This window comes from Kogia breviceps, chromosome 2 (genome assembly GCF_026419965.1).
Source record: "Kogia breviceps isolate mKogBre1 chromosome 2, mKogBre1 haplotype 1, whole genome shotgun sequence".
In the NCBI taxonomy this organism is placed as follows: domain Eukaryota; kingdom Metazoa; phylum Chordata; class Mammalia; order Artiodactyla; family Physeteridae; genus Kogia; species Kogia breviceps.
The window spans coordinates 6,870,103-7,014,281 of record NC_081311.1 but is presented as its reverse complement, the minus strand read 5'-3'; positions in this window follow the sequence as shown (position 1 = coordinate 7,014,281).

Here is a 144,179-nt window from a genome sequence, read left to right as displayed (position 1 = left end):
GTGGTCCATGGAGTCAAACTGAGTCAACATGAGTCTACAAAGTCCCCTGGCCTCTTATGAGGACACCTCCTCACATGTCCAGCCCAGGGAACCTCCCCTTGGAATGTTAATTTTAATGTTAGTTTCCCTAGAGCGGGGCAGGCCTATGACCTGCAGTCCTCCAGATGTGTTAGCAATCATGACCGACCCCAGGGTCATACAGGCCGCTGACGTTACTCAGCCCACAAGTCCACGGTGGGGCATATGGTGAAGCAGCTGCTGGGCGTGGCCAAGGGGGGATGGACACTGGGGGTGGCCAGCCCGCTGGAATTGTTGCATACAGGGAAAGGAGTGCCACCATCAAAGCTCCAGCTAGAACTGGGTTTAGGGTCTAAAGCTTGTCATGCAGCCTGCAGTTCCATCACCTGCAAAATATCCTAAAAATGGAACTGATTTCAGTGAGTTCCTCCTTCCTGGGGAACTCTGTACTTAAAAAAAAAATAAATAGGGCTTCCCTGGTGGCGCAGTGGTTGAGAATCCGCCTGCCGATGCAGGGGACACGGGTTCGTGCCCCGGTCCGGGAAGATCCCACATGCCGCGGAGCAACTAAGCCCGTGAGCCATGGCCGCTGGGCCTGCGCGTCCGGAGCCTGTGCTCCGCAACGGGAGAGGCCACAGCAGTGAGAGGCCCGCGTACCGCAAAAAAAAAAAAATTTAAAAAATAAATAAATAAATAAAAATGATGCATCCCTGAAAATCTACAAATAAGGGCCATATTCATCAGGTCAGCCGGCCAGGGGAGCCCAGGCTTGCCAGTACCCACCATTCATGGCGCACTCACTTGTCCCAGGAAAGCGTCATTATTTCACGTTAGCTAGGGCAGCCCTTGCATTTCAGACGAGGATGCTGAGGCTGCAAATTAGGGTCACTTGCCAAAGCCTTTCAGCGGACAGGCCAGGGAGCCCAGGATGAAACTGCAGGTCTGAGGGCCTCTCAGGCTCTCCCTGGCCCTGCTGTCTGCCTGCCCAGTGCTCACCAGGATGTGGACAGGTGAGTGCATCTGGCCCCCAGGTCTGTGCATCTCTGGAGACTTGCCCTCACATTTAATTTGTGCCAGGAAGAATCAAAGCAGTGGTCTGCTAGTTTTTCTCCCCGGCTCCAACTTTTCATTTCAAGATTGTTCAAATCTATAGAAAAGTTGATTTAATGGCACAATGAAGGGGACTTCCCTGGTGGTCCAGTGGTAAAGAATCCGCCTTCCAATGCAGGTGATGTGGGTTCGATCCCTCGTCAGGGAAGTGAGATCCCACATGCCACAGGGCAACTAAGCCCATGCGCCACAACTAGAGAGAAGCCTGTGCACCGCAACAAAAGACCCGATGCAGCCAAAAATATAATAATAAATAAATAAATAAAATTTTAAAAAATAGTACAGTGAGGGACTTCCCTGGTGGTCCAGTGGTTAAGACTTCACACTTCCAGTGCAAGGGGCATGGGTTTGATCCCCGGTCAGGGAGCTAAGATCTCACATGCCTTGCAGTGTGGCCAAGAAAAAAAAAAATTAGTACAATGAATACCCACAGGCCCACCACCTGTAATATTAGTACAATTGGTTCACATTTTGTCACATTTGCTTTCGCTCTCTTTTTCTGTCATAGATACTTTTTTTTCTTGAACCATTGGAGAGTCAGCTGCAGACATCCTGATGTTTCCTCCCTAAATACTTCAGCATGTGTCTCCCTAGAAGAAAGATCTTCTACTACAAAACCCTAATGTCTTATCACGCCTATGAATATTAACCATATCTCAATACAAGGGCTGCCAGTTCAGTGCCGTTCAGTGTGTGGTCAGCCCACTGGGGTCAACCTGCAGACTATTTGTTACAGGTCAGGAACAAGCTAAATACCAAAAGTGAGAGCAAGCTTTTAGAAACTTTCATAGTAATGTGACAGGGTCATTTTAGGTCTCTTAAGTTTAATAATCAAAAATATGGGCTTACATTTTTGTATATTTTAATTTTATTTTGCAAGAAATTCACTTTTAGGGCTTCCCAGGTGGCGCAGTGGTTAAGAATCCGCCTGCCAATGCAGGAGACACGGGTTTGTGCCCTGGTCCGGGAAGATCCCACATGCTGCGGAGCAACTAAGTCCATGCACCACAACTATTGAAGCCTGCGCTCTAGAGCCCGCGAGCCACAACTACTGAGCCTGCGTGCCACAACTACTGAAGCCCGTGCGCCTAGAGCCCGTGCTCCGCAAGAGAAGCCACTGCAATGAGAAGCCCGCACACCGCAAGGAAGCGTAGTCCCCGCTCACTGCAACTAGAGAAAGCCACGCGCAGCAACAAAGACCCAAAGCAGCCAAAAATAATAAATAATTTTTAAAAAAATATTTTAAAAAAAGAAATTCACTTTTATTATTATATTTTACAAAAGCATCTGTGGCACACCGAAAAAACAAACAAACAACTGGTTCTTCACCACAGATAGTTTGAGAAGCACTGTTTAATTCCCAGATCGTTTTCAATTTCCCCAATTGTTCAAAGAGTCTTTTAATAGATTTTTTTGAGGGGGATCCAGGATCCTCCTGAGGTTCACAGACTCCATCTGGTTGTTATGAGCTCTGCCGGCCTCTGAGCAGACACTAAGCCATCTTCCTGCTCTTCTTTGGAACCTGAAGCCTGCTCAGTTAGAGTAACTTCAGTATTTGGGGGGCCTGGGTCAGGCGGGTCTGCATCTCTCTGAGGCCCCCAGAAATTACTGTTCATAGAGCTACAAAAGGGTAAGCCCAGTGACCTGATAAATCATTTTCAAATTTCCTATGAATGTCTTCATGATGACAGGAAAAAAATTATAACATATTTGTGACATTCTGGCAGAGTTACACTGGGTAAGGCAGAAAAAGCTGTGCTTGTATTAAATATCAGCTAAACAAGCAATTTGTGATGTTCTGATGTCGGAGATGGTCATCAGGAAAACCATAACAACATGTATCTGCAGTGCCCAGGGTTCAGCTAAACTCCTTTGCACATGAATTGGAAGTTGTCAGGTTTGGGTTCAAGGTTGTCAGCTAGCAGGTGGTAGACCTAGTGGGCTTAGGGACTCCTCAGCTGGGAAGGGATGTGCATTTGTCTAAATTCATTTCCACTGAAGAGAAATATTTAACGTGATTGATATAAGTCATGATACAAATAAATACCACTTATTGCATCTGCGAAGCATTCACCATGGTGCCTGGGACGTAGTAGCTCTTGGAGCAAATGCTGCTGGGCTCTCCACCACCCGCCAGCATCACGGCTGCAAAATGGGCAGTTACACAGGTCCTGGGCTTGGAAGGGCCCTGTGCTTGGTTTAATGCTCTGCGGCTGCTTTCTGCAAATTCTTTTTTTTTTTTTTTTTTTTTTTTTTTTTTTTCCGTACGCGGGCCTCTCACCGTTGTGGCCTCTCCCGTTGCGGAGCACAGGCTCCGGACGCGCAGGCTCAGCGGCCATGGCTCACGGGCCCAGCCGCTCCGCGGCACGTGGGATCTTCCCGGACCGGGGCACGAACCCGTGTCCCCTGCATCGGCAGGTGGACTCTCAACCACTGCGCCACCAGGGAAGCCCCTGAAAATTCTTAATAATTTTTAACAAGGCACCCTGTATTTTCATTTTGCGCTGGGTCCTGCAAATTATATAGCTGGTCCCACCCCCCTCCCCCCTACCTCCCTTCCTCCCTCCCCCCACCCCCCGCCCAAATCTAGCTGACCTGCCTCTGATTTCTTTTCTTTTCTTTCTTTTTTTTGGCCACACGGCTTGCAGGATCTCAGTTCCCCAACCAGGGCTTGAACCCAGGCCCCCATCAGTGAAAGCATGGAGTCCTAACCACTGGAACGCCAGGGAATTCCCCCGCCTCTGATTTCAATAGCAGATGAGCTGAACGGATGGTTGAGTGCAAGCGTGGCTCCCCTACGCTGACAGTACACACACACACACACACACACACACACACACAGGGCACGGCTTTCCGTGTTCTGCCCTGAGCCTTCTCCGACACCAAGAACTGCCTTCACCTGCACTGCGGTACAGCCTGGAAGGAAGGTCAGGAGAAATAAAGTGTGTGGGGGGTGAGGGTGGATTTCCACGAGTGACGGTCATAAGTGGGGGCCGGAGCAGGGGGCAAATGCTCCTTGGACAGAGAATTCTGCCACGTGATCTGTATACTTCTCAGGGTTCCCCGGATGACTGAGCTCCTGCCGCTCTATTCCCACTCTCTACACCCTCACTCCTGCTTCCCGGGGTCACCTCCCAGATAAACCTCCTGCACCCAAGACCTTGTCTGAGGTTCTGCTTCTGGGGAAACTCATGCTAAGACAGTCTCAGTAGTAGGTGTTCTATAAACATGTGTTGAACGAATAAGTGAGCGCTTAGCTCATAGGGTTAGTGAGAGGAGTCAATGAGAAAAATTGTGGAAGCGTCTGGTTCAGAGCCTGGCTCATAACAGGAGGTCACTAAGTGGTGGCTGTTAGCATAACTTCCTCTCTTAATCATCCAGAGCTCCCCATTCCGTAGAAATTGACAGGAAATGTAAGAGCAAGTGTGACAGGGACGGACCGCAAACCAGGTGGCTTAAAACATCAGGAAAATACTCGCCCACGGTTCTGGAGGCCAGAACTCTGAAATCAGGGTATTGGCAGGGCCGTGCTCTTTCTGGAGGTTCTAGGGGAGGGTCCTTCCTGCCTCTTCCAGCTTCTAGTGGTTGCTGGCAATCCTTGGCTTGTAGATACATCACTCCAGTCTCCGCCTCTGTCTCCCTATGTGTCTGTATCTGTATCTCTGTTTTCTTATAAGGATATCAGTCATGGGGTCAGGGCCCACCCTAATCCAGTATGAGCTTATCTTAACTTGGCTACATATGCAAACACCCCATTTCCAAGCAAAGTCACATTCATTGGTACCAGGGGTTAGAATTTAACGTATCATTTGGACGTATACAACGCTACCCACTAGAGACAGAGAGATGAATTTTATTTAAAATAAATGTGTAACACTTTGGCCTGGGGGCTTGTTTTTTTTTTTTTCTCTTGGATCAACTGGCAGAATGAGTAAGCTCAGGCCAGAGGATAATTTGTACCTGTGGGATCAGTTCACGTGTCACCTTAAATGGCATTTTCACTTTTATGTTGTTATGAGGAAGCCAGTCTTCCTGGGTGGATTGCAGCCGTGTTTTGACATGGCTCTTTGTAAGTGGCTGCTAATTTAACCTCTGATACAGGCCATAATCCCAACTGGGCTTTTCCCACATAACTGTTTATAAATAGTCTCAGATGTTAATAATTAATACATGTAAAATATTTATTAAGCACTTAATTTATGCCAGGCTCCTATGTCAGGCTCCAGGGAGACAAGGAAGGTTTGGGCACAGACCCTGCCCTCAAAGAGTTCGTAGGAGCATTTATTGAATGCCTACTACACGCACAGCACAACCTGGGTTCTGAGGTTTTTGCTTTCTCTAGTCCAAATGGGCTGCCCAGAGACTGTTCCCAGGCAAAATACAAACACAGGAGCCACTGCTGAGAGTGACCGTGGCGCGGGGAGACTGGAAGCTGGGTTCTTTTCTTGACTTTGTCTTTTTTCTGATCATGTGATTTTGGATAGATCATGTCCCTCTGGGCCTCCTTTTCCTTTTCTATGAAAATAAGCAAATGAAATGAGATAGTGGTGCAGGGATTGTCAACTCATATCATCCTTAGAGGCAAGAGTCAACCTAGACACTTATTAAGCCCTTACCGTGTGTCACGCAAGATTTCATTTACTTTTTACAACAACCTTAAGCAGTGTGGATTTTAATTATTCCCATTTTAGAGGCTAAGAAACTAAGGCACAGGGTGATTAAGTCCATTTCTACAGGTCACAGAGTATTAACTGTTAGAACAGGGGTTTACACTCAAGTGGTCTGACCCAGGACCGAGCCCAGGACAGTGCACTGGACTGTCTTCTAGGGCAGCACGGTATTCAGTGATTTTGTGGTGTTGAGAAGACTTTTAAAGGGAGCAGCAACTGACCAGCTGAGTGCAGGGAGGGAAGTCTATATGACGCTTGAGCTGGCAGAGGAGAGCAGCAAATTCTTTGCCCACTTTCCTTTCGCATCCTTCCCACACTGCCACAGCAACCTAGTAAACATAGAGCATACGTGGTACCCATCCTTCAGTGGAATGTCTTCCTCTTGAGCTTCTTTTTACCTAATGGACACCCCACATCTCCTTTCTGGTAGATTTCCCCTTCTGTGCTAGTTGCTGGGAAACTCATACCCCAAGTCTGTACTAACTGTAGCAATGAAGGAGTATCTTACAGGACATATTTTATATACTCTCATTAGTCTTAGCCTCATTCCATTTGCAGACTCTTATTTTCCTCTTACTCTGGTGTTCCAGAGGACTCCCATTTGCCCTGCAGATCCACCCTGCATCCTTTCCCACCCAGCTGTCTGTCTTGGAGGCTGACCCGTATAGACTGCGCCAGTATTTGCTCACTCACTGACTTCTAATTGGGTTTGGCCATCGGGGAGCCATGGTCAACCAGAGGGAGGGAGGGAAGGGAGGTCAGTGCATTTGTCCCCTTGTCTCCCTTCCCTCTCCTCCTTCCTCCCTCCACCCATACTCAGTTGACTTGGGCTGACTGCCTTTCACCTAAGGCCACACTCCTGCCCTGCTTTTAAATACTTATTGAGACATAATTCACATACTGTAAATGTCACCATCCGTAAAAGGTACGATTTCAGTGGCTTAGAGTATGTTTGTAAGGTTGTGCAATGATCACCCCTATCTAACTCCAGGACACTTTCATCACCCCAAAAAAGAAACCTGGAACCCATTAGCAGTCACTCTTTATTCGTCCCTTTCCCCAGCCCTAGGCAGACACTAATCTACTCTTTGTGTCTATGGATTTGCCTATTCTGGACATTTGCTATAAATGGAGTAATATAACAAGTGGCCTTTGGTCTGGCTTCTTTCACTTGGCATAAGGTTTTCAAGGTTCCTCCCTGTAGTAGCATGTATCAGTACTTCATTCCTTTCAAGGTTCCCTGTGACACTCTACGCATCTTTCTTTCTGTGTTCTAGTGACTTCTTCCTTTCCCTACCCTTCGGGCCTAGAGGTGATAACAGCTCTGCTTCTGCTAGGCCCAGGTTGCTGCACTAGCTGGTGGGCTTTCCCTGCACCCACATTTTAAACAATTAACCCTCCTCAGATGATCCTATTTGGAGTGTGCCTTTGTCTTCTGGTGGGACTCTGATACCCAGAGTCCTTGTGCAGGGTTGATATTTTGTATGAATTTCCACAATATGACTCGCGTATTTATTCGTGATGAGTTGGGACAAATAAATACATGATAGGTTTGCTGATAACATGGAAATTGGTGATTGGCTCTTCCTTACAGCCCTTGCCTGTTACCAAGTCACTGAGTGACTTTAAGAACTCTTGGGGGGGTGTTACACCCTCCAACCCTGCCATTTCTGGAAACACCCATCAGGGAAAGCCTGGTACTTGGCCACATTCTGGAAGTAGCTTCGTTCACTTGCCTCGAGTGGGTATGGACGGAGCTCCTGGTGAATGGCCAGACTGAAAAGTGGTTGTAACTTCTACGTTCTCATGAAGATGTACTTCGGAAATGTGCAAAACTCTAATTTGCAAAAGAGGGTTTTTTGGGAGGAACAGTGGTAGCCAACCGAGAGCCATTTTCTTCTTCATCTTGTCACCACTGGTGGCTGGGAACAGACTGTCCAGCCTCTGCTACACATGAGGATTCTCTAAAGAGTTTTCAATAAATTTCATTTATTAACAAGGAACCGCTCTACTTAAAAAAAAAAAAAAAATACCATTTGTAAATAACCTCCTATTACTTAAGGCTCTGATTTTTACTGTATTATGGAGGACTTGGCAGGAATAGCAGAGTGAGACAAGGGCGCCGGGGTGGAGGACCAAGGATAACAAGGCAAAATTTGCTCAAGCCTGTCACTCAAACCTGAGGCCTCTTTCTGGAGCGATCTCTGCACTGAATGCTCAGAACGCCCCCAATCCAAGGGCCATTGAAATCTTAATGATAAAACTCAGGAGCAATGCAACTGTTTAGAACAAGAAAACGATTCTGAAAGCCCTACGAAACAAAGGCTTGGATCCCAGTGTTTCTGGTAGCAGAAAATTGAGGTCAGCATTGCCCAGATCAAGGAAATTTTATCTTCAAAGATAGCATTTGGTTGCTAGCAGCACAAGGCAAATGCGAAGAGCCTGCTTAGTGTTTCACCTACATCATTTGGGAAATGTTTAAAACCTCAGGGGCGTAGAACATTGTCTAGAAGCAAGGAAAATGGCTCTCACATTGCTGGTGGGAGTTTCAACTGGCCTCACTTTCTGGAGGAAGTTTTAGTAATACGTATTTAAAGTCTCAAAAAATGACCAACCAGCATATGAAAAGATTCTCAACATCTCAACACTAGAAAAAGCAAAGCAAAACCACAGTGACCTGCCTGATGCTCATTAGGATGTGGCCACTTTTTTTTTTTTTTTTTTTTTGCGGTACGCGTGCCTCTCACCGCTGTGGCCTCTCCCGTCGCGGAGCACAGGCTCCGGACGCGCAGGCTCAGCGGCCACGGCTCACGGGCCCAGCCACTCCGCGGCATGTGGGATCCTCCCGGACCGGGGCACGAACCCGCGTCCCCTGCATCGGCAGGCGGATTCTCAACCACTGTGCCACCGGGGAAGCCCAGGATGGCCACTTTTGAAATAACAGAAAACAAGTAGTATTGGTGAGGATGTCAGGAAATTGGAACCTCTGTGCTTTGCTTTGTTGGTGGGAATGTAAAATGATGCAGCCACTATGGAACACAGTATGGAGGTTCCTCAAAAATATTTAAAAATTATGATCCAGCAATTCCACTTCTTGGTATTTAACACAAAAGAATTGAAAGCAGGTGTATAAAGTTGATGACTAATAAGAACCTTCTGTATAAAAAAATAAATAAAATAAAATTCAAAAATTCAGAAAAAAAAAAGAATTGAAAGCAGGACCTTGAAGATATATTTGTACACCCATGTTCATAGCAGCATTGTTCACAGTAGCCAAGAGGTGGAAACAACCCAAGTGTCCGCCGATGGATAAACAAAGTGTGGTATATACTTACAATGGAATATTATTCAGCCTTAAAAAGGAAGGAAATTTTGACACACGCTGTGACATGGATGAACCTTGAGGACATTATGCTCTGTGAGACAAACTAGTCATGAAAGGACAAATGTATGGTTCCACTCATTTGAAATCTCTAAGGTAGTCAAAATCATCAAACGCTAAGTCAAAAGAGGGCTGCCGAGGGCTGGGGGGCAGGGGGAGGGGGAGGAGGAAACAGGGTTCAGTGGGTACAGAATTTTCAGTTCTGCCAGCTGAAAATGTTCTAGAGATTTGTGCACAACAATGTGAATATACTTTCCTGAACTGGACACCAAAATGTTTGAGATGGTTAATTTAAACCATGTAAATTAAACGTTATGTGTTTGGGACTTCCCTGGTGGCGCAGTGGATGAGAATCTGTCTGCCAATGCAGGGGACGTGACTTTGATCGCTGGTCCGGGAAGATCCCACATGCCGCGGAGCAACTGAGCCCGTGCGCCACAACTACTGAGCCTGCGCTCTAGAACCCGTGAGCCACAACTGCTGAGCCCTCGTGCCACAACTACTGGAGCCTGTGCACCTAGACCCTGTGCTCTGCAGGAAGAGAAGCCACCGCAAAGGGAAGCCCCTGCTCGCTGCAAATAGAGAAAAGCCCACATGCAGCAACGAAGACCCAGCGCAGCCAAAAAACAAACAAAAGAAATCAATGTTATGTGTTTGTAAGTACAAGAAGAAATAAAATTAAAAAGATTTAAAAGTCTCAAAAATGTTTCTAACCTCCTCCAAAGAATTCCATTTCTGGAAATGTATCCTGAGAAGCTCCCAAGGACTTCTGCACACAGTTTGTCACAGTGTGATGTACAACATGAAAAAACAGAAGCAACTTAAACATCGTGCGATAGGGGACTGGATGAACACATGATCATAGAGCACCCAAGGGAATACTGTGTAGCCAACAAGAATTTTGTCATAAAAGAATAGTTAGTGGCTTCGGAAAGTGGTCATGACATATTAAATTAAAAATTCACCTTAGAACTTAGAACTGCAGTGTGATCCCAACTTTGCAATAATTTAGGCATATATGCATAGAATAAAGACTAGAAGATACATATCAAAATGTGAACAGGAGTCACCTTTGGGGCATCAGGATTTGAGTTGACTTTTATGTATTTCTGTGTGTTTCTCTCTATTCCCTGAGGTGGACATGCACCACTTTTATAATCAGAAATAAGCAATTTTTATAAAGAAGAGTAAGAATGAATTCCCGAAAGGATTGTCACACTCTGGAGCTGAGACTGGGCGGGTGGAGAAGCGGCTTTCATTGTCTACTTTATGTACTTTTTATACTTTTCTATATAAAAAATGTACACATTCGTTTTATAATTAAAAAGAAGAATGAAGGCAGAGTGTAGTCAGTATCATCTTCTTTTCCAATCCAAACCCTCCAGATGTCTTTTCAGAGTCATGGCTTCAAAGAGAGTAAATATAAGAAGCACCTGCCGGGACTTCCCTGGTGGTCCAGTGGTTAAGACTTCACCTTCCACTGCAGGGGATGTGGGTTCGATCCCTGGTGGGGCAACTAAGATCCCGCATGCCAAGGGGCAACTAACTAAGCCTGCGCACCACAGCTACTGAGCTCGCGCGCCTCAACGAGAGAGAGCCCGCACGCTGCAAACTACAGAGCCCACGCGCCCTGGAGCCTGTGCGCCACCGCTAGAGGGAGAAGCCCACGTGCCACAACGAAAAATCCCCCATACCTCAACTAAGACCCGATGCAGCCAAAATTAAATTAAATTAATAAATAAATAGTAAATCAATCTGAAAAAAAAAAAAAAAAAAAGCAACTGCCAACGGTGCAGGTTTAGAAACTCCCATGGCTGGCACTGTCCGTTCTGTAAGTGCCAGCGTGTGCGGTGGTGCCTCCCACGCACAGAGGCATGGAAGTGAGGTGACAGCCCAAGTGGGCAGGGATTGGACAGTGGCACCTCCTCAAGGGCCTGTCCTCAGAGGAGTGGGAACCAGAGGGAAGGACCTGGCCCCCCAAGTGAACTAAGCTGCAAGTCTCCCGCTGAAGAGGGCACCCAGTGGGAGAGTTCTCCCATGACTGGGTGCAATGCTGTCCATTTCCAGAATCTAGACTTCGTGCAGCAGCAAAAAACTCAGGGTGATGCTTCTGTGTTGACAAAGAAGCGTTTGGGGTTCGGAGTGCGGCCCAAGTGTGTGGAGCAGCATTTCGTATTATTCGCTAACAACGGCATCGTCAGCACACCTGAGAGGCCGTTCACTGTACCAACACGGGGTCACCCCGGCTTTACCCGTAAAGGAACAAACAGTCACGAGCCCATTAAAGGCATCACAAGAATTTCAGGCTCTGGCAACATTTGCTGTGATCATTTTGGAGGAAATCTGAGACAGGGAGGGGTCTGTTTTCAACTTGTCTAGGGATTTAATTTGCTTCCTCAAGTTGATTTTGCATTTTTCTAAATGGTTCTTCATTCTTAGGGCAAATTTGGTTATTTTCATCTTGCTTTTCACTTACTATTATGACATAAGCATATTTCTCATGTTAATACAAAGTCTTCAAAAATCTCCAAAATGGTATAAAAATATCCCATTCTGTGGCTGTGCCATAAATTATTCCTTTGGTTGCCATTGAGATTGTTGGCAATTTTACTAATATTAATGCCGCTGCAATTAATATTTTTGTGCCATTCGGCTTTGTGGGCACTTCAGATTATTTCCTTAGGACTGATTCCAAAAGTGAAACCACTAGGTCAAAGGCATGCACATTTTTCAGCTTCTTTTTTTGGGGGGGGGGCGGTCAAATTTTATTTCATGTTGTTTGTATATTTTTCCTTTCTTTTTTCAAGATAAAACAGCTTTTTTCATAATCGTAAAAGATATACTCACTCAATGTAAATGATTTAGATTAAAAAAAGATACAAAGAAATGAATATTACCAGGCAAATTCACCACAAATAACTACTGTTAACATTCCTTCCAGATCTTTCCTTATGTGCATATATATATAAATATATATGTAATAACTACACATGTTCATCTCTAACTTATTTTCCCTTAACATAGCATGAACATCTTTCTAATATTTAATAGAGGGGACTATATAACTTGTTGTGGCTGCACGGTACGCCACGGTACAGAGATACACTTTATGAAACCAAGTTTAGACAGTTTTTTAAGGCTGGGACTCCTATTACCAAAACACTTTCCAAATGGCTTATACCAATAATATCCACTCCCGCTGTCAGTGCGTGGCAGTCCGTCTCATGACCAATGAAAACCATTTGCAATGTCCTACTTTTTTTCACTGAGCCGTTTCTAGCCAGGAGTAGAGCCAAGAATCTTGATGGTATGTTTGGTGGTTTGGGCTATTTTCTGAGAAAGAATGGGAAAGAGTCTCCGTGGCTTACCTACCATGGCAGCTGCTCATTTCTGAAGAGCGGGTTGACAGGGTGCTGGAGAAGAAAGCCAAGAGGACCCTGGCTTTCCGTAAACATAATTAGGTATTTATCAAACCTCCGGTCACGTCTCTGAATTCACATGGGAAGTTTATTTACTGTCATGTAAAGTATCTTGGGGGACTACTGCATACAGATACTAGCAATTAACTCAATCTAAGAATCACATTTTTTGCAGTGAACAGAGTACCACGTCAATACTCTAAATGCGAATTCTGCCCAAATGGCCAGTATCACAGGAAGCAGGAAGCCTTGTAATGAGGCAGGACTTCCAACAGAGACTAAAATAAAAACTGGGATGTTGAGGGTCAGACAGGGAAAGCCGTGGATCTGAGCTGTGTCACGCAGGCTAGGGCTTTGCCACGTACAAGTGGCGTCCACCCATGACAGGGAGGCCTCCTTTGCTCTGCCCATGTGAACAATGGGCCATCCAGGCTCCTTGGCTCACACCTCTGCAGCGCCCCCTTCGTTGGGCTGGAGGGGGCCTCTGGTAACCTGCTGTCGCTGGCCCTCGGGGCCAGGTGTGACTTCCCCTCCTAAGTGCAACCTCTGTCCGTGTGACCCTGGTGCACTGAGCTGTCCCAGAAGGGGAGCTGGGGGTGCACTGGGAGGGATGGTGGGGGCCTTGGGAGCTCTGGAGGAGCCTCTTCCCACCGTCTCACTTGAAGGCCTAGGAGGCTGGGTTTGATTTGTGAACTTTTCTAATCCGACTCCCTTTCCAAGGTGTGTGCACAGAAGCAAACCTTGTCTTGCAGACAGAGTGCTCTGGGCCTTGGGTTTGTTCTTAATCCTCCCAGTTAAGGTCCTGGGGGCAACATGGGGAGTTAGAAGCATCAGCAAATTGTGGTTTTCTCTTATTCATGGACCAAAGGTTTCTTGTGGGCTCTCCTTTCTCTACTTTGTTTTGTGGGAAAGCAGACAGCAACTGAGGAAAGAAAGTTCTACAGACCAGCCGTCAACCATGGTGCCGTTGGCAAAGAGAAGGAGGGTTGGCAAAACCACTGATTCCTGTTTTGATTCATGAGCTCAGACCTCTCTCTGACTCTCTGTCTCTGTCTCTCTTTGACACACACACACACACACACACACACACACACACACCCCACTGTGTCTCATCTTATGGAAGCCGTTTCAGAGCGCATCTCCCCTGAGAAGCTTGCCGGCCTCCTTGGGCAGAGGTGGGTGCTTCCTGCCTGGGGCTTCCCGGCCTCCCAACAGCACTGCTCCCATTGCTTTGGAATTCTCCCCTCAAGCCTGGAAGCCTCTGGGGAGAGATTCTGTCTTACCCGTCTCTGTATCTAGAGCATTCTGTTCAGGGCCTGCCATCTCAAAGGTGTGTCCTGTGTGTCTGGTGAAGGGCAGGACATCACAGAACATCAGGCTTTTGTAAGTGGCTGACCCCATTTTGCACTTGAACCCATACCCAGGATTCATTAAGCCTTCCCAGCGCCCTGAAACTGCAAACAAGAAACGTGGCAGATGGTTCCCTCAGTGGCTAGTTTCCAGGGGCTTCTAGATGATCGGCAGCCCTCGGGACCCCTGGAAGACAATGGTGCAGCATCCTGAGGGATTGTGAAGAAGGAAATCTAATAAAGGAATGTAAATCTCTTTAACCAGAGACCCCGGGCACAAAAAGTTTGTGCCCTCAAAGGGGGTTCATTTCCCAGAAATAATATGAAAATAGCCTGGATAAAGCATTCGACTTTGTAAAACTTGTTCTGCCCTTGCAGCTGGGCTGCAGGCAGTGAGAGGAATGCCACCCTCTTTGACTGTACTCTTTTCCACATTTGCTATCAGAAATGTCTGAGCCTCACCAAGCATTGGTTGGCCCAGGGGATGGAAAGTGAGGAAGGGATTCCTTCCTCCCAAGGAGCCAGTGTCTGGAGACGAAAGCACAGGAGAGCAGTGCGGTACCCCAAGGGCCCTGAGACACTCCTAGAGGGGCGCTCCCCCGTCCTGGAGGGGCAGAAGGCTCCCCAGGGGCTGTGGCCTCTGAGTGGAGTTGGGAAGGATTGGTAGGTTTCAAGGTGGAATACAGCACAAACAGAGTGCCAAGCGGCTGCTGGTCCGTGACTATCAAAGTCGGTCCGAACTCCTCTGCTAGCAGTGAAGTCCTCCAGTCCTTCCTCTGGATTCTTCAGTGACTTCCCCAGTTCAGTAGCACCAAGCTCAGGACAAGTTCCTCGCACACCTTCCAGGCCATCTGCAGTGTCACAACTTCTGGCCTCGTCGGTCATCTCTCCCCTCCTCCAAGCCCGTGCTCCTTCCTGCCTTCGGTCTGGACGCTCTCCTCCTCCATCTACGCCTTCTGCGGTTCTTCGTGCTTCCTCTCCCCCAGAAGACTGTGGGTCCATCCTAGCCGCCACGGCAGCCCCTTTAGCACCCAGCACAGTGGGAGCTCCGGGAAGTCTGCATGGCTTGCAGAAATCTCTCCTGCGGGGACGAGCGCCCCCCAGGGGTGAGGGCACTGCCTTCCCCTTTGCTGGGGAAACGAAGAGCACCCCCGGGACCCCACACTGGAGGACGGAAGTTGTGGCTCTCCGACTGCTCTTTCCTCCTACTCGTCGGAACAACCCCTGGCAGCGACTCCTGCTCCTGTGTCCCCACAGGTGTGTTCGAAGGGGGATTTCCAGATGGGCTCTTATGCAAGCGCGAGGACCCAGACCCCTTCCTTGTTCATCTTGTCACTCATTTGTTCACGCCCCAGACACGGATGGGATGTGTGCCGTGGGTCAGGGGTGCAGAAAGGACTGTCACCAGCCCTGTTCTGAGGGGTTTCCAGCCCAGGTGGGCGGTCAGAGCGGGTCACAGGCAGAGAGTCCAAGGAGGCAAGAGCTTGGCTCGGGGAGGAAGGAAGGGGCCACAAAGGCAAAGCGGCCAAGGTGGCACCAGAGCCGAGGCTCGGAAATGGGTAAAGGGAGGGCATGTGGCCGTCTGTGTATGTGCCTGCATGTGTGCCTTTTCAGGTGAATGTGCATGTGTGTGTCTAAGGGTGTACACATGTGTATGCGTATACATGTGTGAGTGTATCCAGGTGTGTATATGTGTGTGAGCAGAGCATGTGTGTGTTTATACACATCTGTGTATATATACACACGTGTGCATGTGTGTATATGTGTGAGTGTGTGTACAGGTGTGTGTGCTTTGCACGTGTACATGGATGTGTGTACAGGGGTTTGTATGTGTATATGGGCATATCAGCATGCATGAGTGTATTTGTCTTGTGTATGTAGGCATGCATGCATGTGTTTGTGTGTAAGCTGAAGGGCATGTTAGGTAGAGGGGATGGCATCTGGCGAGGGTCCATAAGGACGGGAGTGAATAGCTGTGGGTCGGTCATTTTTGGGGGGTCCTGTGTTAGGGAACAGTGTGAGGTCTGGGAGAAGATGCTGGGCGCTCTCTGAGTTCCTTTGCTCCTTGGGAATCACCTGAGGAGCCAGAACGGAACCTCCGGGCCCTGGGGAGTCACTGAAGCTGTAATTAAGAGAGTGCCATGGCCAGAGCAGGTCTGACACCAACTCCAAGCCCCGCGTTTGAGGGCTGCTCCAAGAGTTGGCCACAGGGCGAGACCCAGAAGACTGGTAATCTCCTCCGGTCAGGGACGACTTTGATTGAGACGTTGGAAGGAGACGAAGAAGCCTGAACTCTTGGTTCGTTCTTCCTGCTCCTCCATCCCCGTGACTTTGTACCACCTAGTGAACTATCTGGGTCACTAGCCAACGCCCTGCTCTGTTGAGTGGTGCCTGGGGGTTCCCACAGCAGTGGAGCCTCTGAGCTGGGGTGAGTCTCGTGCGGGGGGGGGGGGAGGATGGCCTCCCACGGAGACCCTGGCACATCCGGATTGCACTAGGGAACCCACTACAGGGCTCTTTAAAAAATAAGGGCCTGGATTTTGAACGAACTCTTTTTGTGGGAATAGCTTTTATGTTCCCGAGTATTTGTGGGTTCCGTTTTGCACACAGTTAGTTGTACTTACAGATGCCTCCTTGAGGGCACAATTAGTCACTGGCAACTCATTCTAAAGGTGCCAGAGGCTAATTGTACCCCCAAGTGAGAAGTTTCAGGTATAATTAATTATTCTTTAATTATTAAATTTATCATTCACTGGTTGGATGCACAGAGCTGTGCTTGGGTGAACTTGCTGGCACAAGGACGGCTGGAGTGAGGGGGTCTGTGCCACCCTCTGTGCAAACCTCTGCCAATAAAGGAGCTGTGGGAAAGAAAGCCAGGCCTTTCTGGCTGCCTGGCTCGGCATGGGAAATTCCCCAAGTGACAGTCAAGAGCCTGCTGTGCTGGGCGGATAGCGGGAGGGCCGGCCAGAAATCCCGTGGCCTTGGGCCCCCTCGGTCAGGCAGAGGAAAGGGCTGGGGTCTGAAGTCGTCCAAGCTGGCCCTGCGGCGACGTGACCTGGCAGATGACAACCCCTCTCAGAGCCCCACCGGCAGAGCAGGCAGACAGTGCTGACCAAGGTGCCCTGCTGCGCAGAGGGGGGAGCTGGGCCCACATGCAGGGACGCTCAGCAGCGTCCCTGAGGGGCCTCGGGGCTGTGGGGTGGTCGCAGGAAGGTCCTCTGGAGCCCGATATTCCAGTTTTGAAACCCGGGTATAAACATTAGCCATGTAACCTTGGACAGCCTGTGTCATGCCCCTGCGCCTCACTTTTCTCATCTGTAAAATGGGAATTCATAATAGCAACCTGCTTCTTGGGATTGGGAGGACTGAGTGAGTTAGCGTATGTAAAGCATTTAGAACATTGCCCCTCTGAACGTAAATTGGTGCAGCCACTATGGAAAACAATATGGAGGTTCTTCAAAAAACCAAAACTAGAGTTGCCATATGATCCAGCAATTACACTCCTGGGCATATACCCAGACAAAACTATAACTCGAAAAGATACACGCACCCCTATGTTCGTAGCAGCACTGTTTGCAATAGCCAAGATCTGGAAACAACCTAAATGTCCGTCAACAGATGAATGGATGAAGAAGATGTGGTTCAGATACACAATGGAATACTACTCAGCCATAAAAAAGAATGAAATAATGCCATTTGCAGCCACATGGATGGGCCTAGAGATTATCCTACTAAGTGAAGTAAGTCAGATAGAGAAAGACAAATACCATATGATATCACTTACATGTGGAATCTAAAATATGACACAAATGAACTTATCTATGAAACAGAAACAGTCTCCCAGACATAGAGAACAGACTTGCGGTTGCCGGGGGTGAGGAGTGGGGGAGGGAAGGACTGGGAGTTTGGGGTAAGCAGATGCAACTAGTGTATACAGGATGGATAGACAACAGGGTCCGACTGCATAGCACAGGGAACTATATTCAGTATCCTGTGATAAACCATCGTGGAAAAGAATATGGAAAAGAATATATATGTATGACTGAGTCACTTTGCTGTACAGCAGAAATTAAACACAACATTGTTAAAAAAAAAAAAAGAACAGTACCCCTCCATCGTAAACATTATGATTATTTACTATTATTACTATTATTTCTTTTGTTCCCTCCATGGCCATAAACCTGTTTCCAAAGGAAAAGCCATTGCACAAATGGTAACCCACGAACTTTGCTTAAAATGCTATTTATGCTACTTCCTGACTCAGGGAGAAAATCCATCTTTTTGTAGCCAAGACAGCAGGAGTCTCATTAAAATGTTCAAAGTGGTTATTTATGTCTGTGTGATGAGATTATGGGTGGTCATTTTCTTCTTTGTCTTTTTCACATTTTTTAGTTTTCCTTGGTTTTTACTTTAAAAATGCAATGTTAAAACAAAGACAGGAGAATAATGTGTATTCTTCTGAGCATTTACGTGTCTTCTGCTGCACACCGATCTGCACGTCCAGACCGTAGGTGTCCTTCACACTGTGATCCTGCTGTCCAGGGCACCCGTCCTAGCCCCTTCCCTTAACTCACTGAGCCCACCCTCCGGTGATGAATGGTCATCTCTCCCCCGCTCCGCCACGTCCTCTGCCCTCCTGGAGGACACGCACACGCCCTGCCTCCTGGTTTGCTCTGGCCTGACTGTCAGTGCCTGTGCTGTGAACTGCCGGGGACCAGGGTCTCCCTCGGCATCCACCAGGCCCCCCGCACAGGGTCCAGCCAGGATCTCAGCCCACCACTCCCTGCACCTGAGAGCTGGGAGGCCCTTCATTTAATTTTATATTTCATTAGGACACAGATTCGGAGAAGCAGCTCCCCAGTACTTTTCCCCCTCTTCCCCTCCCCAGAGGTAACCATGGACATGAATCTGGCATGCATCCTTTCCCATTCCGTTTTAGTGATTCTACTACATATGTACGCATTTGTAAACAATTTACAGTGTTTTGTGTGTTTTGAAACTGTACATCAATGATATCATGCTGCAACATGGTTTTTTCAATCAGCTGTCTGTCTTTCAGCTCTGTCCACAGTGATGCCTGCGGATCCAGGGCTGCAGATGGACCAGGTGACTGAGGCCCTGGGGCCCCTGCAGCCTGAGATGGCAGTGACAGAGCCCTGGAGCCAAGGGACTGTCCTCAGTGGCCACCTCTATGTTGTTATACCAGGCATCTCTAGTTGCAAACAACAGAAGCCGACACCCAGCTAACTTAAGTAGAAAATGAACGTATTGACAGGCTTTCAGGTAGCATAAATGATTGCAGGGAGGCTAGAGAACCAGGTTTCAGAACAGACACAAACAGACAGTAATGGCAGTCCCAGGAATCTGGGGAGCAGGCAGGAACTAACCCATGACCCTGCCGTGAAGCCACTGGAACGAAAGCCCTCTAGCGGACCTTTTTTGTTCTTTGTCATTTCACTCAAGATTCAAGGTCCCTGAGAGAAAAACGTCACTCAAGCTGGCTTAAGCAAAGACCGACTATACAGCTCATATAACTAAAAAGTCCCATGTTCAGAAGCAGGGCTGACCTCAGGTATGGCTTGATTCAGGGCCCCAGCTGATATCACCAGGACTCTGTCTCTCCCATCTCTCACTCGGGCATTCCCCGCGGTTCTTGGTTGTTCTCCCTTGTGCTGGCTTGAGGGCTGCCACGGCTCCAGCCTTTCACTCTCTCAACCTTCACGATGGAGAGGAAGTGTCAGCTTCTGTACCGGGCTTTGGAGGAGAAGACCCACATCGTGGCCCTGGCCCTGAGGAGGTCATGCGTCCGTTCTGAGTCAATCGCTGTGGCCAGAGGAATGCAGCTGTCTCGTTGGCTGACACCCGGTCACATGCTCGCCCCAGGGAGTCCCAGCTGAGGCTCAGAGCCCACAGCTTCTCCAAGGGAAATGGGCCATCTTACCCAACTTAGGGGAAATAGATGCCCAGTTGGCAAAACAAAGCAAAAACAATAAATGCCCACTCTGACAAGCAAACATAAATAAACAAGAGAAGAGATATGAATAAAAGAAAACAGGGCAGCAGGCTGGCCACCAGAGGACTCACCAAAACCCCTGCTGGGAACAGGGCGGACCTGAGAAGCAAGTCTTGATAGACTGTGTGATGGGCTGAATGAACAGCTTTCTGAACACCCAGGTGACAGTTCCCACAGTTCGCTGGCACCCCAGCATCGCGGGGGGTCGGGCGGTGAAGTGCCGTCACGTGCTTCCCTCCATCTCCCTTCCCTCCGATTACTTCAAGTGATGGATTGCAACCACGTGCTACATTTTCTTGGGATCATCCCCTCAAATGAATTATATGAATAATAAAGTTTCAATATTTTTCATTCAGCAATTAATCTTGATGAGCACGAAACTTCGTTTAAAGTGCTGGTACCGTGGCTTCTGGAATCCATCCATCAGAGTGGGGGAGGAGCCAGCCAGGCGCAGGATCAGCCTGGGTGATGAAATATGGGCATTTCTCAAAAACCGGGGGGTCCTCGCCAGTTGTGAGATGCGTCACATTTGAGGCACAGCTGTCCCCAGACAGTGGAGCCTGCCCGGCCTGCAGGGCCTTTCATTTCCAATTCTACGTGGGAAAACCTCCGATTGGACTTAACATTTACGAGTGGTGTTCGTGAGAGGAAAAAGATGATCAAAAAAATAGTTCATAAACCCAAACCAGTCATTATTAGAGTAGCAAAAACACAGTGCTTATGCACAGAATAGTTTACGTTAAATTAAAAACCATAACTTATCTCCGAGACACTCCATTTAGTACATCTGAGGTTAAATATGGTTCATAGCAGCTCTTTCAATTAAATTGTTCTTCTTTTGCTCTAGTAAAGCATATTAAACGTAATTTCCTGAAAAGTAACAGAGATCATTACTCTGTTTGCAAATTGATACCATGTTATTAAAAATAGGAAATATTTGCAGGGCTATTTCAGATCACTGTGTTTGTATAGAGAACCCAATATTGGCAGTGAGGATACACGTGAACTCTGGAATTCCGGTTTCCTGATCAAGGAGTGGGGAGGCCGGTGTTGGGGGACGGGAAGGGCTGTGGAAACATCAGGGCAAGCGGGCTGGGCACGATGGGGAGTCCCCAGGCTAGTCCTGGGGACCCAGGAGAGAAGCTTCCCAGGGTCCTGCGTCTTTCCATTCTGTACCCCAGCATCCTCATAACTGGAGAGCTTCAGCCTGTGAAGCTTCAGGTTGATTCTGAGCTGTCATGCGGGTTGCCGCTCCTCTCACGTAAATGGACTTGATGGCCTTAGCTGGCTTCCGTCTTCGCCCAGCCTACTGGAGAGGCCGGTCACACTTACAGGCAGTAATGCTTCTTTCTACCTCTGCTCCCTGAGTCACCGTCACAAATTATGTTAAGTTCATAAATGAAGCCCCTAAACAGCTTTTCGAAGGTTCGATGTAGCTCAAGGGGAGCCCTGGGTTGGTAAGACTGTCGCATGGGCCCCAGGCTGGGCTGCCACCCTCCAGTGCCTTGGCACGGGGAGGACCGGAAGCGAATTATCTGGTAGCAAAGCCCAGGCTCAAGTCCTCTGTCAGAGGACAGAGTCTCTGGGAGACTGGAGGGGCGTTAAGTCAAAGGCGTCTGTCCGTGGACGTAGGGTGTGATGTCAGGCCTGTCACGGGGATGCCTCACGTCACCCCCAGGAGACTGCCCGGGGACTGCGAGAGGATCGCACACGTGGAGGAGCCGGGTGCCCTGCTCTGCCTGGGGTGTAGACTTACTACTCGCTGCTCTGGCCACAGTCCAGCCGTTTGTGCAGGACTGCAGCATTCCAGGTCCAACCGAGAATGCGCAAGAAAGATCATCGTGTGTGAGGGCTCCTCGGAGCCTAGCCCACCCCTAGGAAACGTCTCACCCGTCCCCTCACGTCACTGCCCCTGCTTCTGCTCAAAGGTCCAGGGGCCGCAGTGCAGGGACAGTGGAGGAGCCCTGGAGTCACGGCCACCCGCCTGTCCCACCAAGCACGCAGCTCCTGCCAGCTCCGTTCCAGGCCCCTCCACCGCCGACTTTGACCTGGGCGGCCGGCTTGTGTGTGTGCGACTAGGACACACCGGCAGAGGCTGCCAACGCTCTTGTTCTGTACGGTAAACTCAAGACGGGAAGCTGCGGGGCTGGTGGGCAGGCACATTTGAAAGTGTAAAAGGGGCTTCCCTGGGGGCGCAGTGGTTAAGAATCCGCCTGCCAACGCAGGGGACATGGGTTCGATCCCTGGTTCGGAAAGATCCCACGTGCCGCGGAGCAACTAAGCCCACGTGCCACAACTACTGAAGCCCGTGTGCCTAGAGCCCATGCTTCGCAACAAGAGAGGCCACTGCAATGAGATGTCCTCGCACCGCAACAAAGAGCAGATCCTGCTCGCCGCAACTAGAGAAAGCCTGCGCGCAGCAACAAAAACCCAATGCAGCCAAAAAGAAAAAAAAAAGAAAAAGAAAAGGAAAGTGTAAAAGATGCCTCTAACCCATCTTCCAAAAGGACAGGCTCAATCTGCACTCTGACAGCGCGTGATGGTACCATCTCCCCAAACTCCTGCCAACAACTGACGTCACTCAACTGAAAATTTGGGCTAATCTGGTGAGTGAAAAGGTGTTTTATGGTTGCTGTTTCCCGATTACCAGAGAGGTATGCAACTTTCCTTAATGCATGCTGACTGTTTGCATTTCTTCTACGAATTGCCTCTTTGTATCCTTTGCCCATTTTCTATTGGGTTGTTTGCCTTTTTATTATTAAGTTGAAGCATTTCTTCATATAATCTGATTATTAATACTTTTCTGTATATGTTGCAAATATTTTCTCCCCGTCGACTTGTCTTTTAACTTATTTTATGGTTTCTTTCTACAGAAATACTCTATTTTTTTCTCCAGAGAAATACTCATTTGAGTGTAAGAAGCCAAGACAGAATGCCCATCGCAGCACTGTTTTTAATAGTGAGATGTTGGAAAAAACCCATATGTCCATCGATAAGGGACTAGTTAAACCACAACACATCCATACTAAGTACTGGACAACTAAGCTGCAGAAAAAAGACAAATGAGGCCAATATGTGCATACTGATTTACAACATTCTGTAAAGCAAGTTGCAGAAGAATGTGTATGGGGCATGATACCATTTAAATTAATTAAATCCTAGCAGATAAAAAACCCTCAACTACATATTTCTTTATATAACATTTTTATATGCATATATCCATAAATGTATACAAATAGATCTGGAAGGATCCATACTACACAAATGCCAGTAGTAACTTTGGGCAGGAGGCTTTGGAACTGAAGGCGATGTCCTCAGGGGACTTGATTTGAATTTTTTGTATTATTTATTATTATGATGATTTGTATTATTTTGTCCATATTATTTGAATGTGTCATAATGAGACCATGTTATGGAGTGAATGTTTGCATCTCTCCAAAATTAATATGTTGAAACCCAACCCCCAATGTGATGATGGTATTAGAAAGCAGAGACTTTGGGAGGTGATTAAGTCATGAGGGTGGAGCCCTCATGAATGGCATTAGTGCCCTTATAAGAAGAGAGCTCAGGACTTCCCTGGTGGCACAGTGTTTAAGAATCCGCCTGCCAATGCAGGGGACATGGGTTCAATCCCTGGTCCAGGAAGATCCCACATGCCGTGGAGCAACTAAGACCGTGAGCCACAGCTACTGAGCCTGGGCTCTAGAGCCCTCGAGCCACAACTACTGAGCCTACGCACCACAACTACTGAGCCCGGGCTCTAGAGCCCTCGAGCCACAACTACTGAGCCTATGCACCACAACTACTGAGCCCGTATACTGCAACTATGGAAGCCCACGCGCCTAGAGCCCATGTACCGCAACAAAGAGTAGCCCCCGCTACAACTAGAGAAAGCCTGTGTGCAGCAACAAGGCCCAACACAGACAAAAATAAATAAAATTTAAAAAAGTAATAAAAAATAAAAAAAGAAGAGAGCTTGTTTTTGCTCTGTTTTTTCCACCATGTGAGAATACAACAAGAAGTTGGCCTCTGAGACCCAGAAGAGGGCTCTCAGGGGAACTGGTCCATAAGGGCACCTTAGTATTGGACTGCCAGCCTCTGGATTTGTGAGCAATACGTTTCTGTTGTTTATAGGCCACCCAGTCTATGGTACTTTGTTATAGCCCGAGCTGATAGAGACAGACTGTATTCCTATTTTATATGGGTTATTGAAAAAAAAGCTGTGAGATTGGCGAGGAGGCTGGACACAGCCTCATTCACCTTCATGAATCCATAGAGGCAACCCAGAGCCGTGGGAAGGTGGAAGAAAGGAAGTGGGAAGAGGTGGGATGTGTGGGGGTGTCACCTGCGTGTCAGACTCCATGTTAGGATCTGTCCTCGTGTGGGCATTTCACTCAGAATCCTCAGCGCTGACTTCTAGTGCTGACTGTCTCATTTATTCCCTGTGTGACTCTGGGTGAGACATGTAACCACTTCGCCTGTTTGGGCCTCAGGTTCTTCATCTGTAAAATGGGAATGCCATCAACTGCACTAACTGTGCTAGGCAGGGTGCAAGGTGCCAACAGACCAGGACAGCCTCAAGGAAGAGAGAACGCTTGAAAGGGCTACAGGAATCAAGGAGGCTAGAAGTGTTCTCTGACCAGGTGCGTGCAGAGGAAGTGTTCAATGACTATGTCTTGAAGACACTTGTCTTCAATAAGTTGTTGGTTATTCTCAGTGGAGGACTGAGCCTCCCCTGGCAAAGGCCTGGAGGTCTCCCAGGGCTTCCCCACCTGAGCCTTTGAAACTTCAATCCATAGAAAGCCTTGGGACAAGAGGAATAGAGTTGGTGGCATCCCTGGCATGGCATTTGTCGAGTTAGAGCCACAAAGGGCAACAAGGAAGACTCCCAAAAGAGAAGACCCTGGTGGAGGGAGGGGTGGAAATTTTTTTTTTTTAATAAATTAATTTATTTTATTTATTTACTTTTGGCTGCACTGGGTCTTCATTGCTGTGCACAGGTTTTCTCTAGTTGTGGCGAGCGGGGGCTACTCTTCGTTGCGGTGCATGGGGCTCTCATTGCGGTGGCTTCTCTTGTTGCGGAGCACGGGCTCTAGGTGCGTGGGCTTCAGTATTTGTGGCACGTGTGCTCAGTAGTCATGGTTCGCGGTCCCTAGAGCACAGGCTCGGTAATTGTGGCGCACTGGCTTAGTTGCTCCACGGCATGTGGGATCTTCCCTGACCAGGGCTTGAACCCTTGTCCCCTGCATTGGCAGGCGGATTCTTAATCACTGCGCCACCAGGGAAGCCCGGGAGGGGTGGAAATTAAGATGAGACGAGCCATCTATTAGGGGCGAATCTTACTTTCTGAGACCACCTTTGAGGTGATTTGTCAGTGTCAAGGCCGATAAGAAAGACCTGCAAAGATCAATTCCTCTGTGCAAGATAAATAGTTTTAAATAATTGTATATATGTAAGAGGTCTGCCCTCTTATAATTGAAGAGAACAGAGGGAGTCAAGAACATTCCAGGGAGAATGTCTCTGCTCCATGGCATTGTCTGAGGCATCGTGCAGACTGGTTGACAGTTGGCAAAAAGCCAAGGAGGTTAATCAATCTCCAAAGTTTATTATGAATAACCCCTGGAGCTAATGGATCATTCTTAGCAAGAACATCATCCTGGTTATTTCCTCAGTTTTATCAATTGATCTATAACTTTGAATCCTGGTCCTAGAGAGAGTGGCAAGGGATATTAGAAACCAGCAAATCCAGCGGAATTCTTTTATTTCCGTAAAGATCAAGTGAGACTGTTTTTGTTAACTTGGGAGCAGGATTCCACCTGCTCAGACCCCACTTCCCTGACCCCATAGTGGGCACACAGTGGCCCCTAAGGCACCTCCTTGAAACCCAAGAGCTCTCGAGAATACAGAAACTACTGGTCTCACCAAACTCTCCCGTTTTTCAGATGAGGAAACTGAGGCCGAGAGAGAGGAAGTGACTTGACCACAGTCACACTCCAGGTAAATGTGGTGGACATGGTTGGTTGCTCACTCTGTAGCCATTGCCCAACTCTCTTTTTTCTGCCTGACGAGCCCATTTCACATCGTAAGGGTTAAAAATGCTGGATTACTCACTTTTCTAATCTCTCCTCCAGCTAGAGTATTGGCATTGATTCAATTCTGCCCAATTCTGGGGAGGGTTTACCTCCCTGGCAAAAAGAAGCAAGCAAGGAGAAATTGTCTTTCTTCTTGACTTTGACTTTCAGTGTGGTTGTGGTGAGGATGTAATGACTGGAGCTGCAGCAGCTATCTTGTAACCGTGCAAGTAAAGCTTGAGGAAGACCATTGTGTTAGCTGGGATCCAGCCAGGAAACATGAGTCACTCTAAGTTGGTAAAAGAGAGGAAACCAAGGCAAGTATTGTTTACATAGATGATAGAAGAGCTGACAAGCCAGAGGGAATGATGTGGCACCCGGCCCTCACCCCCCTGCTCCAGAAGTTAGGAATCATGGGATACTGTTAACACTCCTAGGACTGGAGGGACAGAGGAGTAAGGAGTGTTATGAAAGCCCAGAAGTGATCTAGAATCACGGCAAGAGCCTCTTGGAAGGAGCTGGGCATGGGGAGGCAGAGAAGGAAGTTGTCTGGTGGGAGCTCAAGCCACAACAGAGACTCAATCAGTGTCAGGGGCGCCCTGGGACACCTACACACACAGAGAAATGCCCAACTCTCTCCCTCCACCTGCCCTCCGGTGCTCCACCAGTGCCTCCCATTGCCCCAGCTGCCCCAGAATCCTGGGAACTGTAGTTCCCCGAAATGCAAGCAGTGCAGTAGGTAATGAGAGCAGATGGCAGTGACCCTATCACCACTGAGGACGGCAGGCCACAAGGTGGTGCCTGTGATGACCTCGTTGAGCCATGGACCCGTCTGCACTTCACCTGCTGCTGAATTTCTTATCCTTAAAGTCACCTGGACTTGGACAGATCTGATTCTTGCAGCTGAAGCAGCCTCACTGTTGCGGCTGAACCTAAGCCCGAACCCCTGTCTTCCAACTCGCGGTCCAAAGTCCAGACTCCGCCCTCGGAAGACAACAAGAGGCCAGAGACCTGAATCTGTTGTTCACGTGTAGGTGGAGGTGTCCACGGCCCTGGCAGAGCAGAGAAAGTGGGACTGTCACAGCGGAACTCTGGTCTCGATTCAGCAGCAGGGCCACACGCCCCTGTTCTTGAAGAGAAACCTGCTCTGAGTAACCCACAGCAGAGAGGAAAAGGAAGGGGAAGGGAGCTTGGTGGCCCCAAATAGAACCACTGATGGAAGGGGCCCATGGGGCTAAATCTCAGGTGTTTCTTGGGGCCGATCTGTGAAAACAGGAAGGACACCAACTGGATGATTTTGGGCCAGCGGTTTTCATACTTTGTTGTGACTCAGTATCAAACTAGACCTTGTTTGGAAGCTCAAAGTGGGGTTGGGAGCCCCAAGTACCCCCTCTCCATCCTACACTACAGCCCTGCTGGTCTTCCCAAAGCTCTGGGGACAGTTTGAAAACAACTAATCTCGTCCACCCTGGTCCACTTACAGCCAAGGACACCGAGGCATAGCTTCTTTGTAGCTGGCTGCAGGGACAGCAGGCCTCCTCAGCCCCCAGCAGCCTACATGGTGGGGGGCTGGTTTATTGGGTCATCTTATAAACTTGGCACGGGCAGGACAGGGTGGGTCTCAGGGGTGTCTGGATCAGGGCATCCTCGGGTTGCCACCAGGCCTCTCTTTCTTTCTCTCCTCCCCACAGCCCACCTGTATCTGTTGGCCTGCCTGGTGGTTCCGTCAAATCTTATCGTATTCTCTCTCATGGTCAAGAACATGGCTGCGGTTTTCTCCGGGCTGGCCTCTCCAGCTTAGTCAAAGGTCAGAATTCCAAATGCCTCTTTCTCAGTCCCAGGATGGAGACTCTTGGGGACACCCTTGGATCCTATGCCCATGGCTGGTACCACTTGAAGCATCAGGGGACTGGGTCTGATGGCCCAGTCTTAGTCACAAACTCAGTTCAGGTCCTGGGGGGGTTGATACCAGAACATTTGCAGGCAGCACAGTGATGACTCGTGGGAAAGCATGAAGAATGGGACAGTCCCCCCAGTCACCCTGTCCTAGGGTCCGTGATGCAGGGAGAGGAGTCAGCTTCAGAAGGCCTGGCCGGGGCCCCCACTGGACCATGTGCTGCCCTGTGATCTTGGCAGTCCTGTAATCTCTCTGCCTCTTGGTGTGCCCGGCTGCAAAACAAGGAGACCACTTCCTATCACACAGACATCCTGTGATCATCAAGCAAGATAAGAAGTTAAGAAATGCTTAATAACTAAACCAGGGAATTCCCTGGCGGTCCAGTGGTTAAGGCTCCGAGCTTCCACTGCAGGGGGCACGGGTTTGATCCCTAGTCGGGGAACTAAGATCCTGCATGGGGACTTCCCTGGTGGTGCAGTGGTTCAGAATCTGCCTGCTAATGCTGGGGAACGTGTTGGATCCCTGGTCCGGGAAGATCCCACATGCCGCGGAGCAACTAAGCCCGTGCGCCACAACTACCGAGCCTGTGCTCTAGAGCCTGTGAGCCACAACTACTCAGCACGCGTGCCACGACTACCGAAGCCTGTGCGCCTAGAGCCCGTGCTCCGCAACAAGAGAAGCCACCGCAATGAGAAGCCTGCACGCTGCAACGAAAAGTAGTCCCCACTTGCCGCAACTAGAGAAAGCCCGCGCGCAGCAATGAAGACCCAATGCAGCCAAAGAAAAAAAAAATGATCCTGCATCCCACACGCCACTTGGTTCGGCCACACACACACACACACACACACACACACACACACCCTAAAGCACAACAAGGAGCACCTACAGCTATCGGTTGGGTTTTGGCACGGAGCCACCCGACACCCAGTTTCATGACCTGGCCTTTCTACCAGGTCCCTGGATTCCCTTGCTGGTTCCTTCCCGAGCTCCTTAGGGCATGGGTTGGGGAAGAGTGCCCGGCTCAGCCCGGTCCCGTCTAGGTGAGCCTCTGACTCAGGACCCCAGTTGACAGGCCTCCTGGAAACACCCCTTCCCTGGGACTCACGTGCTGGTTCCGAGCACCTTTATTTCTGGGGGCTGTGATTCTTATTTGGTTAAATAACACATTTTAAAAAATTGTTGTGATTCCATACTGAAGCTTCCCATATGGTTAATTGGAAGTGTTCTCACTAATATTGCAGGCTGTAAAAACTAATGAGGTAAATGGAAAATTTATCAAGTGCCACAGTTAGAAATTAACTTATTGCTTGATGCCATGCTCATGACTAATGAAGTGAGAGGAGGGAGCTCTTCATTTAAAGCGAGAATGGAGCCCTTGATGTTGGGGAAAATCCTTCTATTTGCCCCTCTCCATCTCTCTCTCCACCTCTCCTATGTCATATATCAGATGAACATAACAAATGATCAGTCTAAGTCTAGATCATTTGAACACAGTATATGCCTTCAATTATGTACTATATCACCAATAATAACGATCGTTAGCATTTATTGATGCTCGGTGCCTGGTACTTTGTAAACATTATCTCATGCACTTCTCACATCAGGGCTGTAAGGGAGGTACTAGGATTACCCATAATTCACAGACGAGGAAACTGAGGCTCAGAGACATGAGGGCGCACAGTCTTAAGTGGTGAAGCTTCAAACCCAGGTCTGATTCCAATATCCATGTGCATGCCAGTCATTCATTCATTCATTCATTCATCCATTCAATCAATCAAAATGACAAAGGGGCATGGAGAGCCTATGAAGTGCCAGATACCACCCTTTCTTGGAGACGCTAGGACGGAACAGGGCAGGGATGAAGGATCCGGATGTAAATCTGTACCCATCTGCCACTTGCTAGCTGTGGGAGGGCACTGGACCTTCCAGCTGGCTCTCCAGATTTACTCCATCCTTCTGCACTCAGCTCCGTGCCCTTGGAGCCCACATTCATGGGCTCCCTTGCCCTCTGGCTTCTGATGGACTTTAGCTTATGGGAGGCACTGACCGGACATGACATGGGAGGAGAGTCGGGGGGGTGGGTGTTTCTTCAGCTCCTTCCTCCCTGGTTTCCAGGGGCTGGCTTTGCATCTTCCCGTACCTCGGCCCCCTCCGAAGATCGAAGTTCCTTTCCAGAGGCCTCTTGAATATACATACTCTCTGTGGGTCCCCACGGCCCTCACCCCTTGCTCCTTCAGGCCCAGTGGTGTCAGGGCTCCCTGCTATCACTAGCCAGAGAGACGGTTTCCTTAAATCTTGCCTCCACCTGTGTGAATTGCTCCTTTAATAAACTCCCCTGAAATGACCATTTTTTTTTGGGCTGCACCACACGGCTCATGAGATCTTATTTCCCCGACCATGGATTGAACCTGGGCCCTTGGCAATGAAAGCAAGGGACTGCCAGGGAATTCCCTTAAAGGACCACTTTAAGTGGTATCTCTTCCCAGCCACAATGTGACACAATGATTTCACTCAAGCTATTGGCTTGAGCCTCAGTTCCCTCACTTGTAAACTGGGGTAATAAAACGCAGGAACTAATATGTGAAAAGTACTCCGCACGATGCTCAGGAGGTAGTAGATACTCAATAGATGCCAGCTTTTCTTATTGTTAAGACAGGATCCTGCCTTTAAGGGAAAACTGCACTGATTCTCAAACTTCAGCTTCCAATGAGATCACTTGAGTGGCTGGTGAAAGGTGTAGAGTCCGGACGCGGCTCACGGGCCCAGGGTGAGCTCTGCAGGTGACTGGCGACGCCCTTGTGGGCGGACTGCTCCGGTGGGAGGGCCGCACTCAGGGACGGAGCACGGAGCAGGGTCTCCATCGGAGTGAGGGCTGGCCTGCGAGGCTTTCTGGAGGAGCTGCGCTGAGCTGAGACCTACACGGAAGCTGGTGGAGCAGGGCTGCTCCAGGTCTAGGACATGCCCGGAGGTGACAGGCAGGGGTGGCAGGAGGTGGTGAAAGATGGAGCTGTGGCTGGCCGTCCACTGCGGCTCAGACGTCATCTCTCAGTGAGCAGAGTCCCCGCGGGGTTTCCTCTGGAGAAGTGACCCAGTGTGGGAGACCAGGAACGTGCTTCTCCGAGTGTATGTCACCTGCCTTTTGAGAAATGGCAGACTCCTGATTGCGGCCGGTGGCAGGCAGCGATCTGCCCAGAACTGAGGTCATTCCGGCCCACAGTAGAGCTCCACAGCCCCAGCACATCCCACGTCCTTCCTGAACCTGACTCCACTGGAGAACTGCTTGCTCCTCTTTCCTTTTCTTCTCTGCAGCTCATCCCCTTCTCCCACCTTCTCCTTCTCCTTCTGCATCAGCCTTCCTCCCTTCTGCTTGCTGGCATCACCCCCGCTGTTCAGGGCCCTTCACATGACCACCTGCATCTAGGACCGTTAGTGGACCCCTTTGGCCACTAAATACCAAACGACACCCTCTGCTCTCAAATCTCCACGAGTCACAGCCCTTCTCTGACCTTGGCTCTGTCCCAGAGAAAGAACGTATCACGGGCTGATGACCAGAGTCACCATTAAAGGGGTCCCGCCAGTCAAATCACTCACCAACTCTCTGCTCTTCTCTGTCCCTGTCGTGAGCTCACGGTAGAAGGAGCGAGAAGCAGACTTACAGGCCTTGAGGTGCCATTCTCCCCTGCAGGCTCCTGGGGCACAGGCTGTGTCCGTGTCCTCAGATGTCCGGGTACGGTGTCTGGCTCGTTTGGTGTTTCTTCTGTGTCTGCTGAGTAAATGAAAGCAGATGGAGTGGTCATTTTCAATTCAGTGAGGATGTACTGCATCCTGCGCGTGGGCTAGGAATTCTGTAGAAGAGAGTGAGACCTGGTCCCTGACCCGAGGGAGCTAACAGCTTTGTGGTGGAGAGGAAACATCACACATCGATCTACCACTGTGTCGGCATGGTGACCGGCGCTAACGCTCCCGGTCCTTGTCCACCCCTGAAGGCTTGACTGTCATCACCTCCTCCCTGGACCACTGAGAATGGGTCTCCGTGCTGTTGGCTCCTCTCCTTCCCAGTCCCCCAGCACTTCTGGCCAGATGAGAATCCTCCTGGATGAAGTGCAGTTCACAGCATGGCCCCCTCAAGTTTCGTGTTGCCCATTATTTGTGATAAATTGCAAACTGCCCACTTACAGTGGCATTCGAGGCCCTTTTTTTTGGGGGGGGGAGCTGTGCCTCGTGGCTTGTGGGATCTTTGTTCCCCTACCAGGGATCGAACCCGGGCAGTGAAAGCGTGGAGTCCTAACCATTGGACTGCCAGGGAACTCCTTCCAGGCCCTTCTTACTTGTCCGGCTTTTCTTCCCAGTCCATCCTGCATCCCTTCCTCAACACAGTCAAGCAGGACTGCTCACCATTCTTGGAATTCTGATGCTCATTCCCACTCTCAACACTTTGCTCAGTGTTTCTTCTGCCCGGAGCATCATTTCTCCATTCTCTCCCTCCACCAGGATTTCCTCCCCACTCTTTAGGCCCCACTGCACATCCTACTTTCTTCAGGAAAACTCCTGATTAAGCATATTAGGAAGGACCTCTTCTACTTTAAAAATATTAGGACTTCCCTGGTGGTGCAGTGGTTAAGAATCCACCTGTTAATACAGGGGACACGGGTTCGATCCCTGGTCCGGGAAGATCCCACATGCCGCAGAGCAGCTAAGCCCATGTGCCACAACCACTGAGCCCACGAGCTGCAACTACTGAGCCCACGTGCCACAACTACTGAAGCCCGTGCGCCTAGAGCCCATGCTCTGCAACAAGAGAAGCCACCGCAATGAGAAGCCCACGCACCACAACGAAGAGTAGCCCCTGCTTGCCACAACTAGAGAAAGCCCATGTGCAGCTACAGAGACCCAGCAGAAGAAGCAAGAAGAACTACAATCCTGCAGCCTGTAGAACAAAAACCACATTCACAGAAAGATAGACAAGATGAAAAGGCAGAGGGCTATGTACCAGATGAAGAAACAAGATAAAAACCACAGAAAAACAACTAAATGAAACGGAGATAGGTAATCTTCCAGAAAAAGAATTCAGAAAAATGATAGTGAGGATGATCCAGGACCTCGGAAAAAGAATGGAGGCAAAGATAGAGAAGATGCAAGAAATGTGTAAAAAAGATCTAGAGAAATTAAAGAACAAACAAACAGAGATGAACAATACAATAACCAAAATGAAAAATACACTAGAACGAATCAATAACAGAATAACCGAGGCAGAAGAATGGATAAGTGACCTGGAAGACAGAATGGTGGAATTCACTGCTGCAGAACAGAATAAAGAATGAAAAGAAATGAAGACAGCCTAAGAGACCTCTGGGGCAACATTAAACGCAACAACATGCGCATTATAGGGGTCCCAGAAAGAGAAGAGAGAGGGAAAGGACCTGAGAAAATATTTGAAGAGATTATAGTCGAAAACTTCGCTAACATGGGAAAGGAAATAGCCACCCAAGTCCAGGAAGCGCAGAGAGTCCCACACAGGATAAACCCAAGGAGCAACACGCCGAGACACATAGTAATCAAATTGGCAAAAATTAAAGACAAAGAAAAATTATTGAAAGCACCAAGGGAAAAACAACAAATAACATACAAGGGAACTCCCATAAGGTTAACAGCTGATTTCTCAGCAGAAAGTCTACAGACCAGAAGGGAGTGGCATGATATACTTAAAGTGATGAAAGGGAAAAACCTACAACCAAGATTACCCTACCCAGCAAGGATCTCATTCAGATTCGATGGAGAAATCAAAAGCTTTACAGACAAGCAAAAGTTAAGAGAATTAAGCACCACCAAACCAGCTCTACAACACATGCTAAAGGAACTTCTCTAAGTGGGAAACACAAGAGAAGAAAAGCACCTACAAAAACAAACCCAAAACAATTAAGAAAAGGGTCATAGGAACATACATATTGATAATTACTTTAAACATGAATGGATTAAATGCTCCAACCAAAAGACACAGGCTTGTTGAATAGATACAAAAACAAGACCTATATATATGCTGTCTACAAGAGACCCACTTCAGACCTAGGGACACATACAGACTGAAAGTGAGGGGATGGAAAAAGATATTCCATGCAAATGGAAATCAAAAGAAAGCTGGAGTAGCCATACTCATATCAGATAAAATAGACTTTAAAATAAAGAATGTTACAAGGGACAAGGAAGGACACTACATAATGATCAAGGGATCAATCCAAGAAGAAGATATAACAATTATAAATATATATGCACCCAACCTAGGAGCACCTCCATACTTAAGGCAACTGCTAAGAGCTCTAAAAGAGGAAATCGACAGTAACACAATAATACTGGGAGACTTTAACACCTCACTTAAACCAATGGACATATCATCCAAACAGAAAATTAATAAGGAAACACAAGCTTTAAATGACACAATACACCAAATAGATTTAATTGATATTTATAGGACATTCTGTCCCAAAACAGCAGATTATACTTTCTTCTCAAGTGCGCACAGAACATTCTCCAGTATAGATCACAAATCAAGCCTCAGTAAATTTAAGAAAATTGAAATCATATCAAGCAAATTTTCTGACCACAATGCTGTGAGATTAGAAATCAGTTACAGGGAGAAAAACATAAAAACCACAAACACATGCAGGCTAAACAATACATTACTAAAGAAGAGACCACTGAAGAAATCAAAGAATACCTAAAGACAAATGACAATGAAAACACGATGATCCAAAACCTATGGGATGCAGCAAAAGGAGTTCTAAGAGGGAAGTTTATAGCTATACAAGCCTACCTCAAGAAACAAGAAAAATCTCAAATAAACAATCTAATGTTACACTTAAAGGAACTAGAGGAAGAAGAACAAACACAACTCAAAGTTAGCAGAAGGAAAGAAATCATAAAGATCAAAGCAGAAATAAATGAAATAGAAACAAAGAAAACAATAGCAAAGATCAATAAAACTAAAAGCTGGTTCTCTGAGAAGATAAACAAAGTTGATAAACCATTAGCCAGACTCATCAAGAAAAAGAGGGAGAGGACTCAAATCAATAAAATTAGAAATGAAAAAGGAGAAGTTACAACAGACACTGCAGAAATCCAAAGCATCCTAAGAGACTACTTCAAGCAACTCTATGCCAATAAAATGGACAACCTGGAAGAAATGGACAAATTCTTAGAAAGGTATAACCTTCCAAGACTGAACCAGGAAGAAATAGAAAATATAAACAGACCAATCACAAGTAATGAAATTGAAACTGTAATTAAAAATCTTCCAACAAACAAAAGTTCAGGACCAGATGGCTTCACAGGTGAATTCTATCAAGCATTTAGGGAAGAGCTAAACCCATCCTTCTCAAACTCTTCCAAAAAATTGCAGAGGAAGGAACACTCCCAAACTCATTCTATGAGGCCACCATCACCCTGATACCAAAACCAGACAAAGAGACTACAAAAAAGGGAAAATTACAGACCAATATCACTGATAAATATAGATGCAAAAACCCTCAACAAAATACTAGCAAACAGAATCCAACAACACATTGAAAGGATCATACACCATGATCAAGTGGGATTTATCCCAGGGATGCAAGGATTCTTCAATATACACAAATCAATCAATGAGATACACCATATTAACAAATTGAAGAATAAAAATCATATGATCATCTCAATAGATGCAGAAAAAGCTTTTGACAAAATTCAACACCCATTTATGATGGTTGCCATATACAACAAACCCACAGCAAACATCATTCTCAACAGTGAAAAACTGAAAGCATTTCCTCAAAGACCAGGAACAAGACCAGGATGTCCACTCTTGTCACTATTATTCAACATAGTTTTGGAAGTCCTAGCCACAGCAATCAGAGAAGAAAAAGAAATAAAAGGAATACAAATTGGAAAAGAAGAAGTAAAACTGTCACTGTTTGCAGATGACTTGATACTATACATAGAGAATCCTAAAGATGCCACCAGAAAACTACTAGAGCTAATCAATGAATTTGGTAAAGTGGCAGGATACAAAATTAATGCACAGAAATCTCTTGCACTCTGATACACTAATGATGAAAAATCTGAAAGCAAAATTAAGGAAACACATCCATTTACCATTGCAACAAAAAGAATAAAATACCTAGGAATAAAACTACCTAGGGAGACAAAAGACCTGTATGCAGAAAACTATAAGACACTGATGAAAGAAATTAAAGATGATACCAACAGATGGAGAGATATACCATGTTCTTGGATTGGAAGAATCAATACTGTGAAAATGACTACACTACACAAAGCAATCTACAGATTCAATGCAATCCCTATCAAATTACCAATGGTATTTTTTTTTACAGAACTAGAACAAAAAATCTTAAAATTTGTATGGAGACACAAAAGACCCTGAAGAACCAAAGCAGTCTTGAGGGAAAAAAACAGAGCTGGAGGAATCAGACTTCCTGACTTCAGACTATACTACAAAGCTACAGTAATCAAGACAATATGGTACTGGCACAAAACCAGAAATATAGATCAATGGAGCAGGATAGAAAGCCCAGAGATAAACCCACACAGCTATGGTTAACTAATCTATGACAAAGGAGGCAAGGATATACAATGAAGAAAAGAGAGTGTCTTCAATAAGTGGTGCTGGGAAAACTGGACAGCTACATGTAAAAGAATGAAATTAGAACACTACCTAACACCATACACAAAAATAAACTCAAAATGGACTAGAGACCTAAATGTAAGACCAGGCACTATAAAACTCTTAGAGGAAAATATAGGAAGAACACCCTTTGACATAAATCACAGCAAGATGTTTTTTGATCCACCTCCAAAGTAATGTAAATAAAAACAAAAATAAACAAATGGGACCTAATGAAACTTAAAGGCTTTTGTGCAGCAAAGGAAACCGTAAACAAGATGAAAAGACAACCTTCAGAATGGGAGAAAATATTTGCAAATGAATCATCGGACGAAGGATTAAGCTCCAAAATATACAAGCAGCCCATGCATCTCAGTATTAAAAAAACAAACAACCCAATCCAAAAATGGGCAGAAGACCTAAATAGACATTTCTCCAAAGAAGACAAACAGATGGCCAAGAAGCACATGAAAAGTTGCTCAATCAACATCACTAATTATTAGAGAAATGCAAATCAAAAATACAAGGAGGGGGCTTCCCTGGTGGCACAGTGGTTGAGAGTCCACCTGCCAATGCAGGGGACACGGGTTCATGCCCCGGTCTGGGGGCAAGATCCCACATGCCACGGAGCAGCTGGTCCCATGAGCCATGGCCGCTGAGCCTGCGCATCCGGAGCCTGTGCTCTGCAACGGGAGAGGCCACAACAGTGAGAGGCCCATGTACCGCAAGAAAAAAAAAAAAAAAAAACAATGAGGTATCACCTCACACCAGTTAGAATGGGCATCATCAGAAAATCTACAAATAACAAATGCTGGAGAGGGTGTGGAGAGAAGGGAACCCTCTTGCATTGTTGGTGGGAATGTAAATGATACAGCCACTATGGAGAACAGTATGGAGGTTCCTTAAAAAACTACAAATAGAACTACCATACAACCCAGCAATCCCACTACTGGGCATATACCCTGAGAAAACCATAATTCAAAAAGGCACATGCACCCTAATGTTCACTGCAGCACTATTTACAATAGCCAGGTCATGGAAGCAACCTAAATGTCCATCGACAGACGAATGGATAAAGAACATGTGATATATATATATATATATATATATACAATGGAATATTACTCAGACATAAAAAGGAATGAAATCGGGTCATTTGTAGAGACATGGATGCATCTAGAGACTGTCATACAGAGTGAAGTAAGTCAGAAAGAGAAAAACAAGTATCATATATTAATGCATATATGTGGAACCCAGAAAATGATACAGATGAACCAGTTTGCGGGGCAGAAATTGAGACACAGATGTAGAGAACAAACGTTTGGACACCAAGTGGGGAAAGAGGTGGGGTGGTGGTCATGGTGGTGTGATGAATTGGGAGATTGGGATTGACATGTATACCCTGATGTGTATAAAATGCATGACCAATAAGAAAAAAAAAAGAAATAAAAAATAAACATAAAAAAAGACTCAATGCAGCCCAAAATAAATAAATGAATATAAATTTTTAAAAAATGTATGGGGCTTCCCTGGTGGCCCAGTGGTTGAGAGTCCGCCTGCCGATGCATGGGACGCGGGTTCGTGCCCCGGTCCGGGAAGATCCCACATGCCGCTGAGCGGCTGGGCCCGTGAGCCATGGCCGCTGAGCCTGCGCATCTGGAGCCTGCACTCCACAACGGGAGAGGCCACAACAGTGACAGGCCCGCGTACCACAGAAAAAAAAAAAAAAAAAAAAAATTAAAAAAATTTTATAGTATAGGAATTGTAAAAAATGATAGCACTCCAAGTTGGCCAGCAGTCAGGAAGCAGACAATCTCTTACGTTGCCTGTTGAGTCTAACTTGATACAATCATTCAGAAATCCAATTTGGCATATGTATCTGAAGATTTTAGAATTCTCTCCTTAAACCAGTAAGTCCAGTTGTAAGAATCTATATTATGGAACAAATCAGAAATGCTATCAGAGGTTCCTCTATAAGGAGATTTTCTGCAATATCACTTACACATTCCCCAGATTCTAGACTTTAGAAGCTAGTGGAGAGAGTCATGGCTCCAGCATAGCCATGTGGTGAAATATGCACCACTGACAAACTGCATTTTCCAAAAGTGTCCATTGGCACGGGAAACTGCTTGTGATATAATATCTGAATAATGTAGGCAATTTATAAAACATAAATATTTTATGTATGTACAAAGGCTGGAAGGAGACAGTTCAAAAGGTGGACAGTGATTATCTCTAGTTGGTTTATAGATTTAAAATTTCTTCTTTATGTTCTTCTGTATTTTCCTAGCTTTCCATTTGTACCGCCTATATGATGGAAGATAAACTCCTTTCTCTTCCAAAGAAAGCACAGAGCTTTGTCTATCTCTTATGGAGGAATTCTCCTGCTGTGATTTACAATTTGGGGAGTACTTGTCCCCATTTCCTGACTAGATAATAAACCCCCAGAGGACATGCACGGGCTTAGTTAGCTCACTTTTGGGGCCTCTGAAAGCTGAGTTCACGTTTGGACATGGTAGGACTTTGCGAACTAGTTGAAAGAACGCGGTTGACTTTGTTTGAAATCAGCCCAGTGCCCTGGGGTGCCTGTGTCTTTCGGGAGGACACAGGCAGGATGGCTTGGTGTCGGGAGGCGCTGACAGAGCACAGGTGTCCAGGGAAGGGGCCAGCAGCCCTTGGCGGGAGATCAATTCCGGCCATTCCATTTACTCGTCTGGAAACGGTAACATAAATTGAGTAGATGCTCGCTGTACAAAATCTTGTTGTTAAGAACTTACTCTTGTTTTTGCTATTTTTATGTCTTGCTGATCTTTGGGGTCCATTTATAGACTGCTCTGGAGATCAAACTTCTGCCTTTTTTCCTTTTTATTGGTCAAAACCCTCAAACTATGTCTGTCTTCCCTTTCTCTTTCATTTTTGTATTTTTGCTAACCTGATGCATCTGGTTGGATCGCCTCAGAACCCGCTGAAGTTGGACATGGAACACGCATAGGCAAGCCTCACTTTATGGTTAAGCATTTTAAATAAATTTGCTACAAAGAAAATGAAGATTTTCCCCCATGGACTCGAATCGCCCTCTGCCCTCTGCTCTCTTGGCGTTCCACTCATGAGATGGAGTCATTGCTTCAAGTCACTCACTGTTCTGGATCCCAGGAGCAACCAAGTGTGTGTTCTTCTTTTGTTCATTCTTGAAATTCTGAAGAGAACGAGCCTCCCACCCTCACCCCCCGCACCACCCCACCATTTCCCACCTCTCCCCGGCAATAGGCCTTACAGCTCATGCATTCACAGAGGCTGGGAAAACACAGAGATCACTGATTTCTGGATACGTGGTCCTCCCCGCAGTGGGAGAAGCAAGCCTTACCCTGCCTTTCTGGGGAGGTGGAAGGAAATTGGATCCTGAGTGTTCTGGTTGGGGCCACTTGTGAGATTTCTGTCCTGTGAGTCAGTTCCTCCCTGTAACCACACCAGGGCAGTTGCTCAATTAGACCATTCGTGCCTGCCTGCATGCATTCACTCATTCATTCAATAAACGTTTATTGAGCACTTACTAGGTGCCAGGTGCTGCCATGGGCTACGGGGAGAAGTGACACATGAAGGTAAACTGGCTTCTGGCCTCATGGAATGGGACATGGGGACATGCATGGTCCCTCAGGGATGGGGGCATTTACCACAAATCACACAAATCATATTTTGGACGATGGAAGCACCGCCACAGGATCATGTGGACCTGAGGTCAAGGGCTTGTGTTCTGAATCCAGCTCTGGGAGTGGGTGGGTTCCTCCCTGGTAAAACAGGGACGATGCCAGCTGCTGTCTGAGGCACACAGGGTGCTCCGAGGATGCAGAAGGAGGTTCACACCAACAGAGGCATTTTCATAAAGTCTTTGCCCTTTCCATGCCCCTCCCACTGCACTCTGAAGACATCTGCCTTGCCTTCCTGGATGCGATCCATCTGCGTGGGCTGCGGGCAGGCTGAGAAGGGCCCAGGCTTGGAGCCCCGGCTCAGCGGGAGTGTGGCAGGGGACCCGTCTGCTTGAGGCAGAGCTCAGCCACCCTGACACTAGGAGCCAGAGCCAGGAAGAACATCGGGCTGCAGAGACTCCCTGTCACAGACGCCTCTGGAAGCCGCAGCAGCTGGAAGGTCATCCACCCAAGGCCATGCTCAGGCCTCATGGGAAGGAGGCCTGGGGGAGGCAGGCCAGAGAGAGAGAAGGGAAGAGAGACAGAGTGCCTGCGCCCATGCTCACGGCCACACAGTGGTCAGAGCCAGATCTAAGATTAGAACGAGTAGGTTTCTGACTCCCAGACACATAGCCAAGCCCCAGACCCATGCTGATTCTTGGCAAAGCTCTTACCACATTCCTCTCACTCAGATCCACCCTAGTCAGTCTCTGGGAATACTGCAGTTGTCATAATCGTTGTTCTAATGAGATACCCATCTGACGATCTATTAGTAAGGCATATTGTTGACAGGAAATGTGCACTTGTCGTATTTCCCATTATATTGTCTATTTCCTGCCTCATTTTTCTCGGGAGGGCAGGAGTCATGGGAGATAATAGCATATTGACAGAAAGAGAAAGCAAGGGAGAGAGATAGTTGAAAGTGGGGGGAATGTAGCTCTATTTGGCTGCAAAGGTTTCCAGCAGGAAATCCACACTCATTTCCTGTCGGCCTGCTCGAAACAGCATCTGCCCCTTCCGCCTTCTGCCCTCAAACAAATCGTCTCCTGGTGCTGGGAGGCCGAGCCTCTGGTCATCTGATGGAGGCCCAGCCTGCTGTGTTCTGGGGGCTGTGGTCGGGGGAGACTCTAAGAATCCAGAAGAGGATGTGAAATGAACTCTTTTCCTCACGCCACCATCAACAGGACTTCATGGAGGCTGGTGGAACGCGAAGCCAGAAAGAACCTTGTCTTCTAGAAACTTCTTGCCCACTACCTTTTCTCTTTCCATCTCGAATTACAAATAGTGTATCATCAGGAAAAAGATCACTTATTGCTTGTGCAGATGCTGGAGGTAGGCCTGGAAATTGCAGTGAGGGGCTCTTCCTGGAGTACCCGCCCCTGTAGGAGGGAACGGTTCTGGTTTGGCGTTCCTTTTGGGTACCCTGCCAAGGTCCGTCCACACCCTGCACGCATGTGCGAGGCTCTGGTTTTGCAGGATCCTGGACCTTGCCAGTATGGGTCCCTGGGATGGAGCGGGCTCAGAACTGGCCATGGATTTAGTGCCTTCAGCAGCAAGGATAAGGGATGGGTCCCCGACTCTGGCTTCCTCTCAGCCTTCCCTGTTTCCCACTCCTTTTGACCCAGAAATGTGGTGTAGCCACAGCTGGGAATGGCATGAGAGGGAGAGAAAAGAGTAAATCTAGTTTGCCTGGAATTGTCCTGGTGTTAGCCCTGAAGCTCAGGGAAACCGGGATGGCTGGTTACCTTACAAATGTGAACGACTGTTTGAACACACACACCCAAGCTAGTTCCCAGGGGTGTAGAAACAGGATCGAGAGGGAAGAGACACAGATATTGACGCAAGTTATGGAAACTCTATTTAAACAGCCTTAGGCAAAAGGGAGGGTTGGCTGGCTCAGGTAACCCAAAGCAGAGGTATCTTGCTTCTTTTAGGCAGGGCTGGATGAACGGGGACAGACAGCTGCCTGCAGCTCCCGGCTTGCATTCCTGTGAGGACAGCGCCCCCTGTGGAAGGAGACCCTCCATAACCTCACGGGCCTGGCAAGGCTTCCAGAATCTAGTCTCCCTGCCTAACTGTCCAGGCTTGGGTCACGCATCCAGGGGTGCAGTCAGCGCCACGTGGATGAGGGTGGGGGCCGGTGGGTCCCCAGGGACTGCTGGGGTGCTCTTGCTGGAGGTGAGGATGCTGGGTGGGTCCAGACAACAGGGGAGCTGGCTCATCTGTCAGGACCCTGCCCTCCCTGGCCCCCACCCCCGTCCAACCCAGGCCGTGCTGGGCCCACTCCTCGATCCCCTCTTGGCACCCCTGTTACCCCTTGAAACATTTTCCCTTGAGATTTAATTGTTCCTTCTGCCCTGTGAGCCCTCGAGGGCCTGGCCGACAGCAGTGACGGGCCTTCCAGTTCTCTCTCCTCCCCGGAGGTTCTGAGTTCTGAACTAGGAGGGCTGTTTGCACTGGTGCCACGTGTCCTTGTATATTTATGTGTTTACCTGGCTTTTCCTTCTAAAGCTCTAATTTGAAGATTTAAATCGTGCTTTTAAGGAATGCCACAAACCCAAGATCTCTGTAAGGCCGGCAGAGAAGGAAACAGAGAGATGAACACTTCAGAACACCCACTGTTTACATGGTGCTGGGCCGGGGCTGGGGACACAGGGCTGGGAAGGACACCTGGCCCCTCTGCCTCAGAACCTGTGACACGTACACATTTGAACCCAAACTGGAGGCCGTGGAGCTCTCGCCTGTCTGCAGCAGGCTTCCCCGTGACCACATGCTGACGTCTCAGCAGGAGCTATCCAGACCTGAGGATGAGTTAGGGGCTTCCCAACCCTACCAGCTGCCTCTTTTTGAGCAGGTCACATGACTGTGGTCAGTTTACTGACTGCCCCCCCCCCCCCGTCCCAGCACTGTGAAGGGGGGAGAATCTCTGTCTGGTTCTCCATTGTGTCCCCAAAACTCAGCATGGTGCCAGGTATGTAGTAGGCCCTTCATGCACACAATAATTACCACGTATCAAGAGCTTTAATTATGCTCTGTGCTAAGCACTTTACATACATTATTTGATATAATATTCACATGAACCCCATAAGGTCAGGATCTTAAAAAAAATTGTGGTAGAATATATGTAACATAAAATTTACCATTTCAACCCTTTTTGAGTATACAATTCACTACCATTCATCTCAGAACTCTTTTCACTTTCTTAAATAGAAACTCTGTACCTATTAAATAATGACCCCCTTTCCCCCCTTCCCACACCCTGGCAACCTCTATTACTTTCTATCTCTATGTACTTGAGGACTCTACGTACTTCATATAAGTGGAATAACACAATATTAGTCCTTTTGTATCTGGCTTATCTCACTGAGCATAATGTCCTCAAGGTTCATCCATGGTGTAGCATGCTTCTGAATTTCATTCCTTCTTATGGCTGCATAATATTCCATTGTAAGAATGCACCATATCTTGTTCTTCCATCATCTGCTGATGGAACCTTGAGAGCTTCCATTTTGTGGCTATTGTGAATAAGGATCAGGATTTAAAAAAAATTTTATTAACATTTATTAAACAATATAAAAGGAAAACGTAAAAGCAGAGCCTGAGAACAATACAACTAGATGAGAAAATGGGATATAGAAAATAAGATGAAAAGAAGAACATGGAAGTAGTAAGAATTATGGATGCATCCAGCAAAAGAATTGCAACCAGAGAACTAACAGATGAAATCGTTAAAATAATAAAACAGGCTAATGAAAAGGAATGAAATAATGCCATTTGCAGCAAGATGGATGGACCTAGAGTATCATACTAAGTGAAATAGGTCAGAAAGAGAAAGACAAATACTGTATGATATCACTTACATGTGGAATCTAAAATATGACACAAATGAACTTATCTATGAAACAGACTCACAGACATAGAGACAGACTTGTGGTTGCCAAGGGGAAGGGGGGGTGGGGGAGGGATGGAGTGGGAGCTTGGGGGTGAGCAGATGCAAACTACTATATAGAGAATGGATAAACAACAAGGTCCTACTGTAGAGCACAGGGAACTATATTCAATATCCTGTGATAAAACATAATGGAAAAGAATATGAAAAAGATGTATGTATATGTATAACTGAATCACTTTGCTGTACAGCAGAAATTAACGTGACATTGTATACCAACTATACTTCAATAAAAAATAAAATAAAATAAAACAGGCTGAAATGGTATGAATGTACCACCAATGTGTGATTTTAGGTAGAGCTGATAAGAAAATAAAAACCACGTAAGTCAAAAAGGGGATAATAAATTAGCACTACCAGTTAAGATAACAGCAGGTTTCAAGTAAAAGTAGATAGAATGTCTAGAAAATCTCACCTACTTTTGTCTTCCCAAGTTTTCCTCCAAGATTCCTTAGGCTACTACCCTCAGAACACAGACCAATATTCCCTGACTCTGTTTTATGCCCTAAGCTTTCTAAACTACAGCCATCAACGCATGCTCCTCCAAATTCTTTCTTCCAAAACAGCAGAAGTCACGTGGTTTCCCTCGCTTAGGGTCAGAATTTTTAAAATCTTCATTTCACAATAAAGGACACAGAGGCTGAGAGAAAGCAATTTTCCCAAGTTACCTCAAGTCACAAAACTGGTCAGTGCCAAAGCAGGTCATAACTCCAGGCCTCTAGGGGGCTGCTGGACCCTACTTCCTCCCGTTTGTTGAATGAATGAGGGATAACTGAATGAATTAGACCTTTAGGAAGGTACTAAATTGTATTAGTAAGGATCACACTAGCTGCTGTAACAAACCCCTAAATTTCCATTGGCTCGGCAGTGGAATAGAAGTTCACTTCCTGTTTATGTCAAGGGCAGTGTGGGTGGTCCCAGGTTGGTGGGGCTCTTTCTCCTCAGGGTCCTTAGGTGTTGTAGTTCCACCATCCCCACAGGGCCTGGGACTCCTCTGCCTCCAGGCATGGGAAGGGGAAAGAGACTCCAGAAGAAGCCCAGCTGCTTCTAAAAAACTCTGGCCTGGAAGTGACCACAGTCCCACTCACATTTCACTGGCGTAAACCATGCCCGCGGCCATGCCTGAGGCAAGGGGGCTGGGAAATGTGGTTTCCAGCTGGGCTGTTGTCCCAGCCACCTCTCCACCTCTGGAAGCAGTGGGGGTGAGGGCGGGGATGAACTTTTGTCGGATCACTTCTGAATCTGTCACACCGAGTGCTGTAAAAATCCAAGTGGGTAATGCATAAAGAAGCTCGGAAAACACTGGTGTGTTCAGGAGGTTAAGGCATCAGGGGAGCAGACACATAATTGGGATGCAGATCTGTCTCTGATGGTTAATCTCACTTTACAGCTCCCCCAATGGCATGGGTTATCTGGAAGGTTATTTCATATACCCGCCTCCATGTGGAAGCACATTTCCATAGACAGTAGATAAAGATCTCTTAACCTTGTATTTTCCCTCATATCGTCATAAATAGCTTATGCAATGCCATTTCAGTGAGCCTGACAGTTTCTACAATGAGATCGGGATGCAGCAGCATATCTTCTTGTTATATATAAGAAAGAGTGACAGCATTCATCGTTTACAGTGACATCAATGAAGTCTGCTTGCAGAGGTTCCCAATCCGCCCATTCATAATACCTTTTATGACTTTAGGCTTTTAAACATGACACTCTGGTCTATTTTTCAAATGCACTAGCATTATCAGCTCAGGGAGCCATTCTTCAATATTTCATTTTCCTAAGAATATCTAGAATATCTTAATTTTTATGAGGTTTCTCCATGGGGTAAGCCGCCAGGTATGACTGTATTGTGAAAAAGGGGTTGGGGAGATTGCTGCCGGATTATCCTCTCATCTGTGATGCCTGAGGGCGTATTTCCCATTTTCTTCCTTCCTGGGATACTCCCCAAATAAAGGCCCCATAAGAGATGTGGTTCCCGAGCACAGCTGTCCACTCTGAATGGGGAAATTAGAATGGTTACAAAGAGAGCAGTTAGAACAGAGATTGGGGGGCGGGGGGGGGACATCCCTGGTGGTCCAGTGGTTAGGACTCCATGCTTCCACTGCAGGGGGCACAGGCTGCCCCCCGGTCGGGGAACTAAGATCCCACATGCAGCCAAGAAAAAAAAAGGAACACAGATTGGGTCTTATTGTTGGTTAGCCTCAACCTTGAGATGTAGTAGCTCTTCTAAGTCCATGAGTTTGACACCTGGAGAACGGGGGCCTCCATCCAAGGAGAAGCAGAGTTCTCGCGTCAACAAGGGTTCAAGGCAATGAAAGTCCTCTCTGCTACCCAAGAGACCCAACTGTGATTAGAAGAGGCCCCTGGGTTCCCAAGGAGGAGACCATTTGGACGCATCTGGCCTTGCTTCCTAATGCTGCATTGCTTTCCTGGCGCCACCAAATCTCCCCTGGTCACCGGTTCCTGGCTTCTTTCTTGCAGGTAGATCTTCTACTGGGGTTGGCAACATCCATTCTAGATTTCATCCTAGTGGATTGGGAACAACCTCTCTCCACCCGCGAATCCCCCAGACAGGCTGCGGGCAGTGGAGACCCTTCCTGACGTGACACAGGAAAACGAATGCCGGACGTTGATTTAGGGAAGGGAGGGGATGAGCAGCCTGAGGCCGCCCACCGCCAGCAGAGCCCGGGTCAGGTTACAGACACGCCAGGCATTCCAAGGATGAGAAGATTTGACCTAATTTAGCAACAAAAAATCCTCTCCCTCACATGCACTTCTCTCATCACAAATGAGATCCTGATAGGCTCAGCCAGGGTAAATAAAATGGATTCTCCCCACATAGTACTGGAGAGGATAAATGTGTTCAAGAACGGACTTCAAAAGCCTGCTTGCTGATCAGGAAAGGCGAAATCATTGTGAGATCGTGACTAATGGACGGAAGGGGCCAGGGCAGAACGGGGCTCCGCGCGCAGAAATGTCACAGGTCTGATCTTTCCGAGATAATTACCATCAGATGTCTGTGAGTTTCATGTCTGCCCTTCAGCTGACGGGGGCATGGCAGGGCTCCACACATCGACTCTGCTCTGGGTGGCTCTGGCTTTCTCTCTGTTTGAAGCCTGTCGTAGAGCTCCTCTGGTTTCTTAATAGCAGTGACTGTGCCCCATTCATTTATACCCTGGTGCCCAGCAAGATTCGTTGCACAGAGGAGGCGTGCTGTGTGCGACGTTACATGTAATGAACAGGATAAAGTACTTCGTTTGACCCATAGGAAATTGCTGATATTTAGCTATTTTTAAAATTAAAAAAGAGCAATTTCATATGGTTCCACCATCTATGTATTTGTTATTTATTACTGCATAATAAATTACCCTCCGATTTAGCAACTAACATTTATCACCTCATAGTTTCTGTGAGTCAGGGATCCAGGTGCCTCTCTCTTAAGGTCTCCAACAAGACTGCAGTTAAACTGTTGCCAGGGCTTCGGTTTCATCTGAAGACTTGAATGAGAGGGGATCCACGGCTCAGCTGCAACGTCAGCTACTCACATAGCTCTTGGCAGGAGCTGATGGAGTAAGGGCCCCAATTCTTTGCTGGCTGTTGGCTGGAGGCCGCTGCCAGTTCCCCACCATGTTGACCTCTCCACGGGGCTGCCTCATGACATGGGACCTGGCTTCCCCCATAGTGAGCAGTGGGGGAGAGACAGCCTGAGACGGAAGCCATGTCTCTTGCAAAGTCTCTTTATAACCTAACCTTGGTTAAGTGACATTTCATCACCCTTGCCAAGTTCTGTTTGTTCGAAGCCAGCTTTCCAGACCAGCCCACACTCAAGGGGAGGGTGTCACACAAGGGTGTGAAAAGCAGAAGTTGGGGGGCTGGGAGGCTCCTCCATCCGAGGAGCTGCCTACTACAGCGTGTGACACCCCACACAGAGTCTGGCACACAGATCTTGAGATGGCAGTTAAAGAAGATTAATAACGGGAAAGAGGAAGAGCACTAAAATTGTTTCCATCTGCATCTTAATTCAATTGGAATAGAATTTTTTTCTCTTTAGAAATGGTGTGGATAGAATAATCTGGAATGAATGCACAGCAGCAACAGTCCCAGAGAATCCCTTTCCTATAGAATGCCTTTGGCCTGCTCTACCTCGTACTCTGGGATCTGCTGTTGTCAGCAGGTTCTGAGCATCTGGCCTCTGGGAACACAAACTTGTTGCTTGAGGAGGCTTTCAATGCCTGAGGCCAAAGCCTGAGACATGGGGGCTGCAAAGTGCAAATGAGGACAAGGATGGGTACTTCTAAAGAGATAAACAACGGCTGAGTTGCCTGATCTTGTAACGGGGGAAGGCGGGTAGGCAGTACTACCTTTTTTTTTTTTTTGCAGTACACGGGCCTCTCACCGCTGTGGCCTCTCCCGCTGCGGAGCACAGGCTCTGGACACGCAGGCTCAGCGGCCATGGCTCACGGGCCCAGCCGCTCCGTGGCACGTGGGATCCTCCCGGACCGGGGCACGAACCCGCGTCCCCTGCATCGGCAGGCGGACTCTCAACCACTGCGCCACCAGGGAAGCCCGGCAGTACTACCTTTAATCAGAAGTTGCAGTTCAGGGACAGGCCTTTTTGGGAGAAGATGCTGCAGGGTGGAGGGAAGAAAGGGAAGGTGCTTGGCACCTCTGAAAGCACCTGCTTTGCCCTTGACCCTGGTTCATATCAAGGAAGAACCGTCTGGGGTGGAGCTGGTTGGAGTAAATGAGTTAGAAAAACCATTGTGGTTGATGGTTTGACATCTTTTTTTTTTTTTTTTTTTTTGCGGTATGCGGGCCTCTCACCGAGGCGCAGGCGGCATGTGGGATCTTCCCGGAAGGGGGCACGAACCCGCGTCCGCTGCATCGGCAGGCGGACTCTTAACCACTGCGCCACCAGGGAAGCCCGGTTTGGCATCTTTTAAGCCACTATTCATTGAGCACTTACTATGTGCCAGGCTATGTGCCAAGTTCTTTAGAGCAAGAACTCTCTTTTATGCTCTCAACAGTGATAGGAAGTCAGAGCTGTTGTTTCCCTTTTCCAGGTGAGGCTCAGAGTAACGAAGTAAATGGCCCAAGGTCACCCAGAGTGAGACTGCAAACCCAAGTTCATCTGCCATGTTCCGGGAGGGCAGAACTTCCTACAGACTTTCTTTTTTTTCTTTTTCTCTTTTCTTCTTGGCTGCATTGGGTCTTTGTTGCTGCGCATGGACTTCCTCTAGTTGCAGTGAGCAGGGGCTACTCTTTGTTGCGGTGCGCGGGCTTCTCATTGAGGTGTCTTCTCTTGTTGCAGAGCATGGGCTCTAGGCATGCAGGCTTCAGGAGTTGTGGCACGCAGGTTCAGTAGTTGCGGCTCACGGGCTGTAGAGCGCAGGCTCAGTAGTTGTGGCACACGGGCTTAGTTGCTCCGCAGCATGTGGGATCTTCCCGCACCTGGGCTCGAACCCGTGTCCCCTGCATTGGCAGGCAGATTCTTAACCACTGCGCCACCAGGGAAGTCCCTTCCTGCAGACTTTCAGCAGTGGTGTCCCTGAAGAGATCATGAGGGTGTCCTGTGGGTGCCTGGACTGTTCCTCCTGGAAGCATTATTTTCTCTGGCCTCTTCAATTTGAGTTATCTTGTTGCTGATACCTTCAATCACAACTGACTGAATTCCTACTCAAGAGCACGCACCAGGTGGAGCCATGTAAACAGTGGGGGCGTGAGGTGCTCTGGGAAGCCATGGAAGATCAGCAAAGGAGAACTGGGCTGGAAACGACTTCTCTTACCAGCTGGGTGACTCAGGTGGGCCCCTAACCTTCCTGAGATGATAGTTTCTCATTTTTCTAGTGGCAACTATCATACCCGTCCTAAGGCTGACATCAACAGGTTTCCTTGCCTGTGGTATCAGCCCTAGGATGACACCACAGGCAATGAACAGGATCCTTGTGGATGGAGGCAGCCTCCTGGAGTCTTGGGTTGCAAAGGACTCGGAGTTTGATTCCACGCTCCACTGGAAGGAGTTCTGGCATTGACTAGTCATGTCTGCCACAGGTGAGGGAAGGTAGTAAGGTTATGTACACTTTGGCTTTTTTCAACACTGTTTGAAGGTTTCCTGTGAGGTTTAAATGTGATGATGCAGGTGAAAGTTCCTCATACATAGTTGGTACTCAATAAACATCTAATATTTTTCTTTTGATTCATTCTGATACAATTGATGATCAAGCTGGCATCTCAATTGGAAAGTGCTGACCGGCTTATAGTAGATGCTCAATAAGTACCGCTGGAGTGTTGACAGGATCAGAGGCCCACCCAGCTCTTCCTGAGTCCACACTAACCCCCATCGTGGATGCCCGTACCCACACAGCTGGCAAAGCTAACAAATCCAGGAGTCCAGGGCTGCCCAAGCAAAGAGATGGAAATGGCATCAAAACGGCAGAAGTATTAACTTGGTGTATTTACGCCCGTAAGTGCTTCGCTGTCATCAGGAGCAGCCTCTTCATGAGATATAAGTAATTTGTGCAGGCTGATCCCGGTTTTCTCATTAATATGCAAATGAGGCACGCCAGTTGTTAGGTTAGAAGAAAGCTGTCATGTTTATTGTGACAGATTTAATGGATGTGTTTGGATTGTGCATTCAGTGTGTTTTCAAGAGCATGTCTTATCTTTGTTTAGGCAGTAAATCAAAAATGTAAACAACAATTCATTAGCATCTGTCAGAAGCTCAAAGCCACGTTGTTTCATTTGACAATCTTCCCAGAGGTGGGAAAAAAATCCTATCTCTGACTTATTCAAGATTAGTTAGAAATTGCACTGGCTTTGCCCCTTTTTGCTCAGCAATGTGGAAACAGTAATTGAAGACCATCGGCTCAGCTCGGAGAGCTTTGAGGGTCGTGGGGACACAAGCGGGCACAGACAGCTGCCTCCCAAACAACCTGGCACCTTGCGGTGACCTGGGAAAACTCGGGGCCTCAGTGCACTACGGAGACCAGGGTCTGGTTGGAAACAAAATCACTTAGAGGCACACTGCCTCATTCCACAGGACATCTGAAGCACCCTGCTAGAAGAAAACAATGGAACATAGACAGATATTTAAAAATGAAAAATAGAACTTGGGAATCACAGAAAATGCAGGCAGAGGAATGGGAAAAGACTAAGGGGAGAAAATCATTCAGATCTGCAAGTTCCATTCTTCCATATAGTTTTAAAATTTGGCCTGCAGACTTAGCTCTGAGCTTCCTGGGGGCCAAAGCAAAAAGAGGGACATTTTATGGGACTTCCCTGGTGGTCCAGTGGGTAAGACTCCGCACTCCCAATGCTGGGGGCCTGGGTTCGATCCCTGGTCAGGGAACTAGATCCCGCATGCATGCTGCAACTAAGAGTCCGCATGCTGCAACTAAGAAGTCCACATGCCACAACGAAAGAGCCCGTGTGCCGTGATGAAGATCCCGTGTGCCACAACTAAGACCTAGTGCAGCCAAAATAAATAAATATTTTAAAAAGAGGGACATTAAAAAATTTTTTAATGTATTTAACTTTGTTCTAATGTATTATTTATTTTGAAGAAGTAATATATACACATAGTGCCAAGTTTTAGAAGTACAAAATGGAATGCATTCAAAAGCAATTCTCCCTCTCGCCTCTGTTTTCAGCATACTAATCCCCCTTCAGACTACACCTTATGCCAGTTTCTTGTATTCTTTCAGAAAGAGCCTATGAGTTTATAAACATAAATGTATGCATGTTCTTTTTTCTCTATCACACAACTTGTAGCATACTCTAATATTCTTTTATATGATTGTTAAATTTATTAATACATCTATAAATAGCATTATTGTCAATAAATAGCACTATTGACAATGTTGTATTGATACATTGTGCAGTCTTCACTAGTTGTACCCAGATACAGGGTACAACTAGTGAAGCAATTGTATCTGGAAGCTAATATCTAGCAATGGTACCTGAGAGAAGTGGCTTTTTATTTTTTTAATTAAAAAAATTTTTAAAAACATCTTTACTGGAGTATAGTTGCTGTGTTAGTTTCGGCTGTATAACAAAGTGAATCAGCTGTACATATACATATATCCCCATATCCCCTCCCTCTTGCGTCTCCCTCCCTCCCACCCTCCCTATCCCAGCCCTCTAGGTGGTCACAGAGCACCGAGCTGATCTCCCTGTGCTATGCGGCTGCTTCCCACTAGCGATCTATTTTACATTCGGTAGTGTAGATATGTCCATGCCACTCTCTCACCTCGTCCCGGCTTCCCCTTCCCCTTCCCCGTGCCCTCAAGTCCATTCCTTACGTCTGCATCTTTATTCCCGTCCTGCCCCTAGGTTCTTCAGAACCATTAAAAAAAATTTTTTTAGATTCCATATATATATATGTGTTAGCATACGGTATTTGTTTTAAGAGGGAATTTTAAAATTCACTCTCTTTCAAAAAAGGGGAAAAAAAGGGAGGGCATACGACTTAGGAGAAACGCATCTTTCCGTGAGACCCACCTCTCTCGCTTCACAGCAGCGCCACCGAGCCGCGCAGCCCAGGGCCGGGCGCAGTGCTGCGCTGCTTTAATGTCCTCTGGCCTGAGCTGAGGATCTAACACCCAAGAACAACTCAGCCGTCCCCTAATTTCTTCTTTCTCTCCTGGCTTTACACCTGTCCTTCAACTTTCTTTTCTTTCACAGGCAAAAGCTTCTGGGAAGAGCTGTGTGTCCTGCCAGTCCCGATTCCGTCCCTCACCTTCCTCTGAAGACCTCACTGATACCCCCGCCCCCAGCCTCCTGGGTGCTGGCACAGTGGACACCTTGTCTGCACTTTCGGGGCCTGGGCTTCCCCCGCCTTCCTCTGGCAAAGTTCTCTTTCTCTGGCATCACGTTTCTGGTTTTCCTTCATTCTCTGAGGCTGCTCTTGGTTGCCAGCCCCTCTTCTTGGCCCTCTTGCCTCTTTCCCCACCTGCAACTTGGCTGGGTCTCTCTCGCTTGTTCTCTCTCCTGGGTTTCTGCCCCGCATGCCCAGGTGTGCACTGGGACCCCTAAGCTGGCATCGCCGCCCCCCAGCACCTCAGCCGGAGCCTGGAGGCACCTGGCCTCCTCACTCCCTGAGGTGCCCGCGCCCGGCTCGCACAAAGCTCCTCTGTAGCCCCGCGGCCCTTGCCCACCTGGACTTGCTCACCTGCACAGCCTTTCCTGCACCCCGACCAGAGCCCCCTCGGTTTCTCCTCTGCTCTGGAGGGAGATCTCTCCAAGATGCCCGTCTGAGCGGACCCTTCACAATAGGGCAGTGGTCCCTTCAGCCTCCGGGAGGCTCTGGGTCCCCAGCTTGCTCTGTGAGCTCTGCAGAGCCAGTCACCTTCTCGTGAGCCCCTGGCACCCCAGTTGCGACCCCCAGCTTGCTCTGCACCTGGATGCAAACTGTCCCTTCTGCCTGGTCACCTCCCGGACCTTGTACTGTCCTCACTGACCTTGAACCTCTGTCTGAGTCTCTCCTCCTCTGAGAGGCCTTCCTGGGCACCTCCTTGGGGCCCACTCCATCTGTCCCAGGATCGCAGCTTCGTTGCCTCTTCTCCCCCAGAGAGGCCAGGACTTTCTCACATCTTTAACTGCCCATGCTCTAAACCAGCGGCCCGCTGCCCGTTTCTGTGCGAGCGGAGAAGTGTTTTTACAGATGAACATTAGCAATCAGTACGACGAGGAGGAACAATAACTCTGAACCTCAGTTAAGCAAAATGCGATCCTCCCGAAGCAGAGTTCCTTTCTTCCCAGTAGTAGACCTGTGCTACAAAGATATGCCAAAAATTCATCCATAAAAAATGTGGAACTTTGTTTTTTCTCTTGTTATATATGTCCCTATATAATATCCTTGGTTTTGCCTCTTGGCCCATAAAGCCTAAAATATTGACCGGCTGGTCCTTCACAGAAAAAGTGTGCTGCCCCCTGGTCTAAGAGACACTTGAAGAATGTGACACTGATGGTGTCTGTCACTTTGCATCTTAAAACCCTTAGCTGGTCCTGCATCTTCTCAGGACAAAATCCAGCACTTTGCTCCCTGCCCCAGCCTCACGGCTCCTGCTATCTTTCTCCCACCTTCTGCCTTCAGGAACATCTCCCAGGACATCAAAACACTGCACATTTCTCATACCCGAGCCTTCCCGAAAGCCGACCCCCCCCCCCGCCCCCTGCAACCCCTCCTGGCTAACTTGCACTCATCTCAGCTCACCTGGCCTTCTGAGTCCCTCGGGTTGGAGCTGGGTGCCCTGCCCATTAATCCTTTGCCTCTGTCTCCATCACAGCACCCGGCTCTCTCTATGGTCCTGTTTACTTTTCATCCCCACCTGCACCCCCAATAGCCTGTGGGCTCTGTGCAGGAAGCATCTGCATCTGTCCCGTTCCTTGCTGCCCTGCACACAGACGACAATGACCTGTTGAGTGAATGAATGAGTGAAGACAGAGTTCTGAGGCTGAGGCTGACCCAGGCCAGTCAGAGGACTGGAGTGGCGGCCCGTCTTTCAGGCAAACTGTAGGTCAAGTTGCCTGCGGTTCGCTGACTGGTGACCAGGCAGGTGGTCTGAGGGCCACTTCTCCAATTTGAATTGTTTCTGGACTTGAAGTACCACCAGCACCTAAAGGGAGAGGACCCAAGTTCCAGCGAAAACCCTTTGTACCTTCTGCAATTTGCCCAGGACATTTCTATCCATTGGGATGTCTCATTCTGGTCAAGGCTCTCTGGCAGGAGTCAGGATGGACATGTTAAGCCCAGCTTGCAGAAGAGGAAGCCGAGGCTTGGAGGGTGCAGCAGCCTAGCTGGGCTGACTGGCTTGTTACAGCTGAGGCCAGAAACCAGCTCCCTGGACTCCTGGTCTAGCACCCCTTCCATCGTCACGCCCTGCTAAATGCTGCTGGAGAAAAATCTCCCCACAGTTACTAGAATTAGAAACGGCACTCGAGGTGGTTTCTGGTTCATACAGTTTGCTTTCCTCCTTTGCTGCAGGTTCTCCCAAACTGAGCTCACATGGCTCTCCTGACATTGTGACAGAGGCCTCGCCGCTCACTTCATAGCAGAAGTGGGGTCCACAGGTGGGGACCCCTTTAATGCTTGACCACCTTTCTCTCCATTGCCTTAACTGGTCCTTGAAGAGCATTTTCCAAATCTGCCATCTACGAACACTAGACTCCAGCAACAGGTTACCAAGCAAAACCATCCTTAGCTCAACCAGTTTGGAAAATGTTGCATACCCCCAGCCCCTCCTAGACATATAAACACAAGCATTAGCCTGTGAGAGGGACCCACACCTCAGCGGGACCACCTGTAAACCACTGTCCTAGCCCCCCACCCCTCCCTGCCACCGTCTAAGGAAAAGTCTATTGCTCTGCCCACCCCCCCTGCTCTGCTGTCAAGCAACCGTGAGGCGATAACTTGGAAGCGCTGGAGAAAAGCTGGGCGGGTAAGGTTAGGAGGGGCTCAGAGACACTCATGAAGAGGAAAAGAGATCAGAGAGCCCGCTGGGGATGGAATGTGGGGAAGCGAGTGTAGGGTGACAGAGGAAGAGGAGCAAGGAGAGCAAAAGAGGCTTTGCGGGAGAGGCTGCAGCGCGAGAGGGCAAGAGGGCGGCTCTGCGGAGCATTTGCCACACGTGTCCTGCAGGTACCCCGCCCCTTCAAGACTTCCAGTAGGGAGTTAAACTCCTCCCTCCCTCTCTCCCTTCCTTCCTTCCGTCTTTCCCTCCTCCCTATGTCAGACCACTGCTGCCCTTTGAGTGTGACTGGTCCCAAAGTGGCCTGACCTTGGTCCTGAGCAGTTCTGCTGCAGAGAAGCCTGCTCGGCTTTTGTATCCTGGCACTGTTTCCACTTGGTCGATAACTGAACACCCGCTGACACCTCACAGGACCAAGGGCCACGGTCTGGGAAGCGGTCCTCTGGAATCACCCTGCCGTCTTTCCAGCCGCAGCTGCTGCTGCCCCACTCAGCCAGCCCTTCCTTCCCCCTGGGGTCCCTGCACCTCTGTGTCTTCCCTCCTCTCTCCTGGCTGCTTCTTATCAATCACACGATGTCCGCTTCCCTCCTGCTCACTGCACTGTCTACACTCACCACCTGCATATCCTCCTTCCCCATTTCCCCTCCAACTCCCTGCAGTCTGGCTTTTGCTGTCCTGCTTCATTCAAACAACCCCAGCATAGGCTGAGATTGCCCCTCAATTCCCGAGCCCAAGGCTCTCCCCAGCTCTTCTCTCCCGTGACTAACTGCCATCTCAAACCTGCCTTCTTTTTTTTTTTTTAGTTTTATAAGGAACCTCCATACTGTTCTCCACAGTGGCTCTATCGATTTACATTCCCACCAACAGTGCAAGAGGGTTCCCTTTTCTCCACACCCTCTCCAGCATTTGTTGTTTGTAGATTTTTTGATGATGGCCATTCTGACCAGTGTGAGGTGATACCTCATTGTGGTTTTGATATACCCTGAGAAAACCGTAATTCAAAAAGAGACAGGTACCACAATGTTCATTGCAGCACTGTTTACAATAGCCAGGACATGGAAGCAACCTAAGTGTCCATCGACAGATGAATGGATAAAGAAGATGTGGCACATAGATACAATGGAATATTACTCAGCCATAAAAAGAAAGGAAACTGAGTTACTTGTAGTGAGGTGGATGGACCTAGAGTCTGTCCTACAGAGTGAAGTAAGTCAGAAAGAGAAAAAAAAATACCGTATGCTGACACATATATATGGAATCTTAAAAAAAAAAAAAGTGGTTCTGAAGAACCTAGGGGCAGGACAGGAATAAAGACACAGACATAGAGAATGGACTTGAGGATATGGGGAGGGGGAAGGGTAAGCTGGGATGAGGTGAGAGAGTGGCATGTACATATACACACTACCAAACGTAAAACAGATAGCTAGTGGGAAGCAGCCGCACAGCACAGGGAGATCAGCTCGGTGGTCTGCGACCACCTAGACGGGTGGGATAGGGAGGGTGGGAGGGAGGGAGATGCAAGAGGGAGGAGATACGAGGATATATGTATATGTACAGCTGATTCACTTTGTTATAAAGCAGAAACTAACACACCATTGTAAAGCAATTATACTCCAATAAAGATGTTCAAAAACCCTGCCTTCTAGGAGTCCCTCCTCCTGGCTGCGGTGACTCCTCCTTCCCAGGCTCCTGTCCCACAGCTGGCTCTTTGTGCCTCTGACCTAGACCCTCCTCCTGATGCCCTCCATTTAGTCTCTTTGTGGGGGAGGGGGGGCTCTTCCTCACAGATGAGCCCAATCTAGGATCCCGCCATGTCTTCCGAGACCAGCTGGTCTGCTGAGCCCCCCACCCCAGACTCCTCAGACTCAGCACCCTCCTATCCGAGTCCTCACCCCACTGGCAGCATCTAAGAGCCTTTGATGCCACCCACCCCTCCCTTGTCCTGTTCTCAACCTTGAGCTCAGGGTCACCATCTCCAGAAGACTCCCTGAACTGCACGTGGGTGCCTGTGTTCCCCACTACCTGAGCGCGGGTCCTACTCTCAGGGGTCCTGTGACTGTCTCCCCTGGAGGCTGGGGCGGTGCTCTCGTCTCACGCCCGCAGCCCGGCATGTGGGCCCCACCCAGTGGCTTCCAGCCCCCTGCTCCCTCTTCCTCCTCTGAACAATCTTTCCTTCACGCCCCGCGGTCTGAGGTTTCTGGGCCTCAGCCTGAGGGACAAGAGGTGCAGGTGGGCAAAGGAAGGTGTCAGGTGGGCTCTGGAGAGCCGAGGCTGGGTGCGGGGGTAGGGCACAGGTTGCAAGACTGTGGACACTATTTGCAAGGCTGCTGCCCAACCTGAAACCCCAGGCAGTGGCTGAAGCTGAATGAGACGCCCCCAAAGGTAAAGTGGTTCCACAGCGGTGCCTTCTCCCTGACTGTACCTGAGTCGAATCCTGCCCTCTCCGAGGGATTAGGGAGCCACACCGGCTCGGGGCCGGGGCCTGGCGATAGGCTAAAGGAGAGGAAGGTTAAGAAACTTCACTTCCTACCCTCATCAAGATTTAAAACGAAGCTAAAAGGCTACATTAACCTTCCAGAACCACTCGAAATCTGGCTTCACATTTAGTGGGAATTAAAGTAATTGATGAACTTGTACTCGAGACATAGGTTCCTGTAAATAAAAAGCTATGAGCTCTAAAAATAACATAGTTTTTTTTTTTTTTTTTTTAAATAAGGTAAAGATCAACAGGCAACACACCCCAGGAGGCTCCACGTCAAGCAATTAGGAAGCTGGAGAAGACGGGTAAATGAAAATGTTTATTCAAAAATCAATATATTTATCCTAAAAGGCGTCAGAGAACCACGTCAGTAAAATCTGGTCCTGCTGCAGCCCCCAGAGTCACTCTGGGCAAAGGAGTTTCCAGGCAGGAAGCGGTTAAGATACGGATTTCATCTCCGAAGTTGGAGGATGACCCTTGGGTGAGCTTTTCATTGTGTTGACTAAAAAATGTTTTAAAAATCAATATAACAGTGTAAAAAAGGATCTTCTAAAGATCGAGTTAGTCCCATCCATAGCCGAGTGGGCTGCGATGAGTGATGGAGGAGGAGGATGTGTAATCCTCCAAGGCTTGCAGCTAATGAGGCAGGAGTATTTGGGTGATTCTTGATGCAAGCGGAAAAACTGTTTCTAAAGAGTTCTAATTGCTTCCGCAGACCCAGACCTTCCCATCAGCCGAGACAGCAATTGCACACTTTCCCTGACCCCAAACGGGTCCAACTTATAAATTCTGCAGTAATACGGTAACTGTAAAGACAAAGATTCATTCAACAAACATGCGTGGGGCTCGTGCTGTGAGTCAGGGGCTGGGCTCCCCGCCACCGGGGTGGAGACGAAAGCTCACGCGGAACACTCTCTGCCCTCAGGGAGCTCCACTCTGATGTAGAGGCTTTTCAAACTCTTTAACTGTGGCCCATCAGAAGGGTATATGTTACATCGTGGTCCAGTGCACATTCATGTACTGTCCAGAAAAAAATTAATGAAACAATATTCATTTGTACTTGGAGTAAAAACATTTTCTATGCTAGCCTATTTTACGGAAAAAGAAAATGTGTTAGTTGCCACCTCTGAAATGGATCTCATGACCCACTACTAAAGGACAGTGACCAGAAGTTTGGAAATGCTGATCTAGTGGGGAGAAGAAGTGACAAGTGATCTGAGAGGAAGAAAGCTCTACGTGCGGAGCAGAGAGGAAGGCAGACCCTCTGGCTAGGACTCAGGGAGGCCCTCGCAGAGGAGGCGGCATTCCAGCTGGGCTCTGAATGATGGCGTGATGCCTGCAATTTAGAAAGGCTGAGCTGGGAAGAGTGATTATATTTGTAATAGTGTCTACATTATTATATCGTTGTTATTAATACAATAAACCCTTCTAACCCTTCTCAAGGGGCTTTCCCACCCATAGCTTGATTGGATCGTCCTGGCAAACTTGTGACTGAGTTAGTGGAGGTATTAGCTGCATTTTATCAATGGGGAAACTGTGGGTCAGAGAGGTAAAGGATTTTGCTCAAGGACACACAGCGCCTAGACTCTGGCAGAGCCAAGTTTGAGCTCCCGTGGAGCCCCCCCCGCAGCTGACCCCTGCTTTCCTTCTGGTGATGGGAGGCTGGGAGCTGCGTTTGGGAGCAAAAGCACCGGGCTCTTCCCCTCTGCTCCTTTCTCTCCAGTCCTCCCTTCCCTTTCCCAGTGCCCCTGCTGCTGCCTTGCTAGCCGAGGCCCTGGGTACCTTGGAGGGCACGAGGGGACTCTGACCCCCTCCGAGAGACCTTAGCTGGGTCTCCTGAGTCACAACCAGATGACCCCTCTTCTGGGGGTCTCAACTGGGAGAAAAGGACTTGGGGACCTCAAGCATCCCATCCAGACTCATGGATGACTGACCCCACACCCACTCCTCCTAGCCCCCTGCCCGAAACTTCCCTTGCTCTCTGTGAACCTAATCAACAGTCTGAAGGCCAAGGTTAAAGCCACGTCTTTCTGCTCTCCAAGTACAAGATCTGCTCTCTCCCAACCAGCAGGCTGAATCGCCAGCTTCATCTGTTTGACTTCCTTCCTCTCAAGGAACTTACAATTTAATCAGGAGTCCCTAGCAGTGCATGCATTCTAAATTGCAATCATTCATTGCGTCTAGCCTGGGGCTTTTCTGTCTGTTAGAAATATCAGGGTTATTTCCTTCTTTTAAGAGTTTACGTTAAAAAAAAAAAACTTTACAAATAATGTTTGCTGCTTAATGTTCTCCCCTGAAATATCAATCTGCAAAAATAGAAATCCTTTTTTACAATTCATCTTAAGGGTAGAGTTCCAGTTTCTTATAATGTAATGAATGTACTGCAGATAATGGTCGAATAGCGCAAATGAAAGGCGCATATAATCAAAATGATAATGGAGCGTATTGTACTGCTTCTATAATAAAATCCATACCAATATGGGAATCATATCTCAAGGCAACATTCCTCTCTTTGATTTTTGTAATAATTGTACATGTAAGAGCAGGGCAGCGAGAAGTGGGGAGAACAAAGGCCTTTATTGCTTCATTAGGCAGCTGGCGTTCTGATGGTCCGGCCTGTCAACAGCCGTCCCTGAATCTCCTAGGGAAGCCTTCTCCCTTTCCCTCAGAAATGATTTACCGTTCACGTCAGCTCCCTCCTCAGCCCTTTCTCTGTGAAGATTCACAAGTAGGCTAAGTGAGCTGTGATGGCAATTTTGATCAGCACACTCTGCTTTCTGGGCTGGCTCAGTGTTTGGGTTAGATGGGAGCCAAGCCCCCAGAAGCTTCGGTGGGAAGAGAGAAGAGGCCTCGGTGGGGCCTGATAGAGCCTCAGAGCTGGGTCCCTTTCTGCCCCACCCCCAAATTCTGGCACAAGGCGCCTCACCTCAGTTTACCAAGCCTTTGGCGAGACGTTCTATGCGACAGGCACTGTGCAAGGGAAACCAAAAGGAAGGGACAGAGGCCCTGGCCACACAGCCTCACAGTCTAGACGGGTTAGTGCACGCCAATGAGCTTGCATGGCGTGGTGTGCAATTAATGGGAAGATGTCCACTCTGGAGTCAGGCTGGGGTGGATCTTCGTTTATGCAATGACTTGAGTATGACTTTGGCCTTGGCCTTGAGTTCTCCCAGGTCCTCAGTGGCCATGTTCACTGCTCTTTCTACTATACTTGGGGCTTGGTCTGTGTGTGCCCAGCCTGGGTGGAGAGATGTAGGGCTGAGGGGTCTGGATGGAGGCCTGAATGGCAGCCTTCAGAGGCTGGGCACTGGCAGGGTCTCAGTGACCGGTGGGAATCCCTCAGTGTCTGTTCTGGCACAACCTTGCTTCAGGCTCTCCTCACTGGCCCCTCTTCTTTGGCTCCTGACCTCAGCCTGCCCTGGACTGACCATCTGGGCTTCTAACCCTTTGTTCAGGCCTCCTCCCCTCCCAGGCTTTGGACATGGATGTGACCCTTCAGGTGGTAACCCTGCCCTATGGGACCTGTATGGGTTGGTTAACATCAGCTTCCTCCTGGCCTGTGTGTGGTGAAGTTAATAGCAGTCATTGCCAATTGCAGAGCACAACTTGGCATTAATCCCAGCGGGTTCTTCAACAGACGTTTCAGGTGGGTGCTTTGTTATCCTTGTATTATGAATGAAGCTGCCATAGACATCATGTGCAGGCTTTTGTGCGGACATAAACTTTCAACTCCTTTAGGTAAACATCAAGGAGCATGATTGCTGGATTACGTGATAAGAGTATGTTTAGTTTTGTAAGAAACTGGCAAACTGTCTTCCATAGCATGTATACCATTTTGCATTCCCTCCAGCAACGAATGAGAGTTCTTGTTGCTCTATATCCTCATCAGCATTTGGTGTTGTCAGGATTACAGATTTGGCCATTCTAATAGGTGTGCAGTGGTATCTCGTCATTGTTTTAATTTGTGTTCCCTGATGACATATGATGTGGAGCATCTCTTCACAAGCTTACTTGCCATCTGTTTATCTTCTTTGGTGAGGCATCTGTTAAGATTTTTGGCCTATTTTAAAACTGGGTTGTTTGTTTTCTTGTTGTTTAGTTTTAAGAACTCTTTGCATATTTTGGATAACTGTCCTTTATCACATGTGTCTTTTGCAAAAATTTTCTCCCAGTTCTGTGGCTTGTCTTTTTATTCTCTTGACAGTGTCTTTCACAGAGAAAAATTATAGAATTTTGATGACACCCCTTTTATCAATTCTCTCTTTCATAGATTGTGCCTTTGGAGTCATGTCTAAAAACTCATTGTCAAACCCAAGGTCATCTAGATTTTCTCCTATGTTATCTTCTAGGAGTTTTATAGTTTTGCATTTTACATTTAGATCTGTGATCCATTTTGAGTTAATTTTTGTGAAGGGCATAAGATCTGTGTTCAGACTTTTTTTTTTTTTTGGATGTCCAGTTGTTCCAACACTATTTGTTGAAAAGGCTATCTTTTCTCCCATGTATTACCTCTGCTTCTTCATTAAAGATTAGTTGACTATATTTACATGGTTCTATTTCTCTCTGTATTCTGTTTTATTGGTCTATTTCCTATTCTTTCACCAACACCACACTGTCTTAATTACTGTAGCTTTAGAGTAAGTCTTGAAGTCAATAGTGTCAGTCCTCTGACTTTGTTTTTATTCTTCAATACTGTGTTTGTTATTCTGGGTATTACACTTCTCTATATAAACTTTAGAATCAGTTTGTCAATACCCACAAAATAACTTGCTGGGATTTTGATTGACATTGCATTGAATCTCTAGATCAAACTGGGAAGAACTGACGTCTTGACAATATTGGGTCTTCCTACCCATGAACATGGAATATCTCTCCATTTATTTAGTTCTTCTTTGATTTTGTTCATTGGAGTTTTATAATTTTCCTCGTATAAATCTTGAACGTATTTTGTTAGATGTATACGTAAATATTTCATTATTTAGGTGTTAAACAGTATTGTGTTTTTAATTTCAAAGTCCACTTGTTCATTGACATTAAAAAGAAGAAGCAATCAACTTTTGTATGTTGATCTTGTATCTGCAACCTAGCTATAGTTGCTTATTAGTTCCAGAAGCTTTTGTTGTTGTTGTTGAGTTTTTTTGCATTTTCTACATAGATAATCATGTCATCTGCAAACATATATTTCTTGCTCCCCAATAAGTACACCTTTTATTTCCTTGTCTTATGGCATTAGCTAGGACTTCCAGTATGATGTTGAAAAGGAGTGATGAGAGGGGACATCCTTGCCTTGTTCTTAATCTTAGTGGAAAAGCTTCAAATTTCTCACCATTAAGTATGATCTTAGCTGTGGGTTTTTGTAGATATTCTTCATCAGGTTGAGGAAGTTTCCTTCTATTCCTAGTTTACTGAGTTTTTATCATGAATGGGTGTTGGGTTTTGTCAAATGCTTTTTCTGCATCTATTGATATGATCATGTGATTTTTCTTCTTTAGCAGATTGAGATGATGGATTACATTAATTGACTTTTGGATGTTGAATCAGCCTTGCATACCTGGGATAAATACCAGTTGGTCATGGTGTATAATTCTTTTCATATATTGTTTGATTCAATTTACTAATTTTTTTCTTTGAGGATCTTGGTTGGTATCCATGTTCATGAGAGATATTGATCTGTAGTTTTCTTTTCACATAATGTCTTTGTCTCTTTTGGTATGACGGTGATACTGGTCTCATAGAATGAGTTACAAAGTGTTCCTTCCGCTTATATCTTCTGAAAGAGATTGTAGAAAATTGGTATAATTTTTTTCCTTAAATGATTGATAGATTTCACCAGTGAACACATCTGGGCCTGGTGCTTTCTGTCTTTTTCTTTTTAATTAAAAAAAAATATTTGTTTATTTATTTATTGGCTGTGTTGGGTCTTCGTTGCTGCGTGTGGGCTTTCTCTACTTGCGGTGAGTGGGGGCTACTCTTTGTTGCAGTGTGTGAGCTTCTCATTGTAGTGGCTTCTCTTGTTGTGGAGCATGGGCTCTACGCACACGGGCTTCAGTAGTTTCAGCACGCTGGCTCAGTAGTTGTGGCATGCAGGCTCTAGAGCGCAGGCTCAGTAGTTGTGGCACACGGGCTTTGTTGCTCCGTGTAATGTGGGATCTTCCCGGACCAGGGCTCGAACCCGTGTCCCCTGCATTGGCAGGCGGATTCTTTTTTTTTTTTTAACACTTTATTGGAGTATAATTGCTTTACAATGGTGTGTTAGTTTCTGCCGTGTAACAAAGTGAATCAGCTATACGTATACATATATCCCCATATCTCCTCCCTCTTGCGTCTCCCTCCCACCCTCCTTATCCCACCCCTCTAGGTGGACACAAGGCACCAAGCTGATCTCCCTGTATTATGTGACTGCTTCCCGCTAGGTATCTATTTTATATTTGGTATTGTATATATGTCCATGCCACTCTCTCACTTCGTCCCAGCTTACCCTTCCCCCTCCCCATGTCCTCAAGTCCATTCTCCATGTCTGTGTCTTTATTCCTGTCAGCAGGTGGATTCTTAAACACTGCACCACCAGTGAAGTCCCTGATTTCTTGTTTCCAATTTCATTGACTTCTGCTCTAATTTTTATTATTTCTTTTCTTCTGTTTATTTTGGATTTAATTTGCTCTTCCTTTTCTAGTTTCCCAATGCAGAAGCTTAGATAATTGATATTAGTTCTTTCCTCTTGTCTAAGTACATACATTTGATACTATAAATTTCCCTCTATGCGTTACTTTCACTATATCTCATAAATTTTGACTGGTTGTGTTTTCCTTTCTATCTAGTCCAAAATACTTTTAATTTCTCTTGAGATATCTTTGACCCATGTGTTATTTCTTTCTTGACCAATATGGTGTTTACTCTCCACATATGTTGAGATTTTTCCAGTTATATTTCTTTTTATTGATTTCTAGTTTAACTCAATTGTGGTCTGAGAGCAGATATTATATGATTTAAATTCATCTAAATTTGTTAAAGTGTTTCATGGTCCACAATGTGGTCTATCTTGATAAATGATCCATGTAAACTTGGGAAGAATGTGGATGAAGAAGTCAACAGATGTCTGTTATATCCAGTTGATTGATGGTGTTCAACCATGTCCTTACTAATTTTCTGCCTGCTGGATCTGTTCATTTCTGATAGAGGGTGGTTGAAGTCTCCAGCTATAATGCGATTCATCTGTTTCTTCTTGCAGTTCTATCAGTTCTTGCCTCCTATATTTTGATGCTCTGTTGTTAGGAGCATACACATTAAAGATTGTTATGTCTTCTTGGAGAATTGACCCCTTTCTTTGTGTAATGCCCTCTTTATCCCTGATAACTTTCATTGCTCTGTCTGAAATTACTATACCTACTCTGGTTTTCTTTTAAGTGGTATTAACATGGTATATCTTTCTCCATCCACTTACTTTCAATCTATATGTGTTTTTATAAAGTGGGTTCCTAATAGATGAAATGTAGTTGGGTCTTGTTTTCTGATTCACTCTGATAATCTCTTTTATTTGGTGCATTTAGACTACTGACATTCAAAGTGATTATTCATATAGCTGAATTAATATCTACCATATTCATTACTTCTTTTCTATTTATTCCTTTGTTCTTTTTCCTGTTTCTGTCTCTCACTCTTTTTTTCTGCCTTTTGTGGTCAACCATGTTACATGATTTCATTTTCCCTCCTTTCTTATCAGATCAGTTACACTTTGGGGGGAGCTTTATTTTTCTTTAATTTTTACACCACTTTGCAATATACATTTATTTACAGTTAATCCCAGCCTACTTTCATGTAACACTGCTTCATGGGTAGTCTGGGTACTTCATAATAACAAAATAATTCTAATTCAAATATATATTTAAATTAGGATGAGAGCTGTCATCATTTCTACTCATGATGGGGATATAGTAGTTTCATACTCTGGTCCACATCATTTTTAAAAATTGAGGTATAACTGACATATTATATTAGTTTCAGGTACAACATAATGATTTGATATTTGTATGCAGTTGACCCCTGAACAACATGGCTTTGAACTGCATGGGTCCACTTATACGGGGATTTTTTTCACAACACATACTATCATATAAATATGTTTACAATCCACGGTTGGTTGAATCCGCAGATGTAGAATCTGTGGATACAGTGTGCTGACTATAAGACTTTAGCATAAGTGGATTTTGGCATCCGTGGTGGGTCCTGGATCCAGTCACCTGTGGACACTGAGAGATGACTGTTTACTGTGGAATGATCACCACAATAGACTGAGTCAACATCTGTCACTATAGATAGTTACAAAGGTTTTTTTTTTTTTTCTTTCTTGTGATGAGGACTTTTAAGATCTACTCTCCTAGCAACTTTCAAATATGCAGTACAGTATTATTAACTATAGTCATCATGCTGTACATGACATCCCCATGACTTATTTATATTAAAACTGGAAATTTGTACCTTTTGACCCCCTTCACCCTTTCTCTCTGTAGATCCAAGTTTCTAATGATCCAAGTATCATTTTCCTTCTCTCTAAAGAACTTTTTTTAACATTTCTTGCAAGGCTGGTCAACTGGCAACAGAGTCCCTTAATTTTTGTTTGTCTGAGAAGGGCTTTATGTCTCCTTCACTTTTGAAGGATAATCTCACAGGGCACAGAATTCTAGGTTTGTGGGGTTTTTTTTCCCTCAACACTTTAAATATTTCATTCCACTCTCTTCTTGCTTGCATGGTTCTGAGGAGAAGGTGGATGTAATCCCTATCTTTGCTTCTCTATAGGGAAAGTTTTCTTTCCTTTGGTTTCTTTCAGGATTTTTTCTTTATCTTTAATTTTCTGTAGTTTGAAAATGATATGCCTAGGTGTCTTTTGGTATTTTTCCTATTTGGTGTTCTCTGAGCTTCCTGGATCTGTTGTTTGGGGTCTGATATTAATTTGGGTGAAATTCTCAGTCATTATTACTTCAAATATTGCCTCTGTCCCTTTCTGTGTTTTCACCTTTTGCTGTTCCTGTGATTCATATGTTACATCTTTGGTAGTTGTCCCACAGTCTTTGGATATTCTGTTCTGTTTTTTTTTTTTTTTTTCCTTTCAATTTTTTTTCTCTTTGATTTTCAGTTTTGGAAGTTTCTGTTGTCATATCCTCAAGCTCAGGGATTCCTTCCTCAAGCTGTGTCCAATCTATTAATGAGCCCATCTGAGGCATTCTTCATTCCTGTTATAGTGTTCTTGATCTCTAGTATTTCATTTTGGTTCTTTCTTAGGATTTCCATCTCTTTGCTTACTTTGCCCATATGTTCCTGCATGCTGTCTACTTTATCCATTAGAGCCCTTACTATATTAATCATAGTTGTTTTATTTAAAATTTTTTTTAATTTTTAAAATTTATTTTATTCAAGTATATTTGATTTACAATGTTGTCTTAATTTCTGTTGTACAACAAAGTGATTCAGTTATATGTATCAATAGATCTACATTTTTTTCATTCTCTTCCATTATGGTTTATCATAGGATACTGAATATAGTTCCCTGTGCTATAAAGTAGGAACTTGTTGTGTATAATCATAGTTGTTTTAAATTCCCAGTCTGATAATTCCAACCTCTCTGCCATCTCTGGTTTTGATGCTTGCTTTGTCTCTTCAAACTGTGCTTTTTGCATTTTAGTATTCCTTATAATTTTTTAGTTGATATTCGGACATGATGTATTGGGTAAAAGAATTGCTGCAAATAGGCCTTTAGTAATGTGGTGGTGAGGTGGGGGGGAGGACCTTTTAGTGAGCTTGTGTTTGTGAACTTGACAAGTGTTTCTCAGCTTGCTTCTTCCTCCCCCCTAAGGTGGGACAGAATGGCTAGAGTGGACTGGAGTGGAGTATTTCCCTTCCTACAGGTCAGTTAGGTTCTGATAAATGCGTAACAGGTTAGATTCTGGTTAACTAGTTTCTCCCCAGGGCAGGCCTTGTTAAGAGGATAGAGTGCTCTTTTTTAAAAAAAAATTTATTTATTTTTGGCTGCGTTGGGTCTTCGTCGCTGCACGCGGACTTTCCCTAGTTGTGGTGAGCAGGGGCCTACTCTTCATTGTGGTGCGCGGGCTTCTTATGGACGTGGCTTCTCTTGTTGCGGAGCATGGGCTCTAGGTGTGCGGGCTTCAGTAGTTGTGGCGCATGGGCTTAGTTGCTCCACAGCATGTGGGACCTTCCCGGACCAGGGCTCGAACCCATGTCCCCTGCATTGGCAGGTGGATTCTTTTTTTTTTTTTTTTTTTTTTTTAAATTTATTTATTTATTTATTTTTGGCTGTGTTGGGTCTTCGCTGCTGTGCGAAGCCTTTCTCCAGTGGCGGAGAGCAGGGGCCACTCTTCACTGCGGTGCGCAGGCCTCTCACCATCGTGGCCTCTCTTGTTGCGGAGCACAGGCTCCAGACGCGCAGGCTCAGTAGTTGTAGCTCACGGGCTTAGTTGCTCCACAGCATGTGGGATCTTCCCAGACCGGGGCTTGAACCTGTGTCCCCTGCGTTGTCAGGCAGATTCCCAACCACTGCGCCACCAGGGAAGCCCTGGCAGGTGGATTCTTAACCACTGTGTCACCAGGGAAGTCCCAGATAGAATGCTCTTGCGTATTTAATAAAAGTTCATTTCCCCCTCCCTACAGTGAAAGCGTGAGGGGAGTTTTCTGATATTTACTAAGAGAACCTGGTAGAGCTCCTGGGGGCAAAATTCACAAAGACCAGGGGTCCCTCCTAGACCGGGTCTCCCTGGAATTTTAAACTCTTGGACTTGCCCTCATTGAGCCTCCAGTAATTTGTTCAGGTTTTTCCAGCCTGGCACTGGTTCCTAGGGAGGTTTCTACTCCATTAAGTTGTGATTCTCTGTACCTGCCTGTCTGTCTTTCCAGTTCTGGGGGCAGCCGTTTGCCCTGTGACTTCACTTACTGATCAAAGAGTTGTTGATTCAGTTTGTTCAGCTTTTTGCTTGTTGTTGGGATGGAGTGGGGACTTCCAACCTCCTTACCTGTGGAACTGGAAATCTTTTTAGATATTTAAAAAATATAGCATTTGTGCCTTTTTATTGTGGTAAAAATATATGTAACTAAAAGTTACCATTTAAAAAAGTCAGTTCAGTAGTACCAAGTATATTCACATTGTTTGTAAACATGGCACATTGTAAACATGGCACGACTGGGATCTGTGCCCAGGTAGCTGCCACTGCCACCTGGAGGAGGGTTGGCACCAGCAGCAGGAGTGGGGCATGCTCCTCACTGGGCCAGCCCAGTGGTGGCTGGACAGCGTTTCGGAGCTCCAGGTCTCTGGCCCCACCCCCCACCCCCCCACCAGCCATCCGGCCTGGGCCAGGGCAGTGTGGCACAGATGACCTCCCCACGACTCCTTTTCTGTCCTTGGCACCGAAGGCCGTTGCACTACAGGGAACAGCTCAGAGGACTGGATTCTGCTCCAGGCTCCACCACTCCTGACTGTGGGACTGTCGGCCAGGCAGCAATCCACCGAGCCTTGGTTTCCTCTTCTGTAAAATGGGGCAGTGCTGTCTGCCCAGCCAGGCCCCTGGAGCTTCGGGAAGCACACACCAGCAGCACTATGTGAAAACGCTCTGTGCATTGTGAAGAGACACACATACGACTTACTAATCAAGAGTTTATATTGTAAAACAGAACTGCTTTTTGTTTTTAAAATTGGGGTATTTACGCAGAAACACTCTCACAAGCGTGATTCCTTTAGCGGCTCATTTATTTATCTTGCTGTGTAAAAAAAAAATGAGACATGAGCCCCCGTGGAAGCCACCAGCACTCTCCTCACAGGTGTGAAAGTTGATTTCCTTTGTCATCCTTCCATGTCCCAAGGGCTATAGCTCAAGTCATCCAATATCAGGATGGCAGCTTCGAGTTAAAAGGTAATTATTCTTCTTTACTGTATCGAGGACACATTTTTTTCCTTTTTAGTGATTTACTATTCTTTGTAATTATAGATGTGGTGATTAGGATGTCTTGTATACCACATTACAGATTTTTTTTAATATGATTTATCCCCATCAGTGATTTAAAACTCTTCCTTTATAAGTTTTTATTCCTGTGTCTGAGACAGTGTTTAGGGACTATGGCTGGGCCCAGTGCCTCTATGGGGGCTATTAGAGTCACTGTGTACATATATAATTAGGGAATTTCAAAACACAGATTACCGCCTTTGGGGCCAATAGCCAGCGCAGTTACCATCTATCATGTCAGCTCTCAAGACGGCTCTGTGTGTATTTGGTAAAGAAAATTAACATACAACAACTTTGCTTAAAATAATGCTCAAATTTAAGATGTAGCAGGAAGCAGGAAAAACAAACAACCAAGGGATCCAGGGAGAGTCCAAATCTCATATTTAAATGAAGAGGAAATTCCCGCCTGGTGCCTTTCATCACCTGTAGATTAGGCAGGAAGCTGTCGAAATTCTCTTGGAGCCCCTCTTCACCTCCTTCTGTTTTCTGGCCAAACTTCTGTTGGATTTGCATCATCTGTGAGCAGACCTTGGGCTTGGAAGGGACCTTTGGAGCCTCATCTATGACACGTATTTTAGCCTTTGGAAATGTATTATTGTAGAGACAATGGAAGAGCATTTCAGAGTTTGGAAAACAGGAAGGAAAACACCCATCAGTCTAGCAGCTGAAGACGAGCTGTCTCAGATACCAGCCTGATGGGAGGCCTGCCTCTGAATTTTATGTCCAAGCTGGGACTGCTGGCCTCAAAAGCCTGCTTCTGGTTTTGAAAGTTGGTGTTTTCCCAACATTATAGCATTAAACTTTTTTTTTGCTACCAATAAAATCATGTTCAGGACTAATATTAATGCTTTAAAACATACAATTGTTCTTTGGAGCCCAGTTAACAGAAGCAAATTCTTGAAAACAGATGTGTTTGTGGTCTGATGTTGATGTGGACGAGGCTTTAGCTATTCGTATGGGTGAGATGTTTCCCCATCTCGTAAGAAGGGAATGAAATGATGATTCTTCACACACAAAACTCCCAAATCAACCATTGTTATCCTGCCCAGCAGTAACTACTGGCAATATTTTGGTGCCTGTCTGTTTAGACCTGCTTGATGTGTATTTTATTTTTTTATTAAAATTTTTAAAAATTAATTAATTAATTAAATTTTTTGGCTGTGTTGGGTCTTCTTTGCCGCACACGGGCTTTCTCTCGTTGCTGCGAGCAGGGGCTACTCTTTGATGTGGTGCGCAGGCTTCTCATTGCCGTGGCTTCTCTTGTTGCAGAGCACGGGTTCTAGGAGCACGGGCTTCAGTAATTGTGGCACGCGGGCTCAGTAGTTGTGGCGCACGGGCTTGGCTCTTCCATGGCATGTGGGATCTTCCCGGACCAGGGCTTGAACCTGTGTCACCTGCATTGGCAGGTGGATTCTTAACCACTGCGCCACCAGGGAAGTCCCTTGATGTGCATTTTATACATAAAGATTAATCTTTTAAAAAGCAAACTGGACTTAATACTTTTCACCCTTTTTTCTCAGTCCACTTTGACCACTTTCCTAAGTCAGCGAATATTTGAGCACATGATTTTTAACGGCTACAAACGATTCCATCACTCAGCTGAGACCACTGTTTCTGTACTCTTTTCACTACTTATGAATTTAGGCTCTTCATTTCTTTTTTTTTTTGCTATTAAGTATGATGCTTCAGTGAACATCCTCTTAACGTGCATCTTTGTGCATGTCTACTATAAAACCCTTAAGATAAATTCTTAGAAGTGGGGATAACTGTGTCAAAGATTATGCACATGGACATTACCATTTATTCCTCTTAAAAACAGCATTTTCCTTGGTAAAGGAAGCAAACTGCTTTAAGACAAATTTGCTGCACTGGTAGTATTCATGTAGAATATCTTGGCAAAAAGGGCTGAAGGTGAGTGTTGGCAACAGACCCTACTCCAGAGCAGGGACAGAAAATGACAAAGGGACCCAGGAGCCACAGCTCCCTGGGGAGGGGACTGCTAACTCCTCCCCAAACCGTAGGTAATCCTCAGTGGGGAGGGGGACAGCCAAGATTCTTTACCTTTTGAAGATGATTCAGTCAAGACAGGGAAATGGAATTTGGAGTTTTGTAAAAGGAGTGGTTGCTGCACAGAACTGGTTGTAGTAGAACTGTGGTTGGAATCATGATCACAGAAGGTTCTAGATGCTTTATTCAGTCAGTCAGGTTACAGAGTCAGGTTTTCACTGGGTGGAATTCTGTGGGTTATCAGCACTACGAAGTGAGCAGTATGTTGGCTACAAAGCTGTTTCTTTTCAATTTATTAGAGAACAGCTGGGTCCCCAGGTATAATTCATGAGCTGTTTTTGACAATATATTTCCTTATGGCTCTCACCTCAGTGGGAGTTTGTGGTTCCTGACTTCTCAGAATGCAGCCACCTGTGTCTTATGGTAACAGCTCCCTAATTTTTCTAAGAAGACCACTATTCCCCACTCTCAGTCTATGTGGTATGGATTGGGTTGGTCCTACCCTTGGGATCCAGGAGATGACACATCACCTAGACCAGATAATCAGAATATGCTATCTCCCTGGATCACCATAACTGACCTAGGAACAGGCACAGGGCCAAGTTCACCAGTTCAGAATGAATCTCAGAACTTCTGCTTGAGCAACTGTTGAAAGGTGCTCCTTTTTTTCCTTGAAATTATAGTTGGACTATGTTATAATTAAGATTTTTTTTTCACCAAAAGATACCAGTAAGGATATCTATCCCAAAGCAGCAGAATACACATTTTTCTGAAGTACATATGGAACAGTCTTAGAATAGACCATGTTTGAGGACACAAAACAAGTCTCAGTAAATTTAAGAAGATTGAAATCATATCAAGTATCTTTTCCTACCACAACGGCATGAAACTTGAAATCAGCTAAAAGAAGAAAGCTGTAAAAATCACAAATATGTAGAGACTAAACAACATGCTACTGAACAACGATTGGGTCAATAAAGAAATCAAAGGAGAAATAAAAAAATACCTAAAGACAAATGAAAATGAAAATAGGACATACCAGAATCTGTGGGACACAGCAAAAATGGTTCTAACAGGAAGTTTATAGTGATAGAGGTCTACCTCAAGAAACAAGAAAAATTTTAAATAAACAATCTAACTGTCCACATAGGAACTAGAAAAAGAAGAACAAATGAAGTCCAAAGTCAGTAGATGGAAGGAAATATTAAAAAATCCGAGTGGAAATAAATGAAGTAGAGACGACAATAATAATAGAAAAGATCAATGAAACTAAGGGCTAGTTTTTGAAAAGATAAGCTAAATTGACAAAAGTTTAGCTAGAACACTAAGAAAACTAGAGAAAAGTCTCAAAAAATATCAGAAATAAAAAAGAAGTTACAACAGATACCACAGAAATACAAAGGATTATATGAGAATACCTATACACTAACAAACTGGACAACCTAGAAGAAATGGATAAATTCTTAGAATCATACAACCTTCCAAGAATGAATCATGAAAAAATAGAAAATCTGAATAGACTGATCACTAGTAAAGAGATTGAAATAGTAATCAAAAACCTGTCCCAAAACAAATGTCCAGGACCAGATGCCTTAACTACTGAATTCTACCAAACATTCAAAGAAGATTTAATACCTATCCTTCTGAAACTCTTCCAAAAAAATTAAAGGGGTGGGAATGCTTCCTAACTCATTTTACAAGGCCAGCGTTACCCTGATACCAAAACCAGACAAGAAAAACACACAAAAAGAAAATTAAAGGCCAACGTTCCTGATGAACACAGATGCAAAAATTCTCAACAAAATATTAGCAAACCAAATACAACAATACATTAAAAGGATCATACACCATGATCAAGTGGGATTTATTCCAGGGATGCAAGGATGGTTCAACATCCACAAATCAATCTGCGTGGCACGCCACATTAACAAAACAAGGATAAAAATAATATGATATCCTCAATAGATGTAGCAAAAGCATTTGACAAAATACACCATTCATTTATGATTAAAAATCTCTCACTAAAATGGTTGTAGAAGGAACATACCTCGGGCTTCCCTGGTGGTGCAGTGGTTGAGAGTCCACCTGCCGATGAAGGGGACGCGGGTTCGTGCCCCAGTCCGGGAGGATCCCACGTGCCGCGGGGTGGCTGGGCCTGTGAGCCATGGGCGCTGAGCCTGCGCGTCCGGAGCCAGTGCTCCGCAACGGGAGAGGTCACAACAGTGATAGGCCCGCGTACTGCAAAAAAAAAAAAAAAAAAAAGAAGGAACATACCTCAACATAATATACTGGCACAAGGATAAACAAACAGTCCAATGGAAGAGAATAGAGTCCAGAAATAGACCCATATGTATAAGGTTAGTTGGTTTATATCAAAGGTTAGTGGTACTGCAGCGCACTAGGGAAAGAATAACCCTTTCAGCAAGTGGTACTGAATCAGCTGGATATCCATACAGAAAAAAGGAAACCTGAATCCTATCTTATACCATATGTAAGAAACAATTCCAGGTGGATCACAGATCTACATGTGAAAAATCAATAAAGCTTCTAGAAGAATCTGTGGAGAATATCTTTTTGATCTTTGGGCTAGGCAAAGATTTCTAAAACCAGACACCAAAAGTACTCATTATAAAGGACAAGATTAATAAGTTGGACTATATTATAATTAAGATTTTTTTTTTCACCAAAAGACACCAAAAGGGGGGTGAGAAGCATGCCTCAGAGTGGGAGAATATATTTGCAATAATTATATTTGACTAAGGACTCACACCAGAATTACCAAAAAACAAAACGAAACAGTAAAACCCCCCACCAACCAATAAGAAAATGACAAACAACCCAATAGAAAAATGGGCAAAAAACTTGAATAAATGTTTTACAAAAGAGCAATAAAGAGCCAAATGACCAATAAATATCTGAGAAGGTGCTCAACCTCATTAATCACAAGGGAAATGCATCTTAAAGCCACATTTAAATACCCATTTGAATGGTTAACATTAAAACGACTCAAAAAAAAAAAAAAAGACTCACACTACCATATTTTGGAGAGTATGTGAAACAACTGGAAATCTTATTTACTGCTGGTGGAAATGTAAATTGGGACATACACTTTGGAAAACATTTTGGCATTATCTGCTAAATTTGAACATATACATACCCTGTGATCCAGTGCTTCAACTCCTAGGTATATGCTCAAAATAGTTAAATATATTTATTCATTAGAAGACATTTATGAGAAAGTTCATAGCAGCACTATTTGTAATAGCCTCAAACTGGAAATAATCCAGGTGTCCCTCAACAATAGAATAGACGATTAGATTGTGGCATATTCATACCATGGAACACTCTACAGTGATGAAAAAGAGCAAATTACAATTATATACAACAATATGGATGAATCTCCTGAACATAATTTTGAGTGAAAGAATACAGATGCAAAAGGGTGTGTACTCTTTGCTTCCATTTATATAAAGTTCAAAAATAAGCAAAACAAACCGGTGGTGATAGAAGTCAAAAGAGTGCTTATCTTCGTGGGTGGGGTGACTGGCAGGGGCATAAGGAGGAGACCGCGGGATGACCAGAATGTGCTCCGTGCGGATCTGGCTGGTGTGCTCGCTTTGTGAGCCTTTACTGAGCTGTGTACATTTCACTCTGTGTATTGTTCTTCATTAAAAAGCTTAATGAATGACCCCGTGGGTGACCATGGGAAAGGTGTGCCTGATTCAGTGTGAGGGGGGTTGCTGTCAGGAGGGACCATGGGGAGAGCAAGGGAGCATGGCATAGATTTACCTGTACTGCCCAAGAGACACAGGACCTGAATTTTTGCCTTATTTCTGCCCTTGGCTGTAGGATCTTGGCCAGTTGTGATGGTTTTCCGGGCCTCTCTTGGACTGGATCATGGGTTCTCAACCATGGGCTTCATGGATGGGCTTTTTAGGTCTGTAGACTCCTTGAAACTGGAAGTCTGTGTATATGTGCATTTTTCTGGAGAGAGGACCACAGCTGTTCACCTAAAAAGGTTAAGAGTCGCCGAAGTGATGATTTCCAAGGCAACTATGGCTTTGTCTCCCGTGGTTTTCTGGGGCACAGGCAATCTGGCAGACGGCACATTTTATACTGGGTGGCAGCAGATTTAAGTCACTGGAATTAAAGCAGCTGGTGGCAGACAGAGAGTGGGTGGGTAGGGGGCCTTGGAAGGAAAGCTGAGACCACTCTTTTATCCACAATCACGGGGTTAGGTCATATCAGAGAATGTGCATGGAGAGATGGGTGAGAGCTTTCTGTGCCAGAGATGAGGCAGTCTGTCTTCTTGAGCAAGACCGTTATGACTATGATTTCTTTTTTCCTGACAGCACCTACGAAACCCTTTGCAGTTAAGAATTCCTAGTTTCTGTAACGTACCACTTTGGGGGTACCGAGGGGTTGTCACAATGAATCATGTCATTCGTGAGGACCAGGGACAATAGGAACTGTAAGCCTCCATCCCCAAAGGTCATCTTTCCTCTTGGAAAACATGTCACACTCGCTCCTAACAGCAGGGAGAATTAGAAGCAAGTTGCTGGGACCAGAACTTAGCTGGAGGATCTGTGGAACACTTTCCCTTTGCTTGAGACACAAAGCGACGTGATTATTATTATTTTTTTCGGTGAGGGAGGTATCTTGTTGTAAGTGATGGATGAACACATTTTATTAATATTGATGTATGGTACCATTTTAGAGCCTTTAGAAGGTTTCACATTTGCATGTTTAATGTGGTAATAATGTCTGAATGAGAACAGGTCCACAGGGGGCCTGGGGAGAGGTCCAGCCCACTTTGTGCAGTGAATGGGACAGGTAGCCCACACTGCCCGTGGAGGCTGCAGCCATGGTGACCCTCCTCTGCTGGGAACTTCATACCCTTCTCTCTCTTAGCACTGCAAAGTGTTTTCCATTGTTTTTTTTAAAAATAAATTTATTATTTATTTATTTATTTTTGGCTGCGTTGGGTCTTTGTTGCTGTGCGTGGGCTTTCTCTAGTTGTGGCGAGCGGGGGCTGCTCTTTGTTGCAGTGCGCGGGCTTCTCATTGCGGTGGCTTCTCTTGTTACGGAGCATGGGCTCTAGGCACGCAGGCTTCAGTAGTTGTGGCTCGTGGGCTCTAGAGTGCAGGGTCAGTAGCTCTCGCGCACGGGCTCAGTTGCTCCGTGGCATGAGGGATCTTCCCCGACCAGGGATGGAACCCATGTTCCCTGCATTGGCAGGAGGATTCTTAACCACTGCGCCACCAGGGAAGTCCCCCCATTGGGTTTTATAAGGAGGAAAAAGTTTCCAAGTGTTTGAATCCACAGCTCACTAAGCCCTCTTAATAACTGTGTGAACTTGAGCACATGACTCAAATTCTCTGAATCTTGACTTCCTCGTCTACAAAATGATACGGATGATTTGGCAGCTCAGAGCTGTCATGATAACACATGTGCTTGGCCACCAAGAGCACTCAGCAAGTGGTGGCTGTTATCATCATCCTAAAAAGCAGAATGAAACCAGGGCTTCAATAGCAAGGGCTGTGCGGGCCCAGGAAGGAGGGAGTCACTCTACAGGGGAGTTGGCGAAGACTTCAGGGACAAGACATTTGATATGAACCTTGAAGGATAAATAGGATTTTGAAGGAAGAGACAGAGAGACGGCATTCGGGCAGAAGGAAAAGTCTTGAGAAGAGAGGCGAAAATGTGAGGATACATTGGATATTTTGGGGAAAAGGAGCTGTCTTGTGTGGCCAGATCTGACATTATGTGGGAGAATGCAACAAGAGGTGAGAAAGTTAAGGCCAGCTCACAGGAGACCTCGGTTTCTTGGGCTAGGCAGGCATTTCCAGTGAGGCCCCATATACTCTAGTCATTCACCATGATGGTCCTGTTTTGATAATGCACCAGGAGTATCTGGAGATGAGGAAGGTGGATTCCGGGGGCCCCTCTGAGATGCCATGGCATCACCCCTCTGCTCCACTGGCCAATTTTATCCTAATGCTAAAGCAAAGGCTAAATTAGACTGTGAAGGTAAATATACACAGAGAAATCTACAAAATTAAAAATATAAGGGAGGGATTGAGCTGTTAATCATATTGCAGCATTTCTAAGAGGGAAGTTTATAGCTATACAAGCCTACCTCAAGAAACAAGAAAAATCTCAAATAAACAATCTAATGTTACACCTAAAGGAACTAGAGAAAGAACAAACAAAACCCAAAGTTAGCAGAAGGAAAGAAATCATAAAGATCAGAGCAGAAATAAATGAAATAGAAACAAAGAAAACAATAGCAAAGATCAATAAAACTAAAAGCTAGTTCTTTGAGAAGATAAACAAAATTGATAAACCATTAGCCAGACTCATCAAGAAAAAGAGGGAGAGGACTCAAATCAATAAAATTAGAAATGAAAAAGGAGAAGTTACAACAGACACCACAGAAATACAAAGCATCCTAAGAGACTACTACAAGCAACTCTATGCCAATAAAATGGACAACCTGGAAGAAATGGACAAATTCTTAGAAAGGTATAACCTTCCAAGACTGGACCAGTAAGAAAGAGAAAATATGAACAGACTAATCACAAGTAATGAAATTGAAACTGTGATTAAAAATCTTCCAACAAACAGAAGTCCAGGACCAGATGGCTTCAGAGGTGAATTCTATCAAGCATTTAGAGAATAGCTAACATCCATCCTTCTCAAACTCTTCCGAAAAATTGCAGAGGAAGGAACACTCCCAAACTCATTCTATGAGGCCACTATCACCCTGATACCAAAACCAGACAAAGATTCTACAAAACAAGAAAATTACAGACCAATATCACTGATGAACATAGATGCAAAAATCCTCAACAAAATACTAGCAAACAGAATCCAACAACACATTAAAAGCAGCATATACCATGATCAAGTGGGATTTATCCCAGGGATGAAAGGATTCTTCAATATATGCAAATCAATCAATGTGATATACCATATTAACAAATTGAAGAATAAAAACCATATGATCATCTCAGTAGATGCAGAAAAAGCTTTTGACAAAATTCAACACCCATTTATGATAAAAACTCTCCAGAAAGTGTGCGTAGAGGGAACCTACCTCAATGTAATAAAGTCCATATACGACAAACCCACAGCAAACATCATTCTCAATGGTGAAAAACTGAAACGATTTCCTCTAAGATCAGGAACGAGACAAGGATGTCCACTCTCACCATTGTTATTCAACATAGTTTTGGAAGTCCTAGCCACGGCAATCAGAGAAGAAAAAGAAAGAAAAGGAATACAAATTGGAAAAGAAGAAGTAAAATTGTCACTGTTTGCAGATGACATGATACTATACATAGAGAGTCCTAAAGATGCCACCAGGAAACTACTAGAGCTAATCAATGAATTTGGTAAAGTGGCAGGATACAAAATTAGTGCACAGAAATCTCTTGCATTCCTATATACTAATGATAAAAAATCAGAAAGAGAAATTAAGGAAACACTCCCATTTACCACTTCAACAAAAAGAATAACTTAGGAATAAACCTACCTAGGGAGATAAAAGACCTGTATGCAGAAAACTATAAGACACTGATGAAAGAAATTAAAGATAATACCAACAGATGGAGAGATATACCATGTTCTTGGATTGGAAGAATCAATATTGTGAAAATGACTATACTACCCAAAGCAATTTACAGATTCAATGCAATCCCTATCAAATTACCAATGGCATTTTTTACAGAACTAGAACAAAAAAATCTTAAAATTTGTATGGAGACACAAAATACCCCAAATAGCCAAAGCAGTCTTGAGGGAAAAAAATGGAGCTTGAGTAATCAGAGACTCCCTGATTTCACACTATACTACAAAGCTACAGTAATCAAGACAATATGGTACTGGCACAGAAACAGAAATATAGATCAGCGGAACAGGATAGAAAGCCCAGAGATAAACCCACACACCTATGGTCAACTAATCTATGACAAAGGAGGCAAGGATATACAATGGAGAAAAGACAGTGTCTTCAATAAGTGGTGCTGGGAAAACTGGACAGCTACATGTAAAAGAATGAAATTAGAACACTCCCTAACACCATACACAAAAACAAACTCAAAATGGATTCGAGACCTGAATGTAAGACCGGGCACTATAAAACTCTTAGAGGAAAACATAGGAAGAACACTCTTTGACATAAAACACAGCAAGATCTTTTTTGATCCACCTCCTAGAGTAATGCAAATAAAAAAAAAAATAAACAAATGGGACCTAATGAAACTTCAAAGCTTTTGCACAGCAAAGGAAACCATAAACAAGAGGAAAAGACAACCCTCAGAATGGGAGAAAATATTTGTAAATGAATCAATGGACAAAGGATTAATCTCCAAAATATATAAACAGCTCATGCAGCTCAATATCAAAAAAACAAACAACCCAACCCAGAAATGGGCAGAAGACCTAAACAGACATTTCTCCAAGGAAGACATACAGATGGCCAAGAAGCACATGAAAAGCTGCTCAACATCACTAATCATTAGAGAAATGCAAATCAAAACTACAATGAGGTATCACCTCACAGCGGTCAGAATGGGCATCATCAGAAAATCTACAAACAACAAATGCTGGAGAGGGTGTGGAGAAAAGGGAACCCTCTTGCACTGTTGGTGGGAATGTAAATTGATACAGCCACTATGGAGAACAGTATGGAGGTTCCTCAAAAAACTACAAATAGAACTACCATGCGACCCAGCAATCCCACTACTGGGCATATACCCTGAGAAAACCATAATTCAAGAAGACCCATGCAGGGCTTCCCTGGTGGTGCAGTGGTTGAGAGTCCGCCTGCCGATGCAGTGGACACGGGTTCGTGCCCCGTTCCGGGAAGATCCCACATGCCACGGAAAGGCTAGGCCCGTGAACCATGGCCACTGAGCCCGCGTGTCCGGAGCCTGTGCTCGCAACGGGAGAGGCCCGCGTACCGCAAAAAAAAAAAAAAAAAAGACCCATGCACCCCAATGTTCATTGCAGCACTATTTACAATAGCCAGGTCATGGAAGCAACCTAAATGCCCATCAACAGATGAATGGATAAAGAAGATGTGGTACATATATACAATGGAATATTACTCAGCCATAAAAAGGAATGAAACTGGGTCATTTGTTGAGACGTGGATGGATGTAGAGACTGTCATACAGAGTGAAGTAAGTCAGAAAGAGAGAAACAAATATCGTGTATTAACGCATATATGTGGAATCTAGAAAAATGGTACAGATGAACCGGTTTGCAGGGCAGAAATTGAGACACAGATGTAGAGAACAAACGTATGGACCCCAAGTGGGGAAAGAGGCGGGGTGGTGGTGGTGGTGTGATGAATTGGGCGATTGGGATTGACACGTTGACACTGATGTGTCTAGAATTGATGACTAATAACCTGCTGTATAAAAAAATAAATAAAATAAAATTCAAAAAAAATGAGCTGTTAATCATATTGCAGCATTTCACAAAGAATAGGTTGAGTTTTCCAATGAAACAATGACTCCAGCATGTAAATTACTCTTTTGTATAGGAAGAAATGAAAGTCATTAAATGTCATTGTCTTATTTTAAAAGCAGCAATATCCTGCCTGATTGCAAGTGCTTAGAGCAGGATGATTAAACAGAAACCTTATCTTCACTGTTCCAAGGAGAAAATTGGAGAAAAGTTATCCAATTATGGATGATAAAGCAGAGAAAAAAATTCAAGGAGAGGCAAACATGGGTCGGCAGGTTATAAAGAACATGTTCCCCCACCCCCGTGATCTACTCATGGTCAACACGCAGAAACGTGCACAGCCATGAAAATTATTGCATTGCTTTAACCTGCTCTCGGACGCCAACAGTATTTGTAAGTTCTTTCTTTAACCCATTTCCAGGTTCCTATTATTGGTATGATTGTTATTTTGTTATCTCTCCCTACAGAGGAAACTAAGGATTTTCAAACTTACCATGGGAATGTGGGCACATTATTTATTATTCCTGAAACTCAGTCTCTTTATCTGCTGGGCATTATTGGCGAGGTTAAATGAGAGCAGGTAAACCAGGGTTTCTCACCGTTACGCTATCGACATTCAGGGCTGGATAATTCTCTTTGGTGGAGACGGGGGCTGCCCTGTGCATTGTAGAGGAGCATCTAGCAGCAACCCTAGCCTTTGCCCACTAGCACTGCCCCCGCTCCCGACGCTGCAGTTGTGACATCCAAAAATTTCTCTAGACATTGCCCAATATCCCCTGGAGGACAAAGTCGCCCCTGGTTGTGAACCGCTTATGTAGGTAGAGCATCTGGCTTTGTATTTTGCAGAGTCCACACTCAGTTAAAATAGTAGCTACTACTGCTACTCAGTCAAGACTGGCTTACTGTTGTTATTGCTGTCACAATCTTCTAACAGTTTCTTTCAAGCCTAATGTTGTTGCTAAATATACCCAATGCGTAATGACTTAGAAATTATCCCCAGATTTCTTTCCTTTTTATTTTTTTGCCAAATCAAAGTATTAAATTTCTAACTTGGAACTCATGGGTCTGGTAAAATAAGATCGTTTTCCTCCAAAGGAATAAATATTTTCCCTCAGTTTTAAATTAAAATTTTAGATTCTCTATTTTCCTGGTAAATAAAGTGATGGGGCAGGTACCTTCTTTGAAGGGACTATCACTTGAACCACACCTGGTAGATAAAGAATTACTGAACAATGACCATGTAGAAGTACCCTGTGGTATGCAACTAGTCTCTAAGAATATGTTTTATGAGATACAATAATATGAATGCACATTTCAAATAATTATCAGCTTGATTACATGGATATGAAAATGGGACCAAGGCCACATAGAAACATCCAGCAAAGATAGAGACAGAGCCACTTTTCCCAAATGTTTACATCTGTCTAGCTAATGGGGATTCTATTTCTTGGAGGAAGAAGAAATTTAATCACAATTAGCACTCTATTTGGATAATTTCCATTCCCTTTAGACAGATATTTTATCACCAAAGGAGAAATTCTGGGAGGAGGAAAGAGGGTTTTCTTTCGGGTCAACTAAGAGAAAGTATCTATATTAGTTTTCTAGGGGTGCTGCAATCAATACCACAAACTGGGTGGCTTAAAACAACAGAAATGTATTCCTTCTCAGTTGTGGAGGCCAGAAGTCTGAAATCACCGTGTTGGCTGGGTTGCACTGCCTCCAAAGAGGAAGCATCCTTCCTTTCCTCTTCCAGCTTCTGGTGGCCCCAGGCTTTCCTGGGCTTGGGGCCGAATCACTCCAATCTCTGCCTCTGTCTACACATGGCTTTTGTCCCTATGTCTCTGTGTCTTCTTTTCTTTACTTTTTTTTTTTCCTGCGGTACGAGGGCCTCTCACTGTTGTGGCCTCTCCTGTTGTGGAGCACAGGCTCTGGACGCACAGGCTCAGCGGCCATGGCTCACGGGCCCAGCCGCTCCGCGGCACGTGGGATCTTCCCGGACCGGGGCACGAACCCGCGTCCCCTGCATCGGCAGGCGGACTCTCAACCACTGCGCCACCAGGGAAGCCCCTCTTTTCTTTTTTTAAAAAAATATTTATTTATTTTTGGTTGCGTCGGGTCTTAGTTGCAGCATGTGGGATCTTTTGTTGCTGTGTGTGGGCTCAGCAGTTGGGGGGGGCAGGCTCGGTATTTGGGGCATGCAGGCTCTCTAGTTGTGGCACATGGGCTCAGTAGTTGCGGTGCACAGGCTTAGTTGCCCTGCAGCAGGTGAGATCTTAGTTCCCTGACTAGGGATTGAACCCACGTCCCCTGCATTGGAAGGCGGATTCTTAACCACTGGACCACCAGGGAAGTCCCTCTGTGTCTTCTTTTCTGTCTCTTCTAAGGATACTCATCCAGGATGATCTCATCTTGAGAGCCTTACATTAATTATACCTGCAAAGACCCTTATTTCAAGTATGGTCACATTTCAGGTTCTGGTGGACATAGTTTTGGGGGGCACAATTCAACACACTAAAGCATAATTTTCCCATGTGGAGCTCTTGAAAGTTAGCCTGGATGGCTGATCACCATTAAAACTTCATTAAACCCAACTCTTGCCAAATGGGGGGTCTTTCCTCCCTCTTGCAGCCTTCAGATTTCCCTCAAAACCAAGGGGCAATGGGCAAAATGATCAGAGAAGAATACTTAAGCATCCTAGGTCCTGCTTTTGGTTCACCTCTTCATGGAGCTGCAGGTATGAACAAGGACCTCTTGGTTGTTGGTTACAGCTCCACTAGAAACGTCAACAGGAGGGACTCCCAAGGCCTTGCTATGCCATTGTAGGCTGGAGAGAGAAAACACTCTTCTTGAAATTCAAGCACTTCTAAATTTGCTGATGGTGGTCAATGAACTCATCAAGATGGAAACTCTGAGAATAAATAGTTAACCTTGAAACTGGGAACACAGACAGAACTTGTAGTTTGTTTTTCCTTCTTTGAATATCAGTTGACGTTTTTATCTGTGGCTGTGGAGGACTCTCTGTAAGTACTCCTCTCTTTGTGGGTGGTTCTTTATTGGAAATTCTCTACTACATGAAGAGCTCAGGACTTTTACGTGTAGAAATGGAGGAATTTGAACGGCCTGATTTTTGAGCTCCTGTTCAGCTATTTTTTGACATTGTACCAATTAAATTAAAATGGAACTCCTCCCCTTTAGTCGAAAGCTTTCAATTTCTCTTCAGCCCTAAATTGGCTATCACTGTTTCACCTACACCCCTTCTCCCTTCGATCCACCCACCCACTCATCCACCCATCCATCAACACATCCAACTGTCCGTACAGCCATGTATTCTCCTACCATCCCTCCCCACTTCCCTTCCTCCTTCCTACCCTGCTTCTCTCCCTCCTTTCATCCATCTCTCCACTTAGCCATCCATCTGTCCATCCCTCCTCTATCCATCCCTCCCTCTCTCCCACCATCCAATCATCGTCCGTGTTTCCGCCCTCCCTCTTTTCCTCTCGCCAACTGTCTATCCATTCATATTTCCTTCCTCCCGCTCATCCACCCCTCTAGTATACAGATTTAATTCACAAACTGTGTGTCAGGCACCGTGCGAGTAGGCTTTGGGGATACAGTGGTGAACAAGGCAGCTGAGCAGGGGTGGCCCGGGTTTATGTGACCTGAAGCTTATCCAGTTTGGGGGGCCCTCTTCCAAAGAATACAAACTCACAAATACAAGATTGCTAGAGTGGTCCCACTGCCTCAGAAGGGGCCCATGCAAGTGAGGAGCCCTGAAGTTTAAAATTTGTTGGCTTCTTGGCAAATCCTCCCTTGCAGATGTGGTCCCTGCTTTCTTGGAGCTCAGGTTCTGGTGTCAACCTACGAGGGATGGGCTCCTCTGTCAAGCAGGGATTTAGGTAAACCTGGCTGGAACCCCTAAGGCAACGCCTGCGAGAACCTGGAGTCTCCCACACCCCGTTTCCTTCATCATGTCCCCGTCCGAAACTGCACATTGCCTTTCAGTTCTTTCCCCATCACCTGCACACAAGTTCAACCTCTTTCATTGGTTTCCATAAAAGATTCATTCACACCAAGCTTTTCGCGAGCACGGCGGCTTTCGAGGTTACTAAGCCGCCACATTGCGCTTTGTACAGCCTCTGCCGTCTCACTGCCTGACTGCCAGTGTCCTGCCTCTTCCTTCCCTGCTCCATCAGCTCTCACCCTCATGGGGCAGCCCCAGCCCTTCAGGCTCCTGGAAGCTTTGCTTCTGTTCCAGTGGGTTTGCCAATTAATTTTTCCCAACAAAGGTGGGCGTCTCCCTGAGAGAAATTCACATGCTAGCTGCCAGAGAATATTTTCTCTGCCTCGTTATACTGGATGAGTATCAGGATCATTCTATCGCGGGGAGACGAGGCTAGGAAAGGAGAGCTGTGGTTGGGGCTCACCTCACCTTTCCCATCCATAAGAATGGGAACAGCTCAGGTGAAGCTGTGGGAACAAGAACTCTGGTATGTGAGGCCCCTCATGGGGTCCAAGGGGAGCAGCCTCGACTGGCAACCAAAGGGCTTCTTGTTTCAGATGCTTCTCATGCAGTGGAGTCCAGGGAATGTCTGCTCCTCGCGTCCACTCCTGCATGGCCCGAGGCTCTGTAATTCCTCAGATGCCTGCAGGTTTCCAGCCACCATGCTCAGAAGGGTCTGATTCATCTGCACGCCACTGCTGGCGTTTTGTTTTGTTTTGTTTTTGCTATTGTGCTGGAATCTTCCAACTCTGCTGGGGCAGGACTTTGTTCTTTGCTTAAAGCTCACCATCATCCACAGGGCTGCGGAGAGTTTTCTGTGCGGAATTTTATCCATAACAGTAGAATAACCAGAGAAACTTAGCTCCTAAGCAGCTCTTTTCATCATCAAAGCATTTTGAAAATATTAACTAATTAATATACAAGACAGAATGGTTAGTAGGTATATTTTGAGCAAAGCAGCCACAGTGCTTCAGGGCAGGAGACCTTGGCGAGTTTGCAGGCGCTTTGGGTGGGTCTGGTCCAATGGCTACTTGACAAGCTTTGGGAATCAGGAGGGAGGATGCCCTGCCCACCACTGGGCATGTTCAGTGATTCCACTGTACCCCAGATGGGACCCCTGCACCTGTCTGCCCTGACTGCCAGAGCATACTTTATTCATCTCCTGCAGCAAAAGTCTGGAGGTTCTAAATGGTCCCAAAGACCAGCTCCAGATTGCCCCCAAACCATGCAACTCCCAGCCTGAAACTCACAAATGGTGCAGCTTAAACTGACCAGGCCCCCAGGAGGGCTCAGCTGAGAGCAGACCTGTTTCTTTTCACCTCGATTTACTTGGCATCCAGTCCCGTTATTTCTGACATGCCATTTGGATCAAGCTCAAATATTTTCCAGTTGCCTGGGAAAGACACATGCATGGCTTTCAAGGCTACACACGAGGGTCACTCTCAGCACCTCTGGAACCAGGCAGGAGACAGACGGCTGATGGTCCCACAGCTAGGACGTCGGGGGAGAGGCTCGAGCCTCCTCGTGATGACCCAGTCTAGGGCTCCTCCTTTCTTTTTCTTTTTCTTTTTTTTTTGGCCGCATTGCGCAGCTTGCAGGATCCTAGTTCCCCGACCAGGGACTGAACCTGTGCCCTTGGCCGTGAAAGCACGGAGTCCTAACCACTGGACAGGCAGGGAATTCCCAAGGACTCCTCCTTTCATAACGACCTAATGATTCTTAGAATGATACCCTGTCCCCACTCCATCTGGATTATAAAAATGCATATAATTTGATTACACAATAAATCAAAACCTGCCCAAATGCAGCATCCTAAAACTCTCCAAATTTACTGTGGATGCTAACTTCCAAGAGTTTGCTGTGCTACCATACCCAAGTCAGGAAATTAAAGGAACCATTAAACTATTTAGAAACATTCAGTGTCAGAATCTTTATAATCTAACTTTGCAGTAACCCCTCAAAATTTTACAACCTGCATTTTAAAGAAAAGGATTTTCTCTACAAGAATCTTATCAGCTGTACAAAAATCTGTACAGTTTTTGTACTGAAGCTATTTACTGATGTTGAGCCACACATCTGCCTCTCCAGATGTGGCTTTCACTTGTCCTCCTGGCACACACTCCACTGCAGTGAAACAAAATTCTGAACGTGGGTCCCTCTGTCTGGACTGTCCCTATGCAGGGTCCCATCCTTCCCTCAGCGCCCAGCGGAGGGTCCACGTCCTTGAGAAAGGCTTCCCTGAACTCGCAGACATCACCGCTCCCTCCGCTGCCCCCGCCCCCCTACATTCTCCTCCACACCTGTCCTGGCACCGCTCATGCCCCCTTGAGTGGGGTGATTCACACTCACTCCGGGGGTTCTTTCTGGACCCGGAGCCTCCTGAGGGCTGAGCCCCAGTCTCCTTCTCGGTCACCTCGGCTCCAGCGCCTCACACAGGGACCCAGGAAGGATGCGTCCTGGTGGGGGCTGTGGGTCACACTGTCCCTGCCCGGCTTCTACCTCTCCCCATCCTCACCCACTCAGCTGGTCGCGCAGGTGCCTGGGGCCATTTTGTCTCACGGGTCCAGAGGGTGAGGTTTCCATGACAACCCCTTTACAAGTGGATATTTGAGGTCATGGCTGCACAAAGGATGGAGCAAGCCCGAAACACTGACATGTATGTTTCCTGCATCTGTAACATCACACAGTTTTGTTGCCATAACATCTGAAAGTGTATCGGCTGGTACTCCAGCTAAAGCAACTTCAGCTGTCTTCTGGCCTCTGAATGCAGTTTTAGAGGGCCTATTTATAGCGTTTCTTATATCTCCCTTTCTAGAAAACTGAAGCTTGGTCGTTTAAGTATCTTTTAGTTTTTACTTTTTTTTTTTTTTTTTTTTTTTTTTCTGGTACGCGGGCCTCTCACTGTTGTGGCCTCTCCCGTTGCGGAGCACGGGCTCCGGACGCGCAGGCTCAGCGGCCATGGCTCACGGGCCCAGCCGCTCCGCGGCACGTGGGATCCTCCCGGACCGGGGCACGAACCCGCGTCCCCCGCATCAGCAAGCGGACTCTCAACCACTGCGCCACCAGGGAGGCCCAGTTTTTACATTTTTAAAAAAAGGAATCAGAGAAGTGAAAATAGGATGAGACCACCCTGCCCCAGTGATATGAATAAAGGAAATAGAATTCTACCTTCTAGATAATGTTTCTGGGTTTTCCCAGTGAGTACCTATCTCCACGAGGAGCTGTGAGGAAGCAAGGCTCCCTGCTGTTGCTGAAGGAAGACTCAGTTTCCCTTTTACCTCATATCAACCCTGCCCCTGCCCCACCCCCACCAGCTTCACAACTACTTGCCCATGGCATGTCCTCACTCTTTCATCTTTCTCAGTTTGACTGTCCAAAAAAATGATACCGTATAGCTTTAAAAGGGTATCTATGTAAAACAAGCACTTTCTTAAATTGTGGTTGTGTGATCAGCTCTGAAAATTTCCTTTGCAAGCTAGTGCGTGACGTCCCTACTTCTCCTTGACTGCGGATTACTGGGCTAGCAGTTTCTGCCTATTGGTTTTCTTCAAAAGAGGAAAATTCATGGCTATACTTACACATTTAGATGGCCGTTTTCAAAAGGAAATAAATTATGCAAACCTGATAGTCAACCTGGGTTCTTACCCATTACTCACCTCCCACCTCCCTTGGCCCCTTTTCCGGCGGCCTGAGCCCCCTTCCCTCTTAGAACACGTGGGCTCCTTTCTGTTCCAGGGGCTCTTTCTGCCCCCTCTGTTCTCAGAACAGGGGTTGCCATTGACTAGAACTTTTTGCTAAGGGATGAGTGGATTTCACAGACTCCAGAGAAGCACATGGGACACAGGCAAGTAAATCTGCTTAGTTGTCCAAGAACGGGGCTCAACAACTGACCCCGGCTCTTCGTAGTAAAGTCCCTGGGTAAACTGCTCAGCATCAAGGAGCATCCGCTTTTCCCATCTGAAAAGCGGGATCAGAGGACCAGGTCTGATGTGAAGTGTGATGGAATCAATGGCAAAATGCCATGCCAAGGGGAGGCATTAATTACTCGCAGATAACCGAGTCCTAAGCCAAGAGCCACAGTTAAGGTCTTTGGGGAAACTGATGATTAGCAGATTATATTTCATTTTAGAATTTTTTTAAAAAGTGCCGTTTGGGATCAGTAACCGAATGAAAATTTCCAGTCCTTGACCTTTGCTGTCTAGTGAAGTTGGGCTGGTTGAGGACAAGAAGTGTTTGCTGTGTGGTGTGAGGGTGGCCATGGGCACTGCACCCAGGGGAGGGGCGGGGGTGGGGTTACTGTGTGGCCCGGTCAGCCTGGAGCAGCCTGGCTCCATCCAGCCTCCACTGAGTGTCACTTACTTTGTGCCGGGCACAGTGCTGGGAACAGGTAAGCCTGACTCTGGGCCTGGCTGGGCTTCTGGGGGAGAAACAGAAGCAGGGCTGGCATGTAGCCAGTCTACCTCTATCTGGCATATCTGCCAGCATCTGTCCCATGTGTCCAGGTGGGGGCCATATGTGTTGTTTAAGTTGTTGAATATCACCCTGCATGTAGGTAATGCCCATGTTCTATTAGTGTCAGGTACCCAGTGGAAAAGGGGGGTGTGCTAGACCCAGGGGACAGCAGGTGTGGACTGGGCAGGGTGGGAGGGGCCTCCTAAGGACATCGTAGTGAAAGGGATGAAAATACATACGCCACTGTCGGTCAACCAGAAGATGGGAAGCATCCTAATAAAAATGCAAAGTACTGTCCCTTCATCCATAAACCTGTCTGTCCGTTCATCCGTTCATCTGTCCGTCCTGCAAACATGGGCTGACTGTCTACTATGTGCCAAGCACCACATCCAAAGTTGACACCAAAGAGACAAAGACTCTGTCCTCATCCTCCAGACCTCACAGCGCAGTGGACGGAGACAGCTGCTCACGTGAACTTGATGAAAGTGACGTCAGAGCTTCAAGTCAGCGGAGGCTGTGCCTGTTGGCGAGGGTGTTAAGTGGGGACCAGAAGAGGATTTGGGGGAGTCCAGGAGAAGGGCCTGGAAAGACGAGGGTGGGCAGGATTCAGGTGGGTGGGTGATGACAACGGGAGGAAGGAGGACAGTCCGGGGGGAAGGCAGGCGTGAGCGAAGGCAGGAAGGTGGGAGCCCATGTACATGTCTGGAGACTGGAGGGGAGTCGGGTTTTCCTGGAGAACAAGGTACGAGGGGCTCTCTAAAGGAGGAGTGGGAGATAATGGCTAACACCCACGTGGGGCATACTGTGTGCTAAGCCCTTGGTATCCATTACTACACAACAGTCTTGCTCTCGCCCTGTGAGGGGAGCCATTTACCTGCCTTTCCCCCACATGACGATGAGAACACTGAGGCAGCTGCCCAAGGGCAAACAGCTGGTGAGACCCCAGTGACTGAGATTTAAACCCAGGGGCTATGGACTGAATTGGCCCTCCCAAATTCATATGTTGAAGCCCTAACACCCCACATGTTGGTATTTGGAGATGGGGCCTTAGGGAGGTAAGTAGGGTTAGATGGGTTCATGAGGGTGGGGCCCCCATGATGGAATTAGTGGCGTTAGAGGAAGAGGAAGAGCAAGAGGTTGCTGTCGCTCCAGCATATGAGGACACGGTGAGAAGGCAGCCAGGAAGAAAGCTCTTGCCAGGAGCCTAATTGGCTACAGCTCGATCTTGGACTTTCTAGCCTCCAGAATTGGGAGAAATAAATGTGTGTTGTTTAAGCCCTCCAGTCTGTGGTCTTTTGTTACAGCAGCCTGAGTTGACTAATACACCAGGTTTGTCTGGGCCTGATGACTCCTCTCAACCAATCTGGGGCCAACCCAGGCGCAGCCCCTCAACAAGTGTTCCCCATGCTCCTTCACCAATGCCTACCATAGAAAGAGCTCTTCATCCTCTTCCTTGGGATGCGCTTGGCTTCAGAGTTTCTCTGAGTTCTTAGACCCCACTCCCCCAGATAAAGCTGAGTGCTTCTTCATGGCAAAGCTAGGAAGCCAACCCCAGGCTGCAAAGCTCAGCTCCACCCCTGGGCTGCTTTTCCTCCAGAGAACACACCACTCTTTAAAAGTATCCTTTCTCCTTGTTACCTTCATGCCAAGGTTATCTACTCAAGTATGTACTGAGTAAATGAGGTTGTTTGGCTTATGGATACAAATAGATACTGCTTTTTTGACTTGCAAAATGAATTTCACCGTGACTGGCTCAAACTTAAGTATGCTAATGGCTCAATGAACCAGTTGTCTATTTATTTCTGTTTATGCCTGCAGACCCATTAGCAACTTTTTCTTGTTTTCTTCTAGAATATTAAACGATTCCAACATATTCTAAAAATTAGTTGATTAGCTTGTTAGGGCACATTTTAACTACTAACTCTGCCGAACCAAACGAGAAAATGAAGGTAATTTTGTTTGCAAGGAATGTATGATTCGGAGCTGACTGTTGAAAGATCTGCCACGTCAACGTAATGAGGGAGTGTAATATCTTAGTTTGCATCAATATGGAAATAACCGCATGCTTTGACAGACCTGATGCTGAAGGCAGCATCCGCCTGCTCATTACGCATTCCGGCTCTGATTATGAAAAATAGTGTGTTTTCTTTTAAAGAGGAACCCACATTATCAATCAAACCACACCAATTATTTCAGAAAGGGATCACAGTGAAACAGACATGGGGGCTTTTCAGCTAGGACAGCGCCTGATAGGCAGGCTGATCTTAAAGTGTGTGATATTTTTATTCCATGACAGTTGTTAGTATTAATTAGGAACACTAATGAAGTATTTTGTGCCATAGCACCCGGACAACCTGCTTTCCCTGCTATCATCTGGATCTTTATTATTTTGTTTTAATGAGGCCTGTCTTAAATAGTATCAATGCACTTCTAGTGATAGCTCTCTCATCCAGCCTGATTTTCCAATGCTCTTCAAACAGGGCTGTCATATCAGGGAAATAAGGAAAGGAAAGGAGAGGGAGAAAGAAAGACGACAGGAAAACCCTAGCGTGTGATGAGCAAAACCACAACAGAGGTATGCAAATGAGATGCTCATTGCAACGGGATATGTTTCCTTGTGTGTGTGTGTGGCGTGTGGGTTTGATGATTACCCACTTATTATTTTTACTCTAACCTTGCAGATAGGTTGGAGGGAAAAGTCCAGGGGCCAGAACTGTGGCTCATGAGCCATATGCTTAGGAAGTGGGGTCACTGTTGTTTGCATTGATTCCCCACTGGAGTGCCGGCTGCGTGGGGAGGGGACAGGTCTCGCTCGTGTCTGGAGGTATTCTTGTCAGCTTATTCCTGAGACCTGATACAAAGTTGGCACTCAGGAACAGCTTGCTAACTGAATCGCTGAAAGGAAGGAGCTTTCTCCTTCTAGTCTGAAACCTCCATCTAGATATACTTGCAGAGACAGAAGCCCACGATTTTCTTGAACAAAGCACAATGAAAAACTGGCGGAGGCCTGGGGGACACTGATTTAACCCGCAGGAATCAAACAGACCTGGACACACTTAAGGTGTGACATCAGGCACGTTGGCTCACATTTCCCATCCTCAGTTTCCCATGGAACAAGCGGGGGTGTGAATCGGGGACAAAATAAGGGAGGTGTCGGCAGAGGACGCATTCCATCCTTAGCAGGTCATCGCTCAGTGAATACTTGTTGAATGAATGAATCGGGAAAGAACAGTGCCCCTCTTGGTGCTCTTGCCCTTGAATTCCCGGCACGGGGGCACGTCAACCAGAGAGATCCTGATGGCTATGTTGTTCCAGCGGTGGAACTGCTGGGTGGTCCGGGTGTGGGTGTGGATTTGCATGGACCTGCCCGTGCATTCCGTCAGCACTCCGGGCCAGTACAGAGAAAGTCCAGAGAGACACGTGCACTCACGGAGCCCTCTCCCTCCGTGGGCACTGAACCCTGGCTGGGCTCCCATCAGTGCCGCTTTCCTGAGTCAGACCCGTTCCGGCGTGCTGCCACTACAGAGGCGCATGAGATGGCTGCTGAATAGCGGGTCCCTGCAGTTTTGGGTGCTACAGAGACCGTGGAGTCTCTGCCAGTGGGTGCTGAGGGGGAACATCTCCTGGACGGAGAAACTCAGCATTGGTGTCCTGGGAATTCCTGAGACCAGTTCCTGGAGAAGGCCTTCTTTTTCAAATAAAGCAGAGGGCTTTTTTTTTTTTTTTTTTGGCTGTGTTGGGTCTTCGTTGCTGCTCTAGTTGCGGCGAGCTGGGGCTACTCCTCCTTGCGGTGCGCGGGCTTCTCATTGTGGTGGCTCCTCTTGTTGCGTAGCACGGGCTCTAGGCACGTGGGCTTCAGTAGTTCTGGTGCAAGGGCTCAGAAGTTGTGAGTCGCGGGCTCTAGAGCGCAGGCTCAGTAGTTGTGGCACACGGGCTTAGTTGCTCCACGGCATGTGGGATCTTCCTGGCCCAGGGCTCGAACCTGCATCCCCTGCACTGGCAGGCAGATTCTTAACCACTGCGCCACCAGGGAAGCCCAGAAGGCCTTCCTTTTGCAGAGCAACATCCCCCTCCCATCCTGCTCCAGAAAGTACCACAGTGCTTTCAATTAACCAAACTGGTCTTTGCCTCCTGCCTGACCCCCCCTTGGCCCCATCTTGCACCAAAATCTGCTTGTAGTCAGCTGTGGGATCACAAAGGTGGTATTAGATCTGGCCAACAAGCAGCTAAGCCGCACTTCTAAATTGGGAGGATTTCTTTTAAGAAAGAGGCGGATTGGCACGGTCATTTCCTCCCTCAAAATCCAAAAGGGCAACGCTCGCGGGCCTGACCCTGGATGAGTCAGAGGCGGTTTTAGGCCTGGTGGTGCGGTGGGGTGGGGAGAAGGCGGACTTGAGAGCTGGCCAGGCCTGGCTGTGAGTCCCCTGACTCCAGTCAGCAGCTCTGTGACTTGGGGACAAGCACTTAACCTCCGTGTGTGCCTCAGTTTCCTCATCCTCTAAAGGCTGGGAGGAGCAGACTGACCAGGAGCAGACAGGTAAGGCATACGGCTCAGGCCCCCAGTAACCCATAAAGCACTGCTATGAGTCAGGTGCTTAAGTGCTTTGCATAGATTAACGCGTTTAATTCTCACAGCAATCCTGTGGCTGTGAGTCTACCCATTTTGCGCACGAGGAAACTAAAGGTGAGGTGTTCTTTCTCTTTTCCCTTGGGAATCATGACCTGGCGGGAGGCACTGACACATACCAGTTCCTGTAAATAGGAGCGGACTGGTAAGCCCATCAGAGGGCCACAAAAAGGTACTGGGAGAATGGGGGTTAGGATTCACTTAGCTTAGGGGTGGTGGGAAGGCTTCTTGGCAGTGGTGGGTTTTAACAGGGGGCCATGAGAGGCCAAAAGAATGTTGCTGGCTGGAGAAGGAAGAGGGTAGTGCCGATGGGGTGGAAGCGGCGGCAGAGGGCAGGGGTGCGAGGGGGTGCGAGGAGCAGCGGTCCTGCCGGGATGTAGCCGGGTGCTAGCTGTGTGTGTGCGCGTGGGTGTTTGCACGTGGGTGTGCGCATATGCATGCGAGTGTGCGTGTGTGCACGGGTGGGGGACGGAGGAGGAGGAGAGCTCGGCCAAGCCCTTTGAGATTTATTCTGCAGAAAGCGGTCCTATCTCGCAGTGCAGACTGTGAACCTAAACCACCTTTTAACTCTCTGTTATCGAATCTGTCCATCTTTTTAATAAGATGTTTTTAATGTCAGTGAAAGCCTGCCCTTTCCGATCAAGGTGGACCACTAGACTTGACATTTAATGGAAAACAGAGACCAGGTCTGCAAGAGAAGGTGAGCAAGACAAGCACACGTTATTACAGAGATGATCCCGCAACGGGGGTGGACAGGTCTGGCTTCTGCTTCAGGGACTTAGTCCGTGCCTGGCTAAGTCTGTCTATAGATGCAGCTGAATTGTTGCACACCAGCGATGGCCGGCAGGCCGCAGGACAACGTGGGGAGATTCTGGCTTCCCCGACAGTCTGCTGACACATCACTCCCGTCGGGAGGTTTAAGGGACATCTGGGGAAATAGCTGTAACAGAAGGTCAAATGTGCTAAGTACCCCAAAAGGGGCATGTGAAGTGCTGCTGGGGGCACGGGCACTTTCCTCCGGGGTCTAAGGGAACGGCTCTATGGGGCAGGTGGTCCTGCAGCATCGGGGTGGTCATTCTTTTAGCAGAAGCAGCCTGAGCAAGCTTTACTGGCCAAATGGAGTGACCGCCAGCCAGTAGAGAGAGTGGGCACTGACGAGATAGGAGAGGAGGAAGAGAGGTTGGTAAAGACTGTCGAGCTGGCGGGGCGGGGCGGCTCCCGAGGAGGTGCTCATCTAGAGGAAGGGAACTGCAGTTCTGATCCAGGAGGAAAAGGTTTCATCACAGCCATTCCCAGGCTCAGGATTTCTCAGCAGCCTCTGAGGACCCCCGGAAAGGGGGAGGGACAAACGGGCGGCCGGGGTGCTCAGGCTGTGAGCAACAGAAACTGACTCTAGACCTAAGCAAAAGGGAGTTTATTGTAAAAGTGATCAGGATCACTGGGAAGCCCGGAGGCCTGGCTCAGAAGTAGGCAGAAGCCAAGCAAGCTGCTGGGGCTGGGTGGGAGGACGGAACCGGAACAGTGGGAATAGCCTTGCGGCAGGAACGCTGCCACCTCCATCATTCCTGGCTAACTCGTCTCCCTGCTCAAGATTTTTGCTCAGCAAGGGCTCAGTCTCCGAGACTCCCACAAGCTACAGGTCTCCCCCTTGGCTTGGGGAAGGGGAGCCCTGTCTCCAATCCCACAAGTGAAGTGAGTTCCCTTGAGGAGACTGGAACGTTATCACAGAGGGGGAGAGATGGGTGGCCTTGAGCTGCTCCAGAGTCCAGCATAGCTGGACACGTGGTTGGAGAGGCTGTGCTCCACACCTGGTTCCCAGAGTACTGCAGCAAGGACAGGCTGTCCTTTGCCCTGGTGCCCCCGAGTACCACGTACCCCACACGGGCTGGTGGCCCAGCGCTCTGGGCCAGACGGTTCCAGTGCCCTCACACTGCAGAGTGCACACATCCTAGCTGCAGTAGACCCATGTCAAACAGGAGACAACTGTTCCCAAGCCTTTGCAGGAGCAAAGGCAGGACAACGTTTCAGCAGCTTAAAAAAACCTCTTCTAGCGTAAGCTATTACTCTACCAGGAATACTGAAATAAAAGCTGGGAAGATAGGACATGTTCTGATAGACTGCGCCATGCAAAAGTGACAAGCCATGTGACAAGACGGTATTTTGGGGTTGGGGATAGAGTCAGAAATGATTACAGTATAACCGAGCACAGCTTTCCCACCCCTCTCGCTGTGCTGCTGGGCTCTTGTATGTGAAGGCTGAAGAGAAAGGGGAATCATGTGACTCTAATTTCAAGCCTTGTTCCTCTAATGGTTCCTTGTGGAATGATGTCAAGTAATGATAATTGTTACAGAGCCTTGTGCTCTGAGCTGCTCTTGTCAATGGCAGCTGTGGCCTGTGGGGTTTGCCGTTTCTCTCCGAGATTGGTTTGAAAGACTGGTCTGCAGATGTTTGCAGATTGTTTCCTCTTAAACTTTGTCACTGTAATTTGGGTAGGTGTCACCAGATGAACATGGATATCTTGAGCTTGGCACTATAGGTCCAACCGTTTGGACTCTTCATAGTCACGGAAAACTAGGAGAGCAGAGATTAGCACACAACCAAGCCCCCAGTGATAGTCCATGAAAATGGTATTCATTCTCCTCTGGATCCCTTCAACTCTGTTCCATTCAAACATGTATGATGATCCTTAGTGAAGCTCAGCTCTGCACCTGGAGCCCAGCCTGGGGCTGAGGACGTAAGGTGAACGGGACATGCTTCTCCCTCCAGAAGTCCATAGAAAATAAAGCCATTGGTTATAATAGTGTGGAAGGCATTCTAATAAAGACATGCACGTGGGGCTTAGGAATTACAGAATGGACTCCCAAGCCAGCTTGGAGTGGACAGGAATCTAAGAGAGGATGATGCTTGAGCTGGGAATTGAAGGGTATATAGGAGTTGGCCAGAACAGAAGTCTGTTCCAGGTAGGGGGCTTCATGAGTCATGACATGGAGGCATGCAAGTAAATTGCAAGTTCAGGGAGAAATAAGGATGACAGGGTGGCTGGAACAAGGCAAGACCCTACTTTTAATTTTAAAGCTATTATGTTTTCCTGATTGTTGTAATAATAAATATATAAAGATAACTATGGTTAAATTTTTGGTGTTCCTGTATATTCTCCTTCTTCACATCTTCCCTCTTCTCCCCCTCCTCCTCCTTCTATGGCTGTGTTTCCTTCTAGTTATTTCTCTCTCTATCCCTCTTGCTCCAGAATTGGGATAAAATTGAACATATAGTTTTATACTCTTTTATCACTTACTGATTATGTTATGGACATTCCCCTTGTCATTAAATATTTAATATCTCATCAAATGGATGTACCATCATTTCTGAAACCAATTCTCTATTGTGGAACATTTAGTTTGTTTTCAGTTTTTGCCTTATAAACAACACTGTAATGAACACGAAAATAAGAACTTTTGTCCATGTTTCTGGTGATTTCTTTAGGATAAATTCCTAGAAGTCTAGAAGTGGAATTAAAGGGTATGACTATTTCTAAGGTTCTTGATCCACATCATTAACTGCTTTCTTTAAAAAAAAATTCACACCAACTTCCAGGTAAAAATGGCAGATTGAACATACTAATTTTGCCCCCTCTCCCCAACTACAGAAAGGGGATTTTTTTAAAAAGGCATAAACTTACAAGAACATGAAAGGAGAACAGCAGCATAGTCTGGGAATCTGGGAAACAGATGGACGAGTGGTAACTGCTTTAGTAGATTTGAGAAGACTGACTGCCCAGCCGGCGGTGGAAAAAACAGAAAACCAACTCAATGTAAGCAGCCAAATTCTCAAAACACGCAGGAGTAGGTGGCACAAGTGATTCTCTGGGAAGCTGAAAGCTGTTCCAGAGCAGCTGGATCCCTAGATCTCCCCCCTACTCTGTTGGCTGGGTGTGGAGTGAATCCCCTCCACCCCTCTACCTTGCAGAAGCTTGGACATTATTTTCTGCAGAAGGTAAAACTGAGCAACTCTGCGCTGCGCCATCAGACCCACCATGGGCTAGGATGGGAGTGCTGATGGGCTAAGTGAACCTACACGCAGTGGCTGCGGGGACCCCCAGATCTCACCTCCCCCGACTCCTGGAACACTGACGGCCAGGCTAGGACCTCCAGGATGGAGACTGAAGGAATTTTCTCTAGGGAGTTTGTTCAGCACAAGGGGAAAGACTGTAGAGATGCTAATGCACAGATATTTTAGATGAACTTATAGGGAAGTTCACGTTTGACGTTCCCTAGTTACACACTCAGAGTTTCTAAACAGATGTTCTAGTTCCTCATGTTTAACTGCGAAGGTGACCAAGGATTACCAGACATCTAAAGAAAGAGGCCAAAGCAAACTATCAGAAATATTGACCCCTACCTCACACCACACACAAAAATCAATTTTGGATGAATCACAGATCTAAATAAGAAAGGTACAATGATAAAGCTTCCAGAAGAAAACAGGAGAATATTGTGATGACCTTGAGGTAGGCAAACGTTTCTTAAAAAGGATACAAAAAAGCACTAATTATAAAATAAAAAATTAATTAATTGGAGTTCATTAAAATTTAGAATTTCAGAAGACACCAGTTAGAGAATGAAAAGGTAAGTCACAGAGTGGGACTAGATATTTGCAATTCATACATTAGACAAAGGGCTTCTATCCAGTTTACACAAAGAGCTCCTACACATCAATAATTAAAAACCAATTAAAAAATTGCTTGGAGATTAAATACCTTCTGGAAATAATGCCTGGAAGATAAAGTTGAGGAATCTCAGAAAAATAGAGCAAAAAACCAATGGATGAAAAATTAAAAAGAAGATGAGTGGACCAGTTCAGAAAGTAGGAAGAGAGAAAACAGAAAGGAGAAAATAATAAGCGAACTAATTCAAGAAAAATTTCCCAAAGAAAAGGACACAGGTTTCAGATCGAAAGAACTCATGTATTTACCATGAATCAAAATAGAGCCACGTCATGAAATTTCAAGGAATTGAGGACCAACAAGCTATGAGCTGTCAAAGAGAAAAGAAATAAAATAAACCCATTATAAGAAAACAAGTCACATTCACAGGGACAGGTGTCAGACTGGCTTTGGACTTCTCAGCCTGGAAGCAATCTGGAATCTAAAAGATAACAAGCAATGCCTTCAAAATATGGCAAGAAAATGATTTCCAACCCCAAATTCTACTCAGCCTAACTATCAATCAAATCTGAGAGTACAGTAAACTCATTTTCAGACTTGCAAAGACTTAAAAACTTTACATCCCATATGCCCCTTTCTCAGGAAGCTGCTGCAGTTTATATTTTACCAAAATAACAAAGTTAACATAAAGGAAGATTGGGAGACAAAAAACTGGAGAAGTACCAAGGAGAGAGGCAAAGGAGTCCCCCAATGATGGATAAGGGCCCCAGCGGAGTATGAAACATGGAGGGCAACAGAGCAAAGCAGTGTAAGTTGAGACAAGCGTGCAAGGTTGTCACCACCATGATGACTTCTGCTCCTTCACTATCTTTTTATTTTCTGCACTAAAAATATTTTTTAAATTGTGACAATATACACAACATAAAATTTGCCATTTTAACCATTTTAAGTGTACAATTCAGTGGCACTGATTACATTCACAAAGTGGTGCAACCCTCACTACTATATATTTCCAAAATTTGCCATCACTCCAAACAGAAAATTCGTACCCATTAAGCAATAACCCCCCATTCTCTCCTCCCCCCAGTCCCTGGTAACCTCCATTCTACTTTATATGAATCTGACTATTCTAGGTACCTCATATAAGTGGATTCATACAACATTTGTCCTTCTGTGCCTGGCTTACTTCATTTAGCATATTGCTAGTAGAAGTTTCACCATGTCATGGCATATGGACTTCAATCCTTTTCTCTGTTGAATAATATTCCATTGTATGGATAATCCTATATTTGTTGATTCTCATCCTTGTAAACCTGATGATGCCCAATGGACCTTTCCTGTGTTTGGCATCTTGGACCATCCCTGCTGCCTGCATCAGCTCAGGATATTTGTTGCATTTCACAGAGGTGTCCTGTTTTGACCTCTCCTTGATGGCTAGGGGTAAGTCATGGTGAGCTCAGGGGCAGAAAACAGCCCACTCCTCCAGACCTACTCCTGCTGGATCCCCAATATGTGCCCACACCCACACCCTGCCTAATACCCCGACTGGGGTGAGACCAACTTCCACGAATTACTCATGGCCTCTCTCACTGACATCACAAAAGGGACTCGATAATTCTCGGAATCTGGAGCCAGAGACCAGATTCTGGGTTCAGGGAATCTGAACCCAGAGACATGTTCATCTTATCATCTCTTGGGAGCCTCCCCATAACAGCAAGAATACTGCCCTTCCAGTACACAGTGAGGTCTATGCCCACTACTCAGTTGTCCTATTAATTGCCATTAGATTCATTTATATCTAAGCAGTGTTGATAAAGCAATAAAAATATTTGACTGAGAAAAGAGAAAGGCTAAACTAGCCTACGTCTAGTCTAAGAAAAGTATCCATTTCACTACACAATATACATTTTTACTATTTGCTAATTTGACGTGACATAAAGGTATTACAGCTTTATTTTTCCTTGTTTTGATTATTGGTGAGACTGGCCAATTTTTCTTATGTTTATTAGTCGTTTATATTTATCTTACGTTCTTCAGCCCATGCATTAAAAATTTTTCACATTGAAAGCAATGCTGAGTGTGTAGGGGCAACTTTTCATAACAATTCCTACTTCCTTATGTACTTTTGCCCACCTGTTAGCATACTTGTAGAGGAAACAGTGGCTGTAAAATGGGGTTATGTAAAATCCCTGGACCCAGTGATTGCCATCAAAAGTACAATGCTGGTTATCCGGAAAGTCAAAGTTGCCACAGAAATTAATAAGCAAAGTGTGGAATCGCTACAAAACCAGGAGGAGTGTTTGTTTTTCCTTCTAATCACATCCATAGCAAGCACAGGGATTCATGAAAGCCCAGTCCCCAACGCTCTGTGTGCAGAGACAGGAATGCTTCTGGGATCTCAGGTAGGAGGCTCTGGGGGATACTTTAACCTGTTGGCCTGCAGCTCTGGGCCCTGTGATTTTTGTCAATATCCTGCTGAAAAAAATGCTCAAGATCGCATCCACAGGTGTGTTGAGAAAAGTGACAGGTGACCAGTTTTTAGCCTCACTTGATTATCTGCCAAGGGGTCAGCATCTCTACTTGTGCCTTTTCCCCCTAACTGAGTTCCTTAATTATTGTCATGTGTGTTTAAAGCAAGGAGATAATATAGACACATGCCAACGTTTGTGCCACGTGGCTTTTAATAACCTTGAATGTAACTTAGGTGTCCTGTGGGGAAAGGTTAAGCCAGGTCCCATTCACTTGAAGGAATATCATACATTTGTTAAAATTAGGCTTACTGGGAGTCTGTAATAAGACAGAAAAATGCTTATAGAATGTTGGTAAATAAAAAGAAATCAGGACACACTGCTGCGTTACTGTATTATCACAACCACATAAAAGAAATAATCCAGCCCAGAAAAAAAATCCTGGAGGGAAATGCTATGAAATGTTACACTGGTTGTTCCTGGAAGTGAAACTATAGGTAAGTACCCACACTCTGATTCTTCCCACATCCACAATCTTCTTTAATGTGAAAATTACTACTTTTATGATGACAATCATTTGTTAGAAATAAGAAACGGGTGTAGGCTATCCTGTGTTTAGTAAAACCACCAGGAGTGCTGACAGTTTTCTCCCAAGGGCTGCCTCAACTCCCTGGGCTTAGTTGTGCAGACATACTTGAGAGCATTGCAACTTGCTTCTATGTTTGTTTTAAAAACAAGAGCAGGTGAATGTGCCGGACATGTGGATTCTGTCACTCTGCCAGGTTGTGTGTGAATTAGCACAATCCTTCTAGAGGACAGTCTGGAAATACTCAAGAAAAGCCTTGTGATTCTGCATATCTGTTGATGGAGCAATTCTACAAATAGGGATTTCTTCTAAGGAAATAATCCTGGATGTTTTTAAAAGTAGAGTTGTAAGGTTGTCCATCATAGCAAAGCTTAAAGTAATGAACAACTGGAAACAACAAAAGGAGGCTGGTTAAATAAATTATGCTACATTCACGTAATGGCATCTTATGCTTCTGCAGGATATTGAATAAAATGGAAATTATTCAAAATATATTATTATATGAAATAGGCTGATTATAGAGTGGTATATCACAGTGTGATCCATTTTGTACTGAAATACATGTGTGCTAATTAAAAGTAATGGAAAAATATACACAAAATTGGTAACTATTGCTCTGTTTCTGGATGGCAGAAATAGGGGTGATTATTTACATTTTGGTTGATAGGTTCCTTCATTCATCCAACTAATGCATCTTACCTGTCTTACTCCATGCAGCAGCTTTTGTCAGCGGGGGTGTGTCCCGGGTGAGGCCCGTGCTGCGTGAGGTCTGTTGTGCTGGCCTGTGAGCTGCTCAGCGCACGGGGCCCCAGCCATGCTGAGAATCCTTCAGAGTCCAAAGCGAATGGCGTAAGCCTTCGGGAAGCAAGCAACACAGTAGATCAGTCAGTGCCAATGGGGCTTTTAAGTGGATCACTGCTTACTCTAAAGGGATTGCGAGGAAAGAAGGAAGTCCTTTTTTTCTGGCCTTCCTGAAAATAGTGTGCCCTGAGGAATCTTTCAAATCACATCTTCCCCCCCCAGTGGTCTATCCATCCATCAACCCACCCACCCAACCACCTACTCATCTACCTACCCATCCCTCCATCTATCTATCCACCCACAATCCGACCACTCACTTATCTACTTATCCACCCATCTACCCATCTACCCATCCACCCACCCACCCATCCATCAACCCCTCTACCTGGCCATGTATCTACTCATCCACCTAAACATCTACTCACTCATCCACTCACCCATCCATCATCCATCTATCCACCCACATGAACACTTATCCACCCATCCAGCTGTTTACTCACCCACCTATCCATCTATTCACCCATCCATGCATCCATTCTTGTATCCATGCATCCATCCATCCAACTGTCCTTTTCGTTTCTTCATTCACTTCAGAAACACTGCTGGGATCTACAACTTGCCAGACCCCATACTTGGTTGGTGCCATACTTGATAAAGGACACATGCTCCACCCTCTGGGAGCCCACAGTGGAGGTTGTATCCATCACTCACATAAATGAGGATTGTTGGCATCCTTGGTGTGGCCTAGTAACCAAGTGGCAACCTTGGGGCCCCCACCCAGACTTGGTTGGGAGGGTGTGTGGGGATATGGGAAACAAACTTCCCGGGGGTGGAAGCATTTGGGAGTTTCCTCTGATACGAGGAAGGGTTTTGTGCTGGGTCCTGGACTCCATTCCCTCAGACTTTACGGGGAGTGGCAGGCCCTCAGGGTGGACAGGGGTATGGGTGTGCCTGGTGGGGGGTCATACAGAGCACTTCGTGCCCAAGCTCTCCTTTCTGGGCCCATGAACTGCACCATGGAGGCCAACATGGTCTGGAGACCAGAAGGCTCTTCCAGGAATGTTCTGATAATGCGAGACCTCTAGGGCCTTGGTGCCTCTAGGAAGGGGATCAGAACTCCCCAAATGACTGAAATTGAATCACCAGCTAACTCAGTCCATGGGGCTCTGACAAGATTCAATTTGACTCAGAAAAATAAACATGATGACATTTACTGAGTTTTTGTTGCTGTGGACTAAAATTCTACCATCTATGCCTTTCTCGATCTCAGGGAGTGATTCAAATAGAGACCTGGGTCAAAATCTGTTGATGCTTAAAATTTTAGTAGACTTGCAAGATTCTTTCCAAAGAGCTAGCAGTTCACACTCTCACCAACTTCTCTGTACCCTCGTCAGCACTGGACATTACCAACACTTTAAAATTTTCACTCTATGATGAGTTAAGAACATTATGCTAACATGCATTTCCCTGACTACTGATGAGGTTGAGCATATTTTCATGTTTATTGTTTATTTGCACCTTTTCTTCTGTGACTTGGCTTGTTATAATTGCAGGTGCTTTGCCCATAGACTCTCCCTATTTTTGGTACATCCCTGGGAAACCTTTCTCAGTCATTACATATGGAATTAGGTGTTTGGTCCTTTGGTAACTGCGCTTAGCTTGGACCTCGACCATAGCATTTATTTTGTTTGGTTTTTGTATGTGGGAAGTTGATGAATCTGCTTACTTCCTGCTTCCTTTCTCAAAGGATTGGAGGCTGCATCATATGTAGTGTTTGTCTATTTGTGTCTTCTGCCAGACTGAACTCCTTGATGGCAGAGATTGTGACCCATTTAGCTTCGTGCTTATCCCTTCTACTATTTAGCTGAGAACTCTGAATGAGGTCTCAAAGCATTTTCCTACACATTATTTATAGATCATAATTTAAAAAAAGAAGTACCTTTACAGCAGAGAAATTTGGCAGATAGTGCCTTACCTAAGTGGTCAGTGCCAATGTCACCCATAGAGGGATGAGCCAACATGGGTACTTGGGACCCGTTCTCACGTGTCATGGTTCTGCCCAATGTGTGTGGCCTGAATTTAATGACTAACCCAACAAACTCCAATTGAGGGCCACACTTCAAAACAACTGGCTGTTCCCTTCAAAGCTGTCAGTGTCAGGGAGGCAGACAGGCTGCAGATTTCGTCCAGGTTAGCCATGGACACCAGGGCCATGAGAGTTAATGCACCATGCATCCAGGGAGTGGATCCTGAGTCAGAAAAATGCTGCTTCACAAGACATTCTTGGAACAATTGAGAATTGGGGTATGGACTCTATGACAGTAGCATATTGTGTCAAGGTTACATTTCCCAAATTTGATAACTAGACTGTGATTACACGAGAGATTGCCTTTGTTCTTATGAATCTATGCTGAAATATTTAAAGGTTGCAGGTCATGGTTCTGCACCTTATTCTCAATTAGTTCAGCAAAAAAAAAAAATTCATTACGTATGAGGGGGAGGGGGGAAAGGGAGGGATGGAGGAAGAGAGAGCACACAAATGGGGCTAAATATTAATAACCGATGAACGCAGTTGTATAGGTAAATGTATATGAGCACTTATCACTGTACTATTGCAACTGTTTAAAAAATAGCTTTGGCATTTTCTAAAATAAAAGGTTATTTCTTATGCTGGGCCAGGATATCAACACCCTCACAAGCTGTATTGAAATCAAGCGTCTTTTCTGGAGGGGTCCAGGGCTGGGGGACAGGCTTTAGCACCTGCCAGAGTACATCGTCTGTAACATGAATGCAGGTTCATAGCAACGTCTCTGCATCAACTTTCATAAACTTCAGAGGGCAAGAGGGTTTAGAATGCTTTCTAATACTTCATTCATCTCATCTCTTACTCTATCAACCCAGCATTGATTTATCCAAAACCAAACTCAAACACAGGGCTGTTGCTTAAAAAGAAGCAGACCCTTGGCCATTTTCCAGGGAGTCTGATCAGCTCAGCTGGTCATTCCAGAAGACACGGGCCCAAACATTAGATTTGAGTCATGCACTGGTTCTGATTTCAGTTACTCTCAGTAGATGTCTATTCTGAGCAAGTTAACTGAATAATCCCTCTCTCTCATATCCTGAGTTTTGCAGATATGAGCCATAGAAAGCTTGTGGTTGCCAGATGTGGAATGGAATTAAGATTCATGAAAGAAGTGCGATTTACGGTGGCACCAGAGCAGTGGGTGACTGACAGGCGACTCTGGTGTAAGATGAGGAGCCATGAGTCCAGGATCCACGTGTATCTCACCTTGGTGTAAACCGGATTCTCACTGGGAACACATGCACATTCACAGCAACCTTTTCTTGGATTCGTAGGGCTGTTTCTAGAATTGAGAGACTGTGCCTACACCTTGAACAAGTTAAAGGAAATTGCTGAGGAGAGCAGAGTTACACTTAAGAGGTCTTCTCCTTACAGCCAGGATGGCTGGGAATATTAGGGGGAGAGAGGAACAGACTGATGGCGCGTGGGTCAAGGGGATCAGGGCTGCTCAGGCAGCGCCGAGGAGGAAGTGTTTGTGAGGCTGCGTTAGAATGAGGCAGAGAAGGAGCTGGGGAGCGATGGTGAGGGCAGCGGGAGTGGGTAGGAAGGAGCATTTCCTGGCAGCAAAACTGGCCAGCCTGGGGCGCAGGGTGGTGCTAGCCCAGGGTGCCTGCACTGGCTCAGCTCGGTGGGCGTTCCAGCTCCCTCGAGAGCAAAGGATGAATCTGGAGGAAGGGCTGGAAAATAAGAACCTGGATCCATGGTCCTGGGAATGGAATGATTTAGTCTGGAGAAGAGGTGGGTGTGGGGTTTGGTCCGATAGGCCAATATGTGAGCCAGGCCCATTTAGATGCAGAGAATAAAGGTAACCATTTCAGAGTCCCAGCCCTCAGGGGACAGAGGGACACAGGTGAAGCTTCTCCCTCCTCGAGGGTAGTGGCTCCAGGTGCGTGGATCTCACGGTCTAGCTTTTGATCAGGACACAAAATTCTGGGCACTGACTTTGAGTTGCCAACTCTTCCTTTCTTTGAGTCAGGAAGACATTTAAAAATCCCAAATTCACCTTCTCCACTTACCATCATTTTAGAAAACTGGGGACTTTCCACCATCATGAAAGTAGGAAGGACCAGCTCCCAGAACGGAGGACAGTGCTTTACATGGAATACGTTTAGTTTGGTAGGAACGCATGTCTTCTTTACTTTTCTCATTTTGTTCAAATCAATGCAAACTTCATGGAGCGGAGCCCGTGGCTTCAATGGGGCAGATTAACCCCAGGGCCCAGCGATGGCACCTGTTAGCCAAGTGGCCGCCCTCCAGAGGGCCCCGGCCTTCTAATTAACCGGGACAGGGATGGCTCTGTGGCTCCCTAACAAAGGGACTGAGGTGACTGGAGGCAGGGGACTCCTGGACTTAACGCGGTGATTTGATTTGTGACCTTTACTTCCCATTTTAAGCGGAAGAATGAACAACTATAATTGTGTACTGTGTTATTTTTTCTGTATTTAACCTTCGACATTACCTCCAGGCAAATACCTGCTCTTCCTTGGGCTGCTGGAAAGGGCTTCCTTGTTTATTCATTTAATTCTCAGCCCTCCCCCCACCCCCGCCCCACCCCAAGCTGACATTTTCAGCTGAAATGGAAGAAGGGAGAAAATGGTAGGTAAATCTTTAAGCTTCTCTGTGTCTTGATTCTGAGCTGAAGACTTTCTCTCCTGTTTCAGAGGACCTGAGCTATCTGACTGGATATTTCAAAATTCTGGCCCCGTGTCCTTCAGGCGGACGTTCGGGGTGCCCTGTGGTGACTCCCTCTCACATGGTGCAGCACACCCACTCCACCCCCTCACATGGTGCAGCAGCGAGCAGTGTGGGGGACTGGCTCAGATCAAGGCAAGATGGGTGAGGGGTGAAACTTCCCCCTTGTCAGTGAACGAGGACTCACTTCTGGCCAATGAGACTAGAGTTTTTTTCTGGCAGCTTCTGCGAAAGTTCTCCCCTAACTTGTGAGAGAGCCAGGATTTCTTTTTCCCTCTGAAGGTGAACAAAGAATGCTCTGAATGCCGCAGTCAGCTGTCCCAGAACCTCTGGAGGATGAAGTTGATGATGAAGATGGGAGACCCTGGATTTGGGTGATACTGTTGGCTGCCCCGTCAACGCTGCCTGGCATCCCATCTACCTCGAGTTTGGTGTCCTGTGAGCCTGTGACTTCCAGTTTGCGCAGGGGTTTTGTTTCTTGCAACCAAAAGCCTCCGGACGGATGCCACGCCCTACTTTTTTCCCCTTGTTTAACCTGAGTAGGTGCTCTCCTGCTTCTCATGAATTCCTCCACCAACCCTTCTGCATTCTCTGGGGACTTGTGTGTGTGTGCTCAGAACTGTTAGAGAAAACTGATGAATGAATTGTCCCTTCTCCTTCCTGTGTCTCCCAATTTCCTCCTTTCCCCTATTTGGGTGGTCAGAGCTCCATACCCCCCAAGACCCAGTTCAAATGTCATCTTCCTGACGCCCAGGAAGATGCCTCCATTGTGCATTGATTAAGCGGGGGGCCAGCCAGGCAGCTTCTAAGGGATCAGCATTATTAGGAATGGTTTCAGTGTGTGAAAAAGATCTGATACCAGTAGCTTAACGGAGACAGGTGTCTATTTCTCACTTATGTGGAAGTCTGAGCAGGAACGTGGTTCTGCTCCATGAAGTCGTCAGGGTGCAAAGCTCCTTCTCCCCTTGGCTCCACAGTCCCTCACATGTTGCCCTTGTCTGCATGGTCCAAGACGGCTGACCACCATGTCCTCACTTTGACTAGCAGGAGCGGGCAAAGGGAAAGGGGAGAGGAGAGCTTGTCCCTTCCCTTTAAGATACACCCTTACTTTGGCTCACATCCTATTGGTTAGAACGGAATTAAATAACCTTAGCTAGCTGCACACGGGTCTGGGAAATGTAGTCTTCATATTCTCAGTGCTTGTGAGTCCAGCTAAAAGTTTGATTACAGTGAAAGGAGGAGGGATTAGGCATAGGGGCAACTTGCAGTTCCTTCAGAACATCACTGGCATCAGTCACAGATCGGTGCTCGGTAATGCATGTTTCCACGTGACTCCTTACCCAACAGGTGAAATGTAACCTGGTTCCATTCCCGCTAAAGGAGAACGAAGCTAGTGTAACGGAAAACTCCTTGCTAGTGTCAACCCACTGAGCAATTGTGCAGCGGGCTCAAGCAGGGCACAGAGCAAGCTCAGGCCACACCCTCTAGCTTAAATATGACCCCATTCCCCCAATGACACTTGCCCGGTTTGGTAAATCTCAGAAGGTACAGAACGTACATTACAGCAGCATAAAAAACGCCCTCTCCGACACGGCCACGTTGAGCCAAGGTGTCATGCGCAGAGCTTCTGCACACAGCCCGCCAAGCTCAAGAATCAGGTGCAGCCATTGCATGCTAGGAACTCTTATCTGAACTGCCGGGAAGAAGACCACCGCATGCGGTACCCTAGGAAAAAAGTGCCAGGCATGTGTGTTGTCTACTGATTAATTTTAAAAGACAAAAGTGAATACACACATCTTGAGTTGAGTGTCCTGTGAGGAGCCTCAGCACATGTCCCGAGCTGAGGGGTCGGTTCAGCCATTTCACAAGGAACTCTGGTCTGAAGGGCTGGGGGCAAGGCCTCTGCATGGGGCCTGCTATGAGCAAGTGAAACAGACTAAGCACAAAGGGAAAAATGGCGGATGGGCTAGGCCTGAAGTGAGATTGCCAGATTTATGTCCTTTCCAGAGGAAATGTGGATCCTCTAGGATCCACAGGATCCTTCCATTACAGGAGTAATGGAAGATTTCCTTAAATCTGCCCTCAAGATTTTCCTTGATTGACCTGTGGGTATGGAACCCTTCAAAACTGAATAGTGTGAAGAGAGAGGACCTTCAAGATGATGGAGGAGTAAGACGTGGCGATCACCTTCCACCCCACAAATACATCAAAAATAAATCTACCTGTGGAACTCCTACAGAACACCTACTGAATGCTGGCAGAAGACCTCAGACTTCCCAAAAGCTGTGGGGCTGACAGGGTCTTGGTGCTCTGGCTGGCTGTCAGCTCTGAGCCTCTGAGGTGGGAGAGTCGAGTTTAGGACATTGGACCACCAGAGACCTCCCGGCCCCATGTAATATAAATTGGTGACAGCTCTCCCAGAGATCTCCGTCTCAATGCTAAGACCCAGCTCCACTCAATGACCAGCAAGCTCCAGTGCTGGAAACCCTATGCCAAACAACTAGCAAGACAGGAACACAACCCCACCCATTAGCAGAGACGCTTCCTAAAATCATAAGTTTACAGACACCCCAAAACACACCACTGGACGCGGTCCTGCTCACCAAAAAGACAAGACCCAGCCTCATCCACCAGAACAAAGCCACCAGTCCCCTCCACCAGGAAGCCTACATAACCCACTGAACCAACCTTACCCACTGGGGACAGACATCAAAAACAATGGGAACTACGAACCTGCAGCCTGTGAAAAGGAGACCCCAAACACTGTAAGTTAAGCAAAATGAGAAGACAGAGAAATATACAGCAGATGAAGGAGCAAGATAAAAACCCATCAGACCAAACAAATGAAGAGGAAATAGGGAGTTTACCTGAAAAAGAATTCAGAGTAATGATAGTAAAGATGATCCAAAATCCTGGAAATAGAACAGAGAAAATACAAGAAACGTTTAACAAGGACCTAGAAGAATTAAAGAGCAAACAAACAATGGTGAACAACACGATAAATGAAATTAAACATTCTCTAGAAGGAATCAATAGCAGAATAACTGAGGCAGAAGAACAAATAAGTGACCTGGAAGATAAAATAGTGGAGATAACTACTGCAGAGCAGAATAATGAAAAAGTAATGAAGAGAATTGAGGACAGTCTCAGAGACCTCTTGGACAACATTAAAAACACCAACATTCGAATTATAGGGGTCCCAGGAGAAGAAGAGAAAAAGAAAGGGACTGAGAAAATATTTGAAGAGATTATAGTTGAAAACTTCCCTAATATGGGAAAGGAAATAGTCAATCAAGCCCAGGAAGCACAGAGAGTCCCATATAGGATAAATCCAAGGAGAAACACACCAAGACACATATTAATCAAACTATCAAAAGTTAAATACAAAGAAAAAATATTGAAAGCAGCAAGGGAAAAGCAACAAATAACATACAAGGGAATCCCCATAAGGTTAAGAGCTGGTCTTTCAGCACAAACTCTGCAAGCCAGAAGGGAGTGGCAGGACATACTTAAAGTGATGAAAGGGAAAAACCTACAACCAAGATTACTCTACCTAGCAAGGATCTCATTCAGATTCGACAGAGAAATCAAAAGCTTTACAGACAAACAAAAGCTAAGAGAATTCAGCACCACCAAATGACAACAAACGCTAAAGGAACTTCTCCAGGCAGGATATACAAGAGAAGGAAAAGACCTACAATAACAAACTCAAAACAATTAAGAAAATGGTAGTAGGAACATACATATCGATAATTACCTTAAATGTAAATGAATGAAATGCTCCAACCAAAAGACATAGACTGGCTGAATGGATATAAAAACAAGTCCCATATATATGCTGTCTACAAGAGACCACTTCAGACCTAGGGACTCATACAGACTAAAAGTGAGGGGATGGAAAAAGGTAGTCCAGGCAAATGGAAATCAAAAGAGAGCTGGCTTCCCTGGTGGTGCAGTGGTTGAGAGTCCTCCTGCCGATGCAGGGGACGTGGGTTTGTGCCCCGGTCCGGGAAGATTCCACATGCCGCGGAGCAGCTAGGCCCATGAGCCATGGCTGTTGAGCCTGAGCGTCCGGAGCCTGTGCTCCACAATGGGAAAGGCCACAACAGTGGGAGGCCTGCGTACTGCAAATAGACTTTAAAATAAAGACTATTACAAGAGACAAAGAAGGACACTACACAATGATCAAGGGATCAGTCTAAGAAGAAGATATAACAGTTGTAAATATTTTTGCAACCAACATAGGAGCACCGCAATACATAAGGCAAATGATAACAGCCATAAAAGGGGAAATTGACAGTAACACAATAATAGTAGGGAACTTTAACACCCCACTTACACCAATGGACAGATCAAACAAAATGAAAATAAATAAGGAAATTCAAGCTTTAAACGACACATTAAACAAGATGGATTTAATTGATATTTTCAGGACATTCCATCCAAAAACCACAGAATACACTTTCTTCTCAAGTGCTCATGGAACATTCTCCCAGACAGATCATATCTTAGGTCGCAAATCAAGCCTTGATAAATTTAAGATAATTGAAATAGTATCAAGTATCTTTTCCAACCACAACAGTATGAGACTAGATATCAATTAAAGAAAAAAAACTGTAAAAAATACAAACACATGGAGGTTAAACAATATGCTATTAAATAACCAAGAGATCACTGAAGGAATCAAAGAGGAAAACAAAAAATATATAGACACAAATGACAATGAAAACATGACGACCCAAAACCCATGGGATGAAGCAAAAGCAATTTTAAGAGGGAAATTTATAGCAATACAATCCTACCTCAAGAAACAAGAAACACCTCAAATAAACAACCTAACCTTACAGCTAAAGCAATAAGAGAAAGAATAACAAAAAAATCCCGAAGTTAGCAGAAGGAAAGAAATCATAAAGATTAGATCAAATATAAATGAAAAAAAAAAAAAAAAAAGAAAGAAAGAAATGAAAAAGAAATGAAGGAAACAATAGCAAAGATCAATAAAACTAAAAGCTGGTTCTTTGAGAAGATAAACAAAATGATAAACAATTAGCCAGACTCTTTAAGAAAAAAAGGGAGAACATTCAAATCAACAGAATTAGAAATGAAAAGGAGAAGTAACAACTGATACTGCAGAAGTATAAAGGATCATGAGAGATTACTACAAGCAACTCTATGCTAATAAAATGGACAACCTGGGAGAAATGGACAAATTCTTAGAAAAGCACAACCTTCTGAGACTGAACCAGGAAGAAATAGAAAATATAAACAGACCAATCACAAGCACTGAAATTGAAACTGTGATTAAAAATCTTCCAACAAACAATAGTCCAGGACCAGATGGCTTCACAGGCGAATTCTGTTAAACATTTAGAGAAGAGCTAACACCTATCCTTCTCAAACTCTTCCAAAATATAGCAGAGGGAGGAACACTCCCAAACTCATTCTATGAGGCCACCATCACCCTGATACCAAAACCAGACAAAGATGTCACAAAGAAAGAAAACTACAGGCCAACATCACTGATGAACATAGATGCAAAAATCCTCAACAAAAAACTAGTAAACAGAATCCAACAGCACATTAAAAGGATCATACATCATGATCAAGTGGGGTTTATCCCAGGAATGCAAGGATTCTTCAATATAGGCTAATCAATCGATGTGATACACCATATCAACAAACTGAAGGATAAAAACCATATGATCATCTCAATAGGTGCAGAAAAGGCTTTTGACAAAATTCAATGCCCATTTATGGTAAAACCCTCCAGAAAGTGGGCATAGAGGGAACTTACTTCAACATAATAAAGGCCATATATGACAAACCCACAGCCAACATCATTCTCAATGGTGAAAAACTGAAACCATTTCCACTAAGATCAGGAACAAGACAAGGTGGTCCACTCTCACCACTATTATTCAACATAGTTTTGGAAGTTTTAGCCACAGCAATCAGAGAAGAAAAAAGAAATAAAAGAAACCCAAATTGGAAAAGGAGAAGTAAAACTGTCACTGTTTGCAGATGACATGATACTATACATAGAGAATCCTAAAGATGCTACCAGAAAACTCCTAGAGCTAATCAATGAATTTGGTAAAGTAGCAGGATACAAAATTAATGCATTTACATTCTTATACACTAATGATGAAAAATCTGAAAGAGAAATTAAGGAAACACTCCCATTTACCATTGCAACAAAAACAATAAAATAACTAGGAATAAACCTACCTAAGGAGACAAAACACCTGTATGCAGAAAACTGTAAGACACTGACGAAAGAAATTAAAGGTGATACAGATGGAGAGACATACCATATTCTTGGATTGGAAGAATCAACATTGTTAAAATGACTACACTACCCAAAGTAATCTACAGATTCAGTGCAATCCCTATCAAACTACCAATGGCATTTTCCACATAACTAGAACAAAAAATTTCATGATTTGTATGGAAACACAAAAGACCCCGAATAGATAAAGCAATATTGAGAAAGAAAAATGGAGCTGGAGGAATCAGGCTTCCTGACTTCAGACTATACTACAAAGCTACAGCAATCGAGACAGTATGGTACTGGCACAAAAACAGAAGTATAGATCAATGGAACAGGATAGAAAGCCCAGAGATAAACCCATGCACATATGGTCACCTTATTTTTGATAAAGGAGGCAAGAATGTACAATGGAGAAAAGACAGCCTCTTCAATAAGTGGTGCTGGGAAAACTGGACAGCTACATGTAAAAGAATGAAATTAGAACACTCCCTAACAGCATACAGAAAAATAAACTCAAAATGGATTAAAGACCTAAATGTAAGCCCAGACACTATAAAACTCTCAGAGGAAAACATAAGCAGAACACTCTATGACATAAATCACAGCAAGATCCTTTTGGACCCACCTCCTAGAGAAATGGAAATAAAAACAAAAAATAAACAAATGGGACCTAATGAAACTTAAAAGCTTTTGCAAAGCAAAGGAAACCATAAACAAGACGAAAAGACAATCCTTAGAATGGGAGAAAATATTTGCAAACGAAGCAACTGACAAAGGATTAATCTCCAAAATTTACAAGCAGCTCATGCAGCTCAATATCAAAAAAACAAACAACCCAATCCAAAAATGGTCAGAAGACCTAAATAGACATTTCTCCAAAGAAGATATACAGATTGCCAACAAACACATGAAAGAATGCTCAACATCACTAATCATTAGAGAAATGCAAATCAGAAGTACAATGAGGTATCACCTTACACTGGTCACAATGGCCATTATCAAAAAATCTACAAACAATAAATGTTGGAGAGGGTGTGGAGAAAAGGGAACCCTCTTGCACTGTTGGTGGGAAGGTAAATTGACACAGCCACTATGGAGAACAGTATGGAGGTTCCTTATAAAACTAAAAATAGAATTACCATATGACCCAGCAATCCCACTACTGGGCATGTACCCTGAGAAAACCATAATTCAAAAAGAGTCAAGTACCACAATGTTCATTGCAGCACTCTTTACAATAGCCAGGACATGGAAGCAACCTAAGTGTCCATCGACAGATGAATGGATAAAGAAGATGTGGCACATATATAGCATGGAATATTACTCAACCATAAAAAGAAACAAAATTGAATTATTTGTAGTGAGGTGGACGGACCCAGAATCTGTCATACAGAGTGAAGTAAGTCAGAAAGAGAAAAACAAATACTGTATGCTAACACATATATATGGAATCTTAAAAAAAGGTTCTGAAGAACCTAGGGGTAGGACAGGAATAAAGATGCAGACATAGAGAATGGACTTGAGGACATGGGGAGGGGGAAGGGTAAGCTGGGATGAAGTGAGAGAGTGGCATGGACTTCTATACACTGCTAAATGTAAAATAGACAGCTAGTGGAAAGCAGCCGCATAGCACAGGGAGATCAGCTTGGTGCTTTGTGACCACCTAGAGGAGTGGGATAGGGAGGGTGGGAGGGAGATGTAAGAGGGAGGGGATATGGGGATATATGTATATGTATAGCTGATTCAGCTTGTTATACAGCAGAAACTAACACACCGTTGTAAGCAATTGTACTCCAATAAAGATGTTAAAAAAAGGAAAAGAACAAAAAGAGAAATGCCCTCCCCACTGGCAGCAAAGCCTGGATGAGAATTTTCAAATGCATTTGAGGTCAGTCAGCCTTTGTTGCCATCTCCGTGCAGAACACCTCTGTCCTTAGTACATGTGAGGGACTGATGCCCTCCAGCCTGGGGGGTCTCAAAACTTGGCTGAAGGAAAGGCCATGCCAAATAAGCTGTAACATTATGTTGATTACATGCAATAAATTGCTTATTTCAATCATAAAAAAGCTACTCTAGTCTTATTAATAGTAAAGGAATTTCTTCTGCCCTTCTGTTACACAAACATTTTAAATGTGTTGCTTTGAAGGAGGGCAAGTAATTATCCTGCTCCCAGGTAAGCCACATGTTTACTGGATTCGGATAGACTGGATTTTCGTTATTTGTTAGTATGTCTCCCCCACACCTCCACCCTCCACTCCCCCATGGACTAAGATTCTTGAGGACAAGAATGTGCCTGAAATCTCAATATTCCCAGCTATTGGTAAAGCCTTGAGAAAGCAGAACAATGGTCCAGGCTGATCAATATTAGGATCTGGATGAAGGTTTCTGTGGCCAAGTCAGTTGGAGCATCGCTGCCCACGACATTCAGCTTTTGGAAATTCATAGCCCACATTTGAATACCACAGGCCCTGAGAAGGACTGCTGTAAATAACTCACTTTAACTTTGTTCAGTCCAGTGTGTCTCAGACTTATATAACCACCCTTTTTTTGGGTTATAGTTTGGTTTCTTTAAAAAATTATTACTGTGATGTATTTTGAGCATGCAGAAACTCTAGAGACTAGAGTAAGTACCCTGGTGCCTGTCATCCTCTATGTTCAGTGCTAACATTTTGTCAAATTGTTCTGGATTAAAAAAAGAAGTCAAACACTTATTGAGTTGATAAGGAGCCTACAACGGGGAATGCTGGCCTACTATACTTGGTGGGCTCCCCATGAGACTTGGCCGCCATATTCATGCTCCACACCAATACTGATAAGCCCTCCTGAAGCATTTAAAAATAAATTAAAAAGAAGGTAGAGTCTGTAAACCCTGGCCTGGGGACAATGGCTCCCTTTAAGAGACCATTGAGAAGAGAAGTGACCAGGGGCTTGGAGGTGGCAGGGGAGGCAGGATGGGAAGCACAGATGTGGCCAGAGGAGTAGAGGGGAAGTTCAAGGTTCATGGCCCAGGAGCTGCGGAGGGAGGTGTGAGTAGGCAGCTGGCGGTCAGCAGCGCTCAGCATGGTAGAGCAGTTGAAGAAAGAGAAGCTGTCCACAAGGCCACTTGGTTTAATTATCCAACATCTTTACTGCGCTCCTGAGATATGCCACTTCCGGGCTGGTTACGGGATTTCAGCACTTTTTGAGGAAGCGGCTTTAGTGTAGTGCTGGGGAGGGAAGCCAGGTCTCAGGAACTTCAGGTGGGGACGGGAGCAGCAGACGCAGGGGGCCTGGAGGTCAGGCGTGGCGGCCCTGGACGGGGCTGCAGGGCCAAGTGAGAATGTTCGTTTTAAGAGGGTGGATTGGGCTTCCCTGGTGGCGCAGTGGTTGGGAGTCCGCCTGCCGATGCAGGAGACACGGGTTCGTGCCCTGGTCCGGGAGGATCCCACATGCCGCGGAGCAACTAAGCCCGTGAGCCATGGCCGCTAGCCCTGTGCATCCGGAGCCTGTGCCCCGCAACGGGAGAGGCCACAACAGTGAGAGGCCCGCATACCGCAAAAAAAAAAAAAAAAAAAGAGGGTGGATTGAGAGAATCATTGGAGACAGCGGAGAAAAGACCTCAGGAAGAGGAGAGCGGGAAGGAGCCAGCGGGGAAAGGGCTGATTCGGGGTTGGGGGCAGGGTGCCTTGAACGAGTGGCACCCAGGGCCTTCTGAACCCAGCTCACACGGAGCCAGTGGGTTCCCTTTGGGGGCTGCTATTCTGGCTGAGGCCCGTAGCTGGCAATCACAGCTTCACTGATTTCTGACTAGGGAGGAGGTGGTCCCGAAGGATGTGTTGAACATCACATGGTCCCAACTGTGTTGAAATTCTTCGGGGTTACTCATTACTGTCTCCCAACTGTGTGCTCTCTCCCTATGTTATCCAACCCAGGGGGCACCTGGCAGTTTGTAACCATCCCTCTCCGATCACTGGGGCCCAAATCAAGCCCAAAGGATTGAAGAATGTCATGATAGTTTTGATGCCTCTCTGCCACCACTCTGCTGGCCAACGAGCATTGGCATATGTGACTCCATTCTGTCCAAAACTAATTCGGTGCTTAAGAACGCAAGCACTTTGCAAAGACCATCTGTTTACACTTCTGCTTAAGGAACTCCACTCTCCTGTAGCCTCTTAGGATTGGCTTCAATAAATCCTGACACAGAGGGATATTTTTTTGGCGGGCCTAGAAATTGAATGTTTTCCAAATGGTACATTACTGATATTAAAACCGATTTGTGCGTCACCAGCCATCAAAGCAATGTACTAAATAATATCTCCAGGAATGAAAAGGCAATTGAGGAGCTTGTCCATGCGCATTTATCAGCAGAAATACTGGCCTCAGCTGTAAAACTCAACAAGAGAGAAATCTATGGATCCCGACACACAAACAAAGGTTCCCTAGGTATATGCAGACTTAAATCCACCTTGAAACAGCTGACAAAAAGCAAGCTGTCCCAGGCAGCCCTAGCTTCGCTTCCTTCACCCAGCCTGTGGCCACCAGGCACAAGTTGAAAATTTTTGATGAGGGAGGCCTGGGCACGATTCCTGACCCCAGCTCCCCACACACAGGGACCGCGCATGATCTTGCAGAAGCTACTCAAACACCCTAAAGTCGCCGTCTCCTCAGGAATAAAGCGTCGTTGGGTGAATAATAAATGACAAATAGCACACAATAGGTTGATACATCTTACTTTACTTCCTTTCCTATCTACAGCTCTGTGCCCCTCCAGCATGGGTGTGGACACTGAGAAGTAAGTCAGTTTATCCTGCCTTCGCTGGGGTGGGTTTCTTGCTGACTGTTTGCTGTCTCAAAGAATGTAATTTCCTAATGCTAAACAGAGTAGGGGATATTTAATCAACGTTTTGTTGAATGCATAAGGATCGCATACAGTATAATTCAGTGAGTAACTTAAGTAAAGCAATGGCATAAATATTTAAAGACTCATTGAGGATGCAGCTGTAAATCTGTATTGATTGCTGCTGCATGTTTTATAGAACATTATGAATTTCTGTACATCATCTCAATGAAGAAGGACAGATCTCCCCATGATTTGAAGGCGGGTCACGATTTCTATTGGTCATGGAGAGTGGAGTCTATCATCTGCCTTGTCATCATGAGGGGTTTCCAGGCCAGTCAAGAGGCTTCCAAGGGTGATTGCAGCAGATTTCTTCTGAATTTTATAAAATTATTTAAATATCAGGACTGTGGTTTTCAAATCAGAATCACCAGAAGTACATGAAATATTTGACTCAAATTTTACTTTTGGAATACTTTAGTGACGAGTTTTTTAGGACTGTAATTAAAAAAAAAATCATGTCCATTCAAATGTGTTAGAGTCCAATTTTAACCAGGTGGGGCTACCAGTCCAGTCACATGGACTGCCCCTGGAATAAGGCTTCTGGGGTTATCCCTGTGCAAAGGTCTGAATTTTCAATAAATGTGTTGCTGTGAGGGAGATTGTGGCTCTACCCTGGTCTTTTTCTGAATTTAGGTGTGTACACCTAATCTCAGAACCCATATGTTGAGTCCAGTTAAAGCCTAGGCAAATTCAAATGCATCTGCCTGGCACATGTTCCCATAATGCAAAATCTGTCAGGTTGACAGTTACATTTGTGCTGTGATAATGCTGACTTATGATAGTTTTAGAACTTGTGAATTTTAAGTGTTTATGCCTGACTTACATTCGACAAAACGTGGAGACAGTTGAAAGCAGAAGCAACGGAAAGCAGAGGAGACTATCTAATGGAAAACAGAGGAGACTATCTTCATGATCGTGGCTTTGGTAAAGGTACCTTAAATAGGATCCACACACTCCCACAAATGCTATCCACAAAAGAAGATTGCCAAAATTTGACTTCATTAAAATTAAGAACTTTTGCTCATCAAAATACTAGGGAGTAAAGGGAGTTAAGGGAGTGAAAAGGCATATCAAAGACCCAAGAAGATACCTGCTACACATGTAACTAACAAAGGACTTGTATCCAAAATATATAAAGAGCTCCTACAAGTCAATAAGAAAGAGATGACCTAACAAAAATGGACAAAAAGAATGCGCCTGTCAATGCGGAGGACACAGGTTTGAGCCCTGGTCCGGGAAGATCCCACATGCCACGGAGTAACTAAGCCTGTGCACCACAACTACTGAGCCTGCGCTCTAGAGCCTGTGAGCCACAACTACTGAGCCCGTGTGCCACAACTATTGAAGCTCGCGTGCCTAGAGCCCGTGCTCCGCAACAAGACAAGCCACCGCAACGAGAAGCCTGTGCACTGCAACGAAGAGTGGCCCCCACTCGTTGCAACTAGAGAAAGCCCGCAATGCAGCAACAAAGACCCAATGCAGCCAAAAATAAATAAGTAAATGGGCAAAAGACTTGAACAGGCACTTCACAAAAAGGATATTCAAATGGCAAATAAGTATGTGAAAATTGTTTGACATTACTCATCAGGAAATGCAAATTTAAATCATAATGAGACATCACTGTACATTCTCCAGAATGGCTAAAACTGATAAGACTGTTAACACTAAGTGTTGGTGAGGATGTGGAGCAATTAGAACTCTCATCCTTTGCTAGTGGGAGAGTTAATTTGTCCGATCTCTTTGGAAAACTGTTTGGCAGAATCTAGTAAAGCTGTGCAAGCATATATTCTATGACCTACAAATTAGAGTCTTAGGTAAATACCCAAGAGATGTAAGTGCACATATCCCCCCAAAGAATGTACAGCAGTGTTCATAACAGCTTTATTTTATTATTATTATTTTTTTTTTGTGGTACGCGGGCCTCTCACTGCTGCGGCCTCTCCCGTTGCGGAGCACAGGCTCCGGACGCGCAGGCTCAGTGGCCACGGCTCACGGGCCCAGCTGCTCCGCAGCACGTGGGATCTTCCCGGACCGGGGCACGAACCCGTGTCCCCTGCATCGGCAGGCGGACTCTCAACCACTGCGCCACCAGGGAAGCCCACCAGCTTTATTTTAAAACTGGAAACAACCCAATGTTCATCAAGAGTAGATAGACAAGGGACTACTACACAGAAAGGAAAAAGACTAAATATTGCCATAGGCAACAACATGGATGACACTCACAGACATAATGAAGAATGAAAAAAAGCCGGACAATGAAGAGTATATACAAGGTAACCATTTATAAGATGTTTAAGAACAGGCAGAACAAACCTATAAAGGAAGAGGTCAAAATAGTGATTGTGTGTGTGCGTGTGTGTGTTCACACTTGTGTGTGTTTGTGTGGTGTAACTAGTAAAGGAGAATGTGAGCGTGTTCTAGGGCAGCGGTGCCCAACCCTTTTGGCACCAGGGACCAGTTCAGTGGAAGACAATTTTTCCACAGAGGGCTGGGTGGGTACATGGTTCAGGCAGTAACGCGAGCCATGAGGAGCGATGCAGAGCGGCAGATGAAACTTCACTCACTTGCCTGCTGCTCAGCCCCTGCTGTGCGGCCCGGTTCCTAACAGGTTGCAGACCGGTACCGGTCCTTCGCCCTGGGGTTGGGGACCCCTGTTCTACGGTGTTATATCCATTCTATTTCTTGATGAGGGTGATGAGTACTTGGGTGCAGAAATATGTAAAACACTAGACTAGAAATCAGGGTGGACATTTTTTCTGTAGAGAGTTGGTTGCTAAACATTTCCTAGCATACCACTAGCTCCCACTTCTTTTCCATCTTTATTGCCATGTTACATATATGTAGTAAGAAAGTATGCAAACTTAAGTCTTCTCTCGATGGATTTTTTTTTTTTTCTTTCTTTCTTTTTTTTTTTTTTTTTGCGGTACGCGGGCCTCTCACCGCTGTGGCCTCTCCCGTTGCGGAGCACAGGCTCTGGACGCGCAGGCTCAGCGGCCATGGCTCACGGGCCCAGCCGCTCCGCGGCATGTGGGATCCTCCCGGACCGGGGCACGAACCCGTGTCCCCTGCATCGGCAGGAGGATTCTCAACCGCTGTGCCACCAGGGAAGCCCTCTCGATGGATTTTTTTTAATATACTTTTTGAGTTCCAGGAATTGCAGAGACCTGTAAGAATCATGTGTATCTGCTTTTAGAATTGGTGAGTGTTAACAGGCAGAAAACGGCATATTTTAGGTAACTATTACAGATGATAATGATTTTTGTTCTTGTTGGGCTTGTGTCCATGATAAGCATCTGCATGGCTAAAATTTTAAGGTATTTTTAAATCACTTTATGTGGCATAACATAAGCATCTTATAACCCACTCAGTCTCTGTTAGTTTATTTAAAAAAAATCTTTCCCCCTCTTATAATTGCCTTGCTTAATATACTGTATATTTTTAAATTATCCAACTTAGAGGGTTTGGGAAGACCTAAAAAAATTGTCATGTGTCAGAACATTAACAGCATATTTAGCAGTATTTTTTTTAAAACCAAAGGCCTAGAGGATACATTTATCAAGTGTACATTACAGATATGATTTCTTTAAGTGTTTGTTTCTGCTCCATTTCAAACATCCTCATTGTCTAAACTGATGGATTTTAATTTTAATTAGTCTTAAATTCCAGGAGAGTGATCTTAATGTATAAGATGTGGCAGGTGACCAATGGTAAACCATGAGCCCAGTTCTGTCAGAGTGAAGCTGATAGCCACACAATGGCCTCTGGAGACTCAACTTCGGCCCCAGGCTTGTTGTACCAAATCGAGGCCAATAAAAGTTCCTGCTTTGGCAAGACATGGGAAGAGTCTGGCACTTTCTTCAAAAGTGACTTTTTATTTTTTATATTTTAAAGTATTTATTTATTTTGGCTGAGCCGGGTCTTAGTTACAGCACTCAGGTCTTTGCTGCGGCATGCAGGATCTTTAGTTGCGGCACGTGGGATCTTTTTAGTTGCAGCATGTGGACTTCTTAGTTGCAGCATGCAAGCTTCTTTGTTGGGGCGTGTGAACTCTTAGTTGCAGCATGCATGTGGGATCTAGTTCCCCGCCCGGTGATTGAACCCTGGACCCCTGCATTGGGAGCAGGGAGTCTTACCCACTGGACCACCAGGGAAGTCCCCAAAGTGCCTTTTTAAAAACATGTTAAAGGATGCAAGTAAAAGGAAAAAAACTCTTGCAATGGATGTCAAAATCCCAGCAAGTTATTTTGTGGATGGCAACAAACCAATTGTAAAGTTTATATGGAGAGACAAAAGACCCAGAGTAGCCAACTCAACATTGAAGGAGAAGAAAAGTCAGAAGACACTACCTGACTTCAAGGCTTATTATAAAGCTATAAACAGTGTGGTTCTGGAGAAACAATAGACAACTAGATCAACAGAGCAGAGGAAGAAATAGAGAAACAGACCCACATAAACAGAGTCAACAAAGGGTCTTTGACAAAGGAGCAAAGGCAAACAATGGAGAAAAGATAGTCTTTTCAACAAATGGTACAGGAGCAACTGGACATCCACATGCACACAAAAAAAACCAAAAAGAGAATCTAGACATCTGCAGTGGATGCAACCAGCTTATTTGATGCTGGGAGGTGGAAATGTTGGATGACATGCCAGTGCAGGGCTACCGAGGGGAGCAAGGATGTCTTTCGCGAAAACTCTAAGAATAAGAAATCCTGCCTAATTAGGAAGGTCAGCATGGCCTGCTAAGGTTGCTGGGATTCTACAGCATTTTTCACCCTCTGACTAGGCTGCCTCTGCTGCTCTTTCTTTATTGTGCCCAGGGGTGATGCAGAACAATCAAGATGTGTTGAGGCTTATTATACCCAACCAGGGGTTTCCTCTCTGAGCAAACAGGAGTGCAAACTAAATACTCATTGGCTTTTTCCAGGCTTTTCTAAAGAGGCTCGTTAATGGTTGCTTCCAAAAAATATATTTCGCCTCTTTGAGTAGAAGAAAATCAATAATAATATTAGGTTTATGTGAAGGTCAGTCGGTTTAGCACTTAGTGTCTCTCAACCTCAGGTTTTAAAGGAAGCGATGAACGAAAATTATTTCTGACAATCCTGCATGGGAAATGTCTTGACTGAGATTCTTGGACTTAATAAAAGATTTATGGTGGAAATTCTGCAAGTAATATCTTGTTAAAATAACTTCTGTGCTAACCTCAACTGACAAGTGATTGCTCAAACGTGTTCCTACGGCTCCTGGGCCTTCTCTTTAATCTTTTATTAGCTCTGTTCTCCAAACTTGAAATACAAGGGACGACAATTGTTTGGGTCCAATATCTTTGATATGAGCATCTCTCTGCTGTATTTAGAGATGTGTTCTCTTTTTCTGAGTTACAAATGAAGAAAATGTCCCCATTCGATGGTAATGGATGGCATTTAAGTGCACTCTGAATGTTGTCTTGCTTAAAAGACCCTGGTAAGCAATCTTAAGTGATAGGCAGAGGGTGTTTTCTGGGATAGAGAAGACAGTGGGAAGAGTCCATAGCGCTGGTGGTGAAAGCTGGGAGCACTGCTTACCTTTGGCTCTCTAGGAAATGTTGTACTAAGATCTTTATTGTTATAAAATTAAAATAAAGAACAGCACAAGTTCTGGATATTTCAGAGAGGAAGAGTAGTCAGGATCATCTGGTGACTGTGGGCAGGTGACCCTAGTTGTCTATGGTTATGGACTGAACTGTGTCCCTACAAATTCATATGTTCAAGTCCTAACCCCCAATATTATTATATTTGGAGATGAGGTCTTTAAGCAAGTAATTAAGGTTAAATAAGGTCAAAAGGTGGGCCCTAATCCAGTATGATTGGTGACTTTATAAGAAGAGGAAGAGACACCAGGAATGTGCACACACAGAGAAAAGGCTGCGTGAAGACACTGAGAGGAGGTGACTCTCTGCGAGCCTGGGAGAGTTCTCATCAGAAACCAAGCCTGCTGGCACCTTAATCTTGGCTTTCCAGCTCCCAGAACTGTGAGAAAACAAATTTCTGTTGCTTAAGCCACTAAGGTTGTGACACTTTGTTATGGCAGCCCTAGCATGTTAATATATCCACCCATCAGGCGAGCCCGGCCTCCCTTGCAGCTCAGGCACGAGTACGTGGCCCATGCTAGCTAATGAGAGATAAAGGGAAGTGTCCTGGAAGCTTCTGGATGAGACTTTCCTCCTGATAAGTGGGGGGTGGGGGGAGAGAAAGAGACATGTGAGGAGAACCCTTCACTCCTCTCTTCTTCCTTTTGAATGTTATCGTGTGAGGACGTGAAGCCTGGAGCTGCTGCAGTCACCTTAAGACCCTCTGGGGCAGGCCAGGAAAATCTCCAGGGCGTGGTTCCAGAGCACCGATGCCGTAGAGCTACTGGTCAGCCCTAGAAACTGCTAGGGATACTTCCCTACACTCTTTGGGATTTGAGAAAAATAAACCCCCTATCTAAGCCACTTTACTTGAACATACAAGCCTGGGTTGAAATACGCTAAGTGACACTGTGATTAAAAAACAACAATAACAAAGGAAGTCTACTGAAAAGTCTCATTCCACATGGTACCGTACCAGAGGACCTGTCTCATTCTGGAGAATTCTAATTAACCCAGGCCATTAGAAAGTTGAATCTTCAGCCGAAAGGCTTCTCAGTGTTGGCATTACCTACTGATTGTAGGCAATTAGAATGGCTGTGTGCTTCCAGCATGATTGGCGCATGGACTGACACCCTGCATTTCCCAGGTTTTCTCAGATATCTCCCTAAAGATCACTAGAATTTGCCCCCTTTTAATTTCCTCCATGAGCATCCAACCCATCATTTTGCTTTTGTAGAGTTCCCATGGCCTCCCTCTTGGGCCAAGTCGCTTACTTTTTATTAAAAAAAATTCAAATCAAAGTAACACTTGTGTACGGTTACAAAAGAAAGTTGTACGGAGGGACTTATAATGGGTCTCTTGCCCCACTGTTCCCCTCCCAATCCTGCTCCTCAGAGGTAATCACTTAAACCGTTAAATCATCATTTATTAACTTTATATTCCCACTTTCCCCTTCCCATTTAATTATAATCATTTAGTTGTTGTTTCTTTTTTTTTGTTTTTTTGTGGTACGCGGGCCTCTCACTGTTGTGGCCTCTCCCGTTGTGGAGCACAGGCTCCGGATGCGCAGGCTCATTGGCCACGGCTCACGGGCCCAGCCGCTCCGCGGCACGTGGGATCTTCCCGGACTGGGGCACGAACCTGCGTCCCCTGCATCAGCAGGCGGACTCTCAACCAATGCGCCACCAGGGAAGCCCCTGTGAATTTTTTAATAAGCACTGAATTGTACCCTGAAGGAGTGAATTTTATGGTATGTAAATTATACCTCAAGAAAGCTGTTAAAATATTTAAAAATGACATAATTCTTTATTTCTTGTTCCATCACGTAGAAACAGTGCTCTCTACTTTCTCTTTTGTAAGTTGGGACTGTTATTGCTCCATTTCCCTACCCCTCACCTCTCCTCTTCCACTTTCCAACTTCTCCAAGTTGTATATCTACTTTGGTTCTGCAGGGAATGCCAACATTTTATTCTGTCTATCTATGAATAAACTCTATAGAATTAAAGTCAATAACAAGCATTTACATTAGCATGATTATGCAAATATTTTTCAGAAAAGAACTTACACTATGACTGCATTTCCTTCTCAATGGTTCCAATGTCCTTTTTCCTGGACCACTCAAAAGGGAATATCCAAATGGATTCTGCATTCCATCAATTCATTAAAATAATGTCACACTTTACTTTTCTTCATATTTGAGCAATGCCTCGCTTTTACCTTTGAATCCTTCCCTTGCCTCTGGATTAAAAAAACCTTTCTATTTTAGAATAGTTTTAGATTTACAGAACAATCTTGAAGGTAGTACAGAGAGTTCTTACAAATCCCACACTCACCGTCTGCTATTATCAACCTTGTACATTAGTATAGTATATTTGTCTCTATTAATGAACTGATATTGCTACGTCATTATTAACTAAAGTCCATTCTTTATTCAGATTTCTTAAGTTTTAATGTAATGTCCTTTTTCTGATTCCTGGAACCACAATACATTTAGTCATATGCCTCTTCAGGTTCCTCTTGGCTGTGAAAGTTTCTCAGACTTTCCTTGTTTTGATGATCTTGACAGCTTCGAGGAGGACTGGTCAGGTATTTTGTAGGGTGCCTCTCTATTGGAATTTGTCTGATGTTTTTCTCATGATTAGATTGGGGTTATGAGCTTTGGGGAGGAAGATCACAGATGTAAAGTGCCATGATGATTACATCATATCGAGGGTACAGGCCATCAATATGACTTATCACTGTCGATGTTCACCTTGAGCACCTGGCTGTGGCTGTGTCATCAGGTTTCTCCGCTGTAAAGTGACTTTCCCACCTCCCTTGCTGTCCTCTTTGGAAAGAAGTCACCATGGGCAGCCCACACTTCACTAGTGGGAGTCAGGCTCTATGTCATTCAAAGTGGAACATCTACATATATTGTCTGGAATTTTTCTGCACAGGAACTTTGTCTACTCTCCTCCATTTATTTATTCAATCCTTCATTTTTATTAGTATGGATTCATGAATACAGTATGGATTTTTCAATCTCCCTAAATCTATGTAAACATAGTGAGAGAAACTATATAGCAAAATCCCAAACCCATGGACATTTATGACACAACTACATAACACTAGATTGTCTCTATTCACCCCAAAATACATGTGGGTGGGAGAAACACCAAGAGCCAGAAGACTTGCATGTTATCAGTGTCTGTGCAGGAGGGAGTGGAGGAAGAGATGGAGTGGCATTGAATGAATCTCAGTACAGGAGACCCCAAATACCAGGAGGGACTCATGGGAAAGAAGGAGGGGAAAGTAGGCAGTAGCAGCTGGACCGGGGGTGGTGGTTCTGCCCTCTCTCAGTAAGAGTCAACTGCAAGGGGCTGTGGTACAAACAAAAGGGGTCCCTCATGAAGGAGAAAACGCTGGGAATATAATGAAAATTGAGCAGGATATGGACAAGAGAAAGGGGTGAAAGAAAAATCCAGGTCAAAAGGGGGCAGAGGAACAGAGGCAGGAAAGCCCAGAAAACAAGCCACAATATTTTGGGCACCACAGACAAACAACAGAAGAGGGAGCTCTGTGAAGTTAGGAAAGCTTTTTTTGGACACCTCCTCATTCTAAAAGTTCAGGAGAACTAATTTCCCATAAAAAATGAGTAACGGAAAAGTATCATGGCCAAAATTCCAAAATTATTCCAAAATTATTATCGTTATTTAAAAAGGAGAGCCGAATAACAGCCCTACAGACACCTGTGAGAAAGGCATACTCAAGACACAGATCAAAACTGCAACAAAAGAGAAGAAAATGTGAGCCAAGGGTTTTATATTGAGCAAAACTAACTTTCAGGCATGAGGATCATGGACAAACTGTATCATTGCTCCCATGAGGCATTCCTGAGGAACCCCTGGAGAGAAAACTTCAGACACCCCACATGACTAGAGAGTCATCAGCAAAGGACTGGCAGTGAGCATTAAATAACAGTCAACCATAGGCCGTAGGCTAAATGAGGGGTTAGAGGGGGCACTTCTAGAGCATAATGGCTATATACTCTGGTGACAGAGTAAGACTATCATAAAGGGGGAGAATGGGAGAGCATATGATAAAATATTTAATATTTTTAGTAAGCATATTGGTGGTAGTATTAATATTATTATTCTGGGGTAGTTGTATGTGCAACATGGGAAAAATGTAAAAGAAGACACAATACTTTAAATAATAAAGTAAGACAGAGCAATAAAATCAAGTATATCAATCATTGTATTAAATATAAACAAACTAAATTTCACCATTAAAGACAGAGGTTGTCATATTAGGTGTTAAAAATGAATGTAGCTTAATACAATATAAACATATTTAAAAGTAAGTGATTGAAAAAGGTTGAAAATAATGAGCTGGCAAAGCAATACTAAGCAATTACAACAAAAAGGAAAGCTGGAGTATCAAAACCAGGCGAAGTAGAATTTAAATCCATGATGTCACGAATGGCAGGATTTCCTTCTTTTATATGGCTGAGTTGTATTCTCTCTCTCCCTGTGTAGCATATTTTCCTTATCCATTCATTTGTTGATGGACCCTAAGGTGTTTCCATGTCTTGGCTATTGGAAACAATACTGCAGTGAACATAGGAGTGCAGTGCAGATATCTCTGAGATAGTGGTTTTATTTCCTTCAGATATATACCCAGAAGTGTGATTGCTAGATCATATGGTAGTTCTACTTTTAATTTTTTGAGGAGCCGCCATATAATTTTTCATAGTGGCTGCATAAATTTACATTCCCCCCAACAGTGCACCCAAGGGTTCCCTTTTCTCCACGTCCTTGCCAGTACTTATCTCTTGTCTTCTTGATAATAGCCATTCTAGCAGGTGTGAGGTGATATCTCATTGTGGATTTGATTTGCATTTTCCTAATGACTCGTGATGTTGAGCACCTCTTCATGTATAGTTGGCCATTTGAATGTTTTCATTGGAAAAATATTTGTTCATGTCCTTTGTCCATTTTAAATCAGATTATTTAGCTTTTTTTTTTTTGCTATTGAGTTATATGAATTCATTATATACTTTGGATATTAACCCCTTACCAGATGTATGGTTTACAAATATTTTCCCCATTCTGCAGGTTGCCTTTTCATTTTGTTGATGGTTTCCTTTGCTGGGCAGAAGCTTTTTAGTTTGATGCAGCTCCACTTGTTTATTTTGCTTTTATTGCTTGTGCTTCTGGTGTCACATCCATAAAATCACTGCCAAAACCAAGGTCAAGGAGCTCTTTCCCTTTTATTCCAGGAGTTTTATGGTCTTACATTTAAGTTAATCCATTTTGAGTTAATTTTTGTGAGTAATGTAAGATACGGGTGCAGTTTCATTCTTTTGCATGTAAATATCTAGTTTTCGTAGCATCATTTATTGAAGAGACTGTCTTTTCTCCATTGAATATTCTTGGTTCCTTTGTTAAATCTTAGTTGATCATGTATGAGAGGGTTTATTTCTGGGCTCTCATTTCTCTTCCATTGGTCTGTGTGCCTGTGTTTATGCCAGTACCATACTGGTTTGATTACTATTACTACAGGTTTGTAGTATAGTTTGAAATCAGGCTGTGTGAGGCCTCCATCTTTGTTCTTTTTCAGAAATGTTCTGGCTATTCAGGGTCTTTTGTAATTCCATGTAATTTTAGGGTTGTCTTTTTCTATTTCTGTAAGAATATGTCATTGGAACTTTTATAGTGAAAATCCTAAAAATTCTATAAAAGAATAAATGTTATAGCATAATCAAGAATATATGAGAGAGAAGCTTAATGAGTGGAAATTTGTCTTATCTGGTATCAGACCATACAATAAAGGCACTGCAGTAAAATCAATATGGTATTTATATCAGAATAGACAATTGATCAGTGAAACAGAATAGTGAATATGAAATTAGAGCTGGGAGAGAGTTTAATAACTGAGAAAAGTGATGGTTCACTTTGGTGGGAAAAGAGATTATTTAATAAATTCTGCTGGCATGATTCACCATACATCTAGATGAAAATAAAAGTGACTTCTTATGTCTTATTTGATAAGAAATTACAGGTGTACTATAGAACTAAATACAAGAAGCAAAACCTAGTAGACTCCATGTATAATTTAGAAGTGAGGAGACTTCATTTACCAGACTGAAAATTCTAAAATTTTAAAAGAAAAGATAGACATATTTGAGTATATAAAAATTAAAAACCTTTGTATGGTGAATGATATTATAAACAAAGTCAAACAATAGATTTGAAAAAGTGTTTAATAACGATGCCAAAGTTTATTTCTATATATTGCACACAAAGAGCTCTTACAAACTGACAATAAAAAGCTGAAGGAATCAACCCAAGAGCAAAATGGATGAATAATGTGAATGGGGAGCTCATGAAAGTGCAAATCAGAAAAGCCAGCGGACACATGAAAACCAGTGGTAAGGGAACTACAAATTAAACTAACTATATGATATTGTTTAAGCCCACCAGAATATGTAAAATTAAAATAATATAATGCATGTAAAAGAAACTGTCAACCCCTTTACATGTGTATATATGTAAATGTGTACATACAAGGGCATATTTACATCTGTATATGATTGTATGCATGGAGGATTAAGAAAGGCTTCATTTGAGATTGTGCACGTAGGTTACTTGTGTTGGTGTTGGAGGGTGGATAAGAGGTGGGAAGGAAAAGGAGAGGGAGAAAATTGAATCAAACAAGAAAGGTAAACAAAAAATAAGACAGTTTAAAAAGCACTGATGGGCTTCCCTGGTGGCGCAGTGGTTGAGAATCCGCCTGCCGATGCAGGAGACACGGGTTCGTGCCCTGGTCCGGGAAGATCCCACATGCCGCGGAGCAACTGAGCCCGTGAGCCATGGCCGCTGGGCCTGTGCGTCCGGAGCCTGTGCTCCGCAACGGGAGGGGCCACAGCAGTGGGAGGCCCGCGTACCGCAAAAAAAAAAAAAAAAAAAAAAAAAAGCACTGATGATATGAGCATATTTATGCATTTACATGAAATTACATATGTGAATATATTCATATGTACTCTTTGTTTTACAAAGAAAACATTTCCGGCAGAATCTTGAAGCCACTGACCTACTGTCTACACTTCCCCCATTTTATAATAAATTTTAAAAAACATATAGAAAAATTGAAATAATAGTACAATAAACACCTGGACACTCTTTACCTAGATTCAACCATTGATAACAGGTTGATATATTCATCTATAAGTGTGTGGGCATGTGTGTATAATGTGTGTATCAGTATTCACCATTTTCTGAACTATTTGAGTGTAAGTTGCAGGCATGATGCTTCATCCCTAAATACCTCAATATGTATCTCCTAAAAGTAAGGTCATTTCCCCAATATAACCACAAGACTATTAACACACCTAAGAAAATTAACACAAATTTCATAATGTCATCTAATATCCATTCCATATTCAGTTTTCTTAGTTGTCCCAATGTCATATACATGTTCATTGTTTTTCTTTTTTTGAGCCAGGATCCAATAAAGTTATATGCATTGCGTTGTACTGTCATTCCTTTTCGGGTTCTTTAAGTCTAGCTTTTTCCCATGATACTGATCTTTGGAAGGGTCCTAGCTAGCTGTCTAGTTGAATGTCTCTGTATAGCCTGAGTAAATCCTCCCTGGTCTCATTTGACTATATACTTATCTTCAGAGTTGCCTGGAGCAAAGTACTGACCATGAATCAAAGCTACAGACTGCACTAAATTCTCTAATTTTTTGTGCCTATTTCTCTGTCCCACCTTCCATCTTGCACACATTTCTTGTTCTTGAGCACCCAGGGTCCTTAGAGGTGGGCCAGCCCTTCCACCTCCAGGGCTCTCACCTCTTGGTGCTGTGTTCTTTGCTGCAGCTCTCTTAGCTAGGCCCTAGCAGTCACCACCTCGCCATCTGTTCTCTCCCTCCATCAATTTTCTTCTAGTCGAAGGCTAAGCAGAGGTAAAGGCTAATGAGCTACCCTTTATTAGAAAGTGCAATCCCAGGTACAGGGAGGGTGACAGAGGGGAAGAGGATGTGCATTGCCTGGTCCCCCAGGACCATCCGGTTAGGGGTCTGATGGCTCTCATCTTCTGCTGGCCAACAATTTATCCCATGAGACATGAACAGCCTCACACTTTTGGGTTGCCTGGGTGTGAGTGCCTGACGGGGCCTTCAGTATCCCATGCCTCCGCATCAATAGGGAAGACTGAGGCAGAGGCAAGATGTGGTCAGGTGCCACCTGCAGGAAGTTCATCTAAACCCTCCCAGCCCTGGTTGGTGCAGGTGTGGCTGGAACTAGGATGCCTGAGAGATGCCCACGCACAACTCTAGCTGATGGTCTGCCTCTCATTCTCTTTGTCATCCTTGACTTACACCTTTTCGTTTGGTGTTGTTTACCATGATGTAGATGTAATGACAGGAGAGAGGAAAGATAAATGTATATAGTCAATTCTTCATTGTGAATAGCAAGTATCCTCTTCATTTGCTTTATGTCCTCCTTGAAAACTGAAGATGTGAATTTGGTGGTGTGTTGGGAAACGTTGAACAACCAGCTTTCTGTGGAGCAAGCCCTGATTTGTAGCATTTGCTGATGTCTGTGGTGTAACTACTGCCACCATGGCCAATTTCAGAAACCTCATGTAATGTCACCGAGCGCAGAGCTGGGAAGAGATGCACACAATTAGCTCCTGTGAGCTGGTACAAGCCATACTCAGCACACCCCTGTGTGAACTGGACAAGAAGTAATGAAGGAGAAAGTGTGGGTGGCCTGCTCCACCGTCAAGTTGTGACTAGCAAAAAAAGTGAGCAACAAACAAATCAAAAGAGCGGTTTTCCAGGAGCTGACCCTCTGTACCCAACAAATGACCAACTTAAAAATAAAATATTGGAAAATAGCTGTTCCTAAGATGGGGACTGCTTTTATTTCTCAGCTATGCCTGACTCTTTTGGATTATTTCCAAATCCAAGTAAAATATCAATGACAGCAACAACAATGACAAAATAGAGAGTTTGAGGAGGATGCAAGGACAAAGTGTATCCCACCTATTGAGCCCATGGGCTCAACAACCAAGCAGACCTAGGATGCCACCTCCACTCCCACCCAAACAACTATCAGAATCCAAAGGACCCAGCCTTCCCAGCAACTGACCCTCAGTGACCCGGGCCCACACACTTAACTCCCATGGCCTATTTCCCATCAAAGGGATTTTCTTTTGTGAAACACATCAATACCACCAGATGAGCTTTGCTTAGGCCCCACTCTAGACAAATTAAAATTTCCCTATGATTCTAATCTGCCCCAAAGGTTGAGAATCACAGCTCTGGTTGGTATACAACACAAACTGACTTCATGGCGAGGGATGAGTCATGCCTTTTGGTGAGTCCTCAAGGGGCATCACTGAAAAATCAAAGCTCACCTGTTAAGAAGATGTTTCTAGCAGCCGCATAGCACAGGGAGATCAGCTCAGTGCTTTGTGACCACCTAGAGAGGTGGGATAGGGAGGGTGCGAGGGAGGCTCAAAACAGAGGGGATATGGGGATATGGGTACACATATAGCTGATTCACTTTATTATATAGCAGAAACTAACACAACATTGTAAAGCAATTATATTCCAATAAAGATTAAAAAGAAAAAAAGCAAATGCTTGTAGTGGCTTCAGTTGTCACTAGAAGACCCTTGAGGAAATGGTTTTGACGTTGATCCACATGCCTACGGCCACACTGGATCCTGAAGGGCCCAGAGTCATGGCCTAATGACAAGGAGCTGGCACTCCTATACCAGTTCTGCAGTGTCTAAGAATGCGCAGCTCCTATAAGGTGGATGGATGTCATCCAGGTTCTTATAGGACAGTGTGCAGAGAAGCTTGTTGCTCTTCTAAGACCAGGCTGGATGGAAATGTCCATAAGTCCTGGCAGGTCTCAGGGATTCAGAGAGACTGTTTCCCCAGAGCTCAGGTAGACAACTCACCCTCAGTCCACTCTTGCAAGGCTTGTGCTCACATTCATGCTTTAGCTGCCCCCACATTTCAGGATCTGGCATCCAAGTCCACCTGATCTTATCAATGATGCTTTTTCCTTAATGGATTTTGATCATGTTTACTCAGATTTTGCTTTTCTACACCAAAGAGGCCCACAGCTTGCAGCCTGATCTCCTTAGCAGCTCCAGCATCACTTCTGTGGCTCTTCCACAGGTAGCCTAGTCTAGATCACAGTTTTACAAGTATGTAGATGGGTAAATGCTGTCCAGTCTTATTTCGTGGCTTATATACACGGAGACCCTTGGTTGGAAATAACAGAAAACCCAACTAGGAGTGACTTAAACAAAAGAATATTTATTATCTCATGTACCAAGAATTCTGGAGGTTAGACTGGTTCAGGATGGGTTCATTAAGCAGCTCAGATATTATCAGAGGCCCAAGTTCTTTCTACTTTCCATTCTGTCATAACCCTCCTGTTGCCTGTTGTTCTAAGGCTTGTTTCCTAATGTTACAAGTACGTGCCCCAGTGTCCAGCTCCTTGGGCAGACACACAACGTGAGCAGCAGAGGAAGAGACTTCTCTTGTGGGTTTCCTTTTTTATCACCTTTTTATCATTCCTTTTGTCAAATCTTGCTCTGGAGCTTCCTAGAAATTTCCTTTGATATCTCATAGGCCAGAATTTCATCATGCCCCCGCCCCTAAGTGATCACTGGCAAAGAGAATGTATTTATCATGAATGATTTAAACTCATATTTACCCTTCTGCACTGCCTGCCTAAAGTACAATGTCATCTCATAGCAAAGAAAATTGGGGTTTGTGAGCAAAGTGAGTGGGAGACATGGTTGTAGGGCAAGCAACTAATCATTGCTTCACAATGTCTTGATCAGAGCAGTGCACTTAAAAATATAACTAAACTGAACATGAAAAGATGCTCCTCATCACTAACTATTAGAGAAATGCAAATCAAAACCACAATGAGGTATCACCTCACACTGGTCAGAATGGCCATCATCAAACAGCCAACAAATAATAAATGCTGGAGGGGGTGTGGAGAAAAGGGAACCCTCCTACACTGTTGATGGGAATGTAAATTGGTGCAGCCACTATGGAGAACAGTATGGAGGTTCCTTCAAAACTAAAAATAGAGCTACCATATGATCTAGAAATCTCCCTCTTGGGCATATGTCTGGAAGATGAAAACTCTAATTTGAAAAGATACAGGAACCCCAATGTTCACAGAAGCACTATTCACTGTAACCTAGACATGGAAGCAACCTAAAAGTCCATCAATAGATGAATGAATAAAGATGTGGTATAACAAATAAATGGAGAGATATACCATGTTCTTCAATTGGAAGAATCAACATTGTGAAAATGACTCTATGGCCTAAAGCAATCTACAGATTCAATGCAATCCCTATCAAACTACCACTGGCATTTTTTACAGGACTAGAACAAAAAATTTCACAATTTGTATGGAAACATAAAAGACCCCGAATAGCCAAAGCAATCTTGAGAATGAAAAATGGAGCTGGAGGAATCAGGCTCCCTGACTTCAGACTATACTACAAAGCTACAGTAATCAAGACAATATGGTACTGGCACAAAAACGGAAATATAGATCAATGGAACAGGATAGAAAGCCCAGAGATAAACCCACACGCATATGGTCACCTTATCTTTGATAAAGGAGGCAAGAATATACAGTGGAGAAAAGACAGCCTCTTCAATATGTGGTGCTGGGAAAACTGGACTGCTACCTGTAAAAGTATGAAATTAGAACACTCCCTAACAGCATACACAAAAATAAACTCAAAATGAGTTAAAGACCTAAATGTAAGGCCAGACACTATCAAACTCTTAGAGGAAAACATAGGCAGAATACTCTATGACATAAATCACAGCAAGATCCTTTTTGACCCACCTCCAAGAGAAATGGAAATAAAAACAACTGGGACCTAATGAAACTTACAAGCTTTTGCACAGCAAAGGATACCATAAACAAGATGAAAAGACAACCCTCAGAATGGGAGAAAATAGTTGCAAATGAAGCAACTGACAAACGATTAATCTCCAAAATTTACAAGCAGCTCATGCAGCACAATAACAAAAAAACCAAACAACCCAATCCAAAAATGGGCAGAAGACCTAAATAGACATTTCTCCAAAGAAGATATACAGATTGCCAAAAAACACATGAAAGAATGCTCAACATCATTAATCATTAGAGAAATGCAAATCAAAACTACAATGAGATATCATCTCACACCAGTCAGAATGGCCATCATCAAAAAAATCTAGAAACAATAAATGCTGGAAAGGGTGTGGAGAAAAGGGAACCCTCTTGCACTGTTGGTGGGAATGTAAATTGATACAGCCACTATGGAGAACAGTATGGAGGTTCCTTAAAAAACTACAAATAGAACTACCATACAACCCAGCAATCCCACTACGGGGCATATACCCTGAGAAAACCAGAATTCAAAAAGAGTCATGTACCGAAATGTTCACTGCAGCTCTATTTACAATAGCCAGGACATGGAAGCAACCTAAGTGTCCATCAACAGATGAATGAATAAAGAAGATGTGAAACATACATACAATGGACTATTACTCAGCCATAAAAAGAAACGAAATTGAGTTATTTGTACTGAGGTGGATGGATCTGGAGTCTGTCATACAGAGTGAAGTAAGTCAGAAGGAGAAAAACAAATACCGTATGCTAACACATATATGTGGAATCTAAGGAAAAAAAATGTCATGAAGAGCCTAGAGGTAGGACGGGAATATAACACAGTCCTACTAGAGCATGAACTTGAGGATATGGGGAGGGGGAAGGGTAAGCTGTAACGAAGAGAGAGAGTAGCATGGACATATATACACTACGAAATGTAGGGTGGATAGCTAGTGGGAAGCAGCCGCATAGCACAGGGAGATCACCTCTGTGCTTTGTGACCACCTAGAGGGGTGGGATAGGGAGGGTGGGAGGGAGGGAGACGCAAGAGGGAAGAGATATGGGAACATATGTATATGTATAATTGATTCACTTTGTTGTAAAGCAGAAACTAACACACCATTGTAAAGCAATTATACTCCAATAAAGATGTTAAGAAAAAAAAAAAAGGGCTTCCCTGGTGGCGCAGTGGTTGAGAATCTGCCTGCCGATGCAGGGGACACGGGTTCGTGCCCCGGTCTGGGAAGATCCCACATGCTGCAGAGCCACTGGGCCCGTGAGCCACGGACGCTGAGCCTGCATGTCCAGAGCCTGTGCTCCGCAACGGGAGAGGCCACAGCAGTGAGAGGCCCACGTACCGAAATAAATAAATAAATAAATAAATAAGATGTGGTGTATATATATATATATATATCTCCACACAATGGAATATTACTCAGCCATAGAAAAGAATGAACTAATGCCATTTGCAGCCACATGGATGAACCTAGAGATTATCATACTAAGTGAAGTAAGTCAGACAGAGAAAGGCAAATATTATATGATATTACTTATATGTGGAATCTGAAAAAATAATACAAATCAACTTATTTACAAAACAGAAACAGACTCAGAGAAAACAAACTTACAGTTACCAAAGGGAAAAGAGGAAAGGGAGGGGGAGGGACAAATTAGGAATTTGGCATTAGCAGATACACACCTTTTCTAATATTCCAGCTGCTTGTGTCTGCTGTAAATTATCTATTTCCTTGGCTGACCTTCTAGGCCAGGAGTCAGAGAACTACAACTTACAGGGCAAATCTGGTCCACTGCCTGTTTTTGTATGGCTCTTGAGCTAAGTAAGGATTTTATATTTTTTAATGGTAGAGAAAAATAAAGAATAATAATATTTCAAGGCAGGGGAAAATAAACAAAATTCAAATTTCACTGTTTATAAATAAAGTTTTATTGATGCACTGCCTTGCTCACTCATTTACATATTGTTCCTGGCTGCTGTTGGGCTACAAGGGCAGAGTTAAGCAGTTGTGACAGAGACTGCATGGCTTGCAGTGCCTAAAATATTAACTATCTGGCCCTTTACAGAGAAAGTTTGCTGATTCCTGTTTGAGAATATCAGCTCAGGTTTTAGCCATGCTCGTTCTACTGTTCAGGTGGTCCACTGAATTTTTCGATAATAGTATTTTTAATTTCTAAGAACTTTATTTCCCTGGTATGCTATTATCAGATGGATCAGCTATTTTGTTATGCGCTTAATATTCGTTTTTGTTTTAAGTAAGCTTTTCATACAAGTACAAAATAGAATACAAAGTGTAAAACTCAATAAATTTTCACAAAGTGAATATATCCATTTAACCAACTAAAATGTAAAGAAAAATAAAATTGGGAGCACCCAAAAGCGCCCTCTGTACTCGCATATAGACTTCCCACCAGGGCTTCCCTGGTGGTGCAGTGGTGGAGAGTCTGCCTGCCAATGCAGGGGACACGGGTTCGTGCCCCAGTCCGGGAAGATCCCACATGCCGAGGAGCGGCTGGGCCTGTGAGCCATGGCCACTGAGCCTGCGCGTCCGGAGCCTGTGCTCTGCAACGGGAGAGGCCACAGCAGTGAGAGGCCCGTGTACCGCAAAAAAAAAAAAAAAAAAAAAAAAAAATAGACTTCCCACCAAAAGGTAACTACTCTTCTGATTTCTAACTAGGTTTTGAACTTTATATAAATAGAACCATTCGGTATGTATCTTTTTATGTCTGGTTCCTTTCACTCAATATTATGTTGGTGAAATCCATGTTGCGTGTATAGCAATCAATTGTTCATTTGCATTTCTAAATGTTATTCCATTATATGGCTATATCACAATTTATTTAACAATTCTGCCCAAGTTGTTTCCAATTGGGGCTATTAAAAATAGTACTGCTGGGTATAAAGAACTTGTGGTTGCCAAGGGGGAGGGGGAGAGGGAGAGGGATGGATTGGGAGTTTGGGATTAGCAGATGCAAACTATTATATATAGAATGGATAAACAACAAAGTCCTACTGTATAGCACAGGGAACTATATTCAATATCCTGTAATAAACCATAATGTAAAAGAATATTTTAAACGTACATATATATATATATATATATATATAAAACTGAATCACTTTGTCGTACAGCAGAAATTACCACATTGTAAATCAACTATACTTCAATAAAGTAAATAAAAAATAAAAATAGCACCGCTATAAATATTCTTGCACATGTTTTAGGGAACACATTGGGTACATTACCGTTACGCAGGAATAGGTTGCTGAGTCATAGAGTGTTCAGCCACAGCTGATACTATCACATTCCCACCAGCAGCGTATGAGAGTTCCACACCCTCACCAGCACTTGGTAGTACTCGTCTTTTAAATGTATGTCATTCTGGTGGATATGTGTTAGTATTCATGTGGTTTTAATCTGCATATCCCTCATGACTAATGTGTTTGGAAAATTACCCTATGTTTATGGGCCATGTGGGTAGCTTCTTTTTGTGAAGTGTCTGCTCAAGTCTTCTGCCCAGTTTTCTTTTCAATTGTGTCTTTTTCTTATTGGTTCATAGGAATTCTTTATATATTTTGGAAATGACTCCCTTGTCACCTCCCCACAGGTTGCCTTTTTTATCCTCTTAATGGTCATTTTTTTTGACCAGAAGTTCTTAATTTTTAGTGGTCTAACTTAATTTTTAAATTAAAAATTTTTTTCCTTCAAGGTTAGTGTTCAACGTTATACTTAAGAAATCTCTTCCTACTGTATGGCCATGAAGATATTCTCCTATTTTTTTCTAAAAGCGTTTTTGCCTGCCTTTTCACAAGTTGATCTTCAATTAACCTGAAATTGATTTTGCTAATGATGTGAGGTGGTGGTTATGATTCATTTTCCCCACATGGATATCCAATTGACTCAGCTTCATCCATTGAAAGGATCATCTTCTTCTGTTACACTGATGTGTCTCCTCTGTCATAAGTATAGTGATTGTACATGTGTGCATCTCTTTCTGGATCCTGTGTTCTGCTCCACTGCTCTATTTGCCAATACCACACTGCCTTCAGTGCTGCAGCTTGGCAATAAATCTTGATACCTGGGAGTGCAATCTTCTGCCTTTGCTCTTCTTCAAGATTGTCTTGCTTATACTTGACTTTTATCATTTCCTCATAAATTTTAGAATCAACTTGTCAGTTTGTATTCACAGTTAAAACATTTTCTGAATTATTGGGATTGCATTCAGTCTATAACTCAATTTGGGAAGGTTTTATGTCTTTATAATATTGACTCTTCAAATTCATGAATGTGGTCTTCCTCCCTCTCTCCCTTCCTTTAAGTCTTCTTTCATTTCCACTGATACTGTTTGCCTTTTGTTGTATGTATAGATTTTGTAACATCTTTTTGTTAAACTTATTCCTGGATATTCTGTTTTCTGATGCTGTTGTAAATGATATCACTTTTGAATTTACTATGTGTTGGTTGCTGTTACCACTGATGCCTGTATCTTGACCTTATATCCAGTGACCTTAAATTCACTTAGTTGTATCATCTTTTACATTTCTAAGATTTGAACATGTCTATGAATAATGGCAGTTTTATATTTTCTTTCTCTATTCTTAAACTTTTTTCCTTGCCTTATTGCACTGGTGAAGACTTCTAGTACAATGTTGAAAAAAAAGTATATACATATAGCTGATTCACTTTGTTGTACAGCAGAAACTAATACAACATTGTAAAGCAATTATACTCCAATAAAGATATAAAAAAAATAATTATCAAAAGTAATAGTGGGCAATCTTGTCTCATTCCTAGTCTCAAGGGGGGAAAGATTTCAATATTTCACTGTTAAATTATGATGTTTGGTGTAGTTCTTTTGGGGGGTACTCTTTCTCAGTTTAAAGAAGTTTCCTACTATTATTTTTGTTATAAATGGATATTGAATTTTATTAAATGCTTTTTCTGAATCTATTGAGATGATTATATAATTTGATAATGTGGTGCATTATTTTGATTGAATTTAAGTTAAAACAACTTTGCATTCTTAGAATAAATGCTACTTAATAATGATGTATTATCCTTTAAGTCTATCGTTGAATTTGATATAGTTGGATTAATATCTACCATTAAACATTAATGATTTCTAACAGTTTCCATTTCTTGCTCTTATTCTCTGTTCCTATTTCTTGTGACTTTTAACCTGTTTTTCCTGAGCATTCAAGCATTTTATTTTATTTAGAAAATTAAAACAAATTTTTTCTAAAATTTTTAAAGGTTACTTTCCATTTAGTTATTACAAAATATTGGCTCTATTCCCTGTGTTGTACAATACATCCTGGAGCCTATCTTACACCCAATATTTTGTGCTTACTACTCCTCCACCCTATATTGCCCCTCCTCCCTACTGGTAACCACTAGTTTGTTCTCTATGTCCATTAGTCTGCTTCTTTCTTCATATATTCACTAATCTGTTGTCTTTTTTAGACTCCACATATAAGTGATATCACACAGAATTTATCTTTCTATGTCTGACTTGTTTCACTTAGCATAATTCCCATTAAGTCCTTCTATGTTGTTGCAAATGGTAAAATTTCTTTATTTTTTATGGCTGAGTAGTGTTCCATTATATATATATATATATATATATTCTTTGTTCCTATGTTTGTCTTCCACTCTTGTTCTGCCTTTTGTTGTTTTAATTGAGCATTTTAATAAATTTCCATTTTTTTCTGCTTTTTTAGTGTATCAATTATACTTTTATTTCCCACATTTTTTAGTGGTTGCCCTAGAGTTTGCAGTATATACTTACACATAATCCAATCCACTTTCAAATAACACTATATCGCTTCACAGGTTGTGCGAGTACCTTATAGTAACAAAATAACCCTAATTTCTCTTTCCTAGCCCTTGTATCGCTGCTGTCATTCATTTCACTTGTATGTAAACATACATTATATATATGATTATACATACATATGTTACATACACAAGCATACATAACTGAACACATTGCGCTATTATTTTTTTTGTTTTTTTGGTTTTTTTTTTAATATCTTTATTGGAGTATAACTGTTTTACAATAGTGTGTTAGTTTCTGCTTTACAACAAAGTGAATCAGTTATACATATACATATGTTCCCAAATCTCTTCCCTCTTGTGTCACCCTTCCTCCCACCCTCCCTTTCCCACCCCTCTAGGTGGTCACAAAGCACAGAGGTGATCTCCCTGTGCTATGCGGCAGCTTCCCATTAGCTATCTAATTTACATTTGGTAGTGTATATATGTCCCTGCCACTCTCTCACTTTGTCACATCTTACCCATCATCTTACCCACATCTTATCTTACATACATATGATACATATATAAGCATACATAATTGAATACATTGCACTATTATTTTGAACAAACTTTTATTTGCTGGATCAATTAAGAATAAGAAAAATAAAAGTTTTTATTTAACCTTCACTTATTCCTTCTTTGCTGCTCTTCCTTTCCTTATGTAGATCCAAGTTTCCGACCTATATACTTTTTCTTCTCTCTAAAGAAATACTTTTAACAGTTTCTGCAAGGCAGGACTACTGTAACAAATTCCCTTGACTTTTGTTTGTCTGAAGTCTTTATTTCTTCTTCACATTTGAGGGATAATCTCACACGGCACGGAATTTTACTTGGGCTGGCCAAAAAGTTTGGTCGTTTTTTTCCAAAAGATGGCTCTAGTAGCACTTAGTTGTCTTTAGCTTAACTTGAAACAATTTTGTTACATTGTATTGTGACAGCTGTCATATCAGCGTGTATTTTTAAAAAACTTAAGAAAATTGGTGAATTTTTGTGTAGCCATTTTAATATTGAAGTTGGAAGACAAAAGCAACATTTTTGGCACAGTATGCTTTATTATTACAAGAAAGGTAAAAACACAACTGAAACCCCAAAAAAGCTTTGTGCAGTGTATGGAGAGGTGCCGTGACTGATCGAATGCATCAAAGTGGTTTGCGAAGTTTCGTGCTGGATATTTCTTGCTACACAATGCTCCATGTTTGGGTAGAACAGTTGAACTTGATAGTGATCAAATCGAGACATTAATTGAGAACAATCAACGTTACACCACGCGGGAGACAGCCGACATACTCAAAATATCCAAATCAAGCACTGAAAATCATTTACACAAGTTTGGTTATGTTAATTGCTTTGATGTTTGGGTTCCACATAAGTTGAGCGAAAAAAACCTTCTTGACCATATTTCCGCATGTGATTCGCTACTTAAACATAACAAAAACATTCCGTTTTTAAAACAAATTGTGACGGGCGATGAAAAGTGGATACTGTACAGTAATGTGGAATGGAAGAGATCGTGGGGCAAGTGAAATGAACCACCGCCAACCACACCAAAGGCTGGTCTTCATCCAAAGAAGGTGATGTTGTGTATATGGTGGGATTGGAAGGGAGTCCCTTATTATGAGCTCCTTCCAGAAAACCAAACAATTAATTCC